At 45.5% G+C, this 121,896-nt stretch overlaps 2 protein-coding genes across 3 annotated transcripts; one reads left to right on the forward strand and one right to left on the reverse strand.

Annotated features, from left to right (window-relative positions):
* Positions 1 to 55,652: 55,652 nt before the first annotated feature.
* On the forward strand, positions 55,653 to 65,054 carry PNOC (prepronociceptin). Its single transcript, XM_021698971.2, has 2 exons — positions 55,653 to 55,778; positions 64,653 to 65,054. Exons 1-2 carry the CDS (start codon positions 55,653 to 55,655, stop codon positions 65,052 to 65,054), a joined length of 528 nt encoding a protein of 175 aa, XP_021554646.1.
* Positions 65,055 to 69,756: 4,702 nt separating this feature from the next.
* Positions 69,757 to 116,841, reverse strand: ZNF395 (zinc finger protein 395). Of its 2 annotated transcripts, none has more exons than XM_021698894.2 (10): positions 116,696 to 116,841; positions 85,058 to 85,304; positions 83,398 to 83,630; positions 81,388 to 81,497; positions 77,490 to 77,725; positions 76,944 to 77,044; positions 75,920 to 76,202; positions 74,472 to 74,564; positions 73,483 to 73,586; positions 69,757 to 73,201 (listed from the first exon to the last, which is right to left on the reverse strand). In XM_021698894.2, the coding sequence occupies exons 2-10, from the start codon at positions 85,289 to 85,291 to the stop codon at positions 73,090 to 73,092; spliced, it is 1,506 nt and encodes a 501-aa protein (XP_021554569.1). In that variant the 5' UTR covers positions 85,292 to 85,304; positions 116,696 to 116,841; the 3' UTR covers positions 69,757 to 73,089. The 2 variants fall into 2 exon arrangements, with proteins under 2 accessions (XP_021554569.1, XP_021554568.1); XM_021698893.2 differs by lacking the exon at positions 116,696 to 116,841 and adding an exon at positions 90,373 to 90,378.
* Between the last annotated feature and the right edge of the window lie 5,055 nt (positions 116,842 to 121,896).

Below are 121,896 nucleotides of genomic sequence, written 5' to 3' on the forward strand. Positions count from 1 at the left end.
AGCATTTCCAAGTCTACTAGATATTGTCATATATCTAGTCCTCTAAAGTGGCTGCATCTTATATCATTTTAACAAGTTTATTCTGCTGCTGACGTCAGCCCCAGTCAACTTGTAACTAAGAATGTAGAATGATCGTAAGAAACAATTATCCATGGGTCTCCCATATTTTTGCATGTCGTAGAGCAGAGATTCTGACTCTTTATTTCAGACTATTTGTTCAAGGATGTTTGTATAGTCAACAGCCTTGGAAAACATAGGGTCTTCCTCAGGAGCAGAGGGCATGGCAGATTTGTTATTGTCTGGTATGATGAAGACAATGCCTCTTTCCAGGGCAAACGTCAGGCAGGCTTACATCCATTATAAAAGATTCAGTTTACTTAAAGTTGGGATTCCTTTCTTGAAGTGTACTCCACTGTGTTTGCAGATATCATCTGGATCTCTTTACATTACCCTGTGAGAATTGAGGCTCAGAGAATTAGTGTAAATGATGATATTCTGGATATTGCCATTGCAGTGAGTAGTAGTCCTTTGTCTCTGACCCAGGGGTCTCATGTCTTCTGCCAGCACCCATGAAACTGGGCAAGCTGACTTATTAACTTGCAAGGCAAGTGGGCAAAATCTCATACCTTTCACAGTTCTTGACAACTGACACAAGAAGTAGGGTCGTTTGGGCAATAGGCCATCAGGGAAAGCAGGAGAAGGATCTAAGGGGTTGGTTATCTGAAATGGTCAGAACCTAAGACAGTAAAAAAAAAACCCACTATTGTTAATAAATGGGACTTTGGCAGTCATGTGTATCCATTAGGAATGCTTTCAGCTGAAAGTTATAGAATATCCATGTCAATAATAGCTTAAACTATAAAGGCTTTAATTATATCATATAAAAAAAAATCTGGAAATAAGAATTACAGGGATGGGTGCGTGGTGGCTCAGTCAGTTAAGCATCTGCCTTTGGCTCGTGTCATGATCCCAGGGTCCTGGGATCAAGTCCCACATTGGGCTCCCTGCTCAGTGGAGAGCCTGCTTCTCCCTTTCCCTCTGCTGCTCCCCTGCTTGTGCTCTCTCTCCCTGTCAGATAAATAAATAAAGTCTTTAAAAAAAAAAAAAAAAAGAATTACAGGGCTGATGTAGAAGTCCAGTGAGGCCAAAGACCCAGGTTTCTTTATCATGTTCTGCTGCATCATCCTTATTCATCACCTCATTGTCACAAGGGAGCTATTGTAGCTCTAGGCATCTTGTCTGCATCAAGGAGGAGAAAGAGGGAAAGGACTGCATCAGTGCATCTGTTCTATTTATTAGAAAAGCAAAACATTTTCCTGAGGTTCTCTGGATTGGAGTGAATCCATCATGACTCATATTTACAGTTGGGCAAACTCCCCCTATCTCCCCAACCTCCTCAACAAAATTAGAGTTCTGTAAGCAAGAAAGAAAAGGCCAAAGGAAAGTGGAGTAAATGTTTATCAAAGATCCAACAATGTCTGCCACAGTCTACGCATAAGACCAAGCACCTTCCCGATATGTGATCCAGTTATCAGCTCCAAGTCCAGCATCTTAAACCCAAATGTGCCTTCTCAAGGTCTAATGACCTGTAAGCTAAAAAACACATTATTGAATTCACCCAATAAACAGTGATAAAGGAGGAATAGGATAAGTGAATAACATTTTCCTGAAAAGAGGAGAATGGAAAACATAAAGCAGTCACTGGTCCATCACATGTGCCATATTCCCCTGAAGATGAATAGACACTCATTGGCAGAAGAGTGACTTCCTTGGTCAGCTAACCTGGAAATCCATGGTTCTGCTCTTAGAATGGTCCTCTTTGTCCATTGGCCACTGTGACCCCTTGTCCTGGCCTCTGAGAGAAACTTCCCTGCCCATTCTCCTCCACAGCCCTCTCTGAGGTAGACACTGAGGAAGATGGCCTTCTGGGAGCTACATGGCTTTCACGGCCTTTTTAAACTGATACATGTGGTTTTTACTATTATGAGTAAGACTACTATGTACATTCTTATACAAGTCTTTCTGTGGTTATCAGAAACCATTTTTCACCCAACAGACTAGAAGAAATCAAAAATTTTGATGACACAATGTGTGGCAAGGCTATGCAGGCAGGCACTCTCATATATATGCTGATGGGAGCATAAACTTGAACTACTTCCCTGGAGGGCAATTTGACTAAATATATTACTCATATATAGATACGAGTAATTTTGAGATATATATAGATATCTATCTATATCCATTCGGTTATATACACATACATTACTAATGCAATATCTGTTGACTAATTCCACTTCTAGGAATTTATCATACAAATGTATTCATATACACAAAATGTCATTTGTACAAGATTATTCATTGCAGCTGGGTTTCTGAAGCACAAGATTGGAAACCACCTAAATGGCAATCAATAAAGATAAGTTAAATAAAGTATGATATGCCCATACAATGATATCCTATGTGACTATTAAAAAAGAATGAAAAGGCTCTTAATTTAGGACTCTAAGAAATGCAAAATTTCAAAAACAGATGCAGAACAGTGCATATAGGATGCTAAGTGTCATTTGTGTCAGAAAGAAAGTCATCTATCTCTGGAAGGACACATAAACTGGTAACAAAGATTGCAAAGGAGAAGGGAACTGGGTGGCTGCAAGCATAGGTGGGAGCAAGATTCTTCACTGTGTACCCATTCTTTCGTGTTTGAGCCATATGAATATATTAGCTATTTAAAATTTTTAAATTAAGCACGTGATAGGCCAGTGTACAGCAGGATTATTCTCCCAAGATGGAGAATCTTAGCAGCAGCAGTCATGGGGCAAAGCCATATTCCCCTCTTTAGTACCTAACACTTCTTTTTGAGGAATAAAACACCTGACATGGGGCCCCAGGAGGCCATGACAGCTGAAGTGCCTATGAACTAGACATTCTCTGAACCACCTAGCAGTGACCTTGGGTGAGCCCAGCTCCATCAGAGGAAAGCAGTAAATGCAGGACTGGACTAAGCCACTGGGCGCTGGGTTTCTTGATGTTACATTGGGAAGTTACAGATAAGAAAGGAAGACTAGAATAAAGATATTGGATTAAAGTTGAAGACAACAGTATGAACTCATGTCAACCTTATTACAGATACAGATATATAGTACATATACAGAAACAATTATATGTGCACACATGAGCTAATATATATACATATATTTCCTGGCTCTGTCTGTGGAAGAGCCCAAAAGCAGTAACACCCAACTAGCAACAAGATCACCCAGCACCCAAATCTTGTTTCCTAAATACCATTCTCCAATAAAAGGAACCAGGATTCCTTAGTAAAATGGCTTATTGTAAAGCCGAGCAATGAAAACACAAGATGAATCTGGAGTATCTTGTAGTGCCAAAAAGTAAGAAAATGTTCAAAAAATAACAGAAGAGGACATGTCAAAGGGACACAAGAGCCAAGCTGAAGGAGTTCCCAATGGCCAAAGCTTGAGCAATTGGCCAAAGCTGGAGCAATCAGAGTACTGGATTATAATCTAAAATAAATCATTACAGGGGTGCCTGGGTGGTTCAGACAGTTAAGCATCTGCTTTCGGCTCAGGTCATGATCTGGGGGTCCTGGGACTGAGCCCCGTGTTGGGCTCCCTGCTCAGCGGGGAGCCTGCTTCTCCCTCTCCTCCCAGCTTGTGCTCTCTCTCACTAGCTTTGTCCTTCTCTCTCAAATAAATAAATAAAATCTTCTTTTAAAAAAATAAAGTCAGTCAGTCATTTCATAAATAAATAAATGGGGAAGAAGAAGCAAATCTTCCTTACAGAAGAATTCCAAATAATTTATTGAGATGATATCCCCTTCAGGAGGTGGAGTTTAATCAACCACTCTCATCTTTGCCCCCATCTCCTGGACCCCACTGTGGACTGGATTTATAACTTGAGTCCAAGGAGCAGAGTGTGGAAAGGGGGACAGGAAAGGCAAATCAATACTGAAGAAACCCGGCAGACATTACCTTGATCAAGGTTAACACCACCAGGGGTAAGTCATGTTGATATTGTGTACCCTGTGATATGATGTCACAAGAAGAATGCCTTACCTCTTTGGTATTCTTCCCCAAAACCAATAGCCCAGCCTAATCATAACAAAAACATCAGACAAAATCAAATCAAACAGCATTTTGCAAAATACCTAACCAGTATTCCTCAAAACTGTCAAGGTGATGAAAAACAAAGACTTTTACAGATCTGCTATAGACTAAATGTTTATGTCCCCCCCCCCCATTCATATGTTGAAATCCTAACCCCCATAGAGACAGTACTAGAGGATGGGGTCTTTGGGAAGTGACTAGGTCATGAATGGAGCCCCTTTGAATGGGATTACACCCTTAGAAAGAGACCCCACAGAGCTCCCTTGCCTTTCCACCATGTGAGGACACAGCAAAAAAAAAAAAAACAGCCATCTATGGGCAAGGAACTAAGTCCTAACCAGACGTCAAATCTGCCAGTGCCTTGACCTTGGAAATTCCAGCCTCCAGAACTGTGAAAATTATTTCTGTTATTTACATTATGTTACCCAGTCTATAGTAATCTGTTAAAGCAACCCAACAGACTGAGACAAAATCAGAAGGAGACATAAGAACTAAATGCAATGTTGTATCCTGGATTGGATCCTGGAACAGAAAGAGGATATTAGTTTAAGACTAATGAGATCTGAATAATATCTAGAGTTTATTTAATAGTAATGTGCCAATGCTGGATTCCTAGTTTTGGCAAATGTACCATTCTTGTGTAAGATGTTAACAATAAGGGAAATTGGATGAGGGGTAAACATGAACTCTCTGTACTAGCTTGGCAATTTTTCTGTAAGCCTAAAATGATTTTAAAATGAAAAGTTTATTTAAAAAAAAATTCAACATTTTTAGATATTTTCAAAAACAGAGTTTGTCAGAATAATTTAATTCACCCTTCCCCCAGATATTCGCGTAATTCATTCCCCCCATTGCCTTCAGGTCTCTGCTCACATGTCACCTAATCAAAGAGTCTTTCCTTGACCACACTATTAAAAATAGCGAATAAAAATAACTATAAAAAATGCCTACCTCCTTTAGTTACTCTAACCTGCTTTGTTTTTCTCCCTGGCACTTATCACTACTTAATAACCTATATATAGTTTATTGGTTTATTTTCTTCCTTCCCACCTCCTCCAACCAGAATTTTTAATGAAGGCAGGAAATTTTGTTCACTGCTAAATCCTCAGCACCTGGATGGGTACCTAGCATACAGTTAGCACCCAATCAACATTTTTCAAATGACTAAATGAATGAATGTCATCTTCTTTTAAGCCACTTAAGTGGGTTTTCTATTACTTGCAGACAAAAGCATCCTAATACACATGTACAGTGGTTTAAGTTAATGGAGGGCCAGAGCTACCCTAAACAGGCAGGACTACCAAAACCTTAGGCTCTCAGGAGTGAAGATTTGGGTCAGTCTGCTGATGGACAAATCCCAATCAACTGAGGCGCTGGCTGACAACAAAGAGAAGAAGGAATGGATAGTGCAATAGAAGGATAGTCATAACTATCAACCACAGCTTCATGAGTAATTTAGAAACAAGAACTATAACATCTCTCCATATCTTCTTTTCTGACACGTCAAATAAACATTACTATGCTTTAACTAATTTATCCTGGTGTCCCTCTCCCTTTCCCTCACCAACTATATAGGATTAATAGTAGGTGGACTATAAGAATGGCTCTTATCCCAAGATCCTATAATGGAACCAGATGTGATCACGGATGAGTATTTGAGTCAACCCTCTTTGATGGATGCATTTTCTATTGTACTAATGCTGTATTCTGTGAGCCTAGAGCTCTTACATTTACATTTGGAAATATAAATACAGGAAGAAGGGTGTGTGTATGTGACATTGGACAACCAAACTGGTGGACCCTGACAGACATCCAACTTTTTGGCCACACAGCTTTGAACTCCCCATCTTTATAGCTAACATTCATTGAGTGCTTATCATATGTCAGGCACTGTTTCAAATATTTTACCTATATTAACTAATAAAATCCTCATGGCAACCCTATGAGATAGGTTCTATTACTCTCCACTTTTTACAGATGAAGGAAACTCAGTTATGGGGATGTTACATAATTTAACCAAAGTCATACAGTTGGTAAGTGGCAGGCCCTGGATTTGTACCTGGAAGGTTTGGCCCCAGAGTCCACACCCTTAACTACTACTCTATATTGTCCTCATTATATTAACTATGTTCAGAACATTTGCCGTCTTGTGGTTTCTGGTGGAAGGCTGAACCCAACTGCCACTTTAGGAGCATTTTGAAAATTCCAGAAATTTACTTCCCAGAACCCTCCCCCACCATAGTCATAGGCACAGAATCTAGACTCCACCAATTTGAAGCACCTGCCCCAGACTTTGAGCCAGGGGCACTTTGCAAAGAATTCTGTCTGGATGCAGTGGTATTGCATCGATTAGAGCTCCTGAGCCACATGGCAGCAGTGCTATTGCTCTGTCCAATGTCAAGAGTGTTAGTAGTGCTCCCTATGCATGAGTGCTTGATGGTGAAGTCAGCAGTGATAGTCACAGGTAGATCTAAGCCATAATTTTGATCATGACTCCTGGTTGTGTAGCCTCCAAGCCTAGTTTTCCAAGCCCTTCCTTGCTCAAGGCTTCTGTGAGCTACCCAATATCTTTTTTCTTTTTTTTAGAATTATTATCTTATTCTTTATATTTTCTTTTCTTTCTTTTTTGAGATATAATTGACATATTACATTATATTAGTTTTAGATATACAACATAATGATTTGATATATGTATATACTGCAAAATGATCACCATAATAAGTTTAGTTAACATCCATCACCACATATAATTTTTTTCTTGTGAGAACTTTTAAGATCTACTGTCTTAGCAGTATATTCAAATACGCAATACAGTATTATTAATTATAGTCACTATGCAGTAGATTACATTCCCAGGACTTATTTATCTTATAACTGGAAGTTTGTACCTTTCAACAACCTTTACGCATTTCCCCCACCCCCACCCCAACCCTTTGCCTCTGGCAACTACCACCTATTCTCTATCTGTGAGTTCTGGTTGGTTTGTTTTTCAGATTCCACATACAAGTGAGATCAAATAGTACTGTCTGGCTTTGTCTGAATTATTTCAATTAGCATAATGCCCTCAAGTTCCATCCATGTTTTCACAAATGGCAGGACCTCCTTTTTATGGCTGAATAATACTCCATTATATATATATCACATCTTCTTTCTCCATTCACCCATTGGTGGACATTTAGGTTGCTTCCATGTCTTGGCTATTGTAAATAATGCTGTGATGAACATGGACGTGCAAATATCTTTTTGAGATAGTGACTGTTTTCTTTGGATAAATACCCAGAAGTAGAATTGCTGAATCATATGGTAGATCTATTTTTAATTTTTTGAGAAACCTCCATACTGTCTTCCATAGTGACTGTACCAATTTACATACATACCCACCAATAGTACACAAGAATTCCCTTCCCAATATCATTTTAATAGGTGACTTTGCCATTAACATCAATCAGAACCAATTTCTATTGATTGCCATTAAGCATCTTGATATATAAGTCGTTTCCTGAGGAGAGATCCAGAAACATCTAGGCTCTAGGCACACCTAGGAAGCTGATGGCACAGTAATGCCAGAAGCCTATTAGTACAGGAATTATATGGGCTCTGGTGCCTCCTGGAAAGAAAATTTAAGCTCTATTCCCTGCTGGATTTCATCGTATCTTCTATGGCACACTAATGGAATGGCCACACATAATCCTGTGTTCAGGAGGGCTGAGGACCTTGTGATGCTTAATTTTATGTGTCAACCTCACTGAGTCATGGGGTACCCTGATATTTGGTTAAATATTATTCTAAATTTGTCTGTGAGGGTGCATGGGGATAAAATTAGCATCTGAATCAGCAGACTGAGTAAAGCAGATTGCCCTCCCCAGTGTGGAGGGGTCTCATCTAATCCATTGAGGATGTGAATGGAACAAAAGGCTGCGTATAAGATAGAATTTGCTTTCTCTCTATCTGACGGTCTTCAGTCTGGGACATCAACCATCTCCAACCTTTGGACTCGAATTAGAATTTACATCACTGACTCTCCTGGTTCTCAGGCCTTCAGACTGTAGATCTAGGGACTTCTGGGCCTCCATAATCATGTGAGCCAATTCCTAAATAAATAAATAAATAAATATTCTGTTTCTCTGGAGAACCCTGATACAGACCCACTTGAAAGAGAAATGATCCTAGGGGAATAAGGAAATGTACTTGACCCAGTAAGGAGTGCAAGGGCAATTCTTTAGGAGCTGTTACAATAAATCAGGATTTCTCTGACTTTGGGAATCCACACACCACTCAATAGGCCAAATTTTAGGTCATTTCTAAAGAGAGTCACCATAATTTTAATAATAAAAATTATTATTAAACCTTTAAAATCAGTACTGTTTATTCAGATCAAGTGAAAAGGATAACAACTTGAAATCTTTCACCTTTTGGTTTGATGACATAGTTGGTACCACCAGATTCTATATCTAATTGGTTTCCTCTCTCTACTCCCACCTAATTATAAAATTCTAAGTTTCAATAATGTTATTGAGCATGGAAGCAAGAGTTTGGCTCTGTCAGATAGTGCTAGATATTTGGGTTGAATAGGGACACAGAAATCATGAAAAGATGACTCACTGAAGTCTTTCAGCTCTCCATCAGATGATAAGTCAATAAGCACATCACACTCAAAAGCTGGAGGGATGACTCTCAGCTTGGGAATTGGTGCTGAATGGATTCCTAATCTACTCTTTGGAAAGTAGCTTTTCATGCTCCATTGCAGTCCTTGGAGGTAATTTTAAAATATGCCCAATAATATATCATTGATTTCTCTCTCCCTGAGAAGAAAATCAGCAAGTGCTGGAAAAAAGACAAACTTTCCGCAACTGAGCTATTTGCACCACGGACAAATTCTGATATCTTATCCTCAATATTGAAATTCATGATCATTCAGCCCTTAGGCAATAGGCTCAGGCTTTAAAGACAATAAATATGTTGCTGAGAAACACAGTTGAGCAAAACACTTGAAGTCTTAGAAATGGAGTTCATGACATTATCAGTGTCCTGAAGAAATGTTTTATTTTATTCCTGATTTCAAAAACTCTTGAGAGCTGCTTTCTCTGACAGCTAGGGTACTTCAGTGTGGAAAAACTATTGTACTAGAAGCCCATTTCTTGACATAGCACATTAAAAAGATATGCTGCCAGTGGGCATAATTTGGATGGATTTACCATTTTCACTATTTCTATTAACCTTGAATCAAGGTCAGGCTGTGTTTGAAAATGTAGGCTTTATGATTTTTCAGGTATGGTGAAGCCAACAGATCAGGAGAAAATTGCCATTGAAAAGACAGACTATTATATAGTTACGGGCGGGGGCGGGGGGGGGGGGGGCGGCGTGCAGAAGCACCAGTGTTGGTCATGAGACAAAGGCGAAGGGGGAAAAATGTGGGCAAGAGCCTTTGTTGTGGCTTGCATGGGAAGGAAGAGGTGAGGCAGGGTAAACCAGACAAGGATTGGCTAGTTTGAATCATTTCATCAGGCTCTGGGGCATAGGGGCTGTCCCTAGTTGTCTGCTATCTGGTCCTAGAGTGATTAGCAGGTGGATAGTGGCCCCAGGGTGTGAGAGCCTGGTAAGGGAGGTGGTTGGGAGTAAGGACTTTGGATTGATTGGTTTGCATATGAAAGTAATGCTCAAGGCGGGAGTCATTTTCTATCTCTAGGAATTGGCTAGCCCTGGGAGGGGCAATCCCTCCAGTGTTAGCAAGGCCCCAGAGGTCAAAGCATCAGCAAACAAAAAATAAAAGACAGGCTTAATACGGGATGCAGACTGCTGGTCACCAACTGTTCTCAGTGAATAGGGCAATGTGTGGATGATATTACCCAGCAAACTCTTTTCTTTTCAGAGCAATGAATGCCCCTTCTTGCTTTATTCCTAGTTAAGTATGGTCAGAGAAGATCTCAACGTTTCCTTTCCAATCTAAACCATCACTCATGAACTAATTAGCAATGAAATGAAAAATCTCTTCGGCAGTATGTGCTTTTCAGAAGACAAAAAGTCTCAAAGCACTTCTCCCTTATGTGTATATCACACCTATATCAAGAGCTATTACATACTCTATACATCACTAGTTTCGTCCAACCATACATGATGGTAATTGCTTTTTCACATTGCCTGTGATGTCCAACAGCATCATTTTTTTCAACAGCAGGAGTTTTTAAATGAATTTTTCAATAACGTGATGCTTTCTCTCCAAGCATATTTAACATCAGCTTTTGGCTGGTTTTACAAGTGTCCCACCAATAATGTAACTAATACCTTTTTTTTTTTTTTTTTTGCTATGAGGATTGCAATTCTGAAAGATGCCTCTAGATTTGGTCTCTCTTCTGTCTTTTGCATCAAAATCCATCAGTTGGAGGTTTATTAAAGAGATTTCTGATTTTCATTTGCAAGAACTTTAGTGGCTCTGTACCACTACTTGACAAAGTTTCATAGCAGACAACGTATGAGAGACCAGGGGGGAAATGGATTACCTGTCCAACAAAATCCAATTTCTGATTCATTGTCATACTTCTTATTTGCACCTCCCTTCTAACAAATTGTGCAGTTTTACTTGTTCTAGGATGTTCTACATTTGAATTGTAGTGTTTACATTATTGTTTTCACCTCTATTTTTATGCTTCATTGAACCACTTCCAAGTCATCCATCCTTCTTTGTAAACTGGGAAAATACTACAACACATTTTATAAAATACAAATATTCCTTTGAATGTTGGTTTCACTGTTTCCAATTGGTTTTGATATAAAATGTTCTCCTATTCTCCATTCCACTGGTTTTCCAGACATTACAATACAAATTAACTATGATGAATGCAAAATTCAACAAATGTATACAATAACATACAAATGACATGTAAATATATAGACCTAGAAGAACTGAAATCTATTCACTGAAATGTTACAGGAGATGACATCACAAAATGCAATCCATACACAACCTTTGATAAGGTGAACAATAATGCAGTAAGATTTCAGTTAAAATCATAATTGGGCTTATAAATTTGTAAAAGGCATATGAATAATATGGCCCACTGTTTTTCCCTTTGAAAATCCCTGTTAATCACATGATAGCTGAGTAGGGATCACAAGAATCTACAGACCTAGCTCCCCTTTTGATCTTCCAGATCACTAAATCAATTATGTTTGTTCCATTTTTTCAGGTATTCTGTTCACTTTTGTCAGTTTAGAATAATTTTATATTTCCAGAAACTTTTTTTTGGCTCTTTGACCATTCTTTTGAAATATAGTCTAATATCTCCATAAGATTTATATTATTTTTTTTAATCTCTTGTTTCTTCCTGAGTTTTAATCAGAACCAAATCAGGTTTGGGTTAGATTTATCTTCAAGCTACTGAGCCCCTTAAGTAATTTAGGGGCTTTCTTTGCCTACTTGCATCACTTAATGCAGGTTAGGATATTGGGCTCTTGTAGGCAGTGGGGAGCTGGCTGCTTAGGATGGAACCAATTCTTCTGTGTGTCAGAGCCAAATGGCCTAGCATGCTGGGACTGCTCTAAAAAAAAAAAAAGATTTTATTTATTTATTTAGAGAGAAAGAGAGAGCATGAGCGGGGAGAGGGGCAGAGGGAGAGGGAGAGAGAGAATCTCAAGCAGACTCCCTGCTGAGCATGGAGCCTGACTCAGGGCTCGATCTCACCACCCTGAGACCATGACCTGAGCCAAAACCAAGAGTCAGATGTTCAACCGACTGAGACACCCAGGCACCTCTTGATTGAGGCACCTGAGGAGGTACCCAATTTCTTAGAAACTACAGGAGGAAGAGTCCTCTCACAACTACATGGAAAGAAAGCAGTTCAACCAGTAAAAAAAAGTTCCCTTTGAGGTAGACAAGGATTGATGGAACCAGAAGTCCATGCCCTTTGGATCAGTGGGCTCAGGCTTAGCCTTGGCTGGAAAGTCTGGCTTTCTCCCAAACCCTCCAGCTTCTCCTCAATACTGCAAATAATAGTGCCCATACCCACCCTTTTTCCCATACTCAGAGCTCCAGATGTGTTTGGGATTCCCCTCCAGGCTCCAGCAGTGAAACACAATGATGTTTTGATGATGATGTTGATGATCCCAACAGAGAGAAGGGGACAGGGGGTCATAAAAGTGCACTCCAGCCAACATCTTTCCAGAGTCCTCTGCATCCAGTTTTATTTCCATTGAATTTACCTTTCAAATGGTCTCCAGAGAGACTTATCTAACACATAAAAACATACCCTGATGAGAACCCTTCCTGATATTCCATCAGCCAAAGACAAGGTGCAAGCTCTATACCACAGTTTACGAGTTTCATTCTACCAATTACAGATGCACGTTTTACACTTGAATAGGTTAGAACTGCTTATAGTTCCAACACCGATGTATTCTTGCCAATGCTGCTACATCTCACTTCCAAGTTTTCTTTTACCTCAAGATTAGCTTAGGTGTCACCTCTAAGAAGCTGTCTGTAAACCTCCAGATCGGGCTGAATACTCTTCATCGGTACTCTCATAGCACTTTGTGAAGGCCTCTCTCATAATGTTTCCCACACACTCTATTGAACTTCTGTTGCATTGTCTCCTTCTAAGCTATTAGCTCCTCAAGGTGGAGGACTTTGTCTTATTCATTTATGTATTTCCTGTGCCTAGCATAATGCTGGCCACTTGGCATGTCCACAAAATATTATTTGTTGAGTTAAACAGTTTCCAACTGAGCTGAAATTTCTACCCTTTTTTTAAAGATTTTATTTATTTATTTCAGAGAGAGAGCACAAGTTGGGGGAGAAAGGCTGAGGGAGAGGGAGAAGCAGACTCCCTGCTGAGCAGGGAGTCCAATGTGGGGCTCGATGCCAGGACCCTGAGATCATGACCTGAGCTGAAGGCAGACATTTAACCGACTGAGCCACCCAGGCACCCCTCTACTTTTTTTTACAATCCTTCCACAAATGTTCCATGATTACTGCTATAGATTGAATGTTTATGTCCCCCAAAATTCATATATTTGAAACCTGATCCCCAATAAAATAGCATTAGGAGGTGGGGCCTTTGGGGAGGGATTAGATCATGAAAGTGGAGTACTCATGAAGGTGTACTCGTGAATACTCATGTATTAGCACCATTATTAAAGAGATCCCTATGAGTTTCCTTGCCCCTTCTGCCGTATGAGGACACAGCCAGAAGATGGTCACCTATTAACCAGGTAGTTGGCTCTCACAAGACACTAAATCTATTGGTGCTTTGATCTTGGACTTCTAGCTTCCAGGACTGTGAAAAATAAATTTCTGTTGTCTATAAGCCATCCAGTCTATGATATTCTGTTACAGCAGCCCTACAGAACTAAAATAATTACTTAATGAATTAAATCAAAGTATTCAATGTGCAACTCACATGATAATAAAGAATTTTATATTATTTTACATGTAATATTGGATTTCAAGAGCTATTTGAGATTGGAATATTACTCGGGTTTCTGCACGTGAATATTTTGGCCAAAATGATACCACACTGCCTATCCAATACTTGACATTTTGTTCATCTAGACCAGAAGAACTTGTTCATATTGTCAATGTCACAAAATTCTATAATAAACCATGTGAAGTAGGCCAATACGTGCTATCAGCAGTGAATGATTCTCACTCTGGCAAAAGACTTGGCTGCTTTGCCAGAGGATTCCTTCAACCAGAACACAGTGTCAGTTTCTCTTTGAATATTCCATTTTCCAGTCCCTTGCAATACATTATTTTTGAAACCCCTTTTTTCCAGCCTGATTAACAACTGCCACATCATCACCATATAATATCCATGACCTATCTCCTATAGGGAATTAGATTTGCCATTAATTCTCATTGTTCATTTATGCTGAGGTGAAAGCAACTTGGGGAAAAAAAAAAACACTTTGGAAGAGGATATCCATTTCCTAAGTTTGAAGGAGAGAAAGAAAGAAAGAGAAAAGCAGCATAGAGTAAATTTTAAAACTTAACCAAGAGTATAGATTTTACATCAGCATGACAAAGAGTCACCACATTATTCTCTGGTTTTTCAACAGGTGAGGATTCAGCAATACAGACACTGCCTTAATCAGCAATATAGACAGACACCACCACTGCAGGCCCTAGTCAGAGAATACAACCTTGAATCACATACTCTGGCTCTTTTAGAAAGCCTTGTTAAGAGACGTGATGTTTAAAGAAAGCTTAGAGACATCCACTGCTAACTTCAATCTACCTGTTGTTCAGGTCAAACCACCAAAAGGCTTTATGCTTGCCACCCATTAGCCTGAGCCACAGAATCATCTTCACTGAAGTGCACTTAAGTGTTTTAACATCAACTCTTATTGAGCATCATTACAAAGGTGTTATATGAAATGTGATTCTGCTTTTGTTAAAATTTTGTTATTAAGGAAATTATTCAACATTTCCAATAACAAGGACAACCATAAAAACCCTCTGTAAAGCCTGAGAAATTCACAAACCAGAGGAAATTAGAGAAACCAGATGCTCAAATTTAATGTGATATTCAGGATTGAACCTTAGAACAGGAAAAAAGATATTAGTGGGAAAACTGGTGAAATCCAAATAAATTCTGGAGTTTAATTAATAGTTATGTACTATGAAAATGAATATAGGAAACCTCATTTAAAATGGAGTCAAGAGGCCAGGAAGGGGAACTCTCACACCTCCCCACATGTTGTAGCCCTTTGCAGACCCAACGGGAAGAAGTCTGTGTTTTACTCTCCCAGCAGGAGGAAGGAAGATTTTCTCTGGGCCCAGCAACAGCCCAGCCAATGGGGAACTCTCACAACTCAGCCAATGAGAAGCCGCTATACTTCAAGCTCCTAGTTTATGTCAAAGGATTTTTTTGTTTATAGCAGTCCCTCCCAACATCCCTGTTTCCTCTATAGAAGGGCATTCCTCTTTTGTTCTTTGGACTTGCCTATGGCTTTTGCTGTAGCTTGCTTTTCCTGAATGGCAATTCCTCTGTTGTTCCCAAATAAACCCATTTTGCTGGTAAAATAACTGGATGTTTTGCTTTTAAGATCAGCATTATTTGGTATCAGGGGCTCCAGAGAAGACCCCCCCCCAACAACTCTGAGGCCAGTGAGCAAACAGGTGTCAGGACCCACTGAACCCATTGAGCTTACTTCTTTCTCACAGACTCTTGAATTTGAGGATAATCTTTCTCCTGGGCTCAAGCCTCTTTGCATCTTGAGCTCTCCAGGTTTTATTTTGGGACCTGTTTTGGGGATAGGGGAGGTGCGGAATTAAAGACTTTGTCCTTTTTGTGAGTACTCATTTGGCATTGGCCTGACTCCTTTGGAATCAGGCTGTTCCCAATAGAACTGTGCTAGCATTTGGCCCAGCTGCTTTGGAATCAGGCTGTTCCTACTGGAACTGTGCTGATATTTGGCTTTACTCCCTTGGAACCAGGCTGTTTAGTTTTTCTTTTGCTCTAGAGAAAAACCCTGGGAAACCCTAGAGAATATCCCAATCATATAAAAGTCTTAGGGCATCCCCCATCAGGGACAATGGCCGGCTTTATGTTTGAAAACTATGGTCCCTCCTCAGGTTCATTCTTAACTAAATGGAACAACTTGGCTAGAGATGATTTAGAACTTAAAGGGCCATTATGGGGAACTTTTGATCTCCCCAAACTTGTTTTTCTCAAAATTAAATTAGAAAGCTCCAAAATTAAAACACACACACACACACACAAACTGAATGGGATGCCTATTTTAATTGGTACATTGAGGCTTCCAAATATTTTCAGGATTCTAAAATTGCCTCTTTGCAAAATACTATTTCTAAATTGACTGAAGCAAATAAACAGTCAAAAGAAGTCAAGGGGGATCTTGGTGGCTCAGTTGGTTAAGCATCTGACTCTTGATTTCGGCTCCAGACATGATCTCAGGGCCCTGAGATTGAGCCCTGTGTTGGGCTCCATATTCAGTGGGGTAGTCTGCTTGAGACTCTCTTTTCCTCTCCCTCTGCCCCTACTCCTGCTCTCTCTCTCTAAAATAAATAAATAAATGTTTAAAAAAAAAAAGTCAAAATGGCTTCTGAGGCCTCCCCCCCCTTCCCTTGCAGCAGTCATCCTGTACTCAGGCCCCACCTCTGGTGCCATTTTTCTCTGTTCCCTCTGCACTGTCCCACTTCCTCTCTAACCCCACTCCCTCATTCTGACCTTTTCGCCAAACTTCCCTTTTCCTCCAAAACTCTCCCTGCTCCCTCCTTTCCTGAATCTATTAAAACCTGTCCCTTTAGAGTTAAGTCTTCTGAGGATCCAAATAAATCCCAAACTTCTTATGCTCCCTGGACTAAAGCTGAACTATAAGCCATAAAAAGTGTCCCAAAGTAACTGAGGGCCCCCACAGGTTTGCTGAAGAATTCAACATAGTCATTCAAACTTACCAACATGGTTTCCTAGAGTATATTAATTACATGCTTGTTTGTAAGGGTCAGGCCAAACATCAGATGAAATTAGCCCCAGTGGGAACATCTTCAAAGGGATTTAGAGAAAAGGACCCCTAATTTTTGGCAAGATGCTAGAACACTCACTGGAAATCTCCACCAAGCAATTAACAGTACCTTTCCCTAAGCCTGTTGATTGAAACAAAATTCAGGCTTGCACACAAAAGCCTGATGAACCTTTCATGACTATTACAAATCTGGTCCTCCTTTCGATGTTGAATCCACTCTGGTAGCATTTAACTCTATGTTTATTGAGAGGCTAAACCAGGATCTTTGTCTTCTAGTTAAAAGGACCAGGATAGAATAGGAAACTATATCACTCCAGATTTAGTTAATTTGGCAAATCAGTTCACCCATACCCTAGATGATTCAACTAAAAGGGAGACCCCCAAAAGTCTTAGTTTTCAATTCTAGCAAATGGAGCCCCCAAATAAAACCAAAAATCTCATAGTCTCCACCATTATTGCAAAAAGCCAGCACATCGGGAAAAAGATTTTTACAAACTTAAGTGCTCCAGGAGCCTCCAGCCCTCTAACCAGCCTTTCCAACATCCTCCTAATTCCCAATGATGGGGCTTGAGGAACAACAGGAGCTTTTCCCATTCTTCCCTCTTAATCAATTTGGAGAAACAACTCTCCAGATTGGGAATTAATCTTTCTCTTATCTCTTGGTGTCTTACTGACACTGGAGCTATACTCTCGGTGCTCAACCCAACTTCTACAAAGCAGCCCCCGCCTTGGAGTACTAAAATGGCCCAAATACTGGGGGTCTCTATTAACAACAGGTTCCCATCTCTGAACCTATTCCCATTGGTTTAGGCCCTCTGAGAGATACCCATCTTCTTCTCCTTAGTTCCTCTGCCACTATTCACTTATTGGGTCCAGATTTCTTAGAAAAATATTATGCTGGAATTTCTTTCTTCCAAAAAGGGGTAACAATTCTAGAATTTGACAGTAATAATCAAAATAGCCAACCAGGTGAGTTAAATGACCCCTTGACGTCTTTTATTTGCTCCATCTCTGACAGCATTATGGCTGAGTCTGGAGGTACTGGTCATTTGTCCCTTCTGGATCAGCTATTATCCTCTTTATGGACAAAATCTTCAACTGATATTCAGCTGCTACTTTACTACCCCAGAAGAAGGAAAGAAGATTTTCTCCTTGCCCAGCAACAGCCCAGGCAATGAGAAACTGTCACAACTCAGCCAATGAAAAGTCACTACACTTCAGACTTCTAGTTTATGCCAATGGAATTTTTGTTTATAATAGCCCCTCCCAACTCCGTGCTTTGGCTATAGATTGCTTGTCCCAAATTGCGATTCCTTTGCTATTCCCAAATAAACCCATTTTCCTGGTAAAATAACTGGCTGTTTTACTTCTAAGGACAATAGTACTAATGTTAATTCCTTACTTTGGGCAAATGTACCATGATTATGTAAAATGTTAACATTAGGAGAAATTGGGTGAGGAGTCTGCAGGAACACTGTACTATCTCTGCAACTTTTCTGTAAAACTAAAATTATTCCAAAATTAAGTTTACTTAAAGAGAAAAGACTTGGCTGAGAAGCTTTCGGTTTAAGAAAACACACCTCCCAAGAGAGTTGTGTATGCATAAGTGCCCACAATTTATTGTCCTTTTGTTTTTACTTTTGCAGTTCAGATGCTCAAAGCCAAATTCTATGCTGGATTACCTCAACTGCATTAATCCTTAGAGTTCTCATATTGTTTTCTTCATCTCCCCTTATCCTGGTTTCCCTTTAATATAAGGAATAAAACCTAACCTTGTTGCATTTTTTTGCTGTTGTTGTCATAAACCACCTTTAATCCTTCTAGGAAGGATGCTCTGCATTAATTATGGACCTGAACATTGTCCAAAGGCAGGGAAGCAAGATTGTGCAGGCTCGGGAAGTCATGGGTCACAATGAACAACTGAAGGGATCAGGCTCCTTTAGGCAGAAATGTGACTCAGAGGAGAGATGATGGTTGTCTTCAAATAACTGAAGGATTGCCCCTTAGAAAGCAGAGAAGACCCTGCTTGTGTGGCGCCAAAAGGCCAAACTTTAACCAAGGGGTGCACATCACTAGATGAAGACTTAGACTCAGCATAAGTAAGAACTAACAAAGCCAACCAATGGGGGAGTAGTTAGAACCCCTGCCCTACTTAAGGGTATCTAGATTGTTTTAACAGGATCTCCTATTTTTAGAAATCCTATTAAAATGCAATAGGTCTGATTCAATGGATAGCAAGACTCTAGTCTAGACCATCTGTCAGGAATTCCTCTTTGAAGAAGTTAAACTAGATCTCGAAAGTTTCTTCCAGCTGCATATTCTGAGATGATAGAAAAGTAGCTCATGCTACAGTTCTGGAATGTGGAGTGAATAAACATAACAGTGGGTAACATTCATTAAATGCTTACTCTGTGTTGGCAGCTGCCGAGTGCATTTTGCACCCACTATCTCTTAACCTTTCAACAACTCTTCAAGCTGGCTCAACACGAGAGCTTATGTCTTCCTGGCCATGCCTTTTCACACAGCTGTTGTCCATAGCGGCAACATTTGTAAGCTAGCTGCAGCATGATACGCCAAAGGCTGAATCTAATATAGTTGTGTCAGTTTGGGAAGAGGTACAGGTAAGTCAGGTGACCCATTTAGTCAATAGCCATGGCCTCAGCAATCAACTTAATAACCTGTTGAGAATATGCCAGGTCTAACTGTTCAGGAAGGAAATCTTGCCTTTAGCACTGCTAGCTTCAATCAGAACTTCCTTCTCTCTGTATTTGGGTTAATGCTGTGTCACATATATAACGCAACACCCACTAGCTGTGTGACCTTGGGCCAGTCTGCTAACTTCTGTCTACCCCTCACCCTCTCCAGGGGGTCAGACAATTCTTCTGAGGATCCCGAGTTCTAACATTAGAGATGATAAATGGAGGTGAACTAATACTTTCAACAGCATCCAAATCAAATGATGAGCAAAAGATCATCTAAATGTTTTATCTTGAGGTTTAAACTTTTATTTGTAAGTGCTTGTTTGCCCACGATTTTATTGTTATCCTTAATACCCCTTGAGAAGTAGTTATCTATGTCCATTTTTAACATCTGCAAAATGGAGATAGGCACCTTGCCCAATGATTCAGCCCTTCTGACCCTGGTGGGTTACCATGTTGGACTTCAAAGGCAGTGCAAACCAATCTTGTATGAGATCACAGCTTCCGCCACGGAGTGGGGCTGAAGATATCATCTGTTATCACACATATAAGGGAACATTAGAAGCACAGCAGCATTGGCCCTATGGAGAATCAAAATCAGGACGTTGGGGAAGGGACCTTGGTCCCCAAGAGAATAGCATGTAGGACAAGAATAAATGATGCCCGAGGTTCAAGGGAGAGAGTAGTAAGAGTTATAATGATTTGTCCCTGAGTCCCCAGGTACTGTGCAGCATATAGAGATCAATCAGATACCATCCCTGCCCTCAATTACCAGCACTTCACGAAGGAGACAGAAAAGAACCAATAAACAAGGCAAACTGGGTTACATGCAATAATAGTGCTATGGCAGCAGAGGAGGAAAAAATAAGATGAATTCTGCCCAGAGAATCTGGTCAGCTTTTTGAACAAAGTGGCATCAGAACTTGGTCTTAGGGATTGTAAGAGTTCTGTAGCTGAGGTTGGGGGAAGGGAGGGAAAAGGAGGTTCTAATCTAGAGGACAAGCTATAAATAAGGACACAGAAGCAGCAAAATTAAAATTGTGACTTTCTGTAAGATCAGGGGGAGAGGGGATATAGGACATAAGAATAAAAAAGCAAGCTGGAGGGCTTAGTGCTTGCTAAGGAAATCAGCCACACTTGAAGGGGTTGGGGGGACACGCAAAGGTTGTCAGCCAGAGGGAGGATTCACAGCTGTGTTTTAGTAAGACTGCTCCAGGCACGGTGAAGGACTCATAATCAGAAGAAGGAACTGAAGCAGGAAACCCAGGTAGGAATCTCGTAGAAGAGTCCGAATCACATTATTGATGGACTCAATTAGAGGCAGGGCAGTGAAATTGGAAATGGTTCATTATGGAGCTCTTTGGGATATTACCAGGGTTTGAGGTCCAGGTTTCTGGAGGTATTGATGACATTAAGCAAGAGAGAACACATTTGTGCAGCACCTCCCCCTCCCTTTTCTCATACCTGGACTCCACCAGTCTCCCTCGGGTGCCACTCCCCTACCTGTCAGTCTTTTCCACACGGCAATCACATTCCCAAGAGGCTACTAGAATCACACTGCGAATGCAAGTTCCCACTCGCTTAAGAACCTGAAGGGGTTCCCACTTCAACCCTTCAGATTCCTGGCAGAAAATGGAGAGGAAAGACTTCTGATTACTAATGGTTGTCCTATTTCATCTATGTTCTGTGCCCCTTTGGGTCTCGCTGCCAGCCGAGGACCGTTTTCCGACATATATGAGTAAATGGCTAGGTCCTGCTGCTGGTGTTTTTTATGTCATTTGCCTCACTCCCCTCTATTCATCTATACCCCTCTTCTTCAAAATCCAGCCTGCAACTCACCTCCAGGAAACCTAGGATTAGCATACAGATGACCATTATCAACTGGACATGCCCCCACTTTTGGCTCCCTATCTCCCCTCCCATCACTGAAGACCAGCAGTGCTAGAGGTAACCACTCCACCAAGAGGGACCCTTTCTACTCTCCCCAACCTGGCAGGAATCACAGCTCCCTGAATCTCTCCCCTGCAGAACTCCACATGCTGCAGACTTTCACATCCCAAAGTCTCTGGTTTCCCCTTTATCTTCCACTTGTTCTCAGGGCAGTCAGGGGACAGAATGTTCTAAGACGCCAGCCAAGACTCCCACCTCAACCTCATTTCAACCTGACTGCCCAGAGAACTCACAGGTCCCAGAATGACCTGCCATCCTTCCTACCAGCAATCTGCCAGAAATAGTGAAGATGCCAATGTTTCTTCAGCTAGAGAAAAGAGGATATTCAGCCACGCAGAGAAAGATAAAAACTGTAGATAACTGGATGAAGCGCTTGAAATCACTCAGTGGCACAGCCATCTTTTAATTACCTTGGGAACAGGAGATAAGAATAATGGAAAGCTACAGATAATCCATTTGTTTCAAAAAACCTTCTGCGACAAATGTGCAATTTAAAGTTGATGCTTACAAGACACAAAAGAGGCCAGTGACAGATATTCAGGAAGGAAGTAAAATCCAAAGGACAGGAAAGACACAAAAACGTTCTCCATAAATGCTAAGGACGTCACACTGCAGTTATTAACCACAACTCTACACTCTTTCCCATTAATGGGAAGGCTAAATCTTTTCCAAGTGTGACAAGTGGCATCTGATCACTCCCTAGGGATTTTCTGTTCTTTAGCCACTTAACAGTCACAATAAATTTTCTGTAGCTCCATTTAAAACATTATTCTCCAGGGGGCATTCTAGTTTACTTTGAACAGCCAGTGACAAATATCCCCAGCCAAAAGCAAAAATGCTTAACTCAACTCACTGTAGGAGGCAGAAAAGTCTGCCTAGCCCAGGTAACTTTGAGCCGGGAAGTGCTTTGCTTGGAGGCTGGCTCCAACTCTTATTGGACTCTCTCACTGTTACAGGTGGGAATGATGAGTCTGGGGAGAGGCAAAGATATGCCTGGGGTCACACAACTAATTAGCAGCAAGTCTGCACCAGGATCTGCACCAGATCTGGGTCTCTTAAACCTGAGATCACATCTAATTTAAAATAAAAACTTCTCCCTCTTTTTCTGTTCCTCCTAGAACAGCTCAGGTCAGTCATGGACATGCGCCATCCAGACTCCCTTTCAGGAAGGACTGCAGTCCAGCTGTGGGAAGCACGGTCAGCACACAGCCTACAGCTCTCAGTGCCTTCAGGGTCTGCCTTAACTGTAGAAGTCCATGCCACCTAAGGTCACACCCTTCCCAGGGCAGCCTGTATCCATTGACAAAATGAGGAAGGGTATAAAGACCCAGACATTTCTGCCTAATAGGGGCAATGTTGGTGGGCAGGATTCACTCCAGAGCTTCCCAGTGGGCTAGTCAGGGTTTTAGCAGACCTGCGTTACACTGTAACTTCTTCCTCTGCCCAATCTGGTTTCCTTCCTTCTCTTTCACAGATGTTGGTTCCTAACAAACATCTCACACCCCTGGCTCCTCTTCAGCATCTGCTTCTGGAGCACCCAACCTGCCACACCTCTCTCTCCAGGCTATGCCACACTCACACCCAATTGGCAACCACCTTGTCCTCAATTTTTGTTCATCCCTCACCTGCCCACCCTAATTCTAGGCTTGAGCTATAGGCCACCCATTCAGGGCAGGCTTTCTTTCCCCACCCTTACCCCAAGTCACCCCCTTCATCCTCGACTCCAGCTCTCGAAATTATGGTCTTCCTGCCTTCCCAGCCAACAATGCAGCACAGCAGAAGAGAAGCCTAGGACAACTGGACAATCTCCCTACAGGCCTCTGCCCATTGACCCAAAGCCGTACTGGGGCCTCCACTCACATGGGATAAGCCGGGTCCCGGGAGCTGGTCAAGCGGTTGCATGTAAGTGTGTAGGTGCTCCTGTGCCTTGTCCTGGGAGGCTGTAGATCACTCATATATTGATGGTCCTCTTAGCAGTTGTGGGGTTTGCTTTAAGAGATGAGAAGTTTAAAAATTAAGATAGGATTTTGGTGGAAAAACACAGGATGCTTGGGTCCCAATGAAGTTTGACTCTATGGCTAGGGTGACCATATGTCCTGATTACCTGGAACATTTCTGATCTATGCCTGTCATCACAGTATAATTATTAGTAGCATTGCCTTTCACTCTCAAGTGTCCCTGTTTGGTGATAATGTGGTCACCCAGTACATAGGACATGTGACTTCGGAGCTAGTCTGTCTGGCAGTCTGTCCCCCTCCCCAGTCTTAGGCATGCTGAGAGAAAGGAATATGGTGGTGCTAGAGGTGGTAAGGGGAAAGAACATGGTCCCTGCCCTTGAATTGGGCTGGACTTAGGGATGCACTTCTAATGAAGAGATGGGCAGAGGTAGCATTGTGTGACTTCCAAGGCTAGGTCATAAAAGGTGCTTTAGCCTGGCTCTTCCTCTCTTAGGATGCTCTTCAATCCCAGCCACTGTAATATGAGAAAGCCCAGGAAAAATGGAGAGGCCAAGTCTTCAGCCCCAATCTAGGTCCTAACAGAGAGCATTAACATCCTTTGAGATAACTCCAGTTCCAGTCACTATCTGATTGCAACCTCATGAGGTACCCCAAGTGAGAACCACCTCCTAAGAGCAGTTAACAATAAATGAGTGTTTTGGAAAGAAAAGAAAAGAGAAGAGAAGAAAAGAAAAGAAAAGAAAAGAAAAGAAAAGAAAAGAAAAGAAAAGAAAAGAAAGAAAAGAAAGAGAGAAAGAAAGAAAGGAAGGAAGGAAGGGAGGGAGGGAGAGAGAAAGAAAGAAAGAAAGAAAGGAGAAAGAACGGGGGAAGGAAGGAGGGAGGGAGAGAGAAAGAAAGAAAGAGAAAGAAAGGAGAAAGAAAGGGGAAAGGAAGGAGGGAGGGAGGGAGAGAGAGAAAGAAAAGAAAGAAAGAAAGAAAAGAAAGAAAGAAAGAAAGAAAAAGAAAGAGTAAGGAAGGAAGGGAGGAAAGAAGAGAGAGAGGGAGGGAGGGAGGGAGGGAGGGAGGGAGGAAGGAAGGAAGGAAGGAAGGAAGGAAGGAAGGAAGGAAGGAAGGAAGAAATGGGCATGTGTTCTGAGTTGCTCCTCTTGGCGCAGACTGACTCCCAAGAGTGTAAGAAGGGCCACAGTAGGTGTGACTCTGCCTAAGCAGCCGGAAATGATGGCCCTGACCATAGCTTCTAGGGGAGTGCCCCTCAAGGCACTTGGGTTTCTTTAATAGCCAGTTATAACTATCATCTCCACATTTATCTTAATCTTTGCAGTTACTTTGTCCAGCACTACCACCTCTTGGAATAATGGTTCCATAAGCTTCTTCCCTTTGAAACTCTTCCAGAACTGGAAAAACAAATGCGTGGTCAATTTATCTCACCATTTCAGAACTTACAGTCACATTCACTCTTAAACGTCACGTTTGCGGGCTGGAAAGTCTAGAATCTCTTATCACATCCCTTACTGGCAAACCAGTTTGGCACCTGACACATTCAAGGTCTGTGGAGTTAGTGCGAACTCCCAAAGAAATGGGGTATAGCCTAGAAATTTACTTGTTAATATATGTATGGTTTCAACTGGCTTTGAAGACAGCATGTGGGTTTTTACTTTGTTTAAAAGAATGAAATACATATTGAAGGACTAGAAAATAAATACATAATGCTCTGAACTGAATATTAAGGTTCTTATGTATGGTTTTTATTACATGTTAAAAGCTAATTTTTGTTCCTTGGGAATATAGCTTCACAATTATAGTAGAAAACAGCCAGAGAATGTTTGTATGCATCTTGCCACCCCTGCTCAAAACCTTTCAGAATTACTGTGCCATGCCTTACAGAATAGAGTCCACATTATCAAGTGGATGGTAGCCATCATCATCCCCTACTTTCCAACAAAATGTCAGCTGTGATAAATCCGATCTACTCACCGACTCCCATTACACAATGCTGTGTTGCCTCTCCCTGTTGTGTTTCCTAGCCCTGCCCCACACTGCTGGAAGTCCCCTTTTGTGTTTCTTTTCTGAATTCTAACTATTTATGAGGACTGATATTTTATGACTTTCTTCTTTCCTAGAGGTCTTCCAAATAATAAAAATGGAATTTACATATTTTTTAATTACACAAAACTTATTCTAGCTTGCAATTACCATATGAACCATTTTATCTAAGGGCAATGTGTCTAAGATCCAATGTGGGATCTTAATGATCTTATTTTTTCCTATATCTTCAAACACATTACTATTCCATTACCTGGAATTATTGTTACTCATCATCCCTCATCATTACTCATCAATTGTTCCCAACTATACTAAAAATAAATAATCAGAATTTTTAAGTGGAAGCATGATGGAATTGCCTAAAAAGATGAACCGGTAGGGAAGAAATCACCATTCTTCAATTTGTCTTACTGCTAAAAGAAATGTATTATCTTTCAAGGGGCATAAAAGAAGGTAGTACACACCATCTTTGTAGTCTGCATTTAGCCTTCACTGAAAACAAATGACAATTCAGAATTTTTCATTCTCTACTCTTAAAGGCAAAGAAAAGAAAATGCACAGGGGAAGACACTTCAAATTATTAGACAACCAGAAGATGAAATGAAAAGAGACAGACAGTAGCACTCTAGACTCTAATGATGATGGTAAAATTTATCCTATAAGTGAAATCTCAGACAGTGATTCCTCAGGTGACAGTATTCTAATAATCTTTCTCAAATTTAAGAATCAACATACAAGGGGCGCCTGGGTGGCTCAGTTGTTGGGTGTCTGCCTTTGGCTCAGGTCATGATCCCAGGGTCCTGGGATCGAGCCCCGCATCGGGCTCCTTGCTCTGCGGGAAGCCTGCTTCTCCCTCTCCCACTCCCCCTGCTTGTGTTCCCTCTCTCACTGTGTCTCTCGCTGTCAAATAAATAAATAAAATCTTTAAAAAAAAAAAAATCAACATACGAACAATGTATTTTTTTAAGATTTATTTATTTGAGAGAGGGAGAGAAAGAATCTTTAGCAGGCTCCCTGCTTAGCGCAGAGCCCGACATGGGGCTCCATCCCAGGACCCTGAGATCATGACCTGAGCTGAAATCAAGAGTCCAATGCTTAACTGACTGAGCCACCCAGGCACCCCTGAACAATGTATTTTTAAAGACAAGAAGGGAATACAGTATTTTTATCCAGTTAGTCAGTCGAAGGAAGGACTTCCTCATGCAATAATTTGTGAAAAGAATCTGGCCTATCCCATTTTGCTAAAAGGACATGTGATAGCATTGTTTCATTTTTGATGATGTTTGTGCCTCAAAATTTACTTGCTATGAAGAGGTTTACTATGTTTGGATTCTTATTAAAAATCTAATAAAGTTGTTTCTCACTATCCCTTTATTTTCACTTCTGCATTTACAGAATGACTTAAAATATAAAAGATAAATAAATAAGCCATCGAGTCTTCTTGACAATGACTGTTTTTCCTTGTGTCCTGAGAGTACAGGTCCAGCTGGAGCTCCACCTACCTCCTGGAAACTGCCCTTCTGTTCCAACCTACCCTGAACTTTCCCTCCCCAGAATTACTTTTCCAAGAAGCTCCTCCATAACAGCAGTTTGATGTGAGTTATGTATTTACTTCATTTCTTATCCAAACCAAATCATAAAGCTCTTTAGGGCAAGGCTATTTAGTACACAAACACTTGACTGCCATGGCTGGTACTGTAGCAGGCCCCAGGGACACAATAGTAGGCACACTTGGCATCATCCTTGCCTTCGTGGCATGTCCTTCAGCTGTGGCAGTGCCCAAACACGATCGAAGGAGAGCGCAGTGAAAAAAGTCTAGCTTCAGGGTCAGACAGACCTGGATTTGAATTCTGCTATCGCTACTTCCCATTTGCAGGAACTTAGGGAAGTTTCTTTGCCCCTCTGAACCTTGTTCTCTTAGTCTGAGAAGTGGAGGTCCTGTTGCCTTCCTTGAACAGGTCTGCATTAGCTTGCTAGGGCTGCCGTAACAAAATACCACAGACTGGATGCCTTGAAAAACAGAAATTGATTGTCTCACAGCTCTGGAGGTTGGAAGTGCAAGAGCAAGGTGGCAGCAGGGCTGATTTCTCCTGAGGCCTCTCTTCTCGCCTTGCAGACAACCACCTTCTCCCTGTGTCCTCACATGGCCTTTCCTCCAAGCGCATGCATCCCTGATGTCTCTTCCTCTTCTTATGGAGACACCAGTCATGTTAGATTAGGGCCCCACCCTTTCAACCTCATTTAACTTTAATTATCTCTTCAAAGACCCTACCTCCAAATATAGTTACGTTATGGGTTAAGGCTTCAGCATATGGACTCTGGAAAGACACAACGCTGTCCAGAGCAGGGTGCCATGAGGATTAGAATATATGCCATATATAACATACCTGGTTGTAGTGTAAGCCCTGGACCAACAGGCTTTTCTTTTTTTGTAATGCAAGTGCCTGACTTAAGCTTTGATTTTTGGAAGCATCTTCAGAAGAGGGCTAGCTCAGATAAGCACATCGCCAGCCACATGAGTAGAGGAAGAACCAGGCCACCTCCTTCAACTGAGGCTACTTTGTTTTAGAGATTTAGGTTGCTTTCAATAACTGACCATTAGGGCCACTTGCTTTTTTTCTCTTCTCTCACTTTAAATTCCCACTCTTTATATTTTAAAACCAATAGAGAGTAAGCCTGTGAAACCCACCCTTGACACCAGTGAAAGCTGAAGCCCAGGCCCCAGGTACTCTCTTCCTCTCACTCTCTCTACCTATGACCTCATTTTGTGCGCTCGGGTGTGCTATGTAATTTCCAGGTCCTGTAAATAATAAATCTTTATTTTTTTTAAGTTTCCTGATGGCTATTGCTGAAGGGCATCTTGCAATCATAAAGAACCACCAGGGCTGGTCTAGCCACAACACTGGTTATTGATAGGCTGAGATTGGCACACAACACTGGTACACGGAAGATGCTCAATTTAAAAGTATCTAAAAATAAATAAGTAAGTATATAAATAAATAAGTAAATAAACAAAGTATCTAATTTATATGCCATATCTTCTTTATCCATTCATCTAAGGATGGACATTTGGGGGTGGTGTTATTTACAATAGATAAGACATGGAAGCAACCCAAGTGTCCATCTCTACATGAATGGGTAAAAAAGATATGCTGTATATATAGTGGAATATTACTCAGCTGTAAAAAAAAAAAAAAAAAGAATGAGATCTTGCCATTTGTGACAATATGGGGGGACCTAGAGGGTATTAAGCTAAGTGAAATAAGTCAGACAGAGAAAGACAATCATCATATGATTTCACTCATATGTGGAACCTAAAAAAAACAAAACAAATGAACAAACAAAAAACAGACTCTTAAATACAGAAAACGAACTGGAGGTTGCCAGAGAAGGAACTGAGGGGATGAGCAAAATAGATAAAGAGAGTTAAGAGGTATAAATTTCCATTTATAAAATAAATAAGTCAGAGATGAAAGGTACAGCATAGGAAATAGAGTCAATAATATTGTAATAACGTTGCATGGTGACTACACTTATCGTGGTGAGCACTGAGTAATGTATAGAATTGTCGAACCAATATGTTGTACACCTAAAGCTAGCATTACACTGTATGTTAATTATATTTCAATTAAAAAGGGGGATAACCTAATTATCATTAAAGTCTTTTGGCTCATAGGTCAATACTTTTTTTTCAAAATCTTCAAACCAGTTGAAATAATAAATCATGGTTGTTACAGAATCTACTCGTTAGACATTCTTATGACACTTTGTCTGAGCTAACCTGCATTTATTTCTTTATATGAATCTTTCCATGTTTGCCTCCTCTCACTCATAAGTAAGAGTATAAAGTCCTGAATAATGAGAATCACAACTTCCATTCATTTGCTACATTAATGAATTTTACACTCCGCACACAGAAGTGCTTAATAAATGATATATCCTTGAATGTGCCTCATACATGGGTAAACACATAGTAGGTACTCAGGACCTACTTGGTGACTGACTATATCAGGGCACCAGGTTGTTTTCACATACAGGGTTATAAGGAACAGGAGATCCCCACATGTGGGGTCTGAAGAATGGGTTCAAGTCAAGACTCTGCCACTTAATATTATGTGACCTTAAGCATGTTACTTAACCTGACACTCTTGTCCTCATAAGTAAAATGAGAATAATAGTATATATTTGGCATGGTTGCTTTCAAGTCTAAATGAGATGATGTCTGTGAAATCAGCTATCCTGGAACGCAGCGGGAGATCAGTAAATATTAGCTGAATTTATGAAAGTCTGTCTGAATGCAGATCCCTAGGGAGGTGAGGGACCCCAAATAAATAAAACTGTTGTGCTCCCATCAGCATTTTCAAACAGGTAAAACTTGGTTCAAATGCACATCAAAAGTAGGTTTGAAATGGAAAATGGGATGGAGATGTCCCAAAAGGATAACATGAGGAAAGCTTGGGATAGGCACTGGTCTCAATCTTGGTATCCTGGAATATTAAACCTTCAGATTTTTCCAGCACCCGAGGGAGCATCCCCACTCCCACTAGACACGCACACACACTCACACACATACACATACACACACACATTCAACACACTCACACACATATAGACAGGAAGATTGTTTCTATGGGACCCTCACCGCATAACCCATGCCTTCTGTAGCCACTGGGGCCAAAGGTGAGGGGTAACAGATTCATCTTAAGCCATTTAGATTCTCTCTTTTGGTTTATTCCAGATCTGGGGCAAGGAACTGCAAAATAATTCTGGAACATTTTGTGCCAGACAACACAGTGTTCAAAAATTAACAGCATCAGCTCAGGACACAGGAGCCAACTTAAAGGACTCTCACTGGCCAAATTTGGAAGCAATCTGAGTATCAAAAAAAAAATTATGGTAAGTGTTTACAATACTTTGAGGTTGGGTTTTTTTTTTTAAGATATACATTCTATAGCACTCCTAAAGAAGAGGCGGGGGTGGGGGGTGGGCAGGGGTAGGCAGAGGGAAGGAAAATAGAGGAAAGCTCTTCTTTATAAGAATGCCATTTAAAAATAAAGAAGGAGGGGTGCCTGGGTGGCTCAGTCGTTAAGCATCTGCCTTTGGCTCAGGTCGTGATCCCAGAGTCCTGGGATCGAGCCCCACATCAGGCTCCCTGCTCAGCATGAAGCCTACTACTCCCTCTCCCACTCCCTCTCTTGCTGTGTTCCCTCTCTCGCTGTGTCTCTTTCTGTCAAATAAAAACCTTTAAAAAAAATAAAGAAAGAAGGAATGATAGGGAATTATTATTTTGCAACCTCTAAAATAATAATTGATTCAGGCAAAGATCATCAAAAAATATTGGCTAAAACTTGTAGGGAGACAATCTCAAAGTTATCACCCCACAGATTTCTTATTGATTAGAAAGTCAAAATGTATCATTACAATGGAAAGACTTGGTGGTTACTATATTAACTAAGTAATCAAACTTAGTATCACCAGAAGTTTCCTCCTGATGTGATGAAATAAGGAGTGCACAACATCACCTAGATAACTGTTTTACCAAAAAACATGTTTAATCTGAATCTAATCATGAACAAACACCAGTCAAGTCCAGAATGAAGGACATTCTATATGACAACTGGCCAGAATGATTCAAGGCAGTCAATATCAAGAAACACAAAAGAAGGCAGGATGACTGTTCTAGATTTTTAAATGATCAAAGATATGCAATATAAAAACTTTGATTGGATCCTTGATAAAAAAAAAATTATAGGGGCGCCTGGGTGGCTCAGTTGTTTAAGCATCTGACTCTCGATTTTGGCTCAGGTCATGAGCTCGGGGTCCTGGGATTGAGCCCCGCATCAGGCTCTGTGCTCAGCGGGGAGTCTGCTTCAGGATTCTCTCTCTCCCTCTGCCCCTCCCCTTGCTCTTTCTTCCTCTAAAATAAATAAATAAATAAATATTTTTTAAAATTATAAAGGAAAATGTGGGACTCGGGAAATTTTGAATATGTACTCGACATTAAATGATGTTGTTGAATCATGGTTGATTTTCTTAGGTGCAATAAGGATATAGTGGTTCAAAAGACCATCTCTGCCTTAGGAGATCATGCTGAAGGATTCAGGAGAGAAGCATCATGATATCTACAACTTACTTTAAAATGGTTCAGCAAGCCACAGACCTCTCCGGGCTTACCACCCTGAATGTGCCTAAGAGCAAAGGTTTCAGCCAAAAAACAGTGTGCATGTGTATGGGGAGACAGAAAGCACATGAACATGGAAAAATGTTAACAATTGATTAATTTGATGGAAGGTTTATTATTCTGTTCTTTCAACTCTTCTATGGGTTTGAAATTTTTTTATAATAAACTTGAGAACAAATAATCTCTTGGGAATTTGCAATTGGGATTTAGAAATGTTAAGCCATTCTAGGTTGGTCATTCAAACCTAAAAATTTGAGTTTGTTTGTTTGTTTGTTTGTTTTAAGAAAAAAATTTTAAAGAACAAGTCAACCCAGAAACTGAGGGCAGCCACCTTCTACCACATGCTTGGAAAAGCAGAGAAAATGAGCCCAGATCAAAAGATGGAAGAAACAGATGCCCAGAATGATGCAGAAAAGAGAGAGACCATGCAACCCCAAATGTAGAAAAGACAGAGAGCCTGAGAGAGTGGCTCCTTGTTTCTGAAGGTTTGGTTCTTGGTCCCAGTCCGCTAGAAAGCTATCAGCATGCTTGCCATTAGGTTATGGGAGATGTTCCTGTATCTGAAGTCCTTCTCTTTGTTAAAACCAATTTGAGTGAGTTTTTCTGTCATTTGCAACCAAGGTATGTGTGTGTATGTGGTAGGGAGGGTGCGGTAGAGTTATATATTAATGGAACATATTTTTATTGTGGTAAAATATACATAACATGAATTTGACCACATACATAGCCTCCCCCACTATCAACATCCTCACCAGAGCAGTACCTTTGGTACAATCAATGAACCTACTACACTGACAAATCATAATTATCTAAAGTCCACAGTTCACTTTAAGGTTCACTCTTGGTGTTGCATATTTTATGGGTTTAGACACGTAAATGCCATGCATCTGTTATTATAGTATCATACAGAGTATCTTCACTGTCCTAAAATCCTCTGTGCTCCACCTATCCATCCCTCCTCCTCCTTCCCAACCTCTAACAACCACTGACCTTTTCACTGTCCCCACACTTTTGCCTTTTCCAGAATGTCTTGTAGTTGGACTCATAAAGTAAATAGCCTTTTCAGATTGGCTTCTTTTGCTTAGTATTAGGTATTTAAGCTTCCTCCATGTCTTTTCATGGCTTGATAGCTCTTTTTATAAAGCTCTGAATAATATTCTATTGTCTGGATGTGCCACAGTTTATTTATTCATTCACCTACTGAAGGGCATCTTGACTGCTTCAGGTTTTGGCAATTATGAATAAAGCTGCTATAAACATCTGTGTGCAGGTTTCTGTGTGGACATAAGTTTTCAGTTTCTTTGAATAAATACCAAAGAGCACGATTGCTACATCATAATGGTAAGAGTATGTTTAGTTTTGTAAGAAACCACCAACCTGTCTTCCCAAGTGGTTGTATCATTTTGTATTCCCGCCAGCAATGAATGAGAGTTCCTGTTGCTCCATGTCCTCACCAGCATTTGGTGGTGTCAGCGTTCTGGATTTTGACCATTCCAATAAGTATGTAGTGGCATCTCATTGTTGTTTTAATCTGCATTTCATTGATGACCTATGGTGTGGAGCATCTTTTCACGTGCCTGTTTGCCATCTATATACCTTCTTGGCGAGGTATCTATTAAAGTCTTTGGCTCATTTTTTAATCAGATTGTTTGTTTTCTTATTGTTGAGTTTTAAGAATTCTTCATATGTTATGGGTAATAGTCCTTTATCTGATGTGTCTTTTGCAAATATTTCCTTCCAGTCTGTTGCTTTTCTTCTTGTTCTCTTGAGATTGTCTTTTGCAGAAAAGAAGTTTTTAATTGTAATGAAGTCCAGTTTACCAATTCCTTTTTTCAAGGAGTGTTCCTTTGGTACCATAACTAAAATGTCATCTCCATACTGAAGGTCATCTAAGTTTCCTCCTATGTTATTTTCTTGGAGTTTTATAATTTTGTGTTTTACATTTAGGTCTACAATGGATTTTGAGTTAATTTTTGTAAAGGGTGTAAGGTCTATGTCTACATTTATCTTTTGCGTGCAGATGTCAAGTTGTTCCAGCACCATTTGTTGAAAAGACTATCTTTGTTCCATTGTATCGCCTTTGCTTCTTTGTCAAAGATCAGTTGACTTATATCTATGTGGGTTTCCAGATGTATTTTTACTTTCGTTTTTATGCTTTTTTTTGGGTATAGTCTATTTTTTGAGCACACATTGCTTGTAGAGTCAGAAAAATGACAGTGTTCATTTTGGGGGAAAATACTTTATTTTTTTTTTAATTTTATTTATATATTTGACAGAGAGAGACACAGTGAGAGAGGGAACACAAGCAGGGGGAGTGGGAGAGGGAGAAGCAGGCTTCCCGCTGAGCAGGGAGCCCGATGCGGGGCTCGATCCCAGGATCCTGGGATCATGACCTGAGCCGAAGGCAGACGCTCAACAACTGAGCCACCCAGGTGCCCCGAACATACCACTTTCTATTCCATAAGTTGTCTTTCCATCTCTGGAAATGATTGAGATCATTGTTTGTGTGATGAAACATTCATTTAGCAAATATTTCAGTATGAGAATACGGTGTTGCTTGCAAAGACTCTGGATAGATCTTGAAGGTCTTCTCACCTAACCTTAAGTGTTTTCTTCCTATTTTACTACGTAGATAATATTATAACAACATGAAACAAAATTTTGAAAAGAAGGAAAAATCACCATGTCAATGATTTCCTTCTTTCTTCTTTCCCACCAATCCGTATTCAAGTCATTTACCCAGCTGTAATCATCTGGCCTTCCTTTGACTTCTCTCCTCTGACTCTTCCATTCATTAAGTTAAAACTCTCTGCAATCTATGAATATTTGGCACATACACTGCTTTGCATTAATCCTAAATGCCTTTTTCAAGCTTCAAGGGCTACAGTGCGCTGTAGCCAGGATCCTATCTCATTCCTGTCTGTGTGCCCAGCCCCTAGCACAGTGCTTGGCACTGAGTCCATGTTTGTTGAATGAACGAACCAGACTATGCACAGTTATGTTGGCGGGGAGGGCATGGTCCGTGTGTGTTCAGACCATGCACACACACGGAGCTATGGAATGCAAATAAGCATGTTTCCACCCCAACCCTGAGCCCTGACTCAGAGCTCTCTGGTGCCTTTTGTCTCCAAGCAGCAAGGAATCCAAGCAGAAAATTCACTATTAATGCTTCAATAAAACATTCAGGTCCTGGATGCAGCCCCATGGAGGCCGCGTGGCAGCCTGGAATACAGATGTGCTACGTCAGGGGGGAGTCCCATTATCATTTAGTCTTATCTGTCATTAGGATAGGAGCCTGAACTCCTGGGGCCTAGGCCTGGATAACTCTTTCACATTGGTGGGCAACGCAACAAAAAAACCACAGAGCCAAGGTTTGGCAAACACCAGTTAGCTTCCGAAAAAGTTCCTCTCCTGGTGGTCGGCTCTCAGTTTTGTTATTATGTGACACAAGAGGTTAATCATCTACCTTTCCCTCAGAGAAACAATTTCATTATCCTAAGGGACCAAGTGGATTTGGATTTTTTTTAGGCACTGTGCTCTTGTGATTCAACAAGATACATTTTGCAAGCAATTCTAATAGCACCAGCTCATGTGGGTGCTGGTGAAAGCTCTTTGATTGTAATGGTGGTAGACAGAGCTGGAAGTACCAGTTGTGTGTGTGTGTGTGTGTGTGTGTGTGTGTGTGTGTGTGTGTGTGGCCAGCAGAGACCCAGGGTGGGTAGAGGGCATGCAGGAGGGAGAAGGTTGCAACAAGGTTCTTAGGAAATGTCTTTTAATTGATGCAGAAAAATTGGACTTGGAGATCCATTATTTTATTTTGCAAAGGACTAAAACAATTTTCTTTCTCAAAAAAAAAAAATCTGTTTCATATTTTCCCCTTCCAGAACCACAAAATGGCTTTGGAAAGATAGTCGTCTTGCATGAACAACACAATTTCATGAAATAGCATTCTACGATCCTTAAGCCAGCAACTGTTTGGAGAGAGAGAGGAAGAAGGCGCCCTTCTCCACTAGGCACAGGCTCAGCCTGGCTGTTAGGGCTCTGATGGTGGTGGTGATGGTGAAGAGGGAGGTGAGTTGGTCTAGAAACTGGAAATGTCAAGAGATTAGCAGATTTTCACGTGGCATTGTTTGCTGAAGAAATCAGAAGCTTTCAGCACAGTAGCTTGACTATTTGTCTACTTCTAGTGGGATTCTGAGGCTGCAGTCATCCACACAGAACCAGCCACACAGAGACAGATGAACACCTACAGAGATAGATACTCTCCTGCTTTCTCCAATCAGTACATATTTAGTGTCAGCCCTCGCTTCACACTCCCAAGACTGCCCTGAGCATATCACCCCTTGTGCAAAAATCTTCAATCTCTTCTGACAGCCAAGATACCAATCACCAAGGCCACCATTCAAGGCCTCCTACTGTCCCACCTGGGCTGCATGTCCAGCCCTGTCTCCTACCACTCCCTTCTGCAAAGGCTTCTCTGCTCTAGTTCACCCCACCTGTCCCCCGTCTCCACCTATCCAGATACCAGCCATCTTTCAAGTCCCAGCTCAAATCTTCCCTGTTGTCCAAGCCTTTCATGCCATCCCAGCCAGAGGGGAGTCCATCACCCATAAATGTCCACGTATCTTTTGCTGTCACTCTAACAGCCTTATACAGTTCATCCTTGAACAATACAGATTTGAATTGTACAGGTCCATTAATACATGGGTCCACTTATATGCGGATTTTTTTTACAGTACAGTACCATAAATATATTTTTCTCTTCTTTATGATTTTCTTTAAAATATTTCCTTTTTCTCCCAATGTTTATAGCAGCAATGTCCACAATAGCCCAACTGTGGAAAGAGCCTAGATGTCCATCCACAGATGAATGGATAAAGAAGATGTGGTATGTACATACAATGGAATATTATGCAGCGATCAAAAATGAAATTTTGCCACTTGCAATGATGCAGATGGAACTAGAGGGTATTATGCTAAGTGAAATAAGTCGGTCAGAGAAAGACAATTATCATATGATCTCACTGATATGAGGAATTTGAGAAACAAGACAGGATCATAAGGGAAGGGAGGGAAAAATGAAACAAGATGAAATCAGAGAGGGAGACAAACCAAAAGAGACTCTTAATCTCAGGAAACAAACAGGGTTGCTGGAGTGGGGGGTGGGAGGGACGGGGTGGCTGGGTGATGGACACTGGGGAGGGTATGTACTATGGTGAGCGCTGTGAATTGTGTAAGACTGATGAATCACAGACCTGTGCCCCTGAAACAAATAATACATTATGTTAATAATAATAATAATAATAATTAAAAGCCTAGGTGGATGAAAAAAAAATTTCCTTTTTCTATAGCTTACTCTATTGAAAAGAATACTGTATGTAATCCATATCACATATAAAATATGTGCTGTTTATGCTCTCAGTAAGGCTTCTGGTCAACAGGAGGCTATCAGTAGTTTTGAGAGAGTTGAAAGCTACATGTGAATTTTCAGTTCCACAAAGGGGGATGGCTGGCACCCCCTAGTCCCCACATTGTTCAAGGGTCAACTGTACATCCTTTTTAGTTCTTGCAGCTCATCTTCCAAGCTAGACTGAGAGCTCTTTGGGTGCTGGGATTTTTATTATATTTCATTCAGTCTCTTGCCTATTAATATGTTCCTTGTGTGTATCAACAAATAACTGGTGCTGTGGTTGAGCTCAGAGTCCTTGGCACTGTGCTCAATTAGAGAGAAATAGGAGAGAATATAAATTGCTTCTCTCAGGTGGTTTACAGTCCTTCTGGACAGGCAAAATGTGAACCGCCGCCCGCACCCCCACAGAGAACAGGGAGGGGGAGGGATACACACTATGAAACACAAACTGCAAACCTGAATATAAGCAACTGTCCAGAAAAGTGCTATGGAAGTTCAAGAAAGGAAAAGGCCAATTTTTAATTAGTTATAAGAGCTACTGGTACTTGAGGGGTACCTGGGTGGCTCAGTCAGTTGAGCGTCCAGCCTCCGACTCTTGATTTTGGTTCAGGTCATGATTTCAGGGTCCCGGGATTGAGCCTGGAGTTGGAGGAGTCGGGCTCCGCACTCAGTGGGGAGTCTGTCTGAGGATTCTCCCTCTGCCCCCTCCCTGCTCTCGCTCTTTCTCTCTTTTTCTCTCTCAAATAAATAAACTTTTTTTAAAAAGAGGTAGTTGTACTTGAGATGGTCCTGAGGGATAACCATTATATTTTGTATTGGTGAGGTAACTTAGAGTTTTCAAAGCCCCTTCATTTACATTAACTCTATAAATTTCACAGCAACGTTGTTAAGTATTACTAACAACAGACACTTTAAAGAGTGGGAGTACAAGGTCTTGGAAGCAGGCGTGACTTGGCCAAAGTCATAATGGCAGAAAAGGGACTAAGCTGGGACTCAAACCCAGGTCTTTAGAGTCCAAAGGGCTGTGCAGTGCCCCTCCACTATCTTCTAACCTTATCACTCTTTGCCTTTAAATTAGAATTTTAGAGCGAGTGATCGAAGCAGAATGAAAATACCATTTAGAAAATATTAGGGGGAGACAAACCATGAGAAGCTATGGACTCTGAGAAACAAACTGAGGGTTTTAGAGGGGAGGGGGTGGGGGGATGGGTTAGCCCGGTAGAAAATATTATGCAAGCTGCTGTATATAGGATAGATTGAAGAGAGAGGGAGAGCTGGGGCTCTGACAAATGGCAGTAAAGAGGAAATGATTATACTCGATAACACCCTGAACACAAAGGATGGAGAAAGAGCAAGAAGGAAGACCACTCAGGTTATAACACTGGGTGGCTGTGAGAATGTTATTGCTGACCCTGGAAATCTGGGCAGGGGCTAGTTAATGGAGATATGATAATATCCTTAGGGGCACCGAGGTGACATCTGAGTACCAACCTCCTGAAAGTACTAGAAATATGGTGCCCGAAGCTCAAGGGGAGATCTGGGTTGAAGGGGGACCTAAGAGTTCCCCCACAGAGTGGAGCTGTGAAAGGAAATGAGCTCACATATGAAGCTTGTGCCTAATCAATCCAACAGAGAAACAAGCTGGAGAGGGGTTGTGTCCACAATGTAGAACATTTGCTTATTTATGGGGAGTTAATGGAACGCAAGGCTACTGGAGCCACCCCTGGCATTCAGATACTGACCCACAGAGAAGAACGGCACCATCCTACAAACTTCTCAGGAACCATGATCCAAAGTGTCTGAAGTGGCTAGATGCCTTCTTACTCTGAGCGTGGCCTGTCTGAGTTTGCTCTGCTCTTCACATCCCAACTGTTAGGATACGCACTCCAACAGTGCAGAGACTCTTAAGACCTTAGCCGTAAAAACTGCCTGGGTGTTCCAGGCACATGGGGACGTGGCAAAGCAGGATGGACATTGTCAGCTTGGTGTCTGGGGATACCAGTGCCCGGGCCTGGAGGCTAGAGGATGGGAGGAACCCACTGTGCTCACTAGTCACCCACCAACCCATAGCGATCTTTAGTTCCCTTTCTGGGTTTTTATCCCCATTATCTGATGGGCACAGTATCATTTTCCCCCTGTGATAGGCTGAATCAGGCTCTCCCCACCAAGAAAAAAAAATTTGTATGTTGAAGTCCTAACCCCCAGTACTTCAGAATGTGGCTGTATTTGGAGATCAGGTCTTTCCAGAGGTGATTAAGGTTAAATAAAGTCACTAGGACGGGCCCTAATCCAATAGGGCTGGTGTCCTTACAAGAAGAGGACATTAGGACACAGACACACACAGAGGGAAGACCATGGAGGACACAGGGAGGAAACGGCCACCTGCAAGCTGAGAGAGGGCTCGGGAGGAACCAACTCCGCTGACACCTTGATTTTAGATTTCCAGCTTCCAGAACTGTGAAAAAATAAGTGTCTGTTGCTGAAGCCCCTCCCCCCACCAGTCCATGGCACTTTGCTATGGCAGCCTGAGCAGACTGCTATCCCCCAATCCTCATACTCAGCCTTATTGAAGCCCTGCTTTCACTTTTCTGCCCACTCAGATCCTGTTAGTGATCCTCAGCATCTTAATTAACATTTCATTCAAAAAAGAAGATAAACCTCAAGGCATCTTTCCCTCCTCACTTGACCTTCTCTTTAACCTCCAGTCTAATCTACAATTAGTACCTTATTGTGTGCTTTCTAATTCCTAAGTCGTCTGGACCACGATAGTATGCACTGTCCAGGCCACCATTCATTAGTATATGTCTTGTCCCCCAGGACAGCTCTTGACGGCAAGGACACCCACAGCCAGGTCCTTCTTATTCTCACCTCACCGAACACAGCATTCAGCTGGGTACTCTGAGTAGTCCAACCTATGCTTGTGAAGGTATAATTGGTTGTTTGCCTTGAAATTATATTTGACTAACTCTTCATTTAAAACTTACCTCTTACTGATCACTAAAATTCAACTTTCCCTCAATAGCTCAAAAACCCATTCATGGATTGGAAGCAAAGTTGTGAGAAATATGAGTGCCTCTTTATTTTAAAAATCCGTTTGTCCAGGGGCACCTGGATGATGCAGTCGGTTAAGCATCCAACTCTTGGTTTTGGCTCAGTCGTGATCTCAGGGTCGTGAGATTGAGCCCTGTGTCTGGCTCCATGCTCAGCAAAGAGTCTGCTTAAGTTTCGCCCCCCCCCCCCGCTCCTCCCACCCCTCTCTCAAATAAATAAATTTTAAAAATCCATTTGTCCATAGCACCATTTTTCTAGATGTGTCTCCTAAGGGAAAAGAAACAAAAGCAAAAATAAACCAAAAAAAAAAAAAAATACACCAAAATACAAAGCTTTTGCACAAGGGAAATCATCAACAAATGAAAAGGCAACCTATTGAATGGGAGAAGATATTTGCAAATGATATATCCAATAAGGGGTTAGTATCCAAAGTATATAAAGAACTTATACAACTCAACACCAAAAAATGATAGTAATAATCCAGTTAAAAATAGAGAACCTGGGGGTGCCTGGGCGGCTCAGTCATTGGGCGTCTGCCTTCGGCTCAGGTCATGATCCCAGGGTCCTGGGATCGAGCCCCGCATTGGGCTCCCTGCTCGGCCGGAAGCCTGCTTCTCCCTCTCCCACTCCCCCTGCTTGTGTTCCTTCTCTCGCTGTCTCTCTCTCTCTGTCAAAATAAATAAATAAAATCTTAAAAAAAAAATAGAGAGAACCTGAATAGACATGAAAACAGACACATGAAAAGATGCTCAATATCACTAATCATCAGGGAAATGCATTCAAAACCACAATGAGATACCACCTTACGCTTAACAGAATGACTGGAATCAAAAAGATGAGAAATAACAAGGTTGGTGAGGATGTGTAGAAAAAAGGAACCCACATTGGTGGGAATGCAAACTGGTACAGTCACTGTGGAGAAAAACAGAGTTTCCTCAGAAAATTAAAAATAGAATTGCCCTATGATTCAGTAATTCCACTGCTGAGTATTTACCCAAAGAAAACAAAAACACTAATTCAAAAATATATATGCACCCTATGTTTATTTGAGGCATTATTTACCATAGTCAAGATATGGAAGCAACCCAAGTGTCCATCCATAGATGAACGGTTAAAGAAGATGTGGGATTTATATACACTGGAATATTACTCAGCCACAAAAAAGAATGAGATCTTGCCATTTGCAACAACATGAGTGGACCTAGAGGGTATTATGCTAAGTGAAATAAGCCAGGCAGAGAAAGACAAATACCGTATGATTTCACTTATAAGTGGAATCTTAAAAAAAAAAAAAAAAAATGAATAAACTAACAAAAAGCAGAAACAGACCTATAAATACAGGGAACAAACTGGTGGTTGCCAGAGAGGAGGGGGGTGGGGGGATGGGCAAATGGGTGAAGGGGAGTGGGAGGTATAGGCTTCTAGTTACAGAATGAATAAGTCTCGGGCATGAAAAGTACAGCACAGGGATAGTCAATGGTGTTGTCATAGACAGACGCTAGCTACATTGTAAGCCCAGCATATCGTACAGAGTTGTTGAATCACTGTGTGAAACTAATGTAACATTGTGTGTCAACTGTACTTTAATTAAAAAAAAAAAGAAAAAGAAAAACGTAGACTTAATACTTTAAATTTCTGTGTAGCAATGGGGACACTGTTTTTCTCTTTAAAAAAAAAATTAATTAAATAAATAAAAGTCTGTTTGTGTCCAGATTGGAGGTGTTTTAAAATGTGAAGAGGGAAATAAGAAGCAGCTTTTCCAGCTGGGACCCTGCTCGCGTGGTTACTAAGGAGACCAATTGGCTGTAGGTGCTGTAATTAATCAGTAAATTCTGAGCGGCCAAATACCTGATGGTGACAGGCTGTTTACTATGAGAGGGGAAAATTGCCGGCGGGGGGCGTGGGGGCAGCTCCAGGAGTTCCATGTGGGAGCCCAGCCCCGACTGCCTTCTTCCCCTCATGCTCCCTCTACTGAAATCTTCTGGTGGCTGTTTTAAGAGCTTCTAAGGCTGCCTCAAAACTTACCCATATGAACGGAATGGAGTCTAATTCTTGCATCCACCTTAGCTTGGGTGTCTGTCTTGCCAGAGGATAGCAAGCTGGCATGAGTGGAAGGGAACAACACTGGCCTCCTAATCACTAGAAATAGGCTCTGTCACCTCTCCTCTCCAACGATGTTAATTCATGCATACTGTCAGAAGAACAGAGGGCAGCTTGCTTCCCTAGGACCAGTTATCACACCTGAGGGAAGCCCACGGGCCTGCAGGTGCCGTGATTCGGGGGCAAAGTGCCCAGGAGAAAGCCTTTACGTGATTGCAAGGACCACGAATTTGCACCCTTTCTAATTCGCTCTGGCTTTCCCAAGAGGCAAGGTTCTTATATCCCCCACACAGCAACAGTTGTAAAGTCTCTCCCTAGATTCATCCCTGCCCTTCCCCTCCATGCCTTAGAGGAGACAGCCTATCAGAATATGTAGCTTCATTGAACCCAAATAGAACTCCCAGGTCAATTTGTTCAACTCTTTCATTTGGTAAATGAGGACAGAAAAGTTCAGGGAAGTTGTGACTTTTCGCCCTCGCTTTGTCTTTCCCTCCACTGCACAGGGAGCACAGCACCCGGCTACCAAACACTCTGGGAATGACTAGGTGCTCAAAGGCAGGTATATCATTTCAGATGATTTCCTTACTGGATATAACAAAAAATTCAAACCAGCAGCTTAAACAAAACATGGTAGATTAAAGTTATCAATGGCTCAGGGGCGCCTGGGTGCCCCAGTCCGTTACGCGTCTGCCTTCAGCTCAGGTCCTGACCCCGGGATCCAGGGATGGAACCCTGTGTTGGGCTCCCTGCTCAGCAGGGAGTCTGCTTCTCCCTTTCCCTCTGCCCCTCCCCCCAGCTCGTGCTCGCTTTCTCCCGTTCTCTCTCAAATAAAGTCTTTAAAAATAATAAAGTTATCAATGGCTCCAGTGAACAGCCCCTGTAGAACCACCCCTCTGTCCTGGGACTTTGTAGTCTCCACCCACCCTGGCTCTGGACTGCCCTTGTGACTGCCTTGAGCCAGTCAATGTGGCAAAAGCAATGGGACGCCAGCTCTGAGCTTGGGCCTCAAAGGATACTACCTTGTTTCCTCGCTTGACTGAACTTGCTGGGGCTTGCCCCTCAGCCTTGCTGGGAGACCGTGCCAGACGAGCCTGTTGAAGGGATACCAGAGACACGTGAAGGCAAAGGATAAGACCCATGGAGAACCAAGGTGCCCCCCGCTGACAGCAGCAACTTCTTGAAGCCAACATGCAGCTGACTGCAGATTCACGAGGAAGCCAAACTGAGCCAAAAGAATCACCTTCCTGACCCCGGCCTAAATTGCCAATTTGCAGTCTCACGAGCCAAATAAAGGATTTGTTGTTCAAGCCTCTGGCTTTGGTGTGGCTTGTTATGTAGCAACAGCTAACTGAACCCTGATATTTGAAATAGATATCTGAGGGTTTTCTCTTTAAAAAAAAAAAGTTGGAGGTTGGACATCCAGGATTGGCATGGCAGCTCCATACTTACGAGGGACGCAGAATCATTCTGTCTTTATGCTTCATCATCTTTAGTCCATGGCTTTCAGCCTCAAAACTGTCTTATGACCCAAGATAGCTAGTAGAGCTTCAGCCATTACATTCCTGTTCCAGGCAGACAGGAAGGAGGACAAAGAAGAGGCGTCTTCTAATCGAATTGGCCCCCTTTAGAAGATCTTTCCTGGAAGTCCCACCCAATGACTAGCAGCTTGATTCTCACGGGCTACCTTTAGCTGCAAGGAAGGCTGCGAAATGGAGCCTTTTAGCAGAACACGTTGCCACCGAGGGAACTGTTTAGTAAGGAAGGACAATTGGGAAGGCAGTCCAGAATATCTGCCCCAGCGTGTGTGAAAACAAGCTCCAGGCCTAGGATCCCCACATATATCAGGATGCAAAACTGACCACATGTCATGCTAATTTCTGAGTTCACAATGGTGCCTTTGACCTGTAATAACAAAGTGTAAGCTTTGGGCAATCAAGGTCTAAGTGGAAAATCATGGGTGTGTTGGTCTCCTTTTGCTGTGAATACAGATGGGAGGGAAGTTTCATTCTTAGAACTTGTGGCTCTTCACTTGAGGCAGGTGCTTACTTGCTTGCTTTCTATTTTTTTATTGAGATGTAATTTACATAACATAAAATTCACTATTTAAAGGATATAATTCAGTGGTTTTTAGTATATCCACTACGTTGTGCAACCCTCAGCACTAATTCCAGAACATTTCCATCACCTCCCCCTCCCAGAAAAAACAAACAAACAAACAAAAAAAACCCATGCCATTAGCAGGCAAAGCAGATGCTTTCTTTCATCCTTCCCCGCCGGTCTCAGGTCCACGAGAGAGCCAGACTTGCCACACGAGAGGGTACTTGAACTCCTTGCACGACATAGACGCAAACCTTGGGATTCTGGAATATTTTTACATCTTCTTGGGAGAGCCGAGGAGGAGGTCATGTTGCAATTTGCCTAGGGCAAAGAAAGGAGGGGTCCACAAGGATGCTGGGGATCTAAACATTGCCTGCCTGGGCTGACCGTGAACTACCTCCTCACGGGGAAGGGAAGGGGGGTCTGCCCTGCGCGGCAAGGGCATCGTCAACAGCTTCTGAGACTCCAAGGCACGCGGGGGGGTTGGCAGGGGGGTGACATCTTAAGGTTCAGCAACAGCTTTGGAAGTACTCTGTTGTGACACTAGATGTTGACAGGGGATTTTTAGATTCGGTGGGTATTATCTAATGTGAAAATGATGATGGGGATGTGGAACTCATTTATTAAAGGTCTCCTATGTTCCAAATACAAACAGAATCTCGTTTTTCTACTCACAACGGTCCTGGGAGGTATCATACCCATTTTACAGGAGGAGGACCCGAGGTTCCCCGAGAGAAGTAACTTGCTCTGACAGGTGAGAGCCAAAATTTCAGACACTTCCTTCTGAGTGTAAAGGCTCAGCGTTTTACATCGTGTCGTGCTGTGGGCGCCTGTGAAAATGCCTCCTGACGTGACCCAGGGCAGGTAAGAGCCTCTCCCTTGAGGGGCCTAGTTGTTGCTGCCTGTGGGGCAGGGACAGTAGAGGGGGCTTGGCTTAGCTCAGCTCTGGGCTTCTCTGTGCCGGTGGGAGCTTGGCGTGAGATCCCCCTTCTTCTGCCCTCTTCCTATTCTTTACTCCTCAGGCAAAAAAGGTTGTTCAAGGAGACTCCAGGATTGGGGTCTGCCTCATCACTGTCACCAGGAGCCTTTTTTTTTCTGACTGATTTGCCAGAGCTCCCCATCGGTCCTTGCTGTGCCTCTGGAAGCAAAGGGAAGGCAGCTGTGGGATCCTGGCTGAACAGAGTCCAGGTAAAGCAGGCTCGAGAATGGATGGATGGGGGGTGGGTTGGGGTGTCACAGGTCTGAGCACAGAGCCGGGGTGGGGGGCGGCAGGGAGCAGCCAGGGAGCATTGTAGGTTCTGCTGCTCGCTTGATTAAGGGGGTCAGCGTGTGGATGTGTCATCGAGGTGGGCAGGGAAGGGGAGGACTGTGCGTGCGGGGGGGGGGGGGGGGAGGATATATATATATGCTGGTGTGGCTGATACGGCGGAACCGAGCCTCACAACCGAAGGAGCCAGGCTACTGACAGCTCTCAGGTAGGCAACTGCATGCAAACCCCAGCCCCAAGACAAACAGCTGGGAGCCCGGCGAAGGAGCGCAACAGCCGGGGGCTCTCTCCTCACCCTCTCTCCTTTGTCCAGGGTGGATCCTGCTGGCCTCCTGGAAAATTATTTCTCCATTCGTCTCACTTTCAGTGCTCAGATAGGGGGTGGGAGGGGAGGGCTGAGGTTTTTATCCTGAAGAGAGATGCAGAAGAAAAAATAGCTGAACTTGGAAATGAGGAAAAGTTTTGATTCCCCAGATGTGGCCCCGACTATGTCGTTTTTATCTGCTGAGAAAAGGTGGATGCAGGAGTGAGATTAGGTGAGAAGCAGGCACTGGAGCAGGGGGCTCGCCTTTCAGGGCACCCTTGTGAGCGAGTCCTCTATGTGGCTGACTTCCTTTCTTTCCTTCCCTCGGAGTGCATTCAGGCTGGTTTTCGACATACCATCGAACTTGATTTGGATTTGGGTTTTTCCGTCCTGAGGGAACCCTTCTCCCTTATGCACTGAATAGAAATTGCTAGTAATGATGTGGGGGAAAGTGGGAATCGGGGCGTTGTGCTCAACCAATACAGTGCTGAACGCGGCCGCTGTGTGTGCGATCCACGTAGATTTCTGCAGGGATGACCTTGGACTCCCAGACCCTGAATTATGTGGTGGTTTCTTCTCTTTCTCTGCATGTTTCTCCTCCTGCCCATCTCTCCCACTTCACGGTCTCTGCTAAGTCCTGCTGAATATGACGTTCAGAAGTCCTCCAAACTCTTGCTCTTTCTCAGCTTCCTTTTCTGTCTCCTTTGTGCGTCTCTCTCCCTCTCTCCCTCTCTCTCTCTCTCTCTCACACACACACACACACACACACGCACACCCTCTCTCTCTCTCTGCATGTCTCCATTCCCCTCCCTTCATTACCCATCCCTTCCTCCCCCCATCTCACTCTGAACATGGGTAAGTTCTGGGGGAATTTCAAGTAAAGCAGGATGATTCGGGAAATGGACTATTTAAAGCAAGCTGCTTTGGACTTGAATACCCTGATCCTGGGCTTAAACATCTGTGTTTCGCTTCCTCGAGCAGCCCATAATTGCCCCAATTATAACCAATAACATTGTTCGGCAGACTTAACAAAAGCTGAGCTTTGCATGGCATTTGCCAGCAAGCCTAAGCCAGAGTTTTCCACATAGATGGGGGGAAAGTAACTGCCTGGCTTCTTAAAAATCTTCCCAAAGAAATTGCTGCCCTTTCTCACTGCCTGTGGGTGGCGGCTGTGCGCACACTCCTTTTTCACATTTATAAAGTGAGGCCGGGGAATATTCAGTACACCCCCACTGATGCTGTGATACCTTGAGCAGAAAGGATCGGTGTTCCTTTGGGCTTGCTGAGTCCTCTGCAGCGCGGTGCCTAGAAGGACTGTCCTCCACCACCACCTCAGCGAAAGGAACGGCTTCCCCCGGGGCCACAGGCGCTGCCCCGTCGAGGGCTCTGTGCTGCAACCTGGGGCTTGCGGGTGCGGTTCTGTTCTCCACGAGGCGGCAGCCCCTGCTCTATCAGCCGAAGCCTGAGGGTTCTCGGGGATTTAGAGAATGCAGGAGATTCTGCATTGTCAACGAAGGGAGTAATTGCAGGATTAGGCTCAAACCCGTGCTCTCTGGAGCTGATGACAGGAGTGGTCACAAAGCCATTCCGTATTCAATCCATCAGGTATTTATCATCTACACTCCACCAGGCAGGGGAGGTGGGGGGGGGGGCCTCTGGTGGATTCAACAGAGATGATGATAACAGCCCTGTACGTTCATACAACGTTTACATCTTCACGCTTTCGCACCATTATCCCCAGCAACCGCCCAGTGAGCTGGAGTCATTGTCTCTGCGTTGCAGTTGGTGAAACTGAAGCTGAGAGCTCAGCTACACGCCGTGTCCGGACTGAACTGGACTGGGCCCTGGGAGGACTGAGTCCAGCCTTCCTGGCTTCGGCACACCACCCCCTCGGGGCCGAGGGTGCTCAGCAATTAATGGGGGCGAAGGGTGGGACAACACAAACACAGGGAAACAATTAGAGGACAATGCAAGGCCGGCTGTAATTAAGTCCTAAATTGCGCGGTCCGGACAGCGAGTGCTGAAGGAATTTGGAAGAAGAGGCACTTGCTCCCGAGATTCCAGGGATTCGAACTGGGCAGGCAAGGAGGTGGAATTTGGACGGGTTTTGAGGGCTTCGGGGACGGAGGTGGCAGCCAGGGCAAAGCCACAGAAGGAGGGCAAGGGACTTAACCTTGACTGAAACCTATGTGTCAGGAAGTGAACTAAACTAGTCTACATGCTTACTGCCCGCCAACACGCCCCCAACACACACACGCTGTAGGGATGTGAGGTTTAGGGTGAGTGTTCTATGCTCTTATCAACAGGGTTCAGTGAGCACCCCCCATAGCCCCACAGCTCCCGAAGCCCATGACGAAAACTTTGCAACTGCATGGGGGGAGGGGGGAGCTGCTCATCAGGCATCATAGGGAGGGGATGGACCCTTCTCAGAAAACCGGAGTCCTCCTGACAGCATCTTGCTGTAGTTTCAATGGCTGAGAGCTCATTAAGCAAACTGGATTTTCTCAACGTATTTCAATGCCTGCAGGTGCTCCCACTTTCTACCATGAGGGTTTCCTACTAACCACAAACCTTGAGATTCGGGGCACGTCAACTTTGGGGGTGAGCTGATTTTCTGGGCATCTCCCTAGATAGGCTCCAATCATGTTCAGTCTTGACTTTCTGTGATCTTGTGGTTTTTCAACTATTAGCTGCTACCTCAGCATTGCAGAAACAAGGCCTGCCAAGCTCTGAAGGGCCTGGCTTGGCAGATGAAGTGTAAAGCTTGCTCCCGAGCAGTCTAAGTCTCGCCGAAAATGTCAGTGAATCACCATACAGCCAAAGCTCAGAGCCAAGCTCCCCTCTTCCCACACTCGTCCTGTGCTCCCTCCCCACCCCCTTCCCCATTCATCATTTCATTCATTTAGCCCAAGAAACGTGTGTGACATTCGTGGTTGGAGCCTCGTAGAGCTCTGCTCCGTAGGAACTCGCATCCGAGCAGCTGAACACTAACGAGTTTAGGCCAGTGGTCTCCCAAAGGGGCCTCGGTGCCCCCGCACTCCACTGGCGTTATTTCTTGTTATCTTTCTTAATTGGCACTTTAGTGGGTTTTAGAATGTATATAACTTATTAGTCAATTGGGAACGGGTGCTCAAAGCTCTTTGCTGGAGGTATAAGGCTAAAGAAGTCTGAAGGTTGTTGGTCTCGATTCCTTGCTCTTTGGCTTATATGTATTTTCTAATCTTTTCGAAAGAACATTCAGTGATTTTAATATAAAATTAAATGAAAAATTTTTAAAAATCCATTTAAGTCATTTTGACAGCCTATCCGGAACCGTGGGCCAGAACCGGGAAGATCAAAGGTCAGAGTGACACCTTCCCAGCTTTGTGGCGGCGGTAATAGGAGTTGTCTGTTGTCCTCTCCAGCCCCCCCCCCCCCAGCCCGGCGGGCTGTTCAGCCCCTTTCCTATTGCCCTGAAGCCACTTCCACATGAAACCCTCTTCATCCCCCTCCTTCCCTCCTCCCTTCCTGCTTCCCCTTCCCAGGAGAGCACAGATACCTGGCCACTTATAAAATAAGAACTACTAGCCATCTAACCCTGCTGCCTCTTTCTGGAGAAGGGGAAACTGAGGCCCAGAGAAGAAAGGGCCTTGCTCCAGATCCCACAGGTAGAGACAGAGCTGAGGCTGGAGCCCAGCACTCTCTCGTTTCTAAGCACAGGGCCCTGGCTCATTCCTTGCTCACCAGCACCAGCCACACTTGGTCTGTGTGTGGTGGCGGGGTCGGGGGGACATGCTTTGTCCTCCACCTCCTCTATGCTCACTCCCTCCTTCCAGGTGGAAATTTAGAGCAGAAGGAGGACCTTTTTGAATGTAAGTGAGAGGAGGAGAAGCCACTAAAGAGGCGTGCCTCGATAATAGCTGGTGAACGAGCAAACTCCGATGTAGGAGTCCTGTGGACAATGGGTCAAAGACATGAGGTGTGTAGAAGACAAACCCCTGTGCCTGTGGGCAATGAAAAATTCCTCTATGAAGGAGAGGCAACAATAAGGACGTTGCAATCAGAGAGGGGGAGCCCAGAGTTCTAGATAAAAGGGGGTCCTTAGAATGAACTCACCTACACAGAGACAGACAGCTACAGAGATCCCTGAGTGACCTAGTGAGAGCAGGAGCTTGGAAATCAGATGGGCTTGAGGCTCCCCTCTGCCACTCCGAGTTCTTTCTCCTCTTCAAGTCTCTGTCTTCTCAACTGTAAAATGGGGATAATAGCACTTACCCCATAGGATGGATGCTTACAAAGCAATTAGCACAGCGCCTGGCACACCATATTCTAAATATAATAGTAAGGTGATGACTGCCAACGACAAATAGAGATTGGCCCAATGAGATTCCACCAGAATTGGCCAACCCTTCCGAAGCAGAAGCAGTATATAGAGTTTATGGTTTCCCAGAACACACAGTTTGACGTCAACACATCAGAGTTTAAGTCCTGGCTCTGCTATTTATAAGCTGGATGATCTTAGGCAGTTGCTTAACCCCTATGAACTTACGTTCCTCTCAAAAAGATATTATTAACCCTCGGTTCTAGGGTTGTATATGAATATAAAAATCTTTTGTAACTTGTAAAGAACAATATCTACACAGGTGGTTGATGAAAAGCACAGACGTCTGTGCCTCTAGCAGGAAGGCTGCCCCTCCCCCCTTCTCCACTACAAGCACCAAAATTACAGGCTTTCTCAGAGGTCATAAGACAAAACTCAATTAACTTTTAGCTTCATACGTAATCCTCCAAACAGATAAGCAACTAATTATATTGCCCTAGGAAGCAAGATTACATGCAAGTAGATTAAGGCTAAAACACAGTGGTATTTTATCTTCATAAGCAACGAGGCACAATTAAATTTATGAGGTGTCATTACCGAAATAAGAGGTAATTAAGCATTTCTTTATTCGATAAGAGATGTCCAGATTATAGCAGCACCACATGGAAGTGTTAACCGAGCTTGGTTCACCAAGCGAAATTCAAGCCAGATAAAATCCAAACGTATTTTGGACAGTTTTATTTACTGATGCTCAATCTTGCAATAAACAACCACCACCACCTGTCATGATCCCCATTTTGCAGTTGAGAAGACAAACACTCTCAGGTAAAATAACTCGCCCAGAGTCACACAAAGGGTAAAGATTAAATATAAATATACCCCATGAATTAATTAATTACCCACCTTCACCTTACTTGGCATTAATTTATACACAGAGCTATAAAAAACAGCACATCGATGTTGTTGAGAATTTCTTAAAAATGAAAAACTTCTACGGAGTTTCCAGTACAGTTCAAAATCTACCTTAACCTAGGACACAATGGTACTAGGTGTTGTGAGGAGTACCAAAAAGTACAAAATATGGCCCCCTCTGTAAGGATAATTAGGTTTATTTTGAGCTTTCACTTATATTGGCCTCACTGAAATATCACAGCCTTGGAGACAGGCCTGTGTCAGTCCCACTTTAAGGATTCTTGGAATTGCAGAGAATAAATAGTTTTGTGTACAGATGGGTTTTAAATAATAGGTGGAGTCACTTGTTCAGAGGGAGGGGTGGGGAGACATCGAGGGTAGGGAGGTTGGAGCCTGGAAGAGAGGTGTCCCGTGGACTCACCCGGAGGGCCAAGGTAACGCCACGTAGACTCGAGAAGGTTTGCCAAGTGCCAAACCAAGGGTGGCTCACATTTTATATGCGGGAAGCCTATCAGACACATTTTTTTTTTTAAAGATTTTATTTACTTATTTATTAGAGAGCGAGCGAGAGAGAAACAGCATGAGAGGGGGGAGGGTCAGAGGGAGAAGCAGGCTCCCCGCCGAGCCGGGAGCCCGATGCGGGACTCGATCCCGGGATCGGGACTCGATCCCGGGACTCGATCCCGGGATCGGGACCCCGATGCGGGACTCGATCCCGGGACTCGATCCCGGGACTCCAGGATCATGACCTGAGCCGAAGGCAGTCGCTCAACCGACTGAGCCACCCAGGCGCCCCGGCTATCAGACACATTTTACATGCTAAATGTCCCAGGGGCTCATATTCTTTCTTCACCTCACCCTAAAAACCCATTTACCCAGAATTTGAGATAACAAACATCAGTCAATCCACCAGGCATTTCCTGAATGTGCAAGTAGCCGCGGTTAATGAGGTTCATGAAAAACCTCAGCCGGAGAGCATTTCATTAACTGCTGTCACAACTTATCAGCTCAGCCTATGCAAACATTCCGAATCACAGCTGTGTATCAGGAAGGACCCGGTCCCTCTTCGCCTACCCTTCCCTCTCCTCTGTGACATAGAAGCACTGCCATCCTGTGGCCAGAGAGGGCACGGCCACGCCATTCTGGACAAACTCTACAAAAATGTCTCCCAACTAGAAGGACTGAAATTGAGTAGAATAAGAAATGGAAAGGCGGGCACCTGGGTGGCTCAGTCGGTTCAGCGACTGCCTTCGGCTCAGGTCATGATCCTGGAGTCCCGGGATCGGGATCGAGTCCCGCATCGGGCTCCCTGCTCGGCAGGGAGGCTGCTTCTCCCTCTGACCCTCCCCCCTCTCATGTGCTCTCTCTCTCTCTCTCTCTCTCATTCTCTCTCTCAAATAAATAAATAATCTTTAAAAAAAAAAAGAAATGGAAAGGCAAGTCTCAAATTAAACAACAGACATATTCAGGCAGTCCTGAGTTTAAGACATGTGCTTATATGGTGGCTGTTTGGAATCCAAGACGCATTTTCTCTTCGAAAGAACCTGTGTGATGAGCTTCTACGGCCTGTGTACCAACACGTATGTAACCTGCAAACTGAGCATATGACACCACTCCAACCATGCCTCACAGCCCCTCGTAGCCGGTCTCCTCCCGGAGCGTGCGTGGGGCTCCGGCTGAGGATGGCATCTCGCCTCGCTCTGGAGCGGCGCTGTTCCCACGCCTCCCCCCTCGGACTGAACACTTAGCTGAGAGACATGCTGTCGGTCACACAGGCCCTGAAGTGGCTCCTGTGCCATTAGCCTGTTGAGCCCCAGCGAGGCAGAGATTCCTGGACACTCCCCAACTCTACGGGAGCTAAGGAGAAGGAAGAATGCTCCTGAGATACTTATCAAACATTCTGAGCACCTCTGAAGAGCCTCCTCAATCTGTGCTGGGTGCTGAAAATACAGAGAACCGTAGAACGTGGTCTCTGCCCTTCAGAAGCCACTGTCCAGTGGGACAAATAGACACAGAAGTCCGAGCTTACAGTACGATGTCATAAGTGCCACGGGAGGGACAATGACGTTATTATAAAGTGAAGGCTATGTGTTGGGCTCTTCCTTTAATAAGCTTTTATATAGTACTGGTTATGCACCAGGTGCTATTTTAACTGCTTACAAACCTCAACACATTCATCGCCATCTGAGACTGGTACTGGGATTGTCCAAGTTTTACAGATGAGAAGCTGGGAGGTTGAGTTGCAGATACGGGATCTGGACCCAGTCGGTCTGCAGTGATGAGCAGATGAGAAAACACGAATCACAGCTCTGTGACAAAGGTCTGTTGTGCCTGTTTGACAGACAGGCCCCCGAGGCTCTCCTCCTGCCCACTGCGATGTGCGGCTTCACGCTGCCGTGGAAGCAGAGGCGATTCGTCCGCTCAGACCAGGGGTTGGAACTGGCTTCCCAGAGGGGATAGTTCTCGAGGTGTGTAGGAAGTATGACTTGGAGACAGGTATTCTGGGCAGTAGGAAGAGATTCAAAGTGTGCCAAGATTCAAAGGCATTAAGGACAGGATAGAAATGGGAACTATACGTGATTCACTAGGACCAGAGGGGATGCCAGTGTGAACAGGAGACAAAGCTAGGAAACGCGGGCAGGAGCAGTACGCAGTCCCATTGGGGTTACAGATTTAAGTATGAAGTGACGTCATCAGATTTGGCGATGCCTTGGTGGGACGCCAGATCATTAGGTGAACTAATTAGGAGGCCATCACAATAACCAAGGCAGTAAGTCTCAACTAAGGTACTGGCCCTTAGGATAGAGAAGAAAAAATGCGTTATGATAGGTTTCTTTGTATAGGGATTTGTCTTCACTGTTCATTAGCCCTGGACACCCCCCATCACCTGTAGGGTAAAGCCCAAACCCTTTGGATGGCCGACAAGAGCCAGTTCCATCTGAGCGGAGCTTCTCTTTTGGCAGGAAGCTTCCCTTAGGGCATGTGGGCAGGTGGCCGTGGGACACCAGCCTGCTCGCTGTCCCCTCACAGACTGTGGTCCTAACTTCTCTATGCTTTTCCAAAGGCTGTTTCCTGGGCCTCTCAGATGCCCTCTTCTTTGTCCTCTTGGCGAACTGTTACTCATTCAAAACCCATCTCAAATGCCCCCTCATTGACTTAACAAACACTGAGCATCTTTTCGTGGAGATCCTCTTGGTATGAGATGCTTGGATGACACACAACACGGCCATTGGTGAATTCAACTGCAAGACGCCCTTCTTTTTCTTATTGACTTGCTCCATTCCACATCCATCTTCTACCAGGGATTCTCAGACTTTAGCATGTGTCTGGATCACCTGAGAATCTTTTTTTTTTTTTTTTAAGATTTTTATTTATTTGAGAGAGAGAGCGAGAATGAGAGAGAGAGAGAGAGAGAGCATGAGAGGGGGGAGGGTCAGAGGGAGAAGCAGACTTCCCGCTGAGCAGGGAGCCCGATGTGGGGCTCGATCCCAGGACCCTGGGATCATGACCTGAGAAGAAGGCAGACGCTTAACGACTGAGCCACCCAGGCGCCCCTGGATCACCTGAGAATCTTGTTAAAAAAGCATATCCAACCAACTTCAGTGGTTCTGGGTTAGGACCTGACATTCTGCATTTCTAATAAGATCCCAGGTGATGCTGATGCTGGTCTGCAGGCTGCATTTGAAGAGCAAGGCTTATACGTTTTCTCAGTATAGTCTGATGAAAAGGCAATAAAAGCAATAATTTTTGTTTTTCTACACCAGACTCTTTGTTGAGGTAAAATTTACATACAGTGAAATGCACAGGATTTAAATGTACAATTCCATGGGTTTGGACAAATGTATACACCCCTGTGACCCAGACCTCTCAAGAACATTCACAACGTTGCCAGAAAGTGCCCTTGTTCCCCTTTCCATTTCATCCTCCAAGTAAAGAGAAACCCAAAATGAGGCAGTACAAGGAAATAGCTTTCTGATTCAGGAGGCTTGATCACAGGATAAATTTAAAGAGGGGCAGGAAAAACTACACATCGTTCAGGCACTCCTACATAAAGAATATCAACGACTGATCTAACTAATAATAGTTGGAGCTATTATCCTCGTGTCTTCGTTCATTTTTCGGTAAAGAACTGCTCATACCCGGACCTGTGTTTTGCATGGACTAGCGTGATGAACACAGAGGCCCTGTGCTCAGGAAGCTAGCTCAGGCCTCGCAGGGGAAACAGACAAGGAGCCTGGGAGAGGCTTCCGGCACACGGGACATCCCTGGCCGAGACCGGGAAGGCTGGGGAGGAGGAGACAAAGTACACAAGTCATTCATAAGTCTCACTCTTGCACGGCAATTTGCAAAACTTCCCTTAGGGATCGCCTCTCTTCGCAACCGCCCCGTGCCAAGACAGGTACGACCATTCCCCTCTTATAGCTATGAAAATGGAAGCTTGGAGAGATCATCTAATGGTCACACGTTGGCAAGTTGCAACGTGAGGCCTTAGCTCCCTGGAAGCGCTCATGCAGGTTGTGGCCAGCTGGGTGGCAGGAATCACAAGGTGCTCACCCTAGGAGCCCAGGCACTAGCCGCGGCTGGAGCGGTAAGCCTGGCTCACAGGAGCTGGCCTCTGGTATCCTTGATGACCCACTCCCTCCTGGGAGGGGAATCTTGGGCTCTGGTGCAGTCCCCTCGGGGGCATCCCCTGTGTGCGGCCCCCACAAAATGGCTGTTCTAATCGCCACCCACGCTCCCTTGTGTTTTAGCATTTTGGCGCCCTGCTCCTGCACCATGAAAATCCTGCTTTGTGATCTCCTGCTGCTCAGCCTCTTCTCCAGCGTGTCCGGCAGCTGCCAGAAGGACTGTCTGACCTGCCGGGAGAAGCTCCGCCCAGCTCTCGACCCCTTCAACCTTGAGGTAGGCCCTGGAGCATCCCTGTCTTCTCCTCCCCCCTGCCTCCAGACCCAGAACGAGAAGGCACGGCCTTGCCGGGAGGTGACGTGACTCGCCTGGTGTCACGTGGTCCGCAGGAAACAGGTGCAGGGCGTTCCCATCTTCTAAGGGCAAACCCTGTCATCTTCCCACTTTTCCACACTCAAATAAAGGCCTGCCTGTGCTGCCATTTTGTTCCCGTTATTAAAATAATGCATACTCATCTTGGAGAATTTGGCGAATTCCGAGAAGTCTAAAAAAAAAAAAAAAAAAAAAAAAAATTACCTTTAATCCCAGAGATTGTCGGAGAAAGAACCCTAGTTTTTTCACTTGCTATATTATACCAGCATAATTTCCCCATGTTATTAAACATTATTTTAAGTTCCTTCTTTCTACGAATACAGTATAATTTGCTTAACTATTCCCCTCCTGTTGAACATCTACATTGCCCTCCATTTTTGATATTATAGGTAATTCTACAATGAATACCTTAATGCTCCCTTATATTTTAAGTTTTGAACTTGAGGTGCAAATCTGGCATTAAATTTCTTTTCATTAAATAAACTGCTTTCTCAACTGCTTTCATGTCAGTCTAAATAGTTATTCCTCTAGTAAATCCAATACAATACAACTCAATTATTTTTTCTTTGCAGTCAGACTTCTTTCAAAAGATGTCATATTTCAAACCCCTCAACCTTTATTTTTTTAAGATTTATTTATTTTTTTTTTTAAGATTTTTTATTTATTTATTTGACAGAGAGAGACATAGCGAGAGTAGGAACACAAGCAGGGGGAGTGGGAGAGGGAGAAGCAGGCTTCCCGCGGAGCAGGGAGCCCGATGTGGGACTCGACCCCAGGACCCTGGGATCATGACCTGAGCCGAAGGCAGACGCTTAACGACTGAGCCACCCAGGCGCCCTTATTTATTTATTTTTAAGATTTTTTTTTTATTCATTTGAGAGAGAGAGAGTGAGAGCATGAGCATAAGCAGGGGGGAGGGTCAGAGGGAGAGAAAGAAGCAGACTCCTTGCTGAGCGAGAAGCCCAAAGCAGGGTTCAATCCCAGGACCCCAGGATCATGACCCAAGCCCAAGACAGATGGTTAACTGACTGAGCCACCCAGGCACCCCTTCTTTATTTATTTATTTATTTATTTATTTTTTTTTTTTTTAAGATTTTATTTATTTATTTGAGAGAGAGAGAACACATGAGAGGGGATAGGGTCAGAGGACGAAGCAGACTCCCTGCCGAGCGGGGAGCCCGATGCGGGACTCGATCCCGGGACTCCAGGATCATGACCTGAGCTGAAGGCAGTCGCTTAACCAACTGAGCCACCCAGGCGCCCCCCTTCTTTATTTATTTTAAAGAGAGAGAGAGATTGGGGGGAGGGAGAGAGGGAGAGAGGGAGAGAATCCCGAAACAGTCTCCCCACTGAGTGTGGAGCCTGACTCGGGGCTCGATCCCAGGACACTGAGATCATGACCTGAGCTTAAATCAAGAGTCAGCCACTTTAACCGACTGAGACACCCAGGCGCCCCTCAAGCTGCTCAACCTTTGAAAACAACCAAAAGTAACTACTGTCCCTTAAGGCGAGTGTGCAGATATAGAACATATATTCACACTGGGCAGGCTCACTAACGATGAGCAGACGCAGCCCCCACAGACCCGAACACCAAGCTCTTCCCGCACCTGCTCGGTGGTTTTCGAGCCTGTTTTCTATATGCTGAGCCCAGGGCCAGGCCAAGGGATCCAAAGGTAAGCAGATGGATGGAGTTTGCAACCAGTGGGAGAGAAGATCCCACAATCCCTCCAAGAGGGATTAATTACTGGGTGCTGGGGAAGCACAGAGCAGTGGCCCCCAACCTAGACTAGAAAGACAGAGGGGGCTTTTGGAGGAACAGAAGTATCTAAGGAGACCTAAAGAGTGGGAGCAAAGAGGCAGGGAGATTGCTCCAGGGGGAGGAGGGAGGCAGGGAGCACCCGAGAAAATGCCTGTACCTGGATGGGAAGTGGCATGTGAGGAACCTAAAAAACTGAGTTTGGAACCCAGGAGGCCCACAGGCCTTTGCGGTGCAGCCCAGAGAGGTTTAGAAGTTCATCTACGAAACACTTTCCCCTGATCTTAGTAAACAGAGCAGACAACTTAGTTTACATGTAAACCAGTGACGAGTTGATAATCTGATAATCACCACCCTGCTCAATTCTCAATTTGCAGTCTAGACAAGACAGAAAGTCATGCACAATTCTAGAATCTTTCATGGCAACCCTTTATTTTCCGCTCAAAAAAAGCATTAGGACTTAAACATATTTGTGCACCCAGGGAGGAATCTACACTTGCAGCTTTGACCCCCTTGTGCTGCATCACTCCTTAGCTGCTGTCTCCGGGGTCTGGGGCCAATTTGCAGGCTTCCTCCTCCTTGTCCTCTCCTGGTGACCTTGCCTGGGTCTCTTCCCCATTCCAACTCTTCTTTTTCTACTTCCTGTTGGGCTCCTACTCCCCTCCCCACTCCATAAACACAAGTGACCCCCAAGATTCGGGGCTTATCTCCCCATACCCTTGTCCTTCAGAGATGCCATCCCTGGGTCCCAGGCCTTCGGCTCTCCCCAAGCTGCAGGTGACTCCCCAAGGTACACTCCTCGCCTCAGTCACTTTTCATAGTTCCTGACAAATCCCTCTTTCCCTTCCTGGCCTTCCCAAGGCTTCAGGAACTCGCCCCACCATTCTGTGCATGTCTCTCTCTCCTCCTTCATCCAATACTCCTACTTCAAAACTCAGATTAAACTTCACCTATGAGAACACTGTGCTGATTCTCCACCTGTCCCCAGCAGAGCCAGCGCCTCGCTCCTTTATGTCCTGACAGTTACTTATGTCTGCCAGTCTCTCACCATAAGGTGTTTCTGACTGTGCTAGGGATCCCCAGCGTGCGGCACAGAGCGTGGCACAGAGCCGTACTCAGTGAACAGGGTCCATGGTAATTGTAAGACTGCAAGATCCTTAGTCTCCTAGTGGGTCCAACCCCTGCAGATGCTGCAGAGTTTTTACATTGGTGTCTTCCAAAGCCAGTAAAGAATTTGGAGCACGCTTCCATCCCTCCCTTTCATCTTAAATCTCTGGGGTCCAGACGACGCTGTTAGATACTTCTTTGAAACAAGTTAGAATATGGCCAGTTAGAGCCTCACAGTGAGGAATAAATCTTTCAAAGTGCTTGCTGACCCTCAGAGGAGCTGACTGCCTGGTTGTTTTGTTTCTAGTTTGTATTCACTTTTAACCTATTTTTAAAAGTTTGGTGAAATGCCTAGAATGTTGGCAACCACATCTCATTTCCAAATCTTGCAACCCTTTTCCAACTCTGTGAATTATGGGGGCTGGGGGAACTTAGATATTTTAGCAAGGATCATCTTCCCAATCCCTACACTAAATTATGTAATACTCAGCTATTCCCAGGACTCCCTAAATCCTTGGCTTTATCAAGAAGTTCTGTATTTCTCACTCCAGATCAACGGTCCAAGTACGGCTGGCTTTTTGTTAGACTATAAGTTGGGTCGGTAAATGACTCATACACCCAAACCCATTGCAATGTCTTGGGCTTCCACCTATGAATGGTACCTACTCCATCAGCTTACATAGAAAAAACTAGATTCACCGAGTCGTTTTAGAGGCAAACAAGAAGGTAACCCTCAAGGTCTGGGGAAATTTATTTACAACCTCCTGAAACTTGATTAATAGCAAAAGAAACTAACTTCTAGTGCTTTCTATCCTTCAATACAAGAAAATTCTTACTTGTTGATTTGCAGTTAAGAGTTCCTAATATGGGGGTGCCTGGGTGGCTCAGTCGTTAAGCGTCTGCCTTCGGCTCAGGTCACGATCCCAGGGTCCTGGGATCGAGCCCCGCATCGGGCTCCCTGCTTGGTGGGAAGCCTGCTTCTCCCTTTCCCACTCCCCTTGCTTGTGTTCCTGCTCTTGCTATCTCTCTGTCAAAATAAATAAAATCTTTAAAAAAAAAAAAAAGAGTTCCTAATATGTTTTTCTCTTGCACTATTCATCTGCTTGCCTACTAGTGTTAGCCCTCAGATATTCTAGCAGAACCTCCCAAAGCAAGTAGCTCCCAAATGTCTCTTGGTCAGAGGTGATTCGATCCTTTGGCAGAAACTTGACAATCTGAATGAGCCTCTTCTTTTCCTTCCAATGGGTTCATGTGCCTCTATTTCCCTAATGTTTGATCCCAGACCTCCAAATGGCCCTTTGCTCAGTTTCCCCACAAACCCAGCTTTACAGATCAATTTGGCACCAGTCTGAGACTTTCCAGATGCTCATCCACACTCTGGCTTAATATAGCAATGTCATCAGCATGGGCTGTGAAAGTGTGTCCAGCTCACTTAATAGGCCATTAACCAGTCTCTGGAAAGAGGCCGGTGGGTCCCTTAGACCAGAGTGTTAGGCATTAAGCTCATCTGCCCATCTGGTGCTACAAATGCTGTTGTGAATTTGGATTCCTCACATTTGCCCAAAACCTTCTCCTAAATCAAGAGTTGAGATGATTTTGTTAGTATCTAATTCATCTAACAGTATGTTGAGTCTCTGTACAGCCTATGCATCTGGTTTGATCATAGAATTGTATTTTCTCTGATTGACACCTAATCTAATTACCATCTGGGCTTAGCAACCCAGGGGCTCACAGAAGATCTAATAGCCTCTAGGTTTAACAACCTCCACCTGTTCTTGTAAATGGAAGGAGCAGAATCGTTCAAAAAGCGTTTGGGGCTCCTATTCTGTGAGGAGTGGACCGAGTCTGCTCCAAGTCCATGTTAGCTCCAAAGTTGTACACTTCTGCTGGATTTCCCAATACTCCCCATGCTTTCCTGCTTTCCCCTGTAGAGTAGGATTCCTCACACTCACCACTGTGGACATTTTAGGCTGGGTAATTATTTGTCATGGGGGGCTGTCCGGTGCATTGTGGGGGGTTTGGCAGCCTCCCTGGCCTCTGCTCATAGGTTAGCAGTGGCATCTCCCCTCCCCCTCCCCACCGTGTAACAACCAGAAATGTCTCCAGACATTGCCCAATGTCCCCTGGGGACAAAATTGCCCCCACTAGACACCCACTGCTATACAGTAATCACGCAATAGGATTATGATCTGAAAGATCGTACTACAAGTTTTTCTACCTGGTTTACTTCAAAGTATTTCAGGAGCAAGCTAAATACAGACCCAAGTAACCCTTTCTCTGAGGGAGACTCCGACCACTGTATTCCGTGATGACACCTTCCTCCTCAGGGCAAGTTCCAAAGCAGGATTTCTCAAAGCACAGTCCAGCCTCAGAATCACCTGGGTGTTTGCTAAAAATGCAGATTCCTCAGCCCCACCCTTGACTTACTAGATGAACATCTCCAGGAGTAAAGGCTAAGGAGCTGCATTCTAACAAACCAGTAGCAATTCTCAGGTTTGTAGCTACTATTGTGTTAAAATCTGCCCTTCCCACCTATGTAGAAGCTGCTTTCATACCCAGGGACACTGGGGTGTGAAAAAGTGATTTCTCTATGTATCTCTGCTGAGTTGGCACCGATGATATTAGTTCTATCAGCATCTCTGCGGAAAATCTAAATGGAAAAGACATGCTCGTGACTTGTGTATCAGCAGGGACCACCGTGACTACCTCTGGCTAGTCGGGGCGGGGGGTGGGGGGAGACTCCGCAAAGGCTGCACCTGGGAAACTGCATCAGTGAAGAAGAGCTGCACTCCCACTGGCCACTGGCTCTTTCTCCTCTCTGGCCCAGAGGAAAATGAGCAATTTTCCCATCAGAACTTTACCTTTTAGTCTCGAAATATCCTTACCTACTCTTGTACTCATTTGCACCAATTTGCATTGCAACACACAGAGCTCACTGAATAGGAGATGTCCTGGGCTGGAACTCGAGACATTTGGGTTCTTGTTCAGGTAATATCTTGTCTAACGGTGTAGTTTTGGACACATTACTGAACCTCATCATAACATGGGAACATGGAATATGTCAGTGGTTACCAAACCTACGCAGATACCAGAATTACCTGAGCTTTGTAAAAGTTAAGTTTAAATCCTGGTTCCATTCCTCAGGAATTTAACCGGCTTTTGAATTCCGTCTCTTTAAAAGTTCTGAGGGGCACCTGGGTGGCTCAGTTGGTTAAGCGTCTGACTCATGATCTCAGGGTCATGGGATCGAGCCCCACGTCGAGCTCTGCTTCTCTCCCTCTCCCTCTGCTCCTCCCTGCCCCCACTCGCTCTCTCGCTCTCTCGCTCTCACCCTCGCTCTCAAACAAATAAGTCCTGAGATGATCTGGATTCACACCCAGACCAAGCAGAAGAGCAGACTTAAGGTGGAGAAAGTATATTAGATAATTAAATTCACCTGCCAGTAAGAAAGACCTAAAGTAACAGTGGCTTAAATAAGACAGAGATCTGATTCCTCATAAGGAAGCTGGGAGGTAGACAGTATGGGGCCGGGATGGCAGTTCTGACACATCAGCCATGTCCCAGGCTCCTTCTCCTTCTACTTCACCTGTATACCAGTGCCACTCTCACGTGGCTTCCGTCCCCTCAGTCACTTCATGGCTTCAAGATAGCCCATTGAGCACCAGCCAAAACGCCCACATTCTAAGCAGGAGGCTGGAGGAAGGGGAGAAAGAAGGGAAAAAGGATGCTCTCCCCAGATAAGTCAGCCTCCTGCTTTCCCAGAAGCCCCACCTGGTTACTTCCATTTATATGTCATTGGCCATGTCTGGCTACAAAGGAGTTGGAGAAATATATGTGTGGCCTTTCTTCCTGAAGGAAGAAAACAAGTGTTCTGTTAGGAAGGAAGAGGGGAGGGCGCCTGGGTGGCTCAGTTGGTTAAGCGACTGCCTTCGGCTCAGGTCATGATCCTGGAGACCCGGGATCGAGTCCCGCATCGGGCTCCCTGCTCAGCGGGGGGTCTGCTTCTCCCTCTGACCCTCTTCCCTCTCGTGCTCTCTGTCTCTCACTCTCTCTCTCTCAAATAAACAAATAAAAAAATCTTTAAAAAAAAAAAAAAAAGGAAGGAAGAGGGGAGACGGGTATGGAATGGACAACTGGCAGTCTCTGCCCCAGAGGGAATTCTTAACAAATTGCATTTAAAGTGCTAGTCAGACACTTTGAAGGAGATACCAGACAGAGATCAGAGAAGTGCTGGGAGTTCAATGTCAGGGGCTGGACATACAGACATGGGATGCCCTGAAAGGAATGACCAAAATCACAGAAATGAACGGTCACCAAGGGGCAGATTGTAAAGAGAGATGAGAAGAATCTTAAAGATAGAATCTTAGGAACACAGGAGGAAGGAGCACAAACAGTCTGAGAGGTGAGTGCAATGTCAGAGAATTTTCAGGAGGGTGTGGTCTGCATTGCCAAAGGCAGCACAGTCTGTGAAAATGAGGGCTGATTGGATCCGGTGACCGGGAATTCACTGGTGGTCCTCGAGAAGGCAGCTGGCGGAAGATGAGGGCGGGAAGCAGATTTCAAGGAGATGAGGCAAAAATGGAAGATGCTGAGATGGAGGCATGAGTGCAGACCACATCTTGGAGAGCTTGGCGGGGACAAAAGAGGGTCAGGGTCAGGGGTGGCAAAGGGTTGTAGGAGAAGTAAGACTGGAAGAGCCATTTTTTCAGGTTTGGTGGGACAGCTGTAAGGTGTGTGATTTAGCTGCCTGAACATCGCACTCCTTGGTTAGGGATCAGGTTGGGAACTTTGCCCATATTGGTATCTGTTCCACTCTGGACATGGGGGGCAGGGTTTCAATCCCCAGAAAGGGGTATCGGGCACACAGTCTTCTGATGTCCTGCAGATGTCCAGACAGAGCAGTAACTCTTGATGCCCCGTTAGCCAGGCAAGAGCTCCAAGTTTGATGAAGGGCTCCGCGGCTGCCCACTGACCATGATGGCAAGGCCAGGTTGAAGTGGGATTTTCATCTGGATGAGCACAGAAACACAGAGAAGCGTTCGGGGTGAAACCAAAACAGCAGATAGTAAGAGAAGTTGGAGGTTAGACGCTTCCAAAAGACCCAATCAGAGATAGGAAAGTGGGAGGTAGGGGCAAGGCCAGGACCATTCAGGAGGGGTGTGGAAACATCATGGCCAGGCTCTCGGTCTAGACTAGAAGTGGGAGATACCTGAAGACACAGAGCAGCATGAGAAGCTCCCAGGGGCCTGGCAGGTCCACTGGATAGCATCTGATGGTCCCTCTTCCCCACCTGAACCCGATTGTCAACCTGCCTACATTCCAAAGGGTCTTGACCCTCGTTTTCTATAACTGATGTGCAGATAGTGATAACTAGTATATGTGGGATGAAAAATGAACACCACTAGGGTTCCTCTTAACATGGTGACCTTAAAATGGCCATGCAGATATAAGTACATGCTTTGACATCCGCAACTTCTTAAACCAATCTGACCTCTCTCAAGCCTGATAAGAGAACAAAATAAAATTCTCCATTATGGGTGACCCTCGTGAGTTGTGTTTGGCTCCAAAAACTCACCTAGGGCTCTAACTGGGTGTAGTTCGGGGCACTCATTCTGCGTTGACTTTCTGTGTCACCTGGGGTAAATTAATCTCACCTCTCTGAGTCCCAAGTTTCTTCATTTGTGAAGTGACGGAGCTGGGACAGATAGTTTTCTGTGTCTCTGCAACTCTGAAATTCTATGAACCTGAGTAACTACATGTAAAACTGCTACACGGTCCTTAATAAAGAGATGCTTCAGAGTTACTTGCATTGGTACCGATGTGGATTTGGTATCCAACAGAAAGACTTTATGTCATTGCCTTGGACTAACAGACATTCCCAATCCTTCTCCTTTCTCCGGCCTCTGTCTTTGCAGGTGTGCATCCTTGAGTGTGAAGGGAAGGTCTTCAGCAGCCCTCTCTGGACTCCGTGCACCAAGGTCATGACCAGGGGCTCCTGGCAGCTCAGCCCTGCTGACCCAGATCACGTGGCAGCTGCCCTTTACCAGCCCAGCGCCTCCGAGATGCAACTGAAGCGCATGCCTCGCATCAGGAGCCTAATCCAAGCCCAGAAAGGGACAGAGCCCGGCATGGATGAGGCTGGAGAGATGGAGCAGAAGCAGCTACAGAAGAGGTTCGGGGGCTTCACCGGGGCCCGCAAGTCGGCCCGGAAGTTGGCCAACCAGAAGCGGTTCAGTGAGTTTATGAGGCAGTACCTGGTCCTGAGCATGCAGTCCAGCCAGCGCCGGCGCACCCTGCATCAGAATGGTAATGTGTAGCCGGAAGGGGAGCCCCCCCCCAGCTGCACCGTCCACTTCAACCCATGAGTGAGTTGGGCACGAATGAGCTGGGGGTGAAAAGAAACCTTATATACCCAACTGTCTTAGCCTTCCTCCTGGGCCCGGAAGCACATTAGCCCCCAAATACATACACATACACCCCACACCACCTCAAGGTGTTCAGCTCCTGGGAGGCCGGGGAGGTATATATTCACCTCCCCCACCTCCTACCCACCCTTTCTCTAGGGAGCAAAGATTTTCCTAGGCTTGCTCCTTAAGGCTGACCACTGCCATTTAGAGACTGGTTACCATGGGGATAATAGTAGCACGTTAAGATAACTAATTCCTCCATAGCTCTCCAGGAGCTCAGTTACTATGGGGACAGTTAAGTGGACCAATCTGCCTATCCAGTTGCCATAGCAACCATTCAGTTCACCTTTCCTCAGAGTCTATCTCTAAGAACCCATAGCTGGACCTACCTCTAGCCATTTGCAGTCTGATTTCTGTGGCCGTGATGTTGCTATTTCACCTCTGAAGACAGCTTAGCTCTCTCCTCCCCTACCCCCTGTAGCTCGAGGGGACTGGATTCCACGGAAACCACTGCCCTTTCCCACTCTCCCCCTGTCAAGGAGTTCTTGTTAGGACCAGGAGTTACACTTTCAGCTCTTCTTCCTTCCACTCCTCATTTGGCCATCCTGCCACCTTGCCGGAGATGGACTGATTCCCTGACGTCGATGGCATCATCCCTGAGCAAGGCTTGGAGAATCTGGCCCACCTGACCAAGTAGTTTTTGAATAGAGACTAACAGATCATCATCTTTCCTCACTTCCGCTTCTTCCCGAGAGCCATTTTTGGTTTTTTTGTTTGTTTGGTTGCTCGCTTGCTTGCTTTTACTCCTTTCTCCCTCCTGTCCTTCCCCCCATGGGAATGCTTATACACGTACTATATTACAAATCAGATAATAATCAAAGCCCCTAATTTATTGCCCAGTCATTACAAACTCCACTCTCCCCAGCCCATCAACCTGTATAGAACTTCAAGTGGCGTAGGAAACTAGCACAGTGGAATTTTCTGAAAATCTAAGAAAACCCCACCCATCAGGCATATGTGCCTTAATTCATATGTGGGAATCTGATTATCTACAAAGCCTCATACCTCTTCTTTAACAGTCTAGAAACTCACCCTAATGGAAAGAACTAATCAGTTGGCCAAAAACATTCCCCAAACATTCCCCAAGCGGGACTTCTCCCTAACTCAGGGGCATTAAAAAAAAGAAAAAAGTCTACATGTGCTGTTTTATTTTGCTTTCCATGTGTCAAAGGTAGCCAGATCATTAATAATCTTCATTCAAAGCGTGTTAATACAAAGGTTAATCTTTGGCACCCACACTTCAGCATGGGGCAGCCCACGAAGCTCTTTGCAGGTAAGCTGGTTTGCAAAAGGCCCATTGCCAAATACAGACGTCGGTATTAAGCTGTGAGGAGAAGGCTGCCATGTGTATTTTAGCAGAATGACTAATCTCCAAAGGCCCTGAATTAACCCACACCATTTTTGAAGTCATATTCTTGGATTCTTAACAAGCATCCTATTTCTTCCTAAGCCATATTTGCACAGTACCTAATACAGTGTATCTTTCAGAAGTGGCATGGATTGAATTCTTTCAAATCTTAGACATTTATTCTTCTTAAAGTGGCTCTTAAGGGACACTGAGGCTCTTGTCTAATTCTGAACCACAACTGTTTTCTTTACCTAAAGACAGTTTAAAATCAGTCACATTAGCAGGAATCAATTCATTAAAAAAAAAAAAAAAAACCTATTTGAGCCCCTATTGAGACAATTGATTCTGCTTGTTTTCTATTAAGCTTCCAGCTGAGAGGCACTGAAACATAACTGGTAACTAGCTTCTATCTGCTGCTTTGCTCAAGATGTAAAGTTCTTGATGGAACCATTGGAAACGTTAACCAGCTCATCTGGGTGTATTACTGATTGCTCTCCTTCCTCTTTCTGCAACCATCTCTGTTTCCTTTTTTGCACACATTCATGGTGGCTGAGTTCCAGTAGGGAAATGTACTTACGAGTCCACCCCAAGCACCTTAAACCCTGTCTTCACTCACCTACACACACCCCAACCAGCCCCACCACACCTGAGATGTCTCCATGGGGGGGGGGGGGTGGAATCCTGTTGCCGGGCTGTTCTGGACTTCCGAGATACCCAATACCAAACTATACTTGCAAGGCTGCAGGAAGCATAAATGAGGACACTATTTAGCCTCAAGAAATGAATTATTGCACATGGATTCCAAATATTAGGGCTAAGAGAGCTGTTTCTGGGCACTGGGCCTATGCTATGCCTTTCAGGTCTCAGCCCACAGACCTCCTCTTTATTCTGAGTCCTGCCAGTAGACTTGAGGCCAGAAAAAGCAGGGGCATAGGGGAAGTTAGGGAAGCCTACTTGCGGCTTAGGAGCTCTTTACTCAGTTGATAAGCTTTTCATTGCCTCCCTATTATTACTCAGGCAAATGGGATTGAAAGGTCAGAAAAACCTATTGGGTTTGCCACTTTAATCACTTCTGTCTCCCCAGGTGTCCGGGTGATCCCCAAAACAGCATGTCTCCAGCCCCAGACCTGCCGGCTGGGAATCGGGACTCCTCCTTCCCCAAGGCACTGAGGCAGGATTTGCCTCCAGGTCTCTGCCCCCAGGGCAGAGACCCTCCCTGTCCAATTGTCTTTCCCTCCCCATTCCCCCACCCCACCCCCAAGGCATGTTTCATGACAACCTTGTTGCTACATCAGAGTGTATTTTTGTAATTCCTCCAGCTAACATAGAAACAGCCCCATTTTTCCTTCTCACTCCCCTTTCTTCTAACAGGGGTGGGTCAAAGGAACAGGAAACCAAGCCTGGGGTTTTGACTTGTCACTGCCATAACTTGTTTGTAAAAGAGCTGTTCTTTTGGACTGATTGTTTAAAACAGGTATTTCTCCATTAAACTTCTACTGAGCAAATGGTTAATAAACTGGTTGGCTGTTTTTAAGTGAGGTAACTGAGACCTGAGCCGTCAGAGCCGCCTCTCTTGGGAAGCAGAGGCAAAAAGCACACGGCTCTGCTTGATATAAAGCACGACAGGCAAGAATATGCGAGCATAAATACCCCAATTGTGCTAGGTCTCCAGATCCAAGTGCGTGAATGGTGGCAGGGTGCTCGGTACCTCCCAGTGCCCATCAGCACCACCGCTTGGGCAGCTCACTGGGCTCCACCCCCAGTTTCTGACTGGAGGAATTTGCATTTTTAACAAGTTCCAGGTGACGCAGATCTTGCTGGTTTGGGACCACTGGATGGAGACAACAAGGGAAAGGGCAGTGTCATTTTTATCTCCAATTTAACATGAAACATGTTAAGGAGTAACCGTCAGGCCAAGAAACATGGTGCACCCAGACAGGGTCAATGAGGAGAGTCAACCGTCTACAGTGCAGACGGGGTGATGGGGAATCAGGAAGAGAGGGTAAGGAGCTCTTCCGGGGAGTCCTGGTGAGGGGGAGTTACTACTGGAACCCAGGGAGAACTGCACCTCCCCCCGTACCTCTCACAGGGAAACGGTAGCCATTCAGACACTGTGTGGTGCAGGAAGGGCCAGGAGACGCAATATCCCAACTTCTCTCTCCTCCGGCCCTTTAGACCCCAGTCTGGTCTCACCTGTTGATCAGATCCAACTGGAAGCTGGCAAGTTAGAGTGCATGCATGCAGCCATCAAGGTGAGCCTGGGAGGTGCAAATGGAGAATGTGCAGCCCGAAGTCACAACCGATGTAGAAGGGCTTGGGCAGACTGTAGTTTAGCAGTGGATTCTACTGGGACTTTTCTTGGGGGCAGGGGCGGGGAGTGGGGGCAAGGAAAAAGGGGCAGAAAGAAGCCCTCTGCTCTACCACAAGGTAACGGAAAAGGCCAGAAGAGCACCCCCATACCAGCATTACCAGCTGCTGGGCTTGAGTGATGTAATCCAGCCCTGGGGTCTGGGGCACATCACTCTCTCCGTCAGGCCCCGTTAGGGGTCCCTAGGTCCCACTCCCAGAGATGCCTGTGGTCCCGGAAGCTAAACTTGCATACAGCAGTTCCAGTACAGCAAGAATAGGATGTTACTTTCTGCTTCCCACCCAGACCAGCTTTATCTAGCCCTTTGCGCCATCACGGGACATGGAATCAATGAACTCAGGGAGTGCCCCGTGTTGCTCCCTGTAGTCAGAACCCATCCCATAAGCAGAATATGACTTTTTCCTAAGTCATCTGCCAATTCCTCAACAAACTCAGGAATATAGCCAAGAACATGCTCCCCACTGTCCATATAAGCAGTACAGAAAAATGCTTACTGCCTGGGTTACAAATCTTAGTGCCCTCATTTCCCAGTCTATGACCTCGGGTAAGTTCTTTAACCTCTGTGCCTCCCTCTTCTCATCTGTAAAATGAGAATAGTAGTAGTAACTCTTTCACTGGGTTATTTAGGTAAGCACCTGGTTATTCATGTGAGGACTCGGCCTGGCCCCCGGGAATGGTCCCTATTATTATAAGCTAATGAACGTGTACGCCTGGCCCAAATGCCATCATTTGTTTACCACCACCACCAATAGTAATCTTATCCTTTATAGGAGGAGGGGGTAGAGGGACAGGCACACATTAAATGAGACAATGTACCATTTTATTCCTTATAAAATATATTTCATATTGTTGCTGTAAAAACATTACATTTCACATTTTTAAAAAATTTTTCTTAACAGTAAAAATAATACTTGGAAGACAGCTGGGGGGAAAGGCGCCAATAAGACAAATTCACAGATGGGATTTATCTCCCTCTTCTTTTTTTTTTTTTTTTTTTTTGGCCCCTGGTAAGGTCAGAACCTGGGAGGACCAGAAAGTAACAGGACAGATTTCTTCCAACAAATGAAAGTTTTCCACATCCAAATTAATAATGTCCTCCAAGGAGTCAAGCTATCGGCTCACTACCACAATGTCGATATCGCGCAAGGCGCTCTCTGAAATTACAAAATTGCTTTCACAGCCAGCTTCAAAGCCACACAATTCAATCCAAGCTATTTTCCTCGCCAGTCAGTCCATGAGCTTTGCCCCTGTGATCTCACTTGACCAGAGACATCATTCACCGGACTCTGTACTGAATGAGCACGGGTTCAGCTGTCCAAAGCAGGCACCACAGACTCCAAAGGTCATTCCAAGAAATACTTTGAATAGGGGTAACATCCCTGTAATAAATGGTTTCCCCAAACCACTTCTTTTGAAAAATCAGTCCTGTTAGTTTCAAATGCTCACCTGTGGCACCTTCCCTCCTGTCAGATTCTGCTGCCCAGGTGGGCTGGGAAGTAGGGAGAGACACAGAGATGAAGAAAACAGGCATAATCGCTGATCAGTTCACAAGCCACCCCCACCCTCCAAGAAGAAACAACTGGGGCAACCCCAAGGACAGACCACATGTCGAGGACCAACACAATGGCCACAAGATGGAGGAGCGGGAGGGCGGAGGCCAGAGGCGGCCACCACCACCAAAAAGGAGCGAGGAGCAGATACAGACAGGGAAAGCTGCACCAAAATAAAACATTAAAAAAAAAAAAAAAAAAAACCCTCAGTTTTTAAACTGTTTCATCCATTTCTTCTTTCTCTCTTCCTTTGCTGCCCTGGGTACCAATGACAGGAGAAGCCTACCTCACTTAGAGGAAATCTTTATAGCCAGTTAGAGCTCCACGGTCCAAACTGGGGTGGGGGGGGAATGAAGACGGCTTTCCTAGAGATTCAGCAAGAGCTGTGATTAAGAAGGGAGGGGAAGACGCTGCTAGGCAGAGTCCTCCCATCTCAAAAGCTCCCTCCCCTCACCGATAAGATCTGAAGATGGACAAGGAGGGAAGCACAACCTTCTGTCAGCTTTTAAGTCTCACGGAGGTGGAAGGGAGCGGAAGGAGAACCCTGGGCCACCTCTTGCTGGCCTGGTTTTGGGCTTTAGGGACAGATTCCACGTACTTTTTTTTTTTTAACTAAGTTGTAAAAATACACCCCATCACCACCTTCCCTCCGCCACCAAACCAGGGCACCATCACCCGTCACACACATCTAAGGTTGGTGGGTTTTCTTACACTCAGGGTGTCACAGATTGACAAACACCTGCACAATTCCCACGCAAAGTGGCCAAAGGAGCCTCGAGAGCCGGGGATTTCCACCTGGGAGAAAGAGGACGGCCTTGGTGACAGCCAGGGGATGGACGCTGCTGCCCAGCCCCAGGGTAGGGGCCTGATGGGATTCCTGAGCCCCTGAAGCACTGGTGCCCCGGGGCAGGTGGACACCCGGCCATGCTCCTGCAGGCCTGAGGAACTCCCAACAAGTCTTAAAATAAAGGGCAGCTCCAAAACAAGACGAGCCCTCCCCTGATGGCTCAGGGGCCTGGTCTCAATTCAGCACAGATGGGCAGGGCACTAAACTCCCCACCCACATCTCCCTTCTCATCAGCCAGAATAGCTTTGCTGATTTACTTCCCAAGCAACGCAATCCCCACTCCCGGCTCCCCTCGATCCCTGAGGGCTCCAGAAATAACAAGGGCTGAAGCACCAGGAGCTGCTGATCCGACCCCTCCTCACAGGAGCTCCTCATGGCTCTCTTACCCTTCCCCTCCCGCCTGCAGGCCAGAAACGCTGCTCAGCAGATCCCTGAGAAGGTTCCTCGCCATCAAACTGACCTTCCCATCACGGGGACCGGACGACACGGATGAAAACCCAGAGGCCGCCGACACTGATGGAAGAGTCCTGTCCTACCTGTCACCTCAGTAGGAAGACCGGATTCTCCCGGGACCCTCGGAGCCAACAGAACAATGGGGAACCTGCCAACACCATCTCCATCACAGGGACAAGCTGCCACTTACCTTTCTCTCTCTTCTTGCCTCTCTCTCCCCCTTCCCCCGCACCAGCCCTAACTGCAGCCTTAGGAGGGAAAGGGACTGGTAAAACTAGAGACAGAGGGACCTGCGCAGGGCGCGCCGACAGGGGGCTCTCACCCAAGTGGAAGGGAACTTCCATAAAAGCCTTCTCTGAATACACGGGGAAAGAACACAAAGTGTTTTAGAGGTGTCATGTCCATAATTGGAGGGAGGAACATCTAGAGGGAGTTTATTTACTCAGGTAACAGCAGAGGGCTTCCACAGAGACTAAAACCCTCCAGCTTTTCCTCAAGGAAAGAGGGGGAAATGGTCAAGGTAGTGTTTAACTGCCACATTTTCAAAAAGTGAATTCATATAGCCTTTTGGCTCAGCTATTGGGGGACAGTCTTTAAAAACCTACTAGTCTGGGCTTTGAGAAGAAGCCATACAATATTTGTTGGGATGCAACCCAACAGCTGAGGGACCCCAGGTACAAATCGTTGTCATCAAGAAAGGGTTTTCCTTTTACTTCCACAGAAGCTCCTCGGTGAGAACAGGCTCTCCCTTCTCCTGGATTCGGGTGAAGAGGGGCCGGCTGCACCTTAAAAAGTGCACAGATCCCCCCCACTCTTCCCACCCTACCCACGGCAGGTCCTGCTCTCGGACTCATCAGCCAGAAACTTTTTTTTTTTAAGAAAAGTAAATTCATCTTGCTCACAGTCCCTTCTGGAAGAGTTGAGAAAGCAAAGAATTCACCAACTCAGCAGGAAACAGAAACGAGCTGTTCCGTCTTTTGATACATGCAAACTAATCCCCTAGAGAGAGACGTGGGAAAGGGAGGGTAGTTAATTCTTTGGTCTCTGGTTCACTGCAGAATACCCTTGGTCAGTTTTGGCGCTCTCCTATTTTTCCGGGGGGGGGGGGGGAACGTATTTTCCTTTCTTCTTTTAAGAACTAAAATGTTTCCCAAAAGGGAGGGGGAAATGTTTTAACTACTGAACGTTAGCCAACAGAGCCCAAACTGCCAATGTCCACTCTTTATCTTTCAGGTTTCTGCGCAGGGCTTGTGCCGTGGCTGTCTTTTGTCATCTGGCTGCAGGGTGGGGCGCGAAGAGGACGGGCCGGCGGGACAGGTTCAGTCCAGGAAGCGCTGACAGGCCTTCTTCCAGCGGCAGGCCGTGCACCATTGGTCCCGGTGCTCAATGCCGTACACCTTCCGGCACTTCTTAGCCTCCCCGCGGGCTTTCCTGTCACACAAGAGTCAGGAGGGTACAGACACGCCCTGCGGGGGGGCGTGGGGGGGACTTGGGGCTCGGGCGGCCGAGCAAACCAGGCAGGGGCTGGAAAGCTAGGAGGAGCCAAAGCCTCCCTGGCACCCAGTGTGTCCCCCTGCCCCACCGCCTCCCCCACACAGGGAAGGAACCCTGGAGACTCCGGTGGGTCGGTGGGCTCAGGGTCTGCACGGGCAGCGGGCAGGGTGGGGACGGAAGCCAGCGGGGAGGCAACGGCAACAAATGGTCTCACTCACCTGGCACCGCTCTGGGCCCGGGGCGGGGAAGTAACAATCAGGTGAGATTTCCCTGCGGGCGGTGGCTGCTGGGGCTCGCTGAAGCTTAGCGAGCGGCTCCGGACCTGGGCACAGCAAGAGGGGCCGTAAGCACAGGCTGGGGACAGGAGGGCAGGAGTGAAAGGGGAGAGAACCATCCCGCAGGGCAGTGAGCCACACCTGCCGAACCCTTCTTGGTGCCCGGAGGGTAGGATGCCTTCTCCGGTAAGATATTCCAGGTGGAGGTGGGCAGAATGAGGGGCAGGCCTTTAAGCCATGCTTTCAATACAGTAGGTGCCCTGGGCAGGGGAGCCCCTTGACTGGCCACCCGGCGGGCTGCTCCCTGCAGATTTAGATGGAGTCACCACACAGAGAACAAACGAGGGACTGCACTGCTTCGGTGGCACTTTCAGGCACTCAGGTTCCACAGTGTGTGAGGCCTTCCCGTAGGAGATACTGAAGACCACGACCCACTGGGGGGGGGCCAGAAGGACTTGGGATTGATATTAGTTCAGAGGCAAGCAACCTAAGGCCATAGTCCACCCCATCCATGCAGGGCTCCTACAAGCTCCCATCTTCTGTCTTGGTTACCCTCATCCTCTCCAGCTTCCCCACATTCTCTCCCTTCTCCTCTGCACACTGAAACCTTAACAAGCACCCACAGATACACAGTGCTCACAAGGCACTGACCCCGGACTCCCCCAGTGACTTCCCTGGCAGTAAACGGTGCTTGATCTGGGTTCTCCTGTGCACACACCCACCTTGCACCTCCTAAGAGGGGCTGTGAGCAGCTGGGTGCGAGGCAAGGGGACGAGGAGGCCTGCAAGAAGTCTGGGCGCTGGAGGCAAGGGGGGAGGTGGGGGGGGGGGCGGAGAGGGGATGGCCTCCAGCACCGGTAATGTGTGGAAGAGCCTTGGGCTTGCTCCGGGGCCCCCAAGGGTGCCCACGTGCTCAGAGGCAGGCACACTCACCGGGGAGAGGGAGGAGGCCGTGGAGGGGGCGGCAGCCCAGCTAATACTGGTATAAATGTGTGGCGACACGGGGATCTGGAAGGACGGCAGGGCCTGTCAGAGACAAGAACAGGTCAGCCTCGGGCCCACTCGGGCAGCGTTCAAGTCCACCCACACTCCCTGTAACTTCATGGGCCACAACAGAGTACCGGCCTCCGAGCGGATGATACCGGGACGCACTCGAACGTTCTGCCGGAGAGAGAGTTACTAGCAAGCCCAAGTCTGCGAGCTACTCTCCTTAGTCCCAGGCTCCAAGCTCTTTTTCGATCCCTTCTCTCAGAGCGAGTCTTTGTGCCGGCCTCAGGACTGAATCATCAGCGTGGACTAGCGCCGGCTCACCCATCAAGAACAGGCTAGAGGCAGTGCCCAAAAGAAGTCCGCACACCTTCTGGGCACAGGCGGTATTGCCGCACGAAGTTTATGGTGTCCCTGGGCAGCCTCTCGGAAGGAGCAACATGCTCCTGGATGTCCGGGTTTAGGTCTGTTCGTGAAAGCACCAGCTGCGCTCTCTGGGTCCCAGCTCAAGAGTCAGCCAGCTGCACCAAGGGCCCCCTGAAGTCGGCCACATGTGAACTAGCCCACAGCCACGCATTCTAATGAGAAGGAGAGCGGGCTCATCGTGTAAAGACTTTCTGACTGAAAGCACTCCTTTTTAATTACTGACTTGTAAGTCAGCCTCGAGTCTGATAAAACCAAGCTGTAGGCAGAAAAGGATTTCTTTTTTAAAAAATGGCACAAAGCGAGCTGTGCATTCCCTGATTACCACCTGTGTGTGGTCAAGGTCACCCTACAGGTCACCCCCTCCATGACAACGTGCCCAGCCACACAGGCACAACAGCTTGGTTCTTCCTGTACCCACAATTTCTCCCGCTTCTCGTAAGGTGCTGTGACTACTATAATTAATCAGACTTATATATATTCATTTCTCTCTCCAGCTAAACCATGCACTTCACACGGTCAAGGACTATGTCTTATTCTATTTGAAAAGCTAAGCCCAATGCTTGACACACAGTAGGTATTCAAAAAAAAAAAAGGGAACCGGATTGTTTGTTAATGTCACGCAACTTTAGGAGCTAGGATTTACTGTGGGAAGCCCAACTACACGACTCCACGCCCTCGTATAACCAGTGACGTAACAATTCGCCCGGCTACTCAGGGATTCAGCCAGATTTCTAGTCACTACCCATGACAGCCACCGATGTAGAACTCTGGAATTCCCACATTTATCGAGTGTGAAGTCATTTTCCTTTTCTTCTTTGTAGAAGTTAGAGATTAGCAATTCAGCAGAAGGCCTCAGCCTCCAACCAGGGCGGTCAGTGGCCTGTGACCAGGCTGGCCAGTGACAGGTCAGACACGGAACATCCTCGCGGCCACACGGCTGAGCCCCCAGGTGTGCCCCAGCCCCATACCTGGTACGCGTGGTCGGCCTGAATGTGCCAGAAGGAGCCAGGAGCTGACTTGCTGAGAGCTGCACCCGAGGGCAGGTAAGACTCCAGGCCAGGGTGTTCGGGGCCTGAGGACTGGGTTTTGGGAGGAGGAGGTGGAAGGAGAGCAAGGGGCGGGCTGGTCATGCCGGGAGCGGGAGCTGGGTCAGCTGTGGGCGCGCCAGCAGCAGCAGCTTCCTCCTTCATCTGCACCTCCGTGTAGTAGAAATCCTCCTCCCGCTTGAACTGGTCCGAGTCCACAGTGTCCCTGTGAGGGCGGGAGATGTGGTGATGGTCAGTTCTGACACAGGGGACACCGTGGCCCAAGAGGGACAGTGCTTGCTCAGGCCGACCCGGCCACGTCAGGGAAGGGGCCCACGAGAACGTTCACCCAGGAGCCCCACTGCCGGTGCGGAGTCACAGAAGAGTGCATGCCTGCACATCAATGGGCATGGTCTTTCCCGGCACCGAAGGCTCCTCCTTGCACATGACACGTGCACACCTCCTCCTGCCGCAGTCATCTGGCTCTGCCACGGGCCCTCTCTGGCCCCCCCCACTCCGCTTGTGCTCACACCTCTCCATCCTGTGGGTCCGTTTCCACTGCCATGAGCAGCCCTGGCTCCAGGGAGTCAGAGCTAATGGAGCCCCGGCTCCCTGAGGGGAAGCAGGGGCTCCGGCTCCCTGAGGGGAAGCCCATGGTGAGGTCTCCCCAGATTACCCAAATTCTACCCAGAGCTAAAACCTCTTGCTTCCTATGGTGAGGTGGGAAGACACGTCCACAAGATGGACAGAGCGCCCTTCCCAGGAACAGCATCACCATTCACGAGAGGAGGGCCCTTCCTTCCCAGCAAAGATCTCTTTCCAACAGGCTCTTCTCCCGGGAGAGGCACCACATGGTGGTCTCAGCAAGTCATTTTCTTCGAACCATTCTCGGCTGTGGGTCATGGGGAAGGGCGGAGGAATGCCTGAGTGGGTCCCTAGGCAAACAGGCCCTGGGCCCGAGACCTACCCCAGGTGGAGGGCTTTGACGTGTCGTTTGATGCCCACAATCGAGCGCAGAACTTTGCCACAGTTTGGCCACAGGCACTTGTACATCACCTTCACGGAGTTCTAGGAGAAAGGAAGATGGGATCGTTGGGAGAGGCTCCTCATCCTCACCCCACGGGGACTTCGGCTGCCCTCAAACAGAGCCCAACAAAAGGCTCTAGGGAAGGGATTGTCTGGGACCAGAGACACGGACAGGCAGGGGCAGAGAGCCGGGACCCAGGAGATGGTCCTGGCGTCAGCAGCAGCGCATGGTGCCGTGGGTAAGACCCCACGGGAGGTCTTATGGGATCCCTATGGGAGTGCCGCGAGGAAGGCAGGGATGGGGCAGAGGTGAGAAGGAACGGGCATGACAGAGGGGAGGAGTGAGCCCCTGCGGACAGCACAAGCGAACATGGGAGCAACGGGAAACGGAAATGGGATGGAGCCTGAGAGCACGGAGGACCCGTGGGGCCCCCGCCGCTCCACCGCTGGCCCCAAGCCGAGGTCGGCCCCGCACCCTACCACATACCTTTCTTTTGCGTGGAGCTGGTTCATCCAACAGGAAAGCATCCGGGTCGGTCTCAAATCCATTATCAGTCTGGGGAGAACCGAAGGCATCCCCCAGATACTTGGGGCTGGCCTGGGGGTGGGGGGGCGAGGGGGTGGAGAGGCCACTGCCGGCGCTCCAGTGCCCGCTGGTGGTGCTGCTGCCGCTGTCGGACACGTCCCCGCTCTCCTTCCACGGGTCGCAGGCGGCTCGCGAAGCTGAGCGGAGAGAAGACAGGCGGCGCTCACAGGCCGTCCCCCGGCCGCCGGATTCGGACCAGCAGCCCCCGTTGGGGACCATGAAGTGCAAGTCTGGAGTCTGGGTTCCTGAATCCAATCCCTGGCTCTGGCTCTGCCTGGCTCTGCCACTCTATGGGGGGCGGCGGCGGGGGCGAGACCCCCCAAAACCTCTCCTTTCTGAGCTTCCGTGAAGTAGCCCTGCTCTGCACTAGCGAACACTTCCTACCACAGCCACACTGATAATCGTTAACCAACAGACACACACTGCAACTTCGTTTTATAGATTACTAATAGAAAGACAACCTCATTAAAATCTATTTCTCACTTTGTATGTTAGGAAAAAAAAAAAAAACAAGCAGGGGGAGAGTAGGGTGTGGGGTGTGGGGAGGGGAAAGCCCCTCCACCTGCATCTGGGCCTAGAGGTAGGTGAGAACTTGCACAGACAAGCGTGCGGAGTCTCCCCTGGGACCCTTTCCCAGCAGCAGAGTCAGGTGGAAAGGCCGACTTGAGGGCTCCGTGGCCAGGCTTTCTTGAAAAATGCCTTTCGGTAATTAAAACCCAGGCAAGGACATCAAAACCTGCGTGTGGAAGACAATCCCGCGAGCTAGCTACAGCCCGGTGAGTCCTGCCCTCACCCACAAGTCCCACGGCCGGAGAAGGCAAGACAAACTCTGAGAGTAACTTGGACTGATCACGAGCAGACGTGGAGGCCCTTCCACCCGACACGGCCCTGCACCCACCGCCCTGCTCCCAGCAGTGCGTCTGGACACGGACACGGGTGAAATTCTCAGCTTCTATACGGCCTGTCTCCAGGCTGCTTTAGGCCAGACCCAGACTCTCCCTGCCTAGGCCATAAATCCGGATTGATAGTAATCTGAAATTCTGATGCAAGAGAAGGGGGGCAAAGCCTGTGACGTGTAGGTATGGTGGCCATGTCCCCCGAAGCCCCAACTGCCAACAAGGACAGGTGTTCCAAGGAGCTGCCCTACCCTGGATTCTGAAACTGACTACCACATCCCCTGGGGCAGCATAAAAATCCTACTGCTTTTCTCTCATCCTGCTCCAGATCCCCAACTGCTTCTAGGCCCATCCAGACATCTGAAATAGACCCTGAGCATTACAGGTTTCCAACACAGGCTCTCCTCCATGTGAGGAGAAGCCCACCCAAACAGAATGGTATGGAGGAACTCCTCCCTCCCTAGGTATCACTGTCAAGTCTCAAAGCTCGGACTTCCTAACCCACAATTTCAACATGTACACAGGGCTTAACACAGGATAGCCCTTCGGGGCGCCTGGATGGCTCAGTCAGTTAAGCGTCTGACTCTTGGTTTCGACTCAGGTCATGATCTCAGGGTCCTGGGATCGAGCCCCATGTCAGGCTCCACGCTCGACGGGGAGTCTGCTTGAGATTCTCTCTCTCCCTCTCCCTCAGCCCCTCCCTACCCCCCCGAGCTCACTCTCTAAAACAAATAAATAAATCTTAAGGGAAAGACAAAAAACAGGGTAGCCCTTCAGGGAAGAACTCAGGAGCCACCAACAGGCCAATGGGTCCAGGGCCCATACACGTCTGCTCAGGAAACCCATCGGGGTAAGAAGGGTCAGGGAGCAGAATGCTATGTCTAGTGCTATCAGGAGTCTAGAGAAAACGGTTAGGTCAAACAGCAGGCCAACCCTACAATACAGCAGCCTTCCACAGAGGAACCGTTCAAATGGCTCAAATGCTCAAACTGGCAAACTGACGTACAAAGGAAGAAAAATTTTAAAGAAAACAAAACACTTAGTATCGTAAGTTAATCTCTAAGTTATAAGATAAACATAAATGACCCTACCTTAGATCAACAAGATCTTCTACGGCAAGGTTAAATGGTATTCTACACCATTTGCGCTGCAAATGCAGAGCTATGAGAGTTTACAGTGAATTTCTAAGAAATATTTATAATCTCCTCTGTTCTACACACACACATACACACACAGCCAGCCTAACGATACAGAGAACAAAGAAAATAGGTGGTTTCTGTGCAAACCGTACCCAAGACTACAGCAAGGTATAGACCTCACCTTGCAGAATACTTCAATACCATTAGCTGCCAAGAAAGCCTTATTTTCCCACTGACTTCGACCATAAGGTCGGAAACATACTGTCATGGGAAAAAAATCTTTAATAGATGATTAAAAGTGCTTGTCCAACGGGGAACTATGCTATCAGGATCAGGCGTATTATCAGTCAGGTGTGCATATGCTGGTGTTGGGCTGTGTGTGAATAAGCATTTATGTGTGACACGTACACGTATCGCATACACCCTGATGCGAACCGGAGTCAATGATTTTCTTTCCCTTTGTGACACTTTCCTGACCTTCCTCCTGCTGACAAACCTCCTGGGTCTCCTAAACTTGTAGAATTTCCTGAAACGGGGGCACCTGGGTGGCTCAGTTGGTTGAGCGACTGCCTTCGGCTCAGGTCATGATCCTGGAGTCCCTGGATCGAGTCCCGCATCGGGCCCCCTGCTCGGCAGGAAGCCTGCTTCTCCCTCTCCCACTCCCCCTGCTTGTGTTCCCTCTCTCGCTGTCTCTCTCTGTGTCAAATAAATAAATAAAATCTTTAAAAAAAAAAAAAGAATTTCCTGAAACGTAAAACGGACTCCTTCCCTCCCCATTCTGCTTGTGCAGCTCCCAAGCACTAAGGGAGCAGGCGTGCGATGCTGAGCTCCGCCAACTCGGCGCCGCCCAACTGCCTCGACTCACTCTAGCAGCCTCGGCACTGACCACAGGCTCTGGGTGAAGACAGGAAGCCTGCCTCATCGCTCCTTTAAATTCACTGTCCATCCAGGGCAATTCCTCATGAGGGAAACCTGCAAAGGCCACTTTCCTCCTGGCATACGCTCTGAGCGAACTCTTATTTTCCCCTAAGCTTTTAGGTAGCTCGCAATTCAGTTAGATGTCACCAGTGGAGACAAAGTTATTCCCTGGGAGTAAGTCAGGCCAGCCCTGTAATGAATTTCGAAAGAACTCCAGGTTCACTACCGGTCTCGTCAAACTGCTGGCATCCAGCAACCCTTCTTCCTCCTGTGTTACCGATAATGTATTTTGGGCATCGCGCCAGAAGGATTTTATTTTAATTCAGAAGTTTGCTGTGCAATCGTACTATCACTTTGCATTAAGCAGTTCGATTTGTTAGACAGACTTCAGCTCGTGCATTCCAGGTCCTTGGCCTGTAGGCCCGCACTGATTTACAAGGCTGAAGTAGGCACTTGGAACGGGGCATGAATCTTCTGAGGCCACCAGGGGACCATTTGTTAGCTTCCCCTTCGTGAACTAAATATTGCTCGACTGGCCTTGTTCAGGCCCCCACCAAAGTGCCTCGCTCACTTACTCCCACAGAAGAACTTACTCGAGCGGCCAGTGTGGCTCAGCCTCGTGCTCAATCATCTTCACAATGCACCAGGAAACTCCTCTCCAGCTGAGGAAGCTGAAGAAAAAGAATGGAAGCCTCTAACTCAGTGTCACTCAGCCAGTCTGAGGAGCTAGTGAGAAGAGACCCCGGCAATCCTACTGCTAGGCAACGAACGGGCTGGTCAAAGCAGAGGCAGTGAGGGGCGGGCCTGCGCCACACCCAGTAGCCGCCAGGGGGCCCCCTTCCTCACCGGAGAAGTTGGCCTCGGCCCGAGGAGGGCTCTGCACGACGGGGCTGCAGGACAGGGACGTCAGCACCATGGCCGCCATCATCTCATCCATTTCCACCGCGTCGGACTTCCTGGATTCAAGTGGGTGAGTGCCAAAGGTTATTTCCTGACACAGCGGGGCACGTGATCGGCTCACACTTCTGGACTGTCCCCTCCATGCCCCCACTCCAATCAGCCAGTGTGCGTGCTAAATAAAGCATGAAGAGCTCGCCTCATTCTTCATGACAAATACCCATTCGGAATTGCGTTTCTACTCTCAGTCAACCTGGGTGCAAGCAGGTCGGTCCCCAGGCCACTGCGGACACCTGGAGGCAGCTCCACTCTCCCCTATATTCACGACGGACCTCTCACTGGGGCTTAAAGTCAGAACTTTATTCAGGAGAAAGGAAGAGCGAAGCCATAAAATCAACCATGGGCATAAAAGATGCCTGCTGGAATTCAAAAGCACTAAAATTACCTTCCTTTCCCCGTCTTCTATTTAAATTGAAGAGGGAGCAATTACACTAACCAGTTCCTTTCCCCTCCCCTGAGAAAAATGATGAGGTATTCTGATGGCTTCTGAATCTAGTACACAAGCCAATGAGCAAGTAAACCAGAAACACTAAAATAAATCTCCTGGTGTAAACCTTAATGCTTTCCACAGCAGAGTTCTATAAAATTTTACGTATAATTTTTTAAAAACCCATATAAATTTACATTATGTGGACGTAAACTTAGAGCTGTCTGTAAGTTACCACTAAAGTATGAAAAGTTATTCTGAAATAAATTTCTAGGTGGCTCGTCTATTTCAAAGGGTTGTATTAATTCATTCTTCACTATTCAGATCCACTGAAATATGCGACTGGGTGGGAAGAAGTTAAACCAAGACTTGTAATATACTAAACAAATTAGCATCCCCTTTTTTGTGTGATCTTTGAATATTTATTTCCGTAGAACAGCAAAACAATTTCTTTGCCGGCACTCCACTGAATTCACAATCAAAAAATTATTGCTCTCAGGGGCGCCTGGGTGGCTCAGTTGTTAAGCGTCCGCCTTCAGCTGAGGTCATGATCCCAGAGTCCTGGGATCAAGCCCCGCATCGGGCTCCCCGCTCAGCGGGGAGCCTGCTTCTCCCTCTCCCTCTGCCTCTCTCCCTGCTCATGCTCTCTCTCTCTCTATCTCTGTGTCTCAAATGAATAAATAAAATCTTTAAAAATTAAAAAATTAAAAAATTAAAAGATCAATGTACACTACAGTACATAATACAGAAATTAGGAGGCAGATATATATTCTCAGGGAAAAATTGTATCATAAAATTTTAAAGCAATATATACATCCTTCACTCATCGACGGTTTTGAATAACTAAGCCAGGGCTCAGCAATCTGTGGGTTGTGGGCCAACATGCCCTGCTGCCTGTTTTTATATGACTCGTAAGCGAAGAACGGCATGATTTTTATATGGTTTTAAAAATCAAAAAGAATTATCTCTTGATACGTGACGCGTGAAGATTACATAAAATTACAATCTGCGTGTCCGTAAGAACGTTTTGTTGGGGCGCAAGCATGCCCATGTTTATGTGTCATCAGCAGAGCTGAGCTGCCAGGACAAAGACGATCTAGCTTGCAAAGCAACGTGACTTACTGCCTGGCCCGCTCAGAACAAGTCTGCGGACTCCTGATCGAAGCCATTTTTTCCTGTCTCTCATCATGAAAAACTACTAATCTTAATTTAAGGATGAAGGGGGGAAATAGCCCTTGGCCACACCAAAGATGTACCACCCATAACAGAGCCACAGGGAAGAAAAGATCCCATTCTGGGTTTTGTTTTTTTTTACAGGATGCCCCCCTCTCTGTATCCCATTTGCCCAGTATCTTGACAACTAGACACCTAGGTCTTTCATGTTCCTTCTCCATCACAAGCCAGCCCACAACCCCATACCTCACCACCCATACAACTTTCAGAGCCCAGAGCCCAGGGGCTCCCACACAAACCTCTTTGGGACATCGATGTTCCTGGAGACAGGCCTGTAGGCTGGTGCCTGGGTTCCCTGCTCGGGAGGAGGTGCCTGGGGCACGGGGCCCTGCAGCTCAGCCAGCCACACCTCCTCCGCTTTACAGCAGATTTGTAACTTCTGATCCAAAAGCCAGACAGTCACCTTATCCTCCGCCCAACTATGCTGATCCACCAGTCCTGTGCACTCCTGACCCCCATACCACACATAAACCTGAGGGGGGAGAAAAAGAGCAACCAGTGGTCAGTATGTGGTAGTTTTTACATCATATGCCCCAGTTCTGAGAGCCAGGATCCACCTGCGTCTCTGACTCATTTTTTATTCAAGCAGATGCTCCCAGGTACCTGCTTCCCACCTGAGCACCCAAATTAGCCATAGTGGATCAGTTCTTCCCAAAACAGAGCCTTATAACCTCTCTAGATAGAGCAAACGTGCCAGTTTCTGGAACTTTTTTCTGATATTGGAATCTGTGTACAATTAAAGTTACTGCCTGGCCCGCTCAGAACAAGTCTGCGGACTCCTGATCGAAGCCATTTTTTCCTGTCTCTCATCATGAAAAACTACTAATTTTAATTTAAGGATGAAGGGGTGAAATTCTTTTTGATGGTAACCAGGGAGAAAAAGATGTTTTCTGTAAGCTTCATGGTAACCAGAGAGAAAAAACCTCTAGTAGATACACAAAAGATAAAGAGAAAGGAATCAAAGCATAGGACTACAAAAAAAAAATCAACTCACAAGGGAAGACAGCAAGAGAGGAAGAAAGGAACAAAGGAACTACAAAAGAGTCAGAAAACAATTAACAAAATAGGAAGTACTTACCTATCAATAATTACTTAAAATGTAAATGGATTAAATTCTCTAACCAAATGAATTTGGAATCTATATCCACCCTCCTGATGACTTGCTCTGTCTTGCTCTTGAAGTCCTATATATCTGCTGCCTATATATATCCCCAACTATGACCTTGAATAGATCAACCCTGCATTTTTCCCTTCAGAGAATTCTAAGTCTACCTGGGGACAAGACGGTAGGGGAGGAGAAGTAAGCTGCCCACTCTCAAGGGGTGCCTAGCAGTTGGCAGGTCACCTTATATCATGGGAAGAAAGGCCTGGACAACACAAGCCTCAGCAGGAGACAGAAGGTAGAGTCTCTATGGGCCCTTGAGAAGGCAATGCACTTGGACCTAGTGATTATATCAGGGACAGGGGATGACTGGGCCCTGCCACAAGGGGAGGGAACACTGGAAAAGAAAATCCAAATGTCATTCTGATTAAACACCTTTGCCTCTTGAAAATGTCTAAAGGCAATTCAAAGATGCAATATTATCTGTCTCTTACAAGCCTAAGATTCTTGTTTGGTCAAGTTGGAAACGGAGGCAGATTGAGAAACTGAGCCCTTGTCACGCTTTGAACTGAGGCTTTGAGTAGGCCTAAGTCTGAAATAACAGATGCCAGACAGCACTGTCACGGAGGAACCCTGGGTCTGCTAATGATGGCTCATACTCTACGGAAGCCTGCTTCCCAAGGGCCCCACAGCTGCAAGTAAAAGGTCTGTGCACAAACTGGTACCCAGTGAGTTTCTGGCCTGCCAGCCCCAAGCCTGGAGAGATCAGACACCTGTCCACTCGGGGATCAACCTACCTTCTGCCCAGGCTGAAAGGCCACTTGCTGGAGGCCTGACGTGCCAGGAGCCTTGAGGATTTCCTTGGGCTGCTCCTGGCAGGACGTGTCCTTGGAGGCGAGGAAGTGCTGGGGAGCCGCCCCTTCCAGCAGCTCAGTCTGAGGCTCTGAGGGTGGGGCAGCCCCGGGGGGCCCCAATACGCGGGCTCCCAGGAGGGACCGCTTCCCAAGGCGCCGGGACAGCACGCTGGCCATGCTGCTGCCTTTCCTGGTGAGGCAAAGGGGACAGAGCGTCCTTTATCCATTATCTGGAGGAATCAGGAAGCTTTTACTACAAGGCCCTGCATGCAGCAGGAGTCTGTAAGTACCCATTAAAGTAGATGAAACAATTTTAAATTAACTTCTACAATTCCTTTTCTTCTTACACAAGTAACAGCCATTCCTAGTAGGACATTTACAAAATACTGGTAAGCACAAAGAAAAATCAGTCATTCAAGATGCTGCCTCCCAGAGATACCCAATCTTCCTACAGAACATTCCATGCTTTCTTCAATATGTATGTATTTACATACTTCTATTTATACAAAAATGGGATCATGGTTAGGTAAACTGAATTTTTTTTTTCTTTCCTTTTTTTTTTTTTTTGGAGTTTTTAATTTTATTATGTTATGTTAGTCACCATACAATACATCATTAGTTTTTGATGTAGTGATCCACGATCCATTGTTTTCGTATAACACCCAGTGCTCCATGTAGTACGTGCCCTCCTTAATACCCATCACCGGGCTAACCAATCCCCCCTCCCCCCTCCCCTCTAAAACCCTGTTTCTCAGAGTCCATAGTATCTCATGGTTCATCTCTCCCTCCAGTTCTGCCCCCCTCATTTTTCCCTTCCTTCTCCTAATGTCCTCCATGTTATTCCTTATGTTCCACAAATAAGTGAAACCATATGATAATTGACTTTCTCTGCTTGACTTATTTCACTTAGCATAATCTCCTCCAGTCCCATCCATGTTGATGTAAAAGTTGGGTATTCATCTTTTCTGCTGGCTGAGTAATATTCCATTGTATATATGGACCACATCTTCTTTATCCATTCATCTGTTGAAGGGCATCTCGGCTCTTTCCACAGTTTGGCTATTGCGGACATTGCTGCTATGAACATTGGGGTGCATATGGCCCTTCTTTTCACTACATCTGTGTCTTTGGGGTAAATACCCAGTAATGCAATTGCTGGGTCATAGGGTAGCTCTATTTTTAAATTTTTGAGGAACCTCCACACTGTTTTCCAAAGTGGCTATACCAACTTGCATTCCACCAACAGTGTAAGAGGGTTCCCCTTTCTCCACAACCTCTCCAACATTTGTTGTTTCTTTCCCTGTCCATTTTTGCCATTCTAACTGGTGTAAGGTGGTATCTCAGTGTGGTTTTGATTTGGATTTCCCTGATGGCTAATGATGATGAACATTTTTTCATGTGTCTGTTAGCCATTTGTATGTCTTCTTCAGAGAAATGTCTATTCATCTCTTCTGCCCACTTTTTGACTTATTTGTTTTTTGGGTGTTGAGTTTGAGAAGTTCTTTATAGATCTTGGATACCAGCCCTTTATCTGTAGTGTCATTTGCAAATATCTTCTCCCATTCTGTGGGTTGCCTCTTTGTTTTGTTGACTGTTTCCTTTGCTGTGCAGAAGCTTTTTATCTTGACGAAGTCCCAAAAGTTCATTTTTGCTTTTGTTTCACTAGCTTTTGGAGATGTATCTTGAAAGAAGTTGCTGTGGCCGTATGCTACCCAGAGCAATCTATACCTTCAATGCCATCCCGATCAAAATTCCAAAGACATTTTTCAAAGTGCTGGAACAAACAATCCTAAAATTTGTATGGAATCAGAAAAGACCCTGAATCGCCAAGGAAATGTTGAAAAAGAAAAACAAAGCTGGGGGCATCACATTTCCCGATTTCAAGCTATATTACAAAGCTGTGATCACCAAGACAGCATGGTACTGGCACAAAAACAGACATATAGACCAATGGAACAGAATAGAGAGCCCAGATATGGACCCTCAACTCTATGGTCAAATAATCTTTGACAAAGCAGGAAAAAACATGCAATGGAAAAAAGACAGTCTCTTCAATAAATGGTGCTGGGAAAATTGGACAGCCACATGCAGAAGAATGAAACTCGACCATTCTCTAACACCACTCACAAAGATAAACTCAAAGTGGATGAAAGACCTCAATGTGAGACAGGTAAACTGAATTCTCAATAGCATGTGTAGGTTTTACTCTATCACTAAACGTTATTCAGTAAAAACAATAAAAACTCTTTTAGAAACCACACAGTATTTTCTTAGGCAGATGCCATCATTGCTAACTTAACAAATCCTTTATTATTGTACTTGAGGGCTAGATCCCTCGTGGTGCTGTTTAAGCTGCTCTGCCGGCAGGGAGCATCCTCTGAGCTCAACCTCTGCACACACATACCAAGGATGCTTCCTTAGGTCAGGTTCCTATATATGACATCGCTAAGTCGGAGCATGAGGACATTTGTCAGAGACTTGCAGATTCTGCAGCTTAGTTGGCTTCAAAGTTGCAAAGAGTAACAGAAATGAGATGCCAACTCTCCTCTCCCCATTTTACACTTAAAGAAACTAACACTGAGAGCTTAAGTGACTTGTTCACAGCAGGCAAAGTGGTCGATGCCAGAACCTGAAGGAGATCTGGTTTCCCAACTCCAAATCCAGGTCTCCTCACTGAATCACAGTGGCCTGCACACTCTCTCCAACAGCACCTGGTGTCAGACTACTAATGCACTAAGGGGTGATGGAACCGTAGGACCACACGCCTGACACGGACCGAGAAAGACTATTCCAGGCCTTGGCGGGTTCATCCCAGGATAAACAGAAGCTGTTGTGAAAAATGGCACGTGTCACTTCAGGATACTCTGAGGCATCCCTGTACCGTTTACCACACTGCAGAAAGCAGGGAACTGGGTAGCACTTGCCTTCCGCACTTTAGAGAGGGAAAAGCTAGGAAGGAGATTGAAACTGATGTTTCACTAGTCAAAATCCTCCTGCGTGAGAGGAGGGGTTCTACACACCCTGGCCCTCAGTAAGCCCCAGGGCTGGGGGAGGACCCTCAGGAGTTCTTTGGGCCACTCCTTGACCTTGATGCACCTACACCATTCCAGAAAACAAGAACTCTATCTTCCAGATCCCTCAGTAATCAGCATCAGTCAACAAGCTGAGTCGGGAAATCCTTCCCCTGACCTGCAGCCTCCCTGCTAAAGTGAGATGCAGGGAAAACACAGAGCTGTCCTCAGGCCACATGGGCAGTACCCACTCAGAGCCTGTGGGTCCTCAGCTACAAATCACAACACTAATACTCCCCTCACCAATATCTTGGAGGAGCATATGAGAATGTTCCTGTAGAAGCTTTTCATGACCTGCGAAGTGTGACAGAAATACAAAGTAGCATTATTATGATGAAGTCCGCTCTAGTTCCAGATTCAGGGAAATGAACATTTTGGACACAGACTTCTACATAATTCTGTAATAGACTTAATTTTCATATTCTTAAAAAGATAATGAATGGTCCCATTTTTTTCCCATTAGGTAACAAGTCCTAACCCCCAGGTCATCTGGACAGCTCACCTCTGAATACCTCTCGTATATACATAGACATTACATTCATACCTAGTGCTTATGAGCACTTCCTATGTGCTGGACCCTATGCTAGGTGCTGTACTGGCATTCTCTTTTCTGCAGGTACCATTTTCATCATCCTTGTTCTGCTCTCAAAAAAACCCCAGGGCGCCTGGGTGGCTCAGTTGGTTAAGCGACTGCCTTCGGCTCAGGTCATGATCCTGGAGTCCCGGGATCGAGTCCCGCATCGGGCTACCTGCTCAGCAGAGAGTCTGCTTCTCCCTCTCCTGCTCCCCCCTCTTGTGCTCTCTCTCTCACTCTCTCTCTCAAATAAATAAAATCTTAAAAAAAAAAAAAAACCCAAAGGCTCAGAGAGATTGAGATATGACCAAGGTCAAAGTGGGTTAAGGCCAAGTCAGAGACCCCAGAACCTGCTGACTTCAAAGTCTGTTTCTTAGGAGTACACGATGCTCCCCCTCCTGTTTCCGAATATACTTTGGGTAGGACCCATGACCTAGAGCCTCTACCTCTCTATTCCTCATCTCCTTTGACTCCACTGACCTCCATCTCCACCACCTATGTCATGACCTGGCTTCAGAAGGTACTGTCCAATTCCAAAGGGGCAAGCTTTGTGCTCACAATCCCCAACCACATCCTCCTTCTTGGCTCCCCCAGCCTACCAGCTGCCCTTCTCACCAACTCCCGAGAACTGACTTCCATTAGTCACCTAACAAATGGCAGACCTTTGCAGTCCCTTCATCACCACAAACATGAATCCTTTGCTCCTGCACAGGGTTCTAGGGGCAGGTGCCTACCAGGGGGCCTAGCTGCTCTCAGGCCTCCGTCTCCTGGCAGAAGAGGAAGAATCAGACCCAGCACTTTGCAAACTCAGGCTGCCCTCCTTCTCTACAGCACTGATTCTTCAGCCATCCTGTGGTTCATTTCCTTTGGGGCCCCTAGTACATTCCTAATCTCCACTGTGCCAGGTCCTCTGTTCCCTCCTACTCATTTAGTTAGTATCTAGTTGAGGAATTGAAATGTACAAAGCACATTCCCCAGGGCTGTGATAAGTATAAAATACAAGGATATTCATGGACCTCTACACCAATGCTATTTCTCCACCTGGAATGTCCCACCAGGCTACCTCCACCCCTGTCTATTAAGCTTGGCATTTCAAGAGACTGTTCCAGTCACATTTCTCCTCCCTCCCACCTCTTTTCCCCTGGCCACCCTCACACCAGAAGAAAACCATCACCATAGCTATGAATTCAGACTTGTTTTGAACAGTTCCACAAACCTTCTCTGCTTTTTAACCCCTCTCCCAAAGTGCATCGGGGCTTTGTTTGGGTCTCATGCTATCTCCACATCTCTCAATCCTGGCCTCTTTTCAACCATTCCAGCAAATTATGCTAAGCAAACATCTCTACAGTAACAAAATACAAACAGGGAAAATAAACTTAAAAGACAGTAATAAAGTTGCAAATATTGGGGGGCTCAGTAGGTTGAACGCCCGACCCTTGATTTTGGCTTAGGTCGTGATCTCAGGGATGCAGCCCCGCCTCAGGCTTCACACTCAGCACAGAGTCTGCTTCCGATTCTCTCTCTCCCTTTGCCCCTCCCCCAAGCTTTTTACTCCAAGCTTCAGATAGCATGGTATCAGAATCAGATGGAATCAGATAGCACAGTATCCTCACCATGATTTCCCTAGAAAGGAAAGAACAGATAAGAAAAGGTCAGAGTCACAGCATCCTATTGAGTTCCTGTTCAGCTATCTGGTGACTTTACATTCAGTAACACTATTGGGAAGCTTTAACACAAAAAAGGAAGAAAAATGTAAGGAGTAAATTCTTTACCACTAAAAAAAAAAAAAAGTATATCCAAGCTAACTCAGTTTCAGAAACTCAGTTGCCTACCTTCATCCTTGGAGCCTCCAGCCAGAAACAAGAACCTGGGACTTTCAGGTTGATTTCAGCCGGCTCCTAAGAGCTAGAGGCGAAGCCGCAATGCCACTCGAAGACATCAGATGGCAGCACTCATCCAGAGAAGAAGAAAAGGAGAAAACCACCCCTTCTCTTGACCAAAAAAACACAGTGGCCACCCCCACTTTCCACAGCAGGAAGTTTGAGGTTTCTACCACTGAAAATGAAGAAAGGATAATACTTCCAAAATTCCTGGGCTTCCAGTCTTCAGATGGGGCCTGAAATATTTGGCTAACAGACTCTGACAATGTTTTTGTAAGCCTTTTTCTTTTTATTTTTTCTTAAGATTTTATTTACTTATTTGACAGAGAGCACAAGCACAAGCAGTGGGAGCGGGAGAGGGAGAAGCAGGCTCCCCACTGAGCAGGGAGCCCGATGCGGGACTTGATCCCAGGATCCTGGGACCACGACCTGAGCCGAAGGCAGACACTTAACCCACTGAGCCACCCAGGCACCCTCTTTTTAAATTTAAAGAATACTTTTCCCTTGGTCTGTGAATCCCACGCCCTCCAAAGCCTGCTGGATCTGTGCAAAGTTGGTGAACCTGTCCACTCCCAGTTCGTCCTCATGTGCATTTGCTTTCATTCTCTGGCCTTTCTCCTTTAACTGGCCCAATTCCACTGAAATGCATTTTATTATTTGATTTATTTATAGGATGCCCACATCTTAATTTTTAAAAGCAGAAGAGAAAAAAGGAAGGGAAACTGCCTTTATTAAGTACTGAGTAGGCACTAGCTTTCATAGATTGTACTTAATTAAATCCTCAGAAATGACTTGAGAGCAACAAGTCTTCTATTTCTGAGGAGGAAACTGAGCCCCAGGGAGGTAGGCTTGGGGAGGCTACACAAATAGGAACCAGCGCTCCGGGTGGGGGATTTCTAGTATGTGTGGGAACTCTCAAAATATGACAATTAAGCTGCTTTTTATCTACATGGTATTTTTTTTTCCTACGTCAATGAACCTCGATAGAAAAAACTAGCTCCCAATCCTATAAGTCTCTTTTCCATTTCTTTGTGCACTTTCTTTACTTGAAAATCTCTTCTCCACTTAGCCTCTGACCTACAAAATAAAGGTCAATGCCTTAGCACGACCCTGTTAAACAGTCCAAGCCACTGTTAATCATTTAGTGGTTCAGGAAGACCTTTACACATATATTGCCCTCTCAGAGGGCACAAAGAGGTAACTGACAATCCCAAAAGTTAAGGAAAATTTTAGCTATGTTTATACTGGGGATTGCTAGCATGGACGTGAAGAACACAAATCTAGACTGAATATAGACTGGGCAGCATCACCAGGGGTGAGTAGATGCCTCTTTTGTGTTCATCGGTATACTCATTATTTTATGGACATGGCTTAATGCACAACATAATCAACAGAGTCCTTCAGGGATTCAGAAATGAACCTAGCACCCACAGAGGTCTGTCACGCAGGTGGGTGAAGGGACCAGGGTAACTCCGAACCCAGAGTGACTTGCCAGGATCGCCTGTTAATTTACATCTCCGGTGGAGGGTCCCACCCTCCCTATTACTGATAGAAGCCTCCTTCAAACCCCTCTTTCCTCCTCTCTACTTCTATTCATTCCCTATCTGGTTTCTTTCTTGGGAGCTATCAGTGGTCCACATAAACAGCCATGCCTTAATTTGCTACAGGGTTCCAGTGCAGCCAAGAGAAATCAAGAAACCTCTATTTCAGGGTAACAGTCACAGTGTTTCAACATGTAGCCCAATCCCACTTTATGAACTCACTTATGGAATTCCTTGATGGAAGCACAAACTATGCTTAAAAAGCCTTCCCAGCTGATGGACAGTTTTAAGGGGATCCTGAGCCTTCTTCCTGCGCTTCTCACCCCTGCTGTTGTCACTAATAGGTGGGGTGGCTGCCCTTGTACTTTGGTCAATGTCCAAAAGGGGTTAACCTCAGCAAAAATCTTCTGATGTACTAATAGCCCTTCATGAGGACATCTGCCATCAGTTAAATAACTGGAACAGACAGAATAGGAAAACAACCCCTTTCTGTGGTTCTGAGTTGCAAATTGCTATGTGACATGTGACTATTGCTGGACAACCACCTGTCTCAGCACACGTGCATGTGTGAGCGTGCACGCGCGTGCACGTGCTCATGCCCAATGGCTGCTCTCTCCTCCCACCCAAGGACACTGCAGCAAGCCAGGACATCACCTAGCAGCACTTTCAGGAGGCAGGTCATAAGTCAACTTGATTCAACACACACCTAATGAGGTTTCTTGGGGGGTGTTGTTGTTGTTGAAGGAGAGTGAAGTTTGGAATAAGACTCCCATTTGTTAAATCTTGGGTGCTTGCTGCCTCTCTAATGAACAATTTATGGATCATGGGGAGGGACACCAACCCTCTGCCAGGAGTTTCGGGTCCCCTACTGAACCTCAGCTTTCCATTTTATGATCTCCACTGGGTAACTACTACACAGAACAACAGTTTGAGTTTTTAGTTCTTTGGCTAATATTTTGCATATACTTTTAAGATTTTTTTTTTTTTTTAGAGAGAGAGAGTACAAGCAGGGGGAGCGGCAGGCAAAGGGAGAGGGAGAAGCAGGCTCCCCACTGAGCAGGGAGCCCGATGTGGGGCTTGATCCCAGGAGCCCGGGACCATGACCTGAGCTGAAGGCAGACGCTTACCTGTCTGAGCCACCCAGGCACCCCTTGCATATCCTTCTTAATTTCTTATCAGAAAGCTAATTTTTTTTTCTTTTAAACCTATAAAGTTTTTTTATTTTTTTATTTTTATTTTTTAATCAGAGAGAGAGAGAGAGAGCCCAAGCAGGGGGAGTGGCAGGCAGAGGGAGAAGCAGGTTCCCTGCTGAGCAAGGAGCCTGATGTGGAACTCGGCCCAGGACCTCAGGATCATGACCTGAGCCGAAGGCAGCCGCCCAACTAGCTGAGCCATCCAGGCATCCCATAAATCTATAAAGTTTTAACTTGAAAATTTTTTTCAGTGTGATTGTCTAAGCTCATCCAAAGGTCAAAATATTGTAGCGAACCACATCTATTATTTTACAACAGAACTGATCAGGGTATAAGATTCCCAAACAATTCATTTTTCAGCAATGCTTAGCCAGGGATGATCTCTGTTGAGAGATGCCATGTGCATTTACAGCATATTTATGATTATGTGCAAATATGTCTGTGGTTCTCTTAGTGTGCAGGTCACCATTTCAACCCTGGCAGAAGCAAGTTGCCATACCCATATGTTATCACCATCCAAATGCTGCCTGGCGGTTCTCAAGCTTTGTTATTTTTTCTTTTTTTGTGGAATGCCTGCTTCAGAAAAAGTAAAAAAAGTACTCACTTCACTGGGCATACATTGACCTTTCTTCCCAGAAGCCTCTGCCCAGCCTGGCTTTTGATAGAAACCCCTGAAGAGTGGCCAAGGGCCTAAGCTAAAACATCAAGTTATTTATCAGGCCCTATTACACCATTTCAAAACGTATGGTGTGCATTTTAGATTTTCGCAATACAAGCTTAAGATATACAGCACTGAGTATGTTGGTGATTGACTCAATACCAACATTTCCTAATCAGCTGTTCGAAAAATGACTATTTGGATTCTCAGGGCCTTCTAATTATCATCTTTTTCTGTAGGTTTGTAAAAGCTGGATTACACTGCATCCGTGTATAATGGTTTAGGCCACCAGTAAAATTAGAATTACTATCAAGATCGACAGGGACCTTAACGATTGCCCATCTGCCATCCAGGGCTGGAACCCTCTCCTCAGCGCCCCCCATCAGTGAGCACCCAGCCTTCCCACTACTGGGAGTAATAGATGTTAACAGAATAATGGAAGGAAAAAATAAAGGTCCCAAATAGCAGTGCTATTTTCATATTCCAGGAGACAGGCCATAGAAATAGATCATCTGATCTGGTTATACTGAGTTTTCTCCAGCAAATACTCAATGACCCTGATGAGCAAACACATTTGTTGGTCTGACTGCACAACCACCACTCAGTCAAGTAAAAGAGACCACTTGTTTGCACTGCCGGCAGGGAAGGAACGCGGCTTTCACAGTTCTACCCAGGAACAAGTGCACTTCCCCTTCCTTCACACCTAGCTCCCCGTTTGCTTTCAAAGCCACCGCGGTGCGCTTTGTACATTGCTCTATCCTGCATACACTGCTCTGCAGTAAGCAAGACAATTCTTAGGCCAGTGCTTGGCACACGGGTCCACTCGTGCCAGGAGGACTGCATCTCCCTCAGACTATAAGCCCTTTGAGGACACAGACCAAATCTTGCTTCTCCCAACAGATTGAGGATTTTTTTTTTTTTTTTTAGATTTAGGATTTTAAATGCATGATATCCCTATGGGGAGGAGAGCCCCAGATTCCAAAAATAATGTGTTCTAAGAAATAATACCTGCTGCTTGCCCTAAAATGAAGATAGGTTAACAAAAGCAAAGGTAGAGTTTTAGTGTTCAAACTCAGTTCTGAGACTAGTGTTTTCGTGAAAACAGGCAGGGAATTCTATATAAGGAAGCAGGTAGAGGTAAAAATATGGTTACAAATGTGCCGTGCAGCATGTTTTTGTACACGCAGCATGTTTTGTGCAGCATGTTTTTGTACATGCACGGGGGGAAGGGAGAGCATGCATACACATATGTACGTGTGTGTGTGCACTGTGCTTAAACCTGATCTGAACTGTGCTCAAACTATGTGAGCGTTCCAGGAGGAGGTGGGGAAATGAGTGACTGCTGACTCGGCATTTTACCCAGAGCCCAGTGGAGGGAGGAAACCAGGAACTGAGTATCTCCCGGAGAACGAGCCCAGAGAACTAACAGTTCTCTCCAGCAGTTTTTTAAAGGAAGCACACAAGAGACCTGCTCATTAACTCACACCACCAAGGGCTGTTTGAACGGCACTTGGGTTTACACTCACTTTAATACACACATTTGGGGACTTCCTTTTCCTCCTGACCTCATGGCAACTCAAGAAAATATGGAGGGACGATATAATCCCCATTTTCCAGCTAAGAAAACTGAGGTTTCCCAAGGTCATTTTTTTGCCCAAGCTAACAAGCTGTGGCGTTTGCAGTTTTCCTGGATCCTCTCTGAAGCAGTTCTGTTTTTTCCACAAGTGGAGACCCAGCAGCAAGACGGGGGCTCAGGATGGAGGGCTCTGGAGTTTACAGCCCCCATACCTTCCCATGGCCTTGTCTGATCCTCCGAGGACTGTGAGGAAGAAAGTGTGAGTTTCACTGGGAAGAAGGGATCTATTAGAAGCACTTATGGTAATGGAAAGCACAAAGTTGGCAACAAAACAACCACCTCCAAAAATATAAAACATGGAGGTGAGAATTTAAAAAGCCTAACAATCCATCAGCATAAGGTCTTGAGTAGCACACATGCCAGAAAGGGAAGTCTGTGCAGTAATGATGCCCAAGGTGCCAATCCTGAAACAAACAAAAAAAGGCTTTCTGATGTTCTCCCTTAGGACGGCAGAGAAATACACTCTCTCTCTCTCTCTCTCTCTCTCTCTCTATTTTTTTCATTTAAGTGGTTAAAGTAGAAACTATTTGGAATTCAACAGTCATTTGAATGAATAATTACATTCCCTAAAGTCCTACAGAATGGGAAAAAAAAAATATTTGCAAACCATGTATCAAATAAGGGGTTAATATCCAAAACATATAAAGAGCTCATACAACTCGGGGGCCTGGGTGGCTCAGTCGGTTAAGCGCCTGTCTTCGGCTCAGGTCATGATCCCAGGGTCCTGGGATCGAGCTCCACCCAAGTCGGGCTCCCTGCTCAGCAGGGCACCTGCTTCTCCCTCTCCCTCTGCCCCTCCCCACTGCTTGTGCTCTCTCTCTCTTTCTGTCAAAAAAAAAGAAAAAAAAAAAAGAACTCCTACAACTCAAGAGCAAGCAAACAAAAATATCTTCAAATTACCCAATTAAAAATGAGCAAAGGATCCAAATAGACATTTCTCCAAAGAAGATATCTGGAAGGCCAACGGGTACATGAAAAGACGCTCAATGTTGCTCATCATCAAGGAAATGCAAAGTAAAACCATAATGAGATATCACCTCACTCCCGTCAGAAGAGCCAGCCTCAAAACGACAAGAGGTAACAAGTGCTGGCCAGGATGGGGAGAAAAGGGAGTCCTCGTGCACTGTTGGTGGGAATGCAAACTGGTGTAGCCGCTGTGGAAGACCGTGTGGAGGATCCTCACAAATTACAAACAGAACTACCCTATGATCCAGGAATTCCACTGCTAGGAATGTATCCAAAGGTCAAGAAAACATTAATTCAAACAGATATCTGCACCCTCATGTTCACAGCAGCAATAATTTATAATAGCTAAGACATGGAAACAGCCTAAGTGTCCATCGACTGATGAATAAAGAAGAGGTATGTGTATACCGTGGAATATTATTCAGCCGTGAAAAACAAGGAAATCCCCCCACTTACAACAACACGGATAGACCCTGCAGGCATTCTGCTAAGTGAAGTAAGTCAGAGAAAGATAAATACTGCATGATCTCACCTACATGTGGAATCTAAAAAAACAAACAAAAACAAAAGCAAAACAAACAAGCAAGCAAACAAAAACTCATAGAAAAAGAGATCAGACCTGTGGTTACCAGAGGCAGGGGGATGGCAGGGCGGGGAATCAGAGGAAGGTGACCAAAAGACACGAAGTTCCAGCGGTAAGACATGTAAGTACGCGGGATGTGATGTCCAACATGATGACTAGAGCTACCACTGCTGTGTGGTCTATAACAAAGGTGTTAAGAGAGTAAATCCTGCGAGGTCTCACCACAGGAACCCTTTTGTCCCTTTCTTCTTTCTTTTTGTTGAATTGATATGAGAAGACAGATGTTAGCTGAATCTGTTGTGATTATCATTTCACAAAATATGTAAATCAACCCATCACGCTGTATGCTTTAAACTTACGCAGTGATGTATGTCAACTGTTTCTCAATAAAACGGGAAAAAATAGTAATCACATTTCTTGACAATGCTAAATAGACAGACAGTGGGGCTTGTAAGGAGGGTGAGAGCCACCTGCTGACTTGCCTGGCTGGAATCAGCAGGTTTTTAATAAAAGGGCAGCAGACCCTTCCTGTGGTGGGTAATCAGAGCACACAGGGCTTCGGGTGCCCAAGAAAGGTGCCACCTGGTCTGGGGGGTGGGCCAGCAGTGTGAGACCCCAAATTAAAGATGAGAAACCATGCACACACAGACAAGATTGGTCAACTTGGAGACACCTAACCAAGAAAGATAAACAGGCGAGCAAAGGGACCAGGGTGTTTTCTGTTTCCAGATGGGGGGCAGCCCCTCGCCCTGTCACTATCATCTTCTCCTGGGAGACTGTGCTCTGAGAGGGGAGCAGTCCTCCAACACCAACGGGAATGCTTCCAATCCCCCAGGAATGCCATGGCTGAGAGGGGGAAAGGCTGGATGATGCACAGGGGGCTGACCCTGGCTCAAAACGGACAGCCAGCCCGTGCAGAAGAAGCTAAGCCATGGCACACTCAGTGCAGAGGAGGGCACTTCTCCAGGGAAAGAACAGACAGTAGATAGGGATGTGAGTCGGTCCCCTCCAGCTGTGTGACTTGCGACACTCAGCCACCATACTGGAGCCTCAATTTCCTGCCTCACCTGTGAAAAATGAGAAACACACCCAGCATCTGGAAGGCACTCGACAGATGTGTTCCCTTGCCCTATTCCCTCACTCCAGATGGGTGCTAGATCGCTACGTAACACAATACGCCACTCTGAATGCTCAGTGGCCACTGTCACCCTGGCATCTGGTAATCCCACTTAGCAAAGGATATTCAACCAGAACCAGTAATACAACTACTGACTCCGAAGGAAATCAACAAGTAAACCACGGGTGAGCCACTAATGAATGGAAATCACAACAAAACTGATTTCAGCAGGATGAGGGGAACTGAGAAGTCCAACAGTGAATCTTTGGAGGCCTGTTGGCTACAGTGAATCAACCCCAGGGATCAGTGCTTAGAGTTCAACACCCAGCCAGACAGCTCTGCCCCTGCAGTCCCAAGTGAGGCCCCGGGCCACTGCCCGTCGCCCACATGACCTGGGCCCTGCTGGCACACAGGCCCAAATCCTGCTCCGCTGCCCCAAGCCAAAATCTCTCTTGGTGCCCTGCCCAGGGTGGCTCACGGCCTGCTGCCAAAGCTCCCTGATGCGGAACCTGACCAGCCTCTCTGAGCACCCTCCGGTGGCAGCCTCCCAAATCTGTACCCCACCCACAGACACTTCGGTCTCGGATTCCAGCTATCCCAGATCGGGACTAGCCCCAAAGAGTGCAGACCCGCACGGGAAACAATTCGGCACCAACTCACCAGAGACCCAGGGAGAGGGGCACCCCAGAACAAAAACAGCGTTTTTAAAAACCTGCTGATATTCCACCCAGGTGCCAGGCTCTTACCGATGAACTGACCAGAATAATTAAGAAGCTTAAGCTTCAGCCCCTGCCTTTAAAGAACATTAGGCCGAACTGAGCTCCCACCTGGATCACACACCCAGCACATGCTTCTGAAAGCACTTAATATGCTCCAGAGCTACATTCATATATTTGTGCTGTATAATTAGATGAATGAATCAGAATTTGCTTCTTACAGGAAAAGGCCAAAAACATCCAGCACTCTGACACGGAAGCCTGATAAAAAGATGGTTTTCAGGATGAAGCTCACAAAACTACATGAATATGCATGTTAAAATTTTAAGTGTTTGACATAAGTTAATTAAGCCAAAATAAAGTATGCTGTGAATCTAAAAAAAAAAAAAAATCTGCTGGGTGACTGGAGGGTGAAGGAGACAGACACATTTCCCCAGAAAAGAGAAAGTCAGCCTAAGTGAAGAGAGTGGAGACACCGTAAAGGAAGACTGTTTAAATACACAGTGAAAAATGAACACCGTGGGGGAGGGGCTTGCCCTAAGCACAGCCCTAAGGGAGTAAGTACCTTTCTTGGGAGAAGGCTGTTTTGGGAATCTTCATGTCCAACAATTGCAGGCTGAGGCTGAGTTCAAAGACAAAACAGCGATGGGGAACTGGCTGAATGAATGGCCCCAGTCTTGGCCCAGGACATCAGGGTGTCCACTCTTGAATGTTTTCCCTGAAATGGACAGGCTAATGGCATCGGGCAGAGAGTGCTCACTGGCGAGGATGTTCTAGGCCAAAGTGACAAAATAGATGTGGATCAATCACAGAGACCAGATGGCTCACGCTCCTGAGTTTGGAGAGAAGGATGAAATCAGCGCTCAGTAGGCCAAGACACACAGGCCGTGGTTACCGCGCACCAGCGAGCTCCTGCCGGCCTCAAGGACAATCAAGGAGGCTGCCCACGTGTCAGGCTGGCAGGTAGACTGTACTTAGTTTGGGGCCAACAGAAGACTAGAACCTTTTGAGGAAAAGGCACTTCCGTGTGCACAGGAAACAAAACTTCATCTAACTACTTCATTAGAACTGTTACAGAATAAACCGGCAAGAGAAAAATAGGGGATCTTCTCTGTAAAAAGCAGCCTTTCAGAGACTGATGTTCCTTCAGGAAAGTTCCAATAGCCGTTATTTGCCAAAGACTTATGTGCCCGTCACTTGCTGAGCATTTCACGTACTATAGCACATTTCATCCCTCACGATAATCCCACGAGAGGAGGACCATCATCTTCCCCATTTTATAGAGGAGGCTACTGAGGCTCACAGACGTTGAGTCATATGCCCGAGGCCACAGAGCAGAAAGTGACGGAACTGAGATGTGAGCTCAGATCTGTCTGATTCCAGAAGCTATACGCTCTTTCTACTCTATTATGCAGGAAACCTATTCATCGAGGAAGAGGAGGAAGAGGCTAAACTAAATGACCTTTCACAGGCTCCTTGTTAGTGAAAACTCGAGTCACCGAGAGGTTAGTTAATGTGGTGGTGGTGGTTTGGGCACGGAAGAGGAAATGAAATGGGCATTGTGAGAGCAAAGTATCAAGCGTGGGGCTCACCCAGGGTCAGGACTAAAATTATTCTTATTTAACACTTTTATAAATACCCCATGAGAATGCAGAGTGAAAGAGTCAGGGTTGCAAACGAACTCTAACTTCCCATTGCATAACCTCGGGCAAATCACCTCGCCTCTCTGTACCTCAGCTTCCTCACCTATAAAATGAGGAAAGCATTGGCTCCTACTCAAAGGATAATGTGGGGCTTTGAGGGAGCAATGCAGCTTTGTTTTCAACAGCCTCTTGGTTTTAAAGGGTCTCCAAACTCCTCTTCCTAGAGATTCTGATTTGCTGGGTCTGACAGAGAAGCCTAGGAAAAAGTGAAAAAATGCACCTCAGGTACTAAGCACCGTCCCTTCCTTGCAGAGTACCTGATAAATGATAGCCAGAAAAAAATAAAAGATAAAAGGCACTAGAGGGGCCTGGGTGGCTCAGTCGGTTAAGCATCTGCCTTCGGCTCAGGTCATGATCCCAGGGTCCTGGGATTGAGCCCCAAATTGGGCTCCTGCTCAGTGGGGAGTCTCCCTCTGCCTCTCCCCCTGCTCGTGCTCTCTCTCTCAAATAAAAAAAAAAAAAAAATCTTTTTTTTTTTTTTTTTTTAAATCTTAAAAAAAGAAAAAAGGGACTCAACTCTGAGTAGGGATAAGCCCAACTTCTGGGAAGATTACAAGGGAAACTTTGACCAAACAGGAGGAAAAGCAGCCAGTAAACTTAACAATGGCAAGGGCAATATAATACAGGTAAGGAGAAAGAATCAAGAACATGTCAAAGCCCGGGGGCAACAGTCAGAACCCCAAAAAGGACCTCAATGTCACTGTAGGTCAGACTGTCATACTGCTGTGGTCACAAGGGCCAAAAGACAAGACGGACAAACCGTTTTGTCCAGCACCACTGCAAGAGTACTAAAAACAAACACACTGCCCACCTATCCCCCGCCCCCCATAAAATTAAGAGATTCGTCTACACTGAGAACACTGGCTGCTGTCCACCAAGAAAGACAGCTTGTAAAACCAGAGGACAGCCACCTAAATGGGTTGTGTGATGGGGAGGGCATGCTAAGAAGGCCAGAAAGACCAAGGCCAGGAGGGCCCAGAGATAAGGCAGGGTGCCAACTTTGTCACCAAATCCTGAAATGACAGAAGAGGTACCATCTGTTGATGCTCAAGGGAGACCAGAGGAGGAGATGCCTCAACACCCCCAAAAGGAGGCTACGTAAATGCATCACTGGGTTTGGACAAGGGTTTTATTAATGCAACTGGAGGGGGGGGGTCCCCCTTGGGGTCAGAACCAGAACCGTCTGCATTAACATCTACATAAGGGATCTGAAGGCAAATACATGTGTAGTAATTATGGCTGCAAAAGGGCCCTGCCTCTCTCACCAGTGAGGTGACCAGCAGCCCCAGCGTGTGCCTTCAGGAGCACACAGCCAAGTGCTTCCTTGCCACACTGGCTCCTAAAGGTATGGATTTGGCCTGACATGATGAATTTTCATGATTTCTAGGAGTTCTCGGAAATCCAGATGATGGCAAGAAGTGTAAATACAGAGAGACACACATCATCCTTCTCCAAATAAAATGAAACTGTTAATAAAAGTAACATGACAGTGCTCTAGATTTTTTTTTTTTTTTAAGAACACTAAAATGCTTCCAAATGTGCCTCACCCTTGGCTTGAGCATTTAAGCCACACTTGGAATTCTAAAGATGTCACAGAGAAGAATTACAGATGCACCGAAGGTCTCCAGTTTGGAAATGAACTGGATTTAGAATTTGCCATCCAGAGTCCTCAATGTGCTACTCATCTATCCTGTGATTCTTCTCCACACAACCACCACCAACATGCAGACCAAAGTCCTTGGGGAGACCAGACGGAATGAATGATGGGGCTCAGAGGGCCTCTTCCCAATACCAACCGTTGCAGCCAATCAGCCCTGACTTATGGGGGGGGGGGCACACACCTAGCACAACCTAAACCCTGCCCTAGTCTTAGAAAACAATTGCTTCATCCAAGCCAGAGCAATCAGACATGAGAGGGGAAAAAAGCACCCATATTGGTAAGGAAGAGGTTAAACTGTTACTATTTGCAGATGACATAATACTATATACAGAAAACCCTTGACTTCATCAAAAAACTATTAGAAGTTATAAATGGATCCAGTATAGTTACAGGATACAAAATTAATACCCAGAAATCAGGTGTATTTCTACACACCAATAATGAAGTAGCAGAGAGAAAAATTAAGAAAACAATTCCATTTATAGCCATACCAAAAAGAGTAAAATACCAAGGTATAAACTTAACCAAGGATGTGAAAGACCTGTACACTGAAAACTATAAAACATCAATGACAGAAATTGAGGATGACACAAACAAATGGAAAGATATTCCATGCTCATGGATTGGAAGAATTAATATTGTTAAAATGCCCATACTGCCCAAAGCAATCTGCAGATCTGATGCAAACCCTATCAAAATACCAACAGCATTTTTCACAGACTTAAAACAAACAATACTAAAATTTGTATGGAACCATAAAAGGCCGTGAACACCAAAGCAGTCTTGAGAAAGAACAAAGTTGGACATATCATAATCCCAGATTACAAAGCTGCAATAGACAAAACAGTATGGTACTGACACAAAAACAGACACATAGATCAATAGAACAGAAGAGAATCCAGAAATAAACCCATGTTTATATGGTCAATTAATCTATGACAAAGGAGGCAAGAATACAAAATAGGGAAAAGGGACCATCTCTTCAATAAATGGTGCTGGGAAGAAGGGACAGCTACATGTAAAAGAATGACCACTTGCTTACACCAAACACAAAAAGAAACTCAAAAAGCATTAAAGACCTAAATGGGAGACCTGAAGCCATAAAAATCCTAGAAGAAAACATGAGCAGTAATTTCTTTGACATTGGCCTTAGCAACATTTTTCTAGATTTGTCTCCTGTGGCAAGGGAAACAAAAGCAAAAATAAACTATTGGGACTACACCAAAATAAATGTTTTTGCACAATGAAGGAAACCATCGACAAAATAGAAAGGCAACTCTACTGAATGGGAGAAAATATTTGCCAATGACATAGCCAATTAGGGGTTAGTATCCAAAATATATGAAGAATTTATATAACTCAACACCCCCAAAATAAATAATCTGATTAAAATTGGGCAGAGAAACTGAATAGACATTCCCCCAAGAAGACATACAGCTGACCAACAGACACACAAAAAGATGCTCAGTATCACTAATCATCAGGGAAATACAAATCAAAACCACGATGAGCTATCACCTGGCATCTGTCAGAATGGCTAAAATCAAAAAGAAATTTTAAAAATTTTAAATAAGAAATCACAAGCATTGGCAAGGATGTGGAGAAAAGGGAACTCTCACGCACTGTGGGTAGGAAGGCAAACTGGTGCAGCCACTGTGAAAACAGTATGGATGTTCCTCAAAAAAATTAAAAATAGAAATACCATCTGATTCCACTACTGGGTATTTACCCAAAGAAAGTGAAAACACTAATTTGAAAAGATATATGCACCCCTATATTCACTGCAGCATTATTTATAGTAGTCAACATACAGAAGCAACCCAAGTGTCCACAGATGGATAAAGATGATGCAGGGTACATATACAATAGAATATTACTCAGCCATTAAAATATATATATATATGAGATCTTGCCATTTGTGACAACATGGACAGACCTAGAGGGTATTATGCTATATGAGACAAATACCATACGATTCCTCCATGGAATCTAAGAAAAAAAGCAAATAAACAAAAAGTAGAATCAGACTCATAAAAACAAAACTGCTGCTTGCCAGAGGGGACAGGGGCAGGGGGACAGGCACAATGACTGAAGGGGAGTGAGAGATACAGGCTTCCAGCAAGGGAACAAAGAAGTCATGGAGATGAAAGATACGGCAAAGGGAATATAGTCGATGGTACTGTAATGGCATTGTATGGTGACAGACGGCAGCTACACTTTATAGAGTTGCTGAATCACTATGTTGTATACCTGAAACTAATAAAACATTGTGTGTCAATGAGAAGGAGAGAAGGGGCGAGGGAGGGAGGGAGGGAGGGAGGGAGGGAACAACTGCTTCATGTCTGAACACCCTTCAAGTGTGCCCTGGCCTACGTTAGGTCTAAGCTAGGAACTGACGGAACTGACCTCGTAATGTATCTTCCTGAAGATTTCAAATCGGACCACCCTATTACCCAGCCATTGCTTCTGCTCATTACCTACCCTACGGAAATGCTCACGCACACTGCAAAGAAGCATGTGCAGCCAAGTTTACTGGAACAGCTTTTGTAACAGTAGAGGATTTGGAAATAACTTAAATGCCCATCAATCAGGGGAAAGTTCTCAGGAAGGCCATGCAGGAGTTAGAATCAAGAAGTCCCAGATGTACAGACAGGAAGCGATCACCAAGATGTCCCGTTGTGGGGGCCAGGGTAGCAATAGCACAGTACGAAGCACAATGCACTGAACCTGTTCTAAATTCTATAGGTATAAACACAAGTATGTAAAGCATCTGAATACCAACAAACTCCTAACAGAAGTTAACCTCTGGAGAAGGACTGGGATTAGGAGTGGTTGTCAAAGAAGATTTTGTTTCCTCTGGAAAGTTTGCGTTTGGATTTTTTTTTTTTCCTACAGAGAATGTATTCATGCACTACTTTGGTAATGAAAATTTCATTTAACTGTTTTAAGTTTTTTAGGAAGGACAGAAGGAACAGACCCCGTTCAATGTTTCAATAATGTGTTGGGGGCAATTTCTAGCTGAATCTGACACATGCTTTCCAGGAGGCTGAGAGCTCAGCAATGCAGAGAGTGGGCTTTGCAACACAGATCGTGTTACAATATTACAAGCCCAACACTGTAGCTCTGTGGGTCATTAAGTTTATATGCTAGTTCAAGGAAGAGGCAGGAAGAGAAAGTATGTCAGGGGGCTTTCTGGGAAATCCAACGGGATGTGCTAGGAGCAACTGCAGTTCTTCTCCTGGAGCGTTCTAGCTCTCCAATCCAGCCAGCTCACACACACCTGCCAAGAGGGGCAGCCTTTACCCAACTACACGTATCCCACCCTAGGCCTAGTTGTCTGTGCTTCAGACTCTTCGTATCAGAATTCCTAACATTAATCCGGATCCCATGGACTAATGAGAAGGAAAAATCTGTCCACAAGAGCAGACAAGCACCAAAAATTATTTACTTACCAAGGCCACCTAACCATATAGAATACTGATTTTTAAACACACTCTTCTGCCTCTTCAAAGCCCTACTCAGAAACACAACATTTTAATATTAAGAACCTAGGAGGCAAAACGAACCTGGGGTAATAGAAATCAGAGTTGTAGTACTTCTGGTGGGGGGGAGGGGATAAACTGGAAATGGTCACAAGGAACATGTCTGGGGTGATAGAAATGTTCTGTGTCAAAACTGATTAAAGATCTTAAGCTTTACTTAAGATCTAAGCATTCCACTGTATGCAAATGATACCTCAATTAAAAAAAAAAAAGGACTCAAACACTGTTTCTCTGCTGGCTGCAGCAGAACTTTGAGCTGTCCTATCAGACATCTGAAATCTCTGTTGTGCTATGTAAAGAGCTCGAGTACCATGGCGACAGTCACCATAAAAATAGATAACAAGATTAAAATGGATAGAGGACACATGAATTTAAGAACGGCACACCAAGAGCAATTCATTTCCAGCAGAAGAAAAATAGAAAGAGGAGAGGGAGTTTTTCATTCCGCCAGCACTGAAAAAAACAGCCACTGAAAGTGGTTGTTTTTACTAAAAGAGTTTTATGGCTTCCCAATACTCAAAGGACAAAAAAGGCTGTGAACGGTTATTTCTTATCATACTTTGCTTAAAAAAAAAAAAAAAAAGCGTACGACAGTCTAAGTGTTTCCCATACCTCCGGTAAGTGGCCCAAGGAACCAGTACAGACCAATTCAACAAACCCAGCTGATGGGCCATACTCTATGAGGCCCAAACAATACTGAGATAAAGGAGACCCGGGCCCTTCTTCATCGTTAAGGGCACAAACATTTCCAACTATAGTTCTAAATAACTAAGTTCTGCCTGTATTTTTACATACATCTAAAGCTGTCGTTCCCTACTTCCTGTACCCCCAAATTGCTTTACTCCACGTAAAGAGAGCACTTTCTTGCCAAATACTGATTTTTCAAGTGCCAAAATGTGAGGCTGGATCACGGGGACACAGAAATCATCTTGTGACATTCTCCAAAGATAAGCCTCCATTCTCTCTGCAGAGCTAAGAAATTGTGCTATGGGATTTAGCCCTAGCACTGCCCACCCCACCCCCTGCCCCCTGGCCAACAAAAAGTAATCCAAAAATATCAGGAAGAAAATCTAAAAATTTTAAATAATCACAGTAGATTCTAAATAGGCAAGTAAAATTTAGGCAAAAGTAAACTAAATCAAATTTTATAGAAATAGAAATTTTATTTTCTATGAGTAAGCTATTAATAAATTGAAAAAGTAAACATTTTTAACTCGAACCACAAACTTATGGTCTGATATAAACCAAGTATGTGCATTCCTGGAAAACCCCACTCCAAAGTTTCTTTAAATTTATCCTTTGTTCTTTGTCCCTAAACCTAGAGAGCCATCACAAGGCTCAGTCTTATCCCTGGTGTCAGGATAGTTTTTAATGTGCTCTAGCTGGTGATATGGGAGATGAAACAGAAGGAGATGATGTGATCAAGGGCATTCCCAGGTCCTCCACAGCCAAGCGGAGGATCCATCAATTAAAGGGCCCCATCTTCATTCATTCGTTACACTGAATAAAACTGGCCAATAAACACACTGGTCTTCGACATGTTCATCTATTTTATTATTTGCCACTTCCACGCCCCCCCCCCCCCCCACTTTCTTGCTTTTCTGAAAGACCAAATTCAGTTCTCAGCAGCCCTGGGGCCACAACCCTGACCAACCATGATATAGTTCTCCTCATCCTTTCTAAAAATGACCCCAGAAGGGTCTCTCAAAAGTGTGGGGACTCATTTATAAACATTTTTTTAAAAAGATTTTATTTATTTGTCAGAGAGAGAGAGAGCACAAGCAGGGGGAGAGGGAGAAGCAGGCTCCCCGCCGAGCAGGGAGCCCAATGTGGGACTCGATTCCAGGACCCTGGGATCATGACCTGAGCCGAAGGCAGGTGCTTAATCGACTGAGCCACCCAGGCGTCCCTCATTTATAAACATTTTTAAAAGAGCTTACATGATGACGTTGACCCAAATACTATGCAACTAGAGGTATATATCCCCTATTCCACATTACCTTTCAGCATTTACAAATCACATAATAACCCTAAGAACTGGAAAGGACTTTGGAGGTCAGCCTAATTCCTGTCCTTCTCTCCTACAGCATCCCTAATCAATAGCATTCAGCCCAAACTGAATACCTCCAACAATGGGAAGCTCACTACTCCATGGGCAGACATTTCCGTTGCTGGACAGCTCTGCCAGCTACAAAACCCATTTTCATAGTGAACTGAAGTCTGTTCTCCCCGTATTTAGGGTTAAAAGGAAACTTAAAGCTCATCCAGTTCGGTGTAATCATTGTACAGATAAGGAACCCTGTAAGGTATAATCATTCTACAGATGAGAGATCGGAAACTAGAGAGGATAAAGCAATTGTTCTATCCACTGGTCGTATTCCAACACCGGGAGCAAAAATTAGTAAATCTACTCTTTCCTATACCTGATAACCATGAAAGTACATGAAAGCACTATTATGTACCCACCGCATGAGTGTACGCACTCCAGTCATTCCTGATCCTACATCATCCTAGTGTCCCTCCCGAGGATAGTCTTGCTTGCTCGTGTTTCCCTTAAATCATGCCTCCCCGACCCCCTCATGGCCCAAAGGTCAAATGACCAGAAGTCATTAAAAATAGATCCTGTGATTGGATTGATGAATTTCCAATCCAGTTATGAACCAGATTCAATTTTCTAAAAGCCTCACCCCACTCAGGGCTCACCTTAAGCCATGAACAATGTAACAATCTCAAAACTTTTTTCCTACGTGATTTGCTCCCCCTCCGTATGTGTGGAGTACCAAGAGGGCTACAGTGTGCTTGTCTATTCATCTGTTGATCTCCCTCTTTCAATTAGATCATCAACTTCAGGTCAGGGGCTGAGTCTTATTTTGTGACTCCAGTGACTAAACCAGTGCTTGACACACAGTAGAGAGGTACTCAAGATCAGTCACGGAATAAACCATCTACTTTTACCCTATCCTGTCCTTGAACAACAAAATGTTTTGTTTTGTTTTGTTTTAATAGCAGTGATCAAGAGAATGAAAAGACAAACCACAGACTGGGGGAAAAAACAGTTGCAAAAGACACATCTGATAAAGGACTGTTATCCATAATATACAAAGAACTCTTAAAACTCAACAACAGGGGCACCTGGGTGGCTCAGTCGTTACGCGTCTGCCTTCAGCTCAGGTCACGATCCCAGGCTCCTGGGATCGAGCCCCGCATCGGGCTCCCTGCTCGGCGGGAAGCCTGCTTCTCCCTCTCCCACTCCCCCTGCTTGTGTTCCCTCTCTCACTGTGTCTCTCTCTGTCAAATAAATAAATAAAATCTTTAAAAAGAAAAAAGAACTCAACAATAAGAAAACCCACAATTCGATTAACAAATGGGTCAAAGATCTTAACAGACACCTCACCAAAGAAGATACACAGATGGCAAAAAAGCACATGAAAAGATGTCATCACATGTCACTAGGTAAGTGCAAATTAAAACAAGATACCACTACACACCTATGAGAATGGCCAAAATCCAGAGCCATGACAACACCAAATGCTGGTGAGGATGTGGAGCAATAGGAACTCTCATTCATTGCTGGTGGGAATGCAAAATGATACAGCCACTTTGGAAGACAGTTTGGAAGTTCCTTACAAAGCTAAACATACCCTTATCATATGATCTGGCAATCACACTCCTTGGTATTTATCCAAAGGAGTTCAAAACGTATGTCCACATGAAAACCTACAGCAGCTGCAGATGTCTACAGCAGTTTTAGTCATAAAAAGTGCTGAAACTTGGAAGCAACCAAGATGCCCTTCAGGAGGTGAATGGATACATAAACTGTGGCACATCCAATGGAGTATTCTTCACTGCTATAAAGAAATGAGCTATCAGACCACTAAAAGACAGGGGAAAAGTTTAATTGCATATTACTAAGCAAAAGTAGCCAATCTGAAAAGACTATATGCTGTACGATTCCAATTATATGACATCCTGGAAAAAGCGAAACTGTCACCATAGTAAGAAGTAAACATGGTTGCTGAGGGTTGGGGGGAGGGAGAGATAAACAGGCAAAGCACAGAGGATTTTAGGGTATAAAAGTACTCTGTATGATACTTAATGGTAGATACATGTCATTACACATTTGTCCAAACTCATAGAATGTACAACACCAATAGTAAACCCTAATGGAAACTATGGTCTTTGGGTGATTAGACATGTCAATATGGGTTCATCAATTGCAACAAATGTACCACTCTGGTGGGGAAGTTATGCATTGGGGGAGGGGGCCAGGGGGTAAATGGGAAATCTCTATACCTTCTCAATTTTGCTGTAAACCCAGAACTGATATATAGCAGTGTTTTCCCCCACTATGCTATAAATACACATTATAGAAAATACAAATAATAAATTTAAAATGTAAAAAAAGTCACTCAACTCCATCCACCCTTCCAGTATTAGTAATTTTGTACCAGAATTATTAGTATATTTACTTTCAGCCATTTTCTATGCACTTTGTTTCTTTAAGATTTGAAATCATACTGTAGAGGCACCTTAACTTTTAGCAGAAACATTTGTCCATGTTATTTTAAAGCTATTCCTAAACATTATTTTTTTTAAGATTTATTTGTTTTAAGCAGAGACAGAGAGAGCATGTGAATGGGAGAGGCAGAAGGAGAGGGAGAGAGAATCTCAAGACTGCACTGAGCGCTGAGCCCAATGTTGGGCTCCATCTCACGACCCTGAGATCCCGACCTGAAGCCAAAAGCAAGAATCAGTCGCTTAACTGATTGAGCCACCCACCACCCAGGTGCCCCCTAAACATTATTTTTAATGGCTTCATCGTACTGTATTATAAAGACCTATCCATCAGAATCACTTAGAGATTACTTCCAGTCCAGTCACACCACTGGATATTTAGGCTGTTTCTAATTTTTCACTAGAGTTTAAAAAAAAAAAGAAAAAACTTCGAATAGTCTCTGTGCATAAACATCATCTACATCTTGGATCTGGTCTTCGCTGTACTTCCAGAAGTGGAATTAACTTACCAGAACGTATGAACAATTCAAATTTTAAAAACTAAATCAGACTTTATATTTATCCCTTACTGAATTTCTTTTTTAATTTGGGCCTTCATTCTGGATGACTGTGAACCTTGATCTAGCTACTAAATAAGCAATCCATCCCACCTCTGTGCCATCAACGAAGCTGACAAACACACCTTCTGTGCGGCCATCCACAACACTGGAAAAAAGGCTGAACAGCTCAAGGCCAAGAATAGAACCCTGTGACACTCCTCTTCAGACCCCCTTCCAGGCTGACTCAGTGCCACTAATTAACGGTTTTTGCATATGACTGTCAAATTAATAACACCATCCAGCCCACATTCCACTGCTTATTTAATATGGACCATCATATCTTAAGAAACTGTTAAATACTTTACTAAAGCCACAATTCCCTCATTTCTCTGTTCTAGTAATGAAGCACCCTATAAAACAGGAAATGAGTTCAATTTGATACCATTTCGCTGACTTCTGGTTATCCTGACATCCTATAGCCACACATTTTTTTTTTTTAAAGATTTTATTTATTTATTTGAGAGAGCACACGAGAGGGTGGAAGGGTCAGAGGGAGAAGCAGACCCCCTGCTGAGCAAGGAGCCCGACATGGGACTCGATCCCGGGACTCCAGGATCATGACCTGAGCCGAAGGCAGTCGCTCAACCAACTGAGCCACCCAGGCGCCCCAGCCACACATTTTTAAGCAAAGAGCCCTTCACCTTTGACTTCTGTTAATGTCGTAACAGCAACGTTTTAAGTAATCAGACTGTGCAAGCTGCATAAAGCAGGGCGACGACTATTTGGTCCCGCTCACCTGTAGCTCACCTGGGGAAATGCTCGGAATCACTGGTGGTTATGGTCTTGGGGGGTAAACCAAACTGTCCCTAGACCACACAGACCTGAATTTACTCATTTCAGCTGGTCCCAAAATAAGCCTAGTTTTCCAGGGGTCATTTGCACTAACACCTGGGTTTGAACCAATAATTCTGTGGTCATTTTGAATCCTGGATTATGACTCTCTGGACCCTAGAGGCCTACCCCTTGGGGGTATCCTAGGAATAGGGAAGTAATAAATGACACAGTCCCTCTCTTTGCTGTTCCTTTATTACTGACTCATATAACCAAAGATCCTGAGACTCTAATGTCATATGGCATTTGACAGTAGTGATGCACATCTTACCAAATTATTACCCCAACATCATTCTCAGAAGATCCGTGCCAGGAGCCACCATCTACCCATGCCAGCCAGAAGCAGAAAACGGAAGCGCTTTAGAGATCTTGGGGTCACTAGAAATTGGCCTCACAATACAGAATAGAGCCCAAAAGCCCTCTCTAGTTAGTACCATTCCAATCATCAGAAAAAATATTTCAAAGTCCTAGGCAGCAGCAACTCAGAAAGTGCCGCTGACTTGCCTAAAACAAATCACTTGCACACAAATATCTCAGATTCCATCATGTCACACTCCCAGCCACCCAGAGCCAGGACAGCCATCCCAAATTCCCTAGGTTGGCATTTAAGTCTCTTGAAAGATCAGGTCACAAACCCAAAGGCCTGCAGACTAAACAGGGAATGTAAAGAGACTGTACTCATGCAGAGGGGGTGCCAGGACTACTGGGGACCACAAGGCCTGTCTGCTGTCCACAGGGGGCCGCCACTACTCACTGCCTGATCTGATTCTTTTAAGAGAGTCCCCAGTCCAGAGGTTTTCTGGATTGTTCCCAATTCTTTAAAACCCTTGTATACTCCAAATTGTAACATTTCTGTAGGCAGAACACATTCTTTGGGTCACTGGTTTACAACCCCTACACTTTGATCCTAACCCACCTTTCTAGACCAGCTTCTCCCCCCTCTCTAATAAGAACCCTCTTTTATTCACTCTTACACACATTGTGCACATCCTAACTGCAAGCCTCTGTCCATGTTACATACCCCCCGACCTGTGCGGCACCATGCGACACCCCGAGTTCATCCCAGACTTCCTTCCCTATCCCCAAAAGTGTTCCCAAGCCACTCCAGCACAAGCTGCTTGCCCCCTCCTATGAACCCTACAGGGACTTATTTTTCACTTTGGCATTTAATCATCTTGCCTTGTTCCTTAATCATAGGTATACCTTCTCTCTCCAACTAGCCTGTAAATGTTCAATCTCTGCCTTATGCTTCCTTCCACTTACAGCACTGGTAAGGGGAGCCCTGCACACAAGCAGCTTAATAAACACTTACTAGATGTGAAAACTCTCTATAACTGTGTTTTTCAAACTGTGGGTTACATCCATGACAGAGTGGTTAAGTCAACTTAGCAGGAGACAGTAAGCATTTTTAAATGAAAAATAAAAGAATGGAAAATAAAGAATCAAAGGAGATTGCACCAAGCAAAAGAAAGGAATACTTCAGGAATTTAAATTAGATTTTTTTTTTTTTTTAAGATTTTATTTATTTGCGAGAGAGAGAATGAGAGACAGAGAGCATGGGAGGAGAGTCAGAGGGAGAAGCAGACTCCCTGCTGAGCAGGGAGCCTGATGTGGGACTCGATCCCGGGACTCCAGGATCATGACCTGAGCCGAAGGCAGTCGCTTAACCAACTGAGCCACCCAGGCGCCCTTAAATTAGATTTTTATATACATGATTTAATGTACCTAGGTCATGATGTAAATTTTATTTCTTAATGTAGGTCACAGACAAAAACAGTGCCAAAAAAAAAAACAAAAAACAAAAAACAAACACTACTTCTTAAAGAGTAAATTAGTTCAACCACTGCTCCATGAATTTTTTTTGACAGTCATATATTCCCTATAAAGGAAAAATATCTGATGGACGCCTCTGCCCATGCAAAGCAGCCTCCCCTAGTTCACTGATCCAGCACCTCAGAGAAACAAGGAGGCTCAGGAACTGTAAGTACATTCTCCACTCCATTCTGCAACTTTTTGCAATCATCCTCCAAATTCACCAGCCCTCAGATGTTGCAAGTTGAGGCTTGGGGAATTTGCTCAGCAAATCACCCTAAGTCACCCTTGCGACAAGAAAGCGGAATTCAGAGCTCAGGAAAAAACCTGCGCCAGCTCCCCACTTGCAGGTCTCTTGGTTCCTGGGAACCGGCAATGGCACAGATTAGGACAGACCTGGCCCTGGGACAGGCAGTCTCGCTAGGCCCCAAATTCCCTCCTTGCTGGTCACCTTGCTGCTCCCGCATCTTGTGGCTCCCCCCCCCGCACACACCTACGAAGGGACACGATGACTAGGTTGCAGGTCTCAGTGGAGAGCATTATTCAATTTGTTTCAAAGCCCAACAATTTCTGCACTTAGCAAATTCCATTCTTCGCTCCCATCTCCAAATCCCAAGTTGCTCTGCCAACTTCAGGTTCAGGACCTGGCAATGTCATCTGAATGGCAATACAGAACAGAGTCTTCCAATTCAGACCCTCGCTGCCACTCACTAGCATCCTCTACTGCTAGGACCTATGACCAAGAAAACATCCCATGCAGAGTGCCTTCCCTCTCCCAGCTTTGGCAGCCCGGTTTCCCACCAATCTCAGAGCTTCAGCTGCTTGCAAGACACCTATGTTTGGACGTCTTGGCAAATACGAACCTCTGCAGCCTGTCAATTGCTTCTCTCCAAAACACACATTTCCGATTTCTCGAGTTACCAACTACAGCAGTTCCAAGGCCCGGGCGTGTAATCAATTTCCACAAAGAATTAATTTCCATTCATCTCCTTCCTTCACCCTGCCCCTGTCAACAGATTATTTCAACAGTAATGCTTCTAAAATCCACCCCCTTTTCCATTTCCAGTTATCCCAGTCCAAGCTCTGAGCACTCCGCAACTGTAACAGTTGACTGATCTGTCTCCGAACATTACTTTTACAAACCTTTCCAAACACCCTTTCATTACGTCACTCTCTGGCTCAAAAACCTTTCATGTCTCCCCAGTACACACAGGGTAAAGTGCAATTCCCCAGTCTGGCTTTCTAGGACTTTCACAATCTTAGCCATTGTTCCTCTCCATCTTTATCTCCTGCTCAGGAAACGTTCCCTCATCTGGCCAAGCCCATCTCCTGTCTCTCAGGAAAGCCATGTTCAATCGCACCTCAAGACCCATCTCAAGGGTCTCATGCTCCAGGAATACAGTGCTGGTGATTCCTGCCTATAGACCTCTTCTCTGAGTTTCAACAGCATCTCTGCTACACCTTGAATTTTGACAGTTAATTGTGCCTTATCTTGAGGTCTTATTTCACATGCTCAAGGCTTTCTGTCTCCTCCATGAGATTATAAACCCTGAAAAGAATCATTTCAGGTATCTTTTGCATCCTCCCTCACCGAGATAAACTGTTGGAACCCAGTCTCCTCTGGCACCTGTCACTTCTCCCTCTCTTGCCTTTGGGCCTTGGCCAGTGAGTTATTCTCAAAGTGCCTAACTTATTTCGTAACTTAGTACCCTCAATCCATTCCCCAACTTTAACCTTTCCTTTGATATTCCTCCTCCCCCCCCTCCAGCATTTACAGTAATTTAGGCAGCCATAGCGCATTAATTTGAACTTGAGCTCTCAAATCACTTCCACCCGGTCAGTAGGATTTCTGAGGCCTTAGATTTCTTGTCTGCCTCTTATCATCTCTCCCTGAGAGCCTGGCACGGTGCTGAGAACGCAGCAGCCCCTCAAAAGTACCTGTGGAGTTGAACTTAATTGCTGGTTCCCTGTGTTTCAAGTTCCTTGAGACCCGGAACCTCTGTTTACACAACACCTCAGGAGGGTGTCAAAAAAGCCTTCAATACCTGTTGATCACTCACTTTCAGGCAAACTGCACCAGAGACACTTTTCTAGAAAGAGGAGTGTAAAGAAGAGAGTGGTGGCCTGTAGGTAACCCTGCGCCTAGAGGCCTGACATCACGAAAACGCCTGCTTGGTGGAAATGTTCCAAAGCCACCGAGAACTGCCCAGGACCGCCTGAAATCAAGGAGGCAGGGGCACCCCCACCGTCTGGCAGGTGGGCTTCTTTAGCTTTCGGAGTCAATCCTAAAGTGAAGGCGCGGAGCCCTTAACTCCAAGACAGGGAAGAAAATTCTGCCTTTGAAATTGTTTGCACATGACCAACTCCCAGTCCAGGCCCCCCACCCGAGCACCCCACATGCCCACAGTGCCGCTTCCAAGCAGGGCCAGGGGCCTCCGGTGAGGAGAGGCAGGATTAAACCGCCTAGAAGGAAGTGGGGGTAGACAAAAGGGGACAGAAAGGGTGGGGGGCAGCCCCCCGAGGTGGAGGGTGTGTCGCCCCGCGCGTCCGGGAGCCCGGCACTCGCCCGCTCGCTCGCTCGCTCGCTCGCTCGGTGGAGTGGGCAGGAACGCGCGGGGCGCCGGGAGGGCTGGGCTGCCGGCCCAGCCGGAAAGGGTCAGGGAGGGGGCAGGTCAGTCTCCGTCGGAGAGGCGACTCCGGACAAGCGCTCCAAGTTGGGGAGGGGGTGCCTCTGCGAGCGCCCGCGGCGGGCAAGATAAACAAGGCGGCGCACGGGAGAGCGGGCGGCCACCCCCCACCCAGCCAGCGCGGGCACTGGCACTGCCGCAGCGCCCCCGCGCCCCGACCGGCCGCTAACCCGGCGGCGCCCGCCTCCCGGGCCCTCAGGCCGCCGGCCCGGCCCCCGCGGGCGTGCGGAGCGTGGGAAGTTCCCGGGCCGCCCCCGTCCCCGGGCTGCAGCGCCGCGAGGTCCCCGCGCAGCTCACCTCGCCCCGCCACGAGCAGCAGCGCGGGCCGGGCAGCTCCCGCTCGGACAGCTCGGCTTGGCTCGGGGCTGCAGCTGCCGCGGCCCCTGCCCGCCCACCCGGCGCGGCCCACCTCCCCGCTCCGCTCCGGCCGCCCGCCCGCCGAGGCTCCGTTCGCGCCCACCTGGCCGGCCTGCCCTCCCTCTCCGGGACACTGCGCTCACGTACGCGGCCGCGGCCACAACCCGGCCCGGATTCCCCGCCCGGGAAGGGAGCGGAGGAGCGCGCCAGCCAGCGAGCGAACGAGCGAGCCTCGGGGACACACCCCCGCCCGCCCGGCCCCCTCCCCAGCCACAGGCGCCGCGCGCGCACGCGGCCTGCGCGCCCCCGCCCGCCTCGCGCCCCCGCGGCCTCCTCACACACCCACCGCGCGCCGGGGATACACACCCCCGGCCGCTCGTAGACAGTGGGCGCTCAATAAGTGCCCGAGCGACTCCTCACGCACATGCGCACTTGAACCTGACCGAGTTGTGACACCCCCCCACCCCCACCCCAAAATCGGAACCGGCGGCTGCAGCCCCGAACCAAACTTGAGTGTTTGCCTTTTTTCACTGACCCGCAAACCGAGCCAAAGTTTCTTGCTGTTGTTTTTCCAGGCCTGGCTCCGGGATGGGCTTCTCCGTGAGGCCGAGCTCGCCCCAGGGCGGGAAAGGAAGCCAGAGAGCTCTGGGCGCCAAGGACCGGAGTTTGGCGGGGGCGATAGAGACCCAGGCCGCGCAGCCGGTACCCGCTCCGAGCGCAAGCGAAAGCGCGAGAGGGAGGGAGCGTTGGAACCAACCTTTCCATCTCCTTTTTGGGTTAATGGTTTCTTCTCCATTTTATGACATTTTTACCCGTTCGTAGTTGTAAAGTGAGGTGTTATTTACTCTTTCTGGAATTAAATGAAAGAAAGTTAACTATTAGCTTTCAGCCCTTATGTAAACGATACCAGTTGCTTTTGGCACCGTTAGGCTCTGGCTTTTGTATAATTTGTAACAAGGAGAATTGAAGCTGTTCCATTGTGTTGCTCTATGTTTTTCAGAGATAAGACCACAGAGTTACAACGGTATTGAGGGGCCCCAGTGTCTATAGGTATGGGTAATATACATTTATATTCAAGTAAATGTAAGGAATAGAAGAAATAATTCCCCTCCCTCCAAAAGTTTTAAATAGTTTTGGACATACTTGTTGCACTTCTTCAACTTGAGGTATGCTGTTTTTCTTGCAGGGAGGCAGTGGGGTGTGTTCTGGAAAGGACTAAACTTTGCAGTCAGACAAGCCTGGTTTGCAATCCTGATTTTACTGCCTTATCTTTGTGATAGCAGATTTTTATCTCTCTGAACCTCAGCTGCTTTATCTGTAAGCTGAAATAGAAAGCATAGGTATAGTGCCTAGCTCATACCAAATAAGCAATATTGTTTCCTTTCCCTCTTCTCCCACCATTAGTTACATAAGAAAAATATCAAAGTAGAACCAAATTCTTATAGGACATCCGTTTTCAACTGGGGGCGATTTTGCCCCCAGGAGACATTAGCAACGTCTGGACACAAGGGGGGGCGGTGGTTTACAGAGGAGGGGAGAAGTGCTGCTCGCATCTAACTATGCTGCTAAAAACACCCTGCAATGCACAAGACAGCCCCACACAACTAAGAATTACCTGGTCTAAAATGTCAGGAGTACCACTGTTGAGAAATCCTGCTCTAGGATAATTCTGCTCTCAAATAGTTCACCAAAGACTGATTCTACCTTTCAACTCTCATCCTCAAGGAAACATTCTTATTTTGAATTTAAAAGAACAAGAATGAAGCCACGGTAGGGATCACAGCAATTCTATTAATGCACAAAAACCTTTCCTTAACATGAAAATGCAGATTCGAATTTTATTAAAAGAGTATTTTAGTTAATTAACAATAACGTATGCTCCCTTGTTCTTAAGGTATTTTATATATTATGTATTACTGGTTTATAAATAGATTAATGTTCTTTTTTCCTTTATGCCTCAAACAATGTATACTCAACCTCTCTGCTAAGTTCCTCACTTATCCTGACGTTTGTAATATAGTCCCTGCCCGCAAGCAACATACAGCCCAGTTGAAAGTGGATTCTTGCATATGCAACAATTAAGGAACAATACAAGATAGCATATAATTAAGCTTTAATTGCTGCACCCAGACTAAGGTGGCTCAGAGGAAAGGGAGGTGAGTTCGGCCGCTACAGCCCAGCACTGTCTATTTGGCAGAGGTGTTCGGTAAATGTTCATTGAATAATATGAAATAGTGAAAGCTTTTTACACGAGGTAGGACTCCACCTAGCATATAAACTCCATTACAGTGCTTCAACTGCTAGATTTTGTAAAGGGATGTTGGTGCTGGGCTGAGTTTATTTTTCTTAAAACATCTAGTTCAAACTTGTAACCAAACCTCTATATTTCCCCAAATGATTGAACTTTAATAAAATGGAAACAATCATTCATTTGACAAATATGTGAGTTCCTGCTGTGTGCAAAGTGAACCAAAAGAATCTCTTAAGTTTGAACAGAACCTGCTGCTTATGCTGTTTGAGACAGTCTTGTGAACCCAGGCCAGCAAAAGGCATGTACCCTCTCCCAATGTGCGTGCCGCACGCATACCCCTTTCCTCGGCAGGTACATACTTGCACAGTATGCATTCCAGGGTTTTGCACGTTAACACAGACTCAGAGAGAACTTCCCATCACAAACAGCCATTACCAAACACATACCCAGCACTTAGCACCCTCACAAAGAATCCAGGCCCTGTCCTAAAGACACACTGAATAGCATACACATTACACAAAGCAAATTGTAGAAAGACTACCTTGTTGGTTTGCCATCTTGACTCCCCTATGACTAGAGCTTGCCCTTCCTGGAGGCTGTCCCGTCCTAGAACTGCCCTTCACCTTGCTTCCTCCCATACCCTAGCCCCCTATTACAATGCAGGCATCTTGGACCTCTTTCCCATCAAAGTCATTAGCTTCTTGGAGAGCATCTCCCATGAGCTGAGGTTAAGCAAAGCAGACCCAGGCTCTGCCTCTCATTATATGGACTCATTTATAGGTGATTTTTAGGGCAGTATGAGTCTGAGATTGCCACTATCCCCAAAAACCTGATGTAACTGCTTCCAGCCTCGCCAACCCCCACCTCCCACCCCCCACCCCCATTCATTCTTTACTATGGCCTCTTTCCTCTGCTTGAAACGTTTCAAAGGCTTCCCATAGCTTTTATAATAAAGTCCCAGCAATGCTCATTCGGATCCTTCATGGTATGGCTTCTAATTAATTCTCCAGCCACTACCTGCCTCTCTGCTTCTGCCCCCTTCACTCTGCACTCCAAACATGCCACACAGAACTTTTGTCCTCTGCCTGAACAGACTTTTTCTTTACTTGATACATGCTCTTTTCTCTGCCTAGAACACTCTCCACCCCTCTCTCACCTCTTTACCTGACTATCCCTACTCATTCTTCAGGAATCAGCTTAGCTAGCACTTTCTCGAGCCTCCAAGACTGAATCAGGTGCCTCCCCTTTGTGTCCAATAGCACCCTATACTTTCCCCCATTGCACTGTCCTGAGATCTCCTTTCTCTTGTCCTAATCCCCTATAATCCCCTCAACCTTCTATGAGACCGAGGAGCAGGTCTTGTTCTCCATTGAATACCCAACATTTGGCACAGTGCCTGGCCTGTAGTAGGCACTTGCTAAACATTGATTAATAATGAATTGCTAGTTGGACCGGGGAAATGATGGGAGCTATTCCATCCATGGTCTGGGCAATCCCTGGCTCAAAGCATGCCTCAGATGCTCAGTAGACTCCAGGGCTGGTGAAGACTTTGTAACCATTTATTTAGAACAGGATGAGACCTATGGAATGAACTGAGTCCTCAGGTTCCACTCCCACCACAGCCTTATTTTATACCTTACCTAGCCTCCTGAGCTCCAGACTCTTGTCACCAATTAATCACCTACCTGACATCTCCACTTGGGTGTCTAACAAGATCTCAAATGTACCATGTCCAAAACCAGACTTCTGATTTCCCTCCAAAATCTCCTTCTCCCCATCTCAGTAAATGCCAATTCCATTTTTGTCCGTCGCTCAGGAAACAAACAGACAAAAACTTGGAGTCATCCTTAACTCCTTACTTTTTCTCATGCCCCACATCCAATCTACCAGAAAATCCTCTTGGTTCTGTCTATGAAATATATCCAGAATCTGGTTCTGTCCCCCGCCCCCCATTTCCAACACTACTCCCCCAGCCAGACCGCTACCTCCCTGACCTGGACTTCCACAAGAGGCTCCTAACTGGTCTCCCTGCTTTTTCTCTTGCCTCCCTACTCAACACCATGGCAACCAGAGTGATCCTTTTAAAACCTAAGTCAGATCACATCACTATTCTGCTCAAAACCTTCAGTGGCTTCCCACCTCCCTCACTATAAGGTCCTACGTAGTCTTGCCCCAGGCAACTCTCTGGCCCCACTGCCCGCCACTCTTCCCTGGCTCACTCTGGGCCAGCCACATTGGCTCCCTTGCTGTTCTTAGACCCGCTTCCAAAGCAACCTTTCCAAGGCTATTCCTTTAGGTTGGAATGATCTTCCTCCAGATACCCATATGACTTGCTCCATCCATCACTTGATTCAGGTCCCTGTTCAAATGCACTCATTTGAAAAAGACAGTCTCTGGCTAACCTATCTAAAATAGCACCACCCACCCATCCCTTGGCCTTGCTTTAGTTTTCTTCCTAGCACTTGTCATCACCTGACAGCCTGTCTCCATCCACTCGACTACAGGTTTAAGGACAGTAGAGACTATTTTTTGTTTCCTGCTATATCCCCAGCTTCTAAAACAGTGTCTAGCATATAATCAACTTTCAAGAAATAATCATGAATTCAGGGTCTGTTTAGACTACCACAAAGTTACCCCCGAACCAGGTCCCTAACCACTGCTTTAGTCCCACTGAATCCCTCCAGAATTTAGCTGTCCTATAGGAGGGCATCAAGATCCCAACTGCCCCATTGTTTGCCACCTGCTTCTCATCCACTTACACTAGGGACTTCTATTACCTCTATGATACACGGTGTTAAACACAGCTTCCATATCACAACCTCAGACGAGGCTATGGGTTCAAATGAAAAGGAGAATACTGCTAATTCTGCATTTGTAACATATTTTATGC

Source organism: Neomonachus schauinslandi, chromosome 2 (assembly GCF_002201575.2).
Source record: "Neomonachus schauinslandi chromosome 2, ASM220157v2, whole genome shotgun sequence".
NCBI classification, from domain to species: Eukaryota; Metazoa; Chordata; class Mammalia; order Carnivora; family Phocidae; genus Neomonachus; species Neomonachus schauinslandi.

What these genes read in the sequence shown, in the direction of transcription:
- PNOC (XM_021698971.2), top strand. Translation starts at nt 55,653, where the DNA reads ATGAAAATCCTGCTTTGTGATCTCCTGCTGCTCAGCCTCTTCTCCAGC. An exon ending in TCGACCCCTTCAACCTTGAG is followed by an intron (nt 55,779 to 64,652) that starts GTAGGCCCTGGA and finishes CTGTCTTTGCAG; the next exon opens with GTGTGCATCCTTGAGTGTGA.
- ZNF395 (XM_021698894.2), bottom strand. Translation starts at nt 85,291, where the DNA reads ATGGCCAGCGTGCTGTCCCGGCGCCTTGGGAAGCGGTCCCTCCTGGGA. An exon ending in CCTTTCAGCCTGGGCAGAAG is followed by an intron (nt 83,631 to 85,057) that starts GTAGGTTGATCC and finishes CTCCCCCCTCAG; the next exon opens with GTTTATGTGTGGTATGGGGG. An exon ending in AGGCCGACCACGCGTACCAG is followed by an intron (nt 74,565 to 75,919) that starts GTATGGGGCTGG and finishes TGTCTCTGACAG; the next exon opens with GCCCTGCCGTCCTTCCAGAT.